Source organism: Citrus clementina, unplaced genomic scaffold (assembly GCF_000493195.1).
Source record: "Citrus clementina cultivar Clemenules unplaced genomic scaffold, Citrus_clementina_v1.0 scaffold_7, whole genome shotgun sequence".
NCBI lineage: Eukaryota > Viridiplantae > Streptophyta > Magnoliopsida > Sapindales > Rutaceae > Citrus > Citrus x clementina.
In genome coordinates this window covers 9419862-9522227 of record NW_006262075.1, presented here as the reverse complement: position 1 = coordinate 9522227, position 102366 = coordinate 9419862, and the positions used below count along the sequence as shown (strand labels likewise).

The window sequence follows — 102366 nt, the reverse complement described above, 5'->3', positions numbered from 1 at the left end:
CCAACAAATTTACTGATGACATTCATGCATGTGTATAATCAGCAATTTCACAAAAAGAAATTTGACTGAGCTGGAATATTAATTTATTCGTATTAGTCAGTGAAGGTCATTTATGGAAGCTTGATTCAGCTTACCTAATTAATACAATTTTTTTCATGCTTATCATAAACTTTATTGTTACCATAATGTACGTAGAGTCTCTAATCACTACATAAATACCCTCTCTGTAGCTTGGGCCTAAAATATATAATAAACAGGCAAATATTCAAGAGCAAATTGAGAGAGAAAGAAAATGGACCATAAAAAGAATTTGTCCCTTGCCATCCTCTACTTGGTGATTTTGGGTGCGCTAACAGATCAATCCACAGCCGTTTTAAAGCGTTACCAGCGTTGTGCAGGGACTTGTTACGTTGATTGTCTCTGTGTGAGCCATCAGGTTGCTCCCTATTTTTGCCATTATTATTGCGGTGCTAAGTGCGCCAAGTGCTTCTTCAAACACTGCAAACCAACTCCTTTGCCGCCGCCAACTTTTAGTTGTCACCCTTAATGCTCCGGCGCTGGCTTTGTTGCAAGTCCTAGCAATGGCAATTAACTCTTTACGTTTCCAAGGAGTCTAATGAATAAACGTTCTAATATATATAAGATTTAATAACGCCATGCTGGTTGTTTTATTTACGTTGTCTTTTCAATTGAATTATTATTTAGTGGTTGCACAAATGCTGTAGGTATCTAGCTCATTGAATTTAATTACTCAAAGACTAAAGCCGTCCTTATTTGCTTTGGTTCATTTTTTGTTACATGAATCTTTTAATGACTCGTTAATAATTTTATGAGAAATGGCAAGTCAAGTTCATAATTCTGATGAATGTTTTATGAAGCAGTACTATTAATATTACTTATTCTTGTAGATTCTTACAAACATGGTTATGCTTTTTTATAACGTTGAATCAATTGTATTGTATTTCATGTTGGCATAATTGTTCAAGAAAATGTACATGTGATCATTTTTTAAAAAGGTCTAATGATATGGTATTCGTTGCCCAATAATAAATTGCCACATGATAGAAAAATTTTAAATACCTCATGTGAAGTAGCTTTTAAACAAGCTGTTATGGGATACAAGTTTAGTTGTAAAGGAAAATTTATAGGTATAAGATAAACAATAAATTTTTGTTTATTTATATCATATATTAACAACTATAAAAAATAACCAAAAAAAGAAAAAAAAGAAAAAGGACCAGCAAGTGAGCTGGGGCAGCCCGGCTGCAAGGAATAAAAGCAAAATGGGCCCTTGTGAGTTTCTAAAGAATTTTTCATCAATCACGCATTCTTTAATTTATCACTTGCAGAATCAATGATTCGCCTGTGCTAACCACTGAACCTGACTGATTTTGTTTACAAAATACTACTGCAGTCGTAACTTATTTAACGTAAGTTTCAATTTTTAGTCTTTGTTGTCATTTTCCAATTCCATCAAACCCAAACCCTTTCTACATTCTTTAGTTTTCAATAAAAATTATGCTCCTCTATACATGCTACTTGTCGTTACAATTTTTGTTCGACACGTAATAACTAAGTTTTTGCTTCGGATTCGTTTCTATATTAAGCTTTGTGAATCATCTCTCCATGATATGAAAGTTTCTACTGGCAAAGGTTCTGCAAAAGAAATGAAATTGTCAAAGGGTGCCGGGGTTGCCGGCGATGACCCTCCGACGCTCAAGTCAGCCTTTCAAATTTTATCATAGAGAGAGAAAATTTTAAGAAAAAAGGACAGCATTTCATTACCATTTTTTTCTCCTTCCCCTTTGTGTGGAAAGTTCTGATCATTATATAGGCAGCTTGATTCATGAGGTGGAGGTGTCATCATGACACGTGGCATTGTTTTAGTGACAAGTGTCTTCGAAACTCATGCATGAAGACACCTGTCATTACGTGTCAAACTTGCTCACTATCAAGTCTTCTTTGGACACTTGTCATGATTTCGAGCTCTTGACCTTTGTTGGGCTCGAGTATTTCAGCTCTTATGTTGGTTCCTTGTAAAGAGGAATAGTTTTGCGGCATTTCGCATGTATGTAACTTTTGTAGAATGTTACTTTCAAGTAAATGTTGAACAGAAAATGGACCTAGGTCATTCTTTGTAATGAATAGGTCTAGGTAGCTCTTTGTAGATACAAACGTTTGGCGTTTTGCCGAAAAGTTGCCATTTGAGCGTTTAAAATGGACCTAGGTACCTCTTTATGAAGAGGGGACCTATGTCACTCTTTGTAGATACGAACGTTCGGCGTTTTGCCGAAAAGTTGCCCTTTGGGCGTTTAAAATAGACCTAGGTCCCTCTTTATGAAGAGGGGACCTAGGTCACTCTTTGTAGATACGAACGTTCGGCGTTTTGCCGAAACGTTTCCCTTTGGGCGTTTAAATTGGACCTAGGTCCCTCTTTATGAAGAGTGGACCTAGGTCACTCTTTGTAGATATAAACGTTTGGCGTTTTGCCGAAAAATTGTCCTTTGGGCGTTTGAAATGGACCTAGGTCCCTCTTTATGAAGAGTGGACTTAGGTCACTCTTTGTAGATACGAACGTTCGGCGTTTTGCCGAAAAGTTGCCCTTTGGGTGTTTAAAACGGACCTAGGTCCTTCTTTATGAAGAGTGGACCTAGGTCGCTCTTTGTAGAAAATGTATATTGGTCACCTTTTGTAGAAACTTACCTTTAGCGTTTTGTCGAATAGTCGCCCTTTGGGCGTTTTATCTAGAATGGACCTATGTCTTTCTTTATAAAAAGTGGACCTAGGTCGCTTTCTATAGAAAATGGCGTTTTGCCGAAGAGTTGCCCTTTGAGCATTTTATCTAGGATGGATCTAGGTTACTACTTATTGGGCCTATACTCATGTGGGCTTCTCTTTTTTTTTTTGTCGGGGCTTATTATAATTTTGGTGCAACACTATTTAAAATCTTAAGTTGCCAAAAACCATACAATGAAAAAGTCATATTTAAACATTCTCAGAAATAAGGTAGCTGCTATTCAGTTTTGAATCGAAAAGAAAATGGAGAAACAAACTGCTGTAATAGTTTTGATGGTCTCTTCGGTGCTAGGACTTTTTCTTGTGCAGTCAACAAACAACAGAGCAAATATTAGATAAGACGTGTGATCCTGAGCTAAATACCATTCAATGCAGACAACAGTGATTTGATAAGTGCACAAATATTCTAGACTCCTTCAAAACCCTTCAAGGTGCCAAAATTTCATCACTGTCAAAGTCATGGTTGGGCGGTGCCAAACCATTAACAATTTTCAAATTGGCCACCCAAATTGAAGTCCAAGGAGGTGCTGCCCAAGGAAAGAAAAAAAAAAGAGAAAACTTTGACAAAGAAGAAAGAAAAATCTGCAAATGGTGGTGCTCCATTTCGATTTTAGCATCCAATTTGTGAGAGAATAATAAGGAGAGAGCTTGAGAGATTTTAAGAGCTTAAAATAATAAAGCTCCTGAGAGTCTAGTGAGTGAGAGATTGGGTGTATTGGGATTCTGGATAGTGAGCCAAAATATTACAATACTTGTAATCCTCATATCACTAGTGAAATATTTTCTTTCTGTCTTCGCCTGTGGACATAGGTTAAAAGCCGAACCACGTAATTTCTGGTGTTCTCTTTTGTGCTTGTTCTTTATTTTTCTTCCAATTTTATTTTAGTTGCGTGTCTACTTCACCCACCAATTTCCTAACAGTGGTATCGGAGCTATTGATTGTATTTTTGGAGTCGGGTACTGTTCACATAGGGGGTACTATTCATATATATAGTACTGTTCACGTATACGATATTATTCATGTATACGGTACTGTTCATATATATGGCACTGTTTACGAGAAACGGTGGGAGTGATCCAAGAATTTTGTGGTTCAAAGCAGGAAATAGTGGTGTGAGTAAAGCAACTGTGTGGTTTTGTACATATCTAGGAAAGTTCTGTCACAAAGGCGATAAGAGCTTAAGGAGTTTGGGTTTTAAGTGGGACCATTGTGACCCCTCCAGTCTTTCCTAGGAACTTTTCTGGTGTGCATTCTCACATATACTCATAACTATTCAGGGTGGTACACTAGCTTGTGTGAGGTATTTATCAAAAAAATGGCGGTAAAGTATGAAATTAAGAAGTTCAACATGAATAATTTTTCGTTGTGGAAAATAAAGATGAAAGTTGTATTAAGGAAAAATAATTGCTTGGCAGTAATTGAAGAAAGGCCCATGGAGATAACTGATGATAAGTGGAACGAGATAGATGGCAACGCCATTTCTGATCTACACTTAGCACTTACGGATAGAGTATTATCCAGTGTGGCAGAGAAAAATACAGCGAAGGAAATATGGGACACTCTCATAAAATTATACGAGGCCAAGTCACTAAATAATAAAATCTTCTTGAAGAGGAAACTCTACACTCTTCGAATGGCGGAATCTACCATGGTAACCGACCACATCAACACTTTGAAGACTCTATTTTCACAACTCACAACGTTGGGTCATAATATAGTGGAGAATGAATGTGCAGAGCTTCTATTTCAAAGTCTACCAGATTCGTATGATCAACTCATCATCAACCTGACGAACAACAATCCAGCGGACAATTTAGTTTTCGACGATGTTGCAGCCTCCGTAATAAATGAGGAGAGCAGATGGAAAAATAAGGAAAACAGATAAGCAAGTTCGCAGCAAGCAGAGGCGCTATCAATGACGAGAGGGAGATCAACGGAACGTGGCCCTAGTGAGAGTTACAATCATGGTAGATCAAAATTCAAAAGTAAGAAGAATGTTAAATGCTACAACTGTTGCAAGAAAGGGCATGTCAAGAAAGAGTGTTGGAATAACCAGAAGAGAAAAGCGGGCAAAGAACCTGAGTCATCAAATGCTCAGGGGTGTGTAGCAAGTACCTCGGATGATGGCGAAATTCTCTACAGTGAGGCAACAACTATTTCAAAAGGTAGAAAATAACTATTTGATGTCTGGCTTATAGACTCAGGAGCTACCTGGCACATGACCTCTTGGAGAGAATGGTTCCATACATATAAACCTATTTGAGGAGGATCTGTATATATGGGTAATGATCATGCCTTGGAGATCGCTGGTATTGGTACTATCAAAATTAAAATGTTTGATGGTACAATTCGTACAATTGATAAGGTACTACATGTTGAAGGCCTGAAGAAGAATCTATTATCTCTGGGACAAATAGACAGTTATGGGTGCAAAGCTCATGTTGAAAATGGGATCATGAAGATTACTAGAAGCGCGCTTGTATTGATGAAGGCATAAAAGATCGGTACTAATCTATTCATGCTTAAAGGAGAAACACTACAGGAGGTTGATGCGTGTGTTGTGTCAAATGGAGAAGAATCAACGATGATGTGGCACTTCAAACTTGGTCACATGTCAGAACAAGGTTTGAAGATTCTCTCTGAGTAAAAATTGCTTCTAGGGCTCAAATTGGTAAGTTTACCATTTTGCGAGCACTGTGTTACAAGTAAGCAGCATAGATTAAAGTTCAGTAGATATATTGATAGAGGTAAATGCATTCTAGACTTAGTTCACTCTGATGTTTGGGAATCGCCAGATTTGTCCATGGGAGGTGCAAAATACATGGTGATTTTCATTTATGATTATTCCAGGAGATGTTGGGTGTATCCAATTAAGAAAAAGTCATATGCATTTCCAGTGTTTAAAGAATACAAAGTGCGGGTGAAACTTGAATCTGGTAAAAAGATCAAGTGCTTGAGGACAGATAGTGGTGGAGAGTATACAGACGGCGAGTTTTTTACTTTCTGTAAGTAAGAAGGTATTCAGAGGCAGTTCACGGTAGCATACACTCCTCAACAAAACGGAGTGGCAGAGCGGATGAACAGAACTCTTACAGGAAGAATAAGAGCTATGTTGAGAACTGTTGGTCTACCCAATTCATTCTGGGCAGAAAGTAGCCAAAACTGCCTGTTATATAGTAAATCGATCGCCATCTACAGCAATTGGGCTGAAGACAGCGATGGAGATGTGGACTGAAAAGCCAGCAGATTACTCCTACATACATGCATTTGGATGTCCTGTGTACGTGATGTACAATGCTAAAGAAAGAACAAAGTTGGATCCAAAATCTAGAAGATGTATCTTCTTGGAATATGTTGATGGAGTAAAGGGGTATCGTCTGTGGGACCCCACTGCCCACAAGATCATCATCAACAGAGATGTTATTTTTGTAGAAGATCAACTGTAAAGGAAAGATAGAGATGATGGCACTGTAAAAGAAAAGTCAGAGACTGTGCCGGTATATGTGGAAAATAATCCAGAAGATTCATATTCTTCTGAAACAGCACCAGAACACGAGGAACAAGAACCAATCGAGTCTAAGGCTCTAGAAGCTCGTCGGTCAACTCGTGAGAGACGACCGCTAACGTGGCACTCGGAGTATGTCACAGAGATCAATATTGCATACTGTCTTCTAACAGAGGATGGAGAGCCATTAACTTTCCATAAAGCTTTAAACAACTCAGATGTTGCTTTGTGGATGACAGCAATGCAGGAAGAAATTGAAGCTCTACACAAGAATAAAATATGGGAACTTGTACCATTACCACATGGAAGAAAAACTATTGGAAACAAATGGGTCTACAAGATCAAACGTGATGGCAATGACTAAGTGGAGCGGTATCGTGCACGATTAGTGGTGAAATGATATGCTCATAAAGAAGGTATTGACTTTAACGAGATATTTTCTAAGGTAATTCGACTCACAACAGTCAGAGTAGTCTTGGCAATGTGTGCTACATGTGACCTACATTTAGAGCAGTTAGATGTGAAAACTGCATTTCTTCATGGAGAACTTGAAGAAGAAATTTATATGCTCTAACCAGAAGGTTTTGCTGAAAAGGGAAAGGAGAACTTGGTTTACAGGTTGAACAAATCTCTATACGGTCTCAAACAGGCGCCGAGGTGTTGGTATAAAAGATTTGATTCCTTTATCATGAGCATTGGATACAACAGACTCAGTCCATACTATTGTGCATATTACAAAATGTTTGAAGATAATGATTTCATTATTTTGTTGTTGTATGTAAATGACATGTTGGTAGCAGGCCCCAACAAATATCGAATCCAAGAATTGAAGGCACAATTGGCTAGGGAGTTTAAAATGAAGGACTGGCGACCAGCAAATAAGATTCTAGGGATGCAAATTCATCGAGACAGAAATAACATGAAGATTTGGCTTTTACAGAAGAACTACTTGAAGAAAATATTATGGCGCTTTAACATGCAAGATTGTAAGTCAATTTCTACCCCACTTCATGTTAGTTTCAAATTATCCTCAAGTATATGTCCTAACAATGAAGCAGAGAGGAAGGAGATGTCTCGAGTACCGTATGCATCAGCAGTGGGAAGTTTGATGTTCGCTATGATTTGTACAAGACCAAACATTGCACAAGCAGTGGGAGCAGTCAGTTGATACATGGTGAATCCTGGTGGAGAGCATTGGATAGCTGTGAAGAGGATTCTGAGATACATCAGAGAAACCTTAGATGTTGCATTATGTTTTAGAGGATCAGAGTTTACTGTCGGGGCTATGTGGATTCAGATTTTACAGGAGACTTTGATAAAAGGAAATCCACTACTAGCTATGTTTTTACACTTGTGGAAGCAGCTATAAGCTGGGTTTCTAAACTGCAGACCGCTGTGGCTTTATCTACAACAGAAGCATAATACATGGCAGCTACACAAGCTTGCAAGGAAGCTATCTGGATACAAAGGTTATTGGAGGAGCTCGGGCACAAAGAAGAGAAAATTTCTGTGTATTGTGACAGTTAGAGTGCCTTGCACATTGCAAGGAATCCAGCCTTTCATTCCAGGACAAAACACATAGGAGTTCAGTATCACTTCGTTCGAGAAGTAGTGGAAGACGGAAGTGTGGATTTACAGAAAATCCATACGAATGAGAACCTAGCAAATGTTTTGACCAAGTCAATCAATGCTGACAAGTTTGTCTGGAGTAGATCCTCTTGTGGCCTAGCAGAAACGTAGGCAACATGATTATGGTGAAGCAGAAAAGATGGTGTGGAGATTGATTAATTCTCAATCTAATCTCCAAGTGGGAGAACGTCAAAGTCATGGTTGGACGGTGCCAAACCATTAACAATTTTCAAATTGGCCACCCAAATTGAAGTCCAGGGAGGTGCCGCCCAAGGAAAGAAAAAAAAAAAAGAAAAACTTTGACAAAGAAGAAAGAAAAATCTGCAAATGGTGGTTGGAACACCAAATGAAAGAAAAAAAAATTATTATTTTAATAGCCAATTTTGGCTATAAAAAGAGAGAGCTCCATTTCGATTTTAGCATCCAATTTGTGAGAGAATAATAAGGAGAGAGCTTGAGAGATTTTAAGAGCTTAAAATAATAAAGCTCCTGAGAGTCTAGTGAATGAGAGATTGGGTGTATTGGGGTTCTGGGTAGTGAGTCAAAATATTACAATACTTGTAATCCTCATATCATTAGTGAAATATTTTCTTTCTGTCTTCGCCCGTGAATGTAGGCTAAAAGCCAAACCACGTAATTTTTGGTGTTATCTTTTGTGCTTGTTTTTTATTTTTCTTTTAATTTTATTTTAGTTGTGTGTCTGTTTTACCCACCAATTTCCTAACAATAACCATCTACTATGAAGACTTAATTTTTAGTTCGTGATCATTGTAATGGGAAAGAATCAACTAATAAAGCCTAATAGTTAATCGTCGTCTGTGCATATCTTTGCTTTTCCATTAAGAAAAAGTGAAATTAATTCATGAATTATTCACGTCAAACAATAAGCCAATTATGATGGAAATTGAATTTAATTCATTTCTTCTAATCCTCCTCCCTTTACAAGATTGACTTAGGTATGTTAAACGACTGAGTTTGGGATTTGACAGAGAAAAACAAATGAATAAACCTTGACCATACATTATTTGACTTGTCCGTTACAGACGTGTATTAGGTACTCACACAAGTGAGTAATTTGTAAATGGCAAGTCAATTATCTAATATTTTCCCGTGTATATCAACACATTTATGGTTGTTTTGATGGGGATGGATTGGATATGCATAACAGCTCAATAATTACGGTTATGGCAAGAAAATAAAAAACGTGTTTAATATTAATCTATAATTAAATCATGAGCAGGAAAAAAGAAAGAAATTAAAATATTCAAGAAAAAAATGCACTTGATGTTAGGTATGTTAAACGACTGAGTTTGGGATTTGACAGAGAAAAACAAATGAATAAACCTTGACCATACATTATTTGACTTGTCCGTTACAGACGTGTATTAGGTACTCACACAAGTGTGTAATTTGTAAATGGCAAGTCAATTATCTAATATTTTCCCGTGTATATCAACACATTTATGGTTGTTTTGATGGGGATGGATTGGATATGCATAACAGCTCAATAATTACGGTTATGGCAAGAAAATAAAAAACGTGTTTAATATTAATCTATAATTAAATCATGAGGAGAAAAAAAGAAAGAAATTAAAATATTCAAGAAAAAAATGCACTTGATGTGTTCATCTATTTCATTAACTCTTCCAAAAATAAACAAATATACTTTCTTCCAATTTTTATAAAACACTTTATTTTTATTTTTATTTAATACCATATAAGACCCATGAAGTAATTTCAATATCAAGGATAAGAATATGAAATTAATTAAACAAAATAATTCTTTTTAATTATCATGAACCTCAGTTTTACTCAATCCCTAATTAATTTATTTAAACTTAAAATTCATGATCATTCCACCCTCAATGAAATATTTCTTAATGAAATAACGAAATTCATGAACAAGCCAAATCAGCTAGACCACTCGAGAAGACTAATAAGTAAACTGTTAGGTAGTATTCGGAGTATGCTATTAATTATGAAAGATTCGGACATTGATTTCTTGAAGAATTTGTCGTACGACAGCTTCCTGATTTCTTTTAGAAATAAATGATATTTTCATACAATTAATTAATATCGATCTTATCCTTTCAGTTCAATTCCTATATAATAAACCCGTCTCGGGATGTTATTTTCATCACATATTCTCTTGCAAAGAATTCAAAAATTAAGAAAAATGGAGAAACAGCAAGTTCTTAAGTTCATTGTAATGGTTTCAATCATGTTGGGGCTTCTCGTTGGACAGCCTACAGCTGATGGTACTTGGGATTGCTACGAGGATTGCTTCTATGATTGTGTAACAGGGGGACTTGGCATAATTCTGCAGCCTACTGCATGTCACATTAAGTGCGCGAAACAGTGCGCATTTGGAGGAACCTCTTTAGAATCTAGGAATGACCCCCAGTCCTTCTGCAAGCTTGGCTGTGTTACTTCAAAGTGCACCAAGCTGGACACCAAAGAGAAACCTGGTAATTTATTTAAACTCAATCTCTCATCTTTCTCAAAAGTAATCTCAATCTCAATCTCTCACTAATTTTTGCTTGTTTTCTTTATGTTGTTAGGGGAAAAGAAAGGTGAAAGCTGTGTGGATTCCTGCTCAAAGACATGCACCAAGCTATAATTTTTATCATTTACCACTCAAGAACTCTATATGCTATCATATTAATATGTGATAAATAAATATGTGCTATTGGAATGAATAAAGTTTACTGAATCTTATGCCTCTTCCTCTTTTTTTTTTCACTTTCGGCGTTTTTGTAGTCTTGATCCGTGGCTTTATAAATATTTGGATAAGGCTATTTGCAACGTTAAACTGTTCTTTTAAAACCGTTGACATATTGAGCGTAATGTGATTACAATTTTCACATAAAGGTGGATCTTGAAAGTACTTCCTCAATCCTCACGTGTGGCTAGCACGCATCAGCACAATCTTTATATCAATCGTGTATATAATGGCAATTCACCTCTTGTTCAATCTGAGAGAAAAGTCAACTGGTTTGTGTTTGTAGCAAGGACGGAGGTAGTACACACAGCTAGTGGGGTTAGATGCATGCCCCCGCCCCACTTGATTAAAAAAACTAGTAAGATTTTGTTCTAGGCTTCAAGTCTTACCCCTTTAATCCTCATGATCTACCTCCTTGACTTCAGTAACATGCCCCTTTCATACGGTGAGCGTATATAGTTAACCTCTACGAAATAATATTGTTGAGACTAAGAGAAAATATTATATATTGATTAATGAATAATTTATTAATTTACCAGTAAATGAATATTTGTTAATTTAAGAAGAGTTTTATATTTTAATTACTTGTATTACTATTCCTTTAACTAAGATTCATGTATGAACTTCAAAAGCCATCATGTAAGAACATCTATATAGAAGCACTAAAATTATTGTAAATGTATATTATAAATAGATATAAAATTGATATACGTACTTTTCAAATTAATGCCCTAGAAGATAAAGTATTTCAAATGTTTAAGTGCATAAAACATAAACTCTATAAATAAATTGGTCATTAGTTTTACTTTTAGTTATTAATATTAGTTTTTTTTTATTTCACTAATTATCAATTTATGTTTTCACTGGGCCATAAAAGGATTTAAGAAAATTTTATTATCTTATTTATTTAATGAGATTATTAATCTAGTATATATATTAGCTCAAGTTGGGATAACATAAAAGTGAAGATATAACTTTTGTATTTATTATTATTTTTTTAAATTGCGTCATATAAACTAAATTTCTTACTGCTTAGAAATGTGGGGTGGGAACTTTGATTCAAATATACCCAAAAGATCCTCATATCGATCCTGCCCAGCAACATTTCATGGTCAAGTACAATATTTTGTCTGCCGAAGCTGTAAACTGTAGTCTTGATAATTTTTCCTTTATTTTCTTCCCTCACGTTTCAGAAATATTCAGTTCCATCTTTTAAAATAAATTCTATGATTATTTCTTAAATAAAAATATGGTTAATGTTATCTACAATTATTTCAAATGAGGTATCATGTGATACAATGTCCATCTCATGGTCAATGAGTTTTCTCAGTTTCTAATAAAAATTAACCACTATTACTTTCTTTGGTGCACAACAAACTTATCATTTCAAATTCCCGTTTATAGAAAAATATTGGCCGTCAAAGCTTGCTCCACTAATCTACATACGGCATTACGTGACCAGTTGCTATTCACCTTTCTTTGACATATACATATCTTCTCTTTGCACAGAAGAAGGAAAGAAAATGGTGAAAATTAACACAGTTCAATTCATTCTGATGATTTCTCTGGTGGTGGGTCTTCTTGTTGCGCCTTCTTCAGCCATTTGCTCCGTAGACTGCCTTCGAAATTGCTTTGCAGGCGGCCGGGGCAAAGATATAAATTATTAATTTATATTATTATTATTATTATTAATTCTAAAATTTATTTGACTTCGTGAAAAAGAATTTAGTGAACACACATATGCGTGAATATGTATGTGTCCGTATGTTTCTAATAAAACTAAACACTGAATATGCACTATATATGTTAGTCAAATATTATTTAATTGTTCTTGAGATTTTTATTTTAAAATGGTTTGTCATTTATTTAACTGAAAATTCTATTTTGCCCTCAATAAATTATAGAATAAACTAATTGTAAATTTACATAAGGGTATTTTAGGCTATTGATTGAAAAATAAGAATGAAATAAGCTATTAATTGTTTAAAGAGTAAGGATGAAAAAGGCTATTCCCTAAAATCTATTCATCAAATTATTCCCTCAATTATTTCATTATAATTCAGTGTTTTGTGTTACACTACTAGATAAACAGTCGTGACAAAATAATTTTAAAAGATAAGCACAAAAAGAAAAATCAGCATGAAATCCAAATTCGAATTTATTATGATAACTAAAAAGGAAGGTAGTAGGTGTATGACTATTTTTTGATAAATTACTCAAATGTAATCTGTAATTTCCATTTACGCGGATGAATATATTTGGTGTTTGACAACTCACTAATTTCAATTCACTTGATAATATTGTGGTTAAATTAACCAAAGGGCGGGCCTATCGGTTTAATTTACCTTCTTTAAGTTACTTCGTAGAATTTTAATTTTAGAAAAATAACATAGGTCAAGGATATTTAAACACTAAAATATACATTAAACACTAACATTTACCGATATACATTGAACACTCATATTTATTTTTTGATGTAAATTATTGTGTTACTAATAATTAACTATGTATCAAGAGTGACTTAATTGCCCAGCGATTTTCAAACTTTTTTTTTTAGTTAATCAACCAAAACTTGAATAATAATAAAAAATAGGCGGTTGAGAATAAATAACAAAGTTTTCTAAATATTTTAAGAATTTAGGAATGTCATGGAATTTCCCGCCCAAGATCCCTAAAGCAAAATATATCAAACAAATAACAAATAGAAAAATAGATGAAGAAATAAAATCGCAAGAATTTACGTGGAAAACTTCTATAATGAAGAAAACCACAGCCGCCAAGGAAGACGAGAGAAAAATCTACAATGCGAAAAATTGTTACAATCGCTTTAATATTTTTCCTCACACCCAAAATTCTAATAACACACAATCTCTCAATAGATCTACTATTTCTCTCACAATAAAAATTGTCTACTTGCAGAGAACTGATTGTTGTATTATGTAAATAAATGAACCCAACCTCCCTATATGTAATGATTATTTCCTGTAGGAGAAGTAATAGTTTCTTACACTAGTAATATTCCTCCTTGAATAAGTCAAGTCCCAAAAGAAAAATCACTTATTCTTTAAATAGGAATCCTACCAAAAAAAAAAAAAGATCCTAAGAAATCCTTATTCTTTAAATAAGAATCTTACAAAAGGGAAAATATCCTAAGAAATCCTTATTGAAAATTAGTCATATTTCCTAACAAGGAATTCTATCATATCTTTCAAATGATGTAGCATGTGATGTGTTATTTTTAATAACTCTTTATAATATCAAAGTGAATTAATTGTATTATCTCACAATCTAATTGATGAACACCACATGATTTGAGATAAAAATTTGAGATGTGCAATACTACTCATATTTACTATTTTCATTATCTTATGATACACGTGCATTTGTAGCAATTAAGATTAATTGTCTATACAGCTTAATTTGTATTCACCTTAGGTTAACAAATCTTTTCTTTGCATATAGAAAAATAAAAGAAAATGGAGAAGATGAGCACTGTTCAAATCTTTTTGATGATTTCTCCGGTATTAGGGCTCACTGTTGGTCACTCTTCAGCAACTTGTGCCGATGATTGTGTTTCAAGTTGCAGGCCAGGTCCTGGCAAAGATATAAGTGGATGTGTCCATCGGTGCATAATCGAATGCAAGTGTCATGACCCAACCCAGACCTGGCAAGATATTGTCCGCTTTGGGCCTTAATAAGGCCCGCACAGATTTGTTCTTGGGGCGCCCATACACCCCAAAACGCGTCTTGCCAATTAAGGTGTAGATCACTTCTTATAAACCCAGCATCTCTCCCGTGCTTTGCCGATGTGGGATTCGCCTAGGGTGTTACATACACCCCCCCTTGGGGACTCAGCGTCCTCGCTGAGGTTTGCCCCACCATCGCTCAAGAGGACACGCAGAGCCGCTCTGATACCATAAATGTAACACCCCAAAAATTACCCATGAAAACACAAGGGTAATTTGGGCCTTAACAAGACCCGCACGGATTTGTTCTTGGGGCGCCCGTACACCCCAAAACGCGTCTCTTCAATGTCATGACCCAACCCAGACCTGGCAAGATATTGTCCGCTTTGGGCCTTAATAAGGCCCGCACGGATTTGTTCTTGGGGCGCCCATACACCCCAAAACGCGTCTTGCCAATTAAGGTGTGGATCACCCCTTATAAACCCAGCATCTCTCCCGTGCTTTGCCGATGTGGGATTCGCCTATGGTGTTACATACACCCTCCCTTGGGGACTTAGCGTCCTCGCTGAGGTTTGCCCCGCCATCGCTCAAGAGGACACGCGGAGCCGCACTGATACCACAATGTCATGACCCAACCCAGACCTGGCAAGATATTGTCCGCTTTGGGCCTTAACAAGGCTCGTACGGATTTATTCTTGGAGCGCCCATACACCCCAAAACGCGTCTTGCCAATTAAGGTGTGGATCACTCCTTATAAACCCAGCATCTCTCCCGTGCTTTGCCGATGTGGGATTCGCCTAGGGTGTTACATACACCCCCCCTTGGGGACTCAGCGTCCTCGCTGAGGTTTGCCCCATCATCGCTCAAGAGGACACGCAGAGCTGCTCTGATACCACAATATCATGACCCAACCCAGATCTGGCAAGAACAAATCCGTGCGGGCCTTGTTAAGGCCCAAAGCGGACAATATCTTGCCAGGTCTGAGTTGGGTCATGACATTAAAAATTAAAAACACTTTTAAATGAATTTATATAAAATTATTTTTAAATGAATTTTTCTTAAGAAATTAGTTTTCTTAAGCAAAATGTTTTCTTAAAGAATTTTCTAAAAGAATTAAATGATCAAAGAAAGGTTCTTAAATGTTTTAGAAGACTTTAACTGCTATTTATGAAAGAATGTATGGTGGATTCAAAAATATTTTGGCTCATAGTCCGTAGTAATGTATATGATGTTAATGTTATGATGTTATGAAATGTTATGGCCAGCTTGCTGGTATGATGATGATCTTGTGCACAAGGATGTTACGAACAATGTGGGGTATAGTACCCTGAATGAGGAACAATGCGGGGTATAACACCCTAAATGATGAATGATGAATGATGATGACTACGAGGCATGAGCTACCAATGTTTACGCTTTAATGTTTTTATAAATGTTTTTATATGAATCAACCCCTTATGCTAAATGAAGATGTTGTTATAAAATGTTTAACGATTCTTGACAAAGGTTTTCAAATATTGTGCATGGATTTGCTTACTGAGTTGACGGCTCACCCCTCGTCTCTAATATTTTGCAGATTGATTAGAAATGTGGCTTGGGTGCTTAGATGGAGAATTTTTCTTAGTGGGTCTTTGGAGTTGCTTTAAAGATTAAATTTGGCTAGACTTTTTATTTTGGATTAGAGACTTTGCTTTGGAGAGTTTATTTCATATGTTTTATGTAAGGATTCAGTTGGAGTATGAATTATAGTTGTTTATCTTGAGATTTATTAATAAGAACAAATGATGTGAGGTTTCATTCCAATTTTACCCTTGTGTTTTCATGGGTAATTTTTAGGGTGTTACAGCAAGCCTCTAGTTTCAGCTTCTTTTAACACTCCCAATCACGCCCAGCATTTCTGCAACCTCGGTTGCGTATTTTCCTCGTGTGCCAAAATCAACACCAAAGAGAAAATTGGTATCCAAATCATATTCTTAATTAATTATCAATTGCCTCCATTAATTTTAAACCTTCTTATTATTTATAGGTTTAGTTTTTGGTTCAAGTGATTAACAATCCTTTTTTTTTTTTGCTTTATCCTTTTGTCAGGTGAGGAGAAATTGGTAGGTTGTGTTGAATCTTGCTCAATGACCTGCGCCAAAATCTAAGATCCAATCAGCCAAATATGATGTTTAGTTTGTAATAGTTGTCACTGAAATCAATAAAATCTTATAAATTTTCAGACGATGATATCAACGTCTTGCTTTGCAGTTTCAATCATGAGACACCAAGATGATTTATAAAATCCGTCTTGAAAAAGATAAGAATGTGTGTATAATGAAAAATTAAACAATGATCTACTAACATACCAGATTTCATCAAAAGTCTCATTACATAGTGATATCTAGGATTGGTAGAAAAGCCTGAGGCCGACCCGACCCGGCCCAGGCCCACGGGCTTTAAATGATTGGCAAGGGTTTTTGACTTGTAAAGCTCATATGCAATGAACTCAGATAAGGACATGTATATAAAATTCAAATAAAAAACTGAAAAATTAAAAAAAAAATAGAGAGAGAATCCAAACAAAACAATTCGTAAGTTTTGACTTTTCAACAAAACCCAAACTCCCAAAGTCAAAATCCTTAAATCCCTCATTTCCCTCCTCCCTCACTCACCGTCACAGTGCCAGCTTCTTACTATTCTCACCACCGGCAGCCAATAGGGCCAACAGCATCCAACATGAGCGACGAGCATCCAACACCAGCAGCCACCACTCAGCCAACAGCAGCAGCAGCGAGCATCTCCCGCGCAACCCACAGTCTAGCTCCAGCCACCTAGCATCTCTCGCGCGACGCAGCAGCAACCCCCAGCCACCTAGCATCTCTCGCGCGACGCAGCAACAACCCCCACCCACCAGCATAGTCACGCGACGCTGCAGCAACCACTTGAACGCGCGTGAGGCAACAACAGCAATTTGCAGTCTGTACGTGATTCAAACCACGCCAGCAGCAAGGCAGCAAACTATCCAACTTAGGTACTCCTCCTCAATTAAGCTTCAAATTTTTTTATTATATTATCTAAGGCCTAAATATATGTAATTGGTTAATTCATTGAAGAATATTGTGAAGAATATTATGATTTTGAGCTATGAAGAATATTGTGCTATTGGTTAATGATTTTGAGCTGTGTTGTTGGTTTTATTAGTATTTCTGAGTTGAAGTATGCAGTTCTGTGCACTGTGCTTGTAAATTTGCTTGTAAAATTTGCTTGAAGTATGGTGTCCTGGACGTTACAAATTTGGGACATTGTGGTGTCCTGTGCTTTGTTGTTAGAAAATTTATTATAACATTAACATTATAGTATAAAAATATTCTGCATTCTTAGAAAATTTTTAGAAAATTATGTGATATTTGATTAATTAATTAACTAATTAATTAATTTAATATTGTATCTCCTTTAATTTTATACAGGTTTCTAATGTAAAATGCTTCTGAATCTTCTAATTTGCCTTCAAATCCATCTGCGGAGTCAAAAAAAGTTCAAGAAGAGATGCGGAGTGATAAAAAAAGAAAACAGAGGGTTGTGTAAAATTGTTGGGACCATTTCACAAAGATAAATGTTGGTGGTGTAGCGAAAACAAAACATAATCATTGTGGAACAATTCTTTCTTGTGGATCGAGTACCAGTCACTTGAATAGACATACTAGGCAAATTCACGGTTTTAACCAACCGACAATTGAAGAAGTTCTTGAGAATAAGCAACACTTGGTGAAAACCAAAAGTGGTGAGCTTGGAATTCAGAAATTTAATCCATTGATTGCCCGTCAAAAACTTACAACAATTGTTGTAAAACATGAGCTTCCTCTTAGGTTTGTTGAGTATGAAGCATTTAGAGATTTTGTTTTATTATTGCAACCCATTGGTGAAGCATATGTCCATAAACACTTTAAAGAGTGAGATCTTTAAGATATATAATGTTAAAAAGGCAAACGCAATGAATTTGTTGGAGATTAATAATAGTAGGGTGGTAATTACTGCAAACATGTGGACTACTTGTAATCAAAAGAAAGGTTATATGGTTGTTACGGGACATTTCATTGACAACTCTTGACATTTGCAAAGTCGAATCCTAAGGTATTTTTACTTTATTAAATATTTAAATTTTGTATTTAAATTTTTATAGGTACTTAATTAAATTTAAAAAAAATTATTTAATTTTTTTGTAACTTTGAATAATTTTTTTTTAATGAATAGGTTTATATATGTGCAAGTCCCACATACAGCTGATTGCCTTTCACAAATTTTGGTGAAGTGTTTGCTGGATTGAAATCTGGATAGAAATATATCCACGGTTACTTTGGACAATTGTTCAACTAATGACGCGATGGTTGAAAGATTGAAGGGATTGTTGTCAACTGAGTCACTGATATTGGGTGCTAATTTTTTTCATATGCAATGTGCGGCTCATATTTTGAATTTAATTGTGAAGGATGGGTTGTCGGTGATTGAGAGTGGTATTACATGTGTTACAAACAGTGTGTCTTACTGGAGTTCATCACCAAAACGGGTGGAAAATTTTGAGTTAGCATGCCGTCAAATGCAGATGGATGTGACAAAGTTGAGGCTTGATTGCCCAACTAGATGGAATTCTACTTTTGAGATGCTTGAACTTGTAGTGAAGTACAAAAGTATTTTTTCTTGACTGCAATACAAGTGTTTGCTTAGTAGTGAGGAATGGGAGTTGGCTAAGCAAATGCTGGATTATTTAAGGCATTTTTCAAGGCTGACTGAGATGTTTTCGGGTACAACATACCCCACTGCTAATCTATTTTTTTCCATTGGTTTGTAAAATGAGGATTGCATTGAAGGGGTGGCAAATATCATGTTCCTGCAGTTAAGAACATGGCGAGTAACATGATTGAAATTTTTTTGAAGTATTAGGACGAGATTAGTGGGATATTGGTCATGGCTTTTAATCTTGATCCGAGATACAAGATGATGTTGATTAATTACTATTATCCAAAGATTTATGCAGTCGGTCTTGAAAATCAGCTTAACAAAGTGCGAGAGCTTTGTGGTGAATTAATGAATTATGATGAGGCAAAATCCGCAACTACGAGATACGGTGCTGTTGGTGAATCTTCTACCTCAATTGTTGTTCCTTCAGACCAATCTCATATTGATTTTGATGATATAGATGATGTGGGTGATTTTGATGCATATGCAACCCAAAATAGTCAACATATTAGTTCAAAGTCCGACTTAGATAGGTATTTAGAGGATCCTTTAGTCAAAAGAACTTTGGACTTTGATGTTTTACAATGGTGGAAGATGAACAAAAGCAAATATCCTACTTTGGAGGAGATGGCCAAGGTTTTGTTAGCCATACTTGTGACAACTATTGCCTCGGAGTCGGCTTTTAGCACGGGGGGTACAACATTGAGTCCACATAGGAGCAGACTACATCCAGACACATTAGAAGCGATCATGTGCTCTCAGCGTTGGTTATGGGCTACTAGCGGTCGAGGTATAAAAATATTCTTTACAAAATTAATTACTAATTATTTTTGCTTTACTGTTTATTTTAACACTTTTTTTTTTGTTAGGTGGAGTTCATGAAGAAGAAATTTTTGCTGACGAGAAATTGAAGGATAAGGACAAAGATGGCCCGCAAATATTAGATTAGTTTATTTGATATATTAGCGGTTGTTTTTTTATGTTATGTACTTGTGATGTTTCTATTTTCATATTTTGTGTGTTGCGTAATCATGTATTGAAGAATTATTTTTAAGTTTTTTAACCTATTGTAGTATTATGTATTTAAAATTTATAGTTTTATTAAAAAATTATTTAAAAATTAGTTTAAAAGGCCAGGCCCTACCCTAGCCTGTCGATATTAGACGGACTTTGAGAGGGTTTGGGCTTTTTGCAAAGTATAAAGGCTTGGCAAAACCCGGCCCAAGCCCTTAAATTGCCAAGCTTAGTGATATCCCATTTATTTTAGTTTATTAAAAAAAAAAGAACATGAATAGAGTTTGCACAAAATGACAAGTTGAATTTCCCATTGAGCACACTGTAAGGAGAGAGTAGTGCTACATACATCTTAAATTTTTATTTTCAAAATTTATTTCAAATGATATGACATTCATCTATTGGATAGTGAGATATAAAATTAATTCACCATATAAGTTTATTTGTCGAAATCAAAGAAAGATTTAATGGTCTTGGGGCAAAAAAACGTTGTTTGGCCCATTTCAGGATACATATGGGCTATGGCAATGGAAATACGATATGTTTGGGATGGATTTGAAAAATTAGGTGTTTAATTTCTTTTTGTTTTCAACTTTAATAAATTTCTAACAACAATATTAGCAATTTCAACATTTAGTTTCAATTTTATATCTCACCTACACGTGTCATTATTTCAATACATCCTTTGAGATGCAATCAAACTATACATCTGAACTACATATACATAGCATTACAGATAATATTATAATATTAGAATATGAGATATCTTCTTTTTTTTTAATTTCAAGTTTAATTAATTCGTATAGGATAAGCTTTTTTTCTAAAACATCATCCTTTGTAACAGGGCACAAGCCAAATAAAATGTGATCTCACCTTTTAAATAAATCAATCAATTTATTGGTCAAACAATATATGATAATGAAGTTATGATAGATATCTCAAAATTTTATTCTAAATTTTATTTCAAATGATGTGACTGCGATGTGTCATTCATTATGTGCTTAATAATTTTTTTTATAAACTTTAAGTGAATTAATTATCTAGCCAATTAGTGAATGAATGTCACATTGTTTCGGATAAGATTTTAGAATAAAAATTTTGGGATGTATAACACTACTCAAAAATATATTGTTCTTAATTAATAAATATCGTATTTATTACTTAATAAATTTTAAAAATTCAAAAATATTGGTTGGATGGAAAAGTAAAACAAATATTTTTTTTCAGTAAAACATTTTAATTTAATGCTTCGGATTTTCTCTTGAGGTAGACTTTAACATATTGCTTATATATAAGTTATGGAACGGTGGCAATGAGTTAACTGTGTTGACTAATTAAAAAGAAATATTATCTGAATAATAGAAGGTTAGATACTGCTGTGCTAAGCTGTAATATCCTTGTATATATGAACAATATTAAAAGATGAAATCTAACTAAATTTACTTAATCTATCAATTAATTCTATTTCCTTTTACCGAAAGATTGAGCTATCTATCTAAAAATTACTTACTTCATAAAAAAAACCTAAAAATAACATAAAAAGTCCTATAAAAGCCCTTCAAGGAACTTAGTTGCTACTCATCGTTTTGCTTGAAATATTTTCTCATGCATATACATAAAAGAAAAAGAAAATGGAGAAAAATACAGTTCAATTTGTTTTGATGGCTTCTTTGATATTAGGGCTTCTTGCTGGGCAGTCCACAGCATCTTGCCAAGATGACTGCCGCAAGAAGTGTAAGGTTTTTCACCCGGGACAAGATTTGAAAGAATGCATCGTTGATTGCTTAAAGACATGCAACTCTCCAAACGGCGCCCTACATTTCTGCAAGCTCGGCCGTGCTTCTTCCTTGTGTGCCAACCTTAGCACCCAAGAGAAAGTGCAAAGCTGTGCGGATTCCTGTTCGAAGATGTGCACAAAGATATAATCACCGCACTGTCAAGGATGCTTGATTAATTTGTAATAATTACTTCAATTGAAGGAATAAAATTTGATAAGTCCTTTGACGTCGCTACCTTTATAACTTTCAATACATTTTTGTAAAAAAATTGGTTGTTCGTAGGATAGATTGTTGAAAAAAAATAGCATATCATGCTATTTTGAGGGCACTTTTGAGTGGGTTCCAATTACCGAAAGTGAGAAATCTTGTGAGGTTCGGATTCTATTCCGTTAATACTTCAAAAATATAATTTTATTTTCTCAAAATGGTTCTTGGGTGAATGAGAAATTATCTCTCAAAGTTCACCCTTGAAGTTGGAAATTTAAAAGAAAATGAGGTTTATCCCACATGGGAAAAAGAAGCCTAGGAATTAGTGTTTATATATAAACATTTAACCATGCATGAATAAGAATTATAAAGAAAAAAGTTCTCTCCACACACGTGTGCTTAAAGGGGGAGTGCAAATCCAAGACCAATTTGGTCGAACTCGTGCAAATCCAAGACCGATTTGGTCGAACTCGTGTGTGCCCACACATTCTACACGAATGTCAAGCTAGTAAAAATCCTTTATCTATTATTCTATTAGATCTTAGCGTGTGAAGCCATTTTATCCTTAACAAGGGTTGTGAAACGTCCTAACCGAGGATTGAATCTTAGGTTCTTGGTAACTTAAAACATATTATTTAAGACATGTGGCTTATGATATATTATAAGCCAATATAGCTCTTTCAATGCAATTTTTTTTAAAAAAAAATTATATTTATTACTTAATTTTTAAATTAAACACTATTAATTGGTTAATTTTTAAATTAAAAACTATTAATTGGTCGAATGGAAACATTAAAACTAAAAATTTTCGTATAAAAATTTTTATTTAATTCTCAAGATTTTCTCATAAATAATTTTTAAATTAAATCTCTTATTAATTAGAGTGAATAACATTTTAGCCCTCTCATAATTTATATTTATCACTTTAATCCATAATAGACTCTTAACATTCGATTTTTTTTTTTTTTTAACAAAGGGGCTCTTAAACAAAGAGCACCTTTTCTTGTTTAACATTCGATTTTTAATGAGTAATGATGCTCCTTATTTTTCGTTTTTCACTCTCGGCAACTTTTGTTTTTCTCTATTAATTCCCTTTTTTTTTTTTTCTTTGTTTTCTCTCTTCTGTTTTGTTTCGCCTCTCTCTTTTTACTCAATGCTTTTGCTTTCCGATTCACGAAATGAAGCAGCTTTCAAAATTACACCTCACATCGGCACCGAATAAAGGAAGCAAGTGAAGCAGTCAGCTTGTTGGCTTCAATTCATTAAGCCACGTGTAGCTCTCTTAAGTGGCTTAGTGCCACGATTATTAATTCCCGTAATTGATGTATATATATGATATATCACATACATAAATGATTTGCTATTCACCTTTGCTTGAGGTATTAATTTTCTCTTGCATATACATAAAAGAAAAAGAAAATGGAGAAGAATACAGTTCAATTTGTTTTGATGGTTGCTTTGATGCTGGGGCTTCTTATTGGGCAGTCTACAGCATCTTGCAACGATGAGTGCTCAAAGAAGTGTAAGGTTTATCACCCGCGCCAAGACTTGAAAGAATGCGTCGGTGATTGCTTAAAGACGTGCAACCCTCCAAACGACGCCGTATACTTCTGCAAGCTCGGCTGTGCTTCTTCCTTGTGTGCCAACGGGAGCACCCCAGAAAAAGTGCAAAGCTGTGTGGATTCCTGCTCGAAGATGTGCACAAAGATATAGTACACACCGCACCGTCAAGGTGTTTGAATTGTAATAATTATCCTTGCATATCGATGAATAAATTTTGATAAGTCCTTGGACGTTGCTAATTTTATTAATTGTGCAATTTATTTTTCAAAAAAATTGGTTGTTTGTAAGATAACATTTTGTCACGAGCTCACGGGCCACGGCTAAATGAGCATGACACAAATTCTAAGCTATCACATACTATTGTAGAAGCTTATTCATCGGACTAATTCATACTCAAGAGTTGCCTCATCAATCAAGGTTATTTTTGAGCTAATTAAGAATTACTCTCAATAAATATGTGATTATTTAATTTACATACATAATAAGGAGAGAGATATTAAAAGACATAAGAGATATTACACCAAATTAATGTATGTATGTTATTTGTATGCATTTATAATGGATAATTATATTTAATTGAACTATACATAATATACATGCATTAATTAAATAGATATAACGCCGCTGATTGTTGAAAAGTCAGCCCACAAAGTTTATTTTCCATACGGTTTTTCTTGACAAATTGGAGGTTGGTGGCACAAATATTTGACAGGCTGTTGCCATGCATACATTCAACTTTGGAGAAGCAAATTTGAAGACAAATTCCTAGCATGCAAATTTCAAACATACCAATGTACATGATCTCTTCACCAAAAGTCACAATAAAGCCATTAAAATTGAAAATGGCCAAAGTTGTTTTCATGCATTCATATTGTAAGCTTTGCCTATAAATAGAGGATTAGAATGCATTTATAAATGTATCCCAATTTGAGAGAAGTAGAGAGCAATTGCAAGTGAGTTCTTTGAGAGAATTTAAGAGAGCTTCAACTTGAGTGTTCTGGTGATATTTCATTTGGGTGTATTGGGGTTGTGGGTTTTGTGAGTTTTTCCCACTTTTGTAAATTTCCATTGTTAGTGAAATTATCTTTCAGTCTTTGTCCATGGATGTAGGCATTACGCCGAACCACGTAAATCATTGTGTGATATTTTTTTTGTATTTTTTTAACACCACATTTATATTTCTCCAGAAGTTGCAATATTAGTAATTGCTCAACCCACGTTTCCGCAACAAGTGGTATCAGAGCCAACTGTTCGTACTTGGGGGGATACGGTACTATTCACGTATACGGTACTGTTCACGTATACGATATTATTCGCATATACGGTATTGTTCACGAATACATTGGAGACGACCATTTATACTTGGGAGACAATCTATTGTAAGTAATGTGTATTTTTGCATGTGTAGGAAAGTTATGTCAACAAAGGCGATATGAGTCTAAGGATTCTGGTTTTTAATTGGGATCAAGTTCCCGTCCAGTCTCCTGAGAACTTTTCTGGTGCATTTACTCACGCGCAATAAACATCATAGAAGTTATTTTTTAAGTGTAAATAGTTGTTGAAGAAACTGATCATTTGAGATAAAAAGGATGGCAGAGGCATCATCGTCGTCTTCATCAGCGAGGACTACTGTGACTAATGTAAAGTTTGAAGTGGAGAAATTTGATGGTACCAATAATTTTGGTATGTGGCAATGTGAGGTGTTGGATGTCTTATGTCAGTAAGAGTTGGACGTTGCTTTTGAAGAAAAACATGACATGATGGATGATAAGGAGTGGATAAAGATCAATAGACAAGCATGTGGTACTATTCACCTATGTCTGGCTAAAGATCATAAATACTCTGTCATGAGGGAGACATCGACAAAGAAATTGTGGGAGACACTGGAAGAAAAGCCTTGAAAATAGGCTTTATATGAAAAAGAAACTCTATCGTTTCACATATACACCTGGCATGTTAATGAATGACCATGTGAACTCATTCAACAAAATATTAGTAGATTTGCCAAAATTTGGATGAGCAATTTAAAGATGAAGATAAGGCACTATTGTTGTTGAATTCTCTTCTTGATGAATATGATCATCTCACTACAACTATGCTTCATGGGAAGGACAGTGTCACGTTCGATGATGTATGCAGCACATTGTATAACTCTGAGACCAGAAAGAAAGATAGAAAGGATCACAAAGATACAATAGCAGAAGCATTGATAGCCAGAGGTCGTTTGCAAAGCCGTAAACCTGGAAAAATGAGTAAGTATAAAGGGAAATCTACCAAAGATGAATGTGTTTTTTGTCGAGAGAACGGGCATTGGAAAAAGAATTGTCCTAAGTTACAAAAGGGCAAGGCTACTTCTGATGCATGTGCAGCAGAACATGATGAGGAGCCAGACTTTAGTCTGATTGGCATGAGATTGATATGTCACTTAGATGAGTGGATTTTGGATTCGGGTTGTACTTATCATATGTGTCCTAATAAGGGCTGGTTTTCTAACTTTAAGGAGCTAGACGGTATTCTTTATGAAAGAATCTATGGTGCCTTTAGTTATCTCGCTGATCTGTAAAATTGGGTAAAATAAGCAAGACCTATAAAATTGCTTCAATGCCTCATGAGACTTAATGCGTAAAACAGTTTTTCCTTTTAGTTATAAAGGAAAAATCTATAGTGAATTTGGCTTGAGTTTTAGGTTAACCTATTTATTGTATTGGGCATGCCTTATATTTTCATTCTTGTGAAGGTATGTTATTAGGGTTTTTGGCCCTTTAATGGTAGTTTTAATTTCTTATTTTGAAAAAAAGAAAAAAAAAAGATATAAAAGCAAAATGAACATAACTAACCACCTTAATTTGGAGACTTTTTTCATATTTACAAACAAACATCACAAAGACACGTGTCATGATGAAAGAATATTGGTCTTTAGCGACTAAAAATTTAGCGATGCAAATAATTTCATTGCCTTAAATACTTTCTAGTCAGAAAAAAATTGTCTTCAAATTAATAATAGAAAAATAATATTTAATTATCATTTTTAATGATGAAAGATTCATGGCTAAAGAGCACATATTGCTTCTAAAAATTCTTTGTGTCCCCAAAAAATTAAGCAACAAAAAAGAATGTTGCTACCCAAACTTTTAGCAACCAAAATTTGATAAACTGCAACAATTAATTTCATTGCGGAAAGTATACATTCAGTGATGACATTGCACTCTATAGCACTTTTTGCACTGCTAAAGCAATCTACAGTGACGATATTATTTTGTCACAACCAATTGTTTTAGCAACGAATATTTTCATCATTAATTATAGATTGGAATGTAATTTTACGACGAAAAAATTTTAGTCATTGACAACAAAATGGTTTTCATTGCTAAAATCTCTTTTTGCAATGAAAATATTTCATTATAAAACGAGTTTTGGAATGAATATTTCAGTGATGAATAATAATTCATTACCAAAAAAAAAAAGTTTTAGCAATGAAATAATTGTTGTCACAAAAAATATGTTTTAGCGATGAAATATTATGTCTAACTCGTATTATGTCTAACAGTTCTAACAAAATACCTTACAAATGGGACAGTTTTATAATAATTTTTTTTTTACTATGCACTCATTATCATTAAACTGATACGGTAACGTGTATACATGGATTTTTATTTTCTTTCTTTTATCTTTTAGTCCCTATAATTAGCTATTGGCATTGTTTCAAAAGTTTTACTTTGTTAACTTCTAAATGGATAATATTACCCTACAACAGAACTTAACAAAATCAAAGTACAATCTTTTAAGATCATGTGGTTAAAGTAGAACTTGACAATGATTTCATCTTCATATAATATTAATAAGAATAAATTACCATATCAATTATGTTTGAAGTCTAATAAAACCTTTTAGTCCCTACAATAGTATAATTAGTCATTGGTCTGTTTCAAGAGTTTTACTTCTAAAAAGACAATATTATCCTAAATAAAATATAACAAAATGAAAGGACAACTTTTAATATCAAGTGGTTAAAGTAAAACTCGACAATGAATTCATATTCATATAATGTTGATAAGAGTAAATTATCATGTCAGTGATGTTTGAAGTCTAATATAATCTTTTAGTCCATATAATAGTTAAATGTATAATTAGCTATTGGCCTATTTCAAGAGCTTTACTTTGTTGACTTCTTAAAAGGTGATATTATCATAAAACAAAACTTAATAAAATCAAAGGACACTTTTAACATCACGTGGTCAAAGTAAAACTTGAGAACGAATACATTTCATATAATATTAATAATAGTAAATTACCATATCAGTAAATTATCAATTCAATTTAATTATATTACTATAAAAGTGCAATTTAATTTTAAGAACCAATAAGAACCAAACCAAATGAACCGAAATGGGTCTTAAATTAAAAAAAAAAAACCTAAATACGCATACATTCATAATTCCCAACATTCCTTGTCGCTAAAAGTATTCATTTAAACCTTTTGCAATGAATTTTAAAATTTCGTTACTGAATGTGTATTTCTAGTGATGAAATTTAGATTTTGTCGCTAAATATGTAATTTTATCGATGAACTGATAATTTCATGACTGAAAATATTTATTTGAAGACACAAAGCACCACCAAAATTTGAGACCTTTTGTGACGAAATTTAACTTTCATTGCTAAATGTACATTTTAATTTCATTAGTCAAAATATTCATTTAAAGATTTAAAGCGGTTAATTCATAATTATAATTTTTAAATTTTGTTGCTAAATGTGTGTTTTCATATTTAATTTACTTCGTTTTTTTCCTTCTTTCGTTTTTTCTTTCTCATACTTTTATTCTTTAACTCTCTCATCTCTAATATATAATTTGTTTTCCCTAATTTAATCTCTATTTTTTTTCTTTATCTTTAACTTGGTAATCTTTACTTCTTTTCTCTTTTATTTTTAAAATGGTGCTTTTTTTTTTTACTTTTCACTTATCTTATTTATTATAACTTATATTACTATTATGTTTAGAAGTTAACTATTTATTATTTGTGTTTAGTTGTAGGAAATAATAAAGATCAATTACACCAATAGTGCCATTTGATTTAAATGGTGCTTAATTTCAAGGCATTTTTGTAATTATCTTGTATTTTTAATCAATAGTAATAAATCTTTTTAAATCAATTAATTCACTCTTTATCATAATGACATTAATTATCATTGTAATTTAGTGTTAAAATTATAAATAAATGTTAGAAAAATGATATTATTGACGAAGAAATATTGTTCATCATGAAAAACACTTTTAGTGATGGAATATTATTTGTTTCTAAAAACACCTTTTAACAAAAAAATATTATTTAGTGATGAAATATTTGTCACTAGAACTCTTAATCATAATACATAAATTAATTAGCAGTTTATGCTTTTGGTGACGATTGTATTCGTCTTTATAAAACAGACATTTAGCGATAAATTTTTTTCATCGCTAAAGTGTGTATTGAGGAAAAAAAAAAACTCTTTTACGAATCTAGCGATAAAGGGTTTGTCACCTTTATTGTTTGTTGCAATGAAACTGATTTCATCGCCAAAAGATTTGTCCAAAATAATTTTCAAATTTTTCGCCAAAGACCTAACGTGATGAAGTGGTAACAAAATTTTTTTTATCGATATAACCTTTGAAAATGAAAATTGTACACTTTAGTAAGGATTATATTCCTCGCTAAAGCTCTTTTTTTGTTGTGTTAATGGGAACAACTCTTTAATATGCAAGATAAAAGTCATTATAGGGTTTACTGTTGAAAAAATAGCATAATATGCTATTTTGAAAGCACATTTTGAGTGGATCCCACTTAACGAAAGTGGAAAATATTGTGAGATTCGGATTTTATTCCGTTCATACTTCAATAATATGATTGTTTCAATTAGCTAACATATAATTTGTTATCTCACTGTTTTATTATTTTTCTAACATTTACTATACAGTGTTGTAAAGAGGACTGATTGCATGTGCAACAAGACACATGTTAGTATTTGATTGGTTAGGCTGTGGGGCCCATAAAACAAAACTAGCACACCAAGCCAACCAAATGTTCACACGCATCTCGTTGAGTACCATAAGATGCATGACTACACACATGTGATCACAATTAGTGATGTAAACTCTTGCATAATACCTTTAGGGGTTGCTTGGTTGTTGTATTAAAGTTCCTCATTGTATTAATTTTAAGCAAGCCTATGTTTGGCAAATAAAAAGTTACAGTGCCACCACATTAAAAACCTAAACTAATGCGACAATTGCTGCTTGTTTTTTTTTTTCTCTCTCTCTCCTTTTTTGCTTTTGCAACTGTTAGTCTGGACTTTTACTTTTGCTTTTGACTTTTGCTTTATAATAATAATAATTAAATATAACTTTTAATTAAATATAATTTTTTTTATTTTTTTATTATAATTATTAATATAAATTAATAAACATGTAATTTATTATTCAATATTATTATATTATATTATTACATTATAATTTATTAATAAATTTATAATTTATTATAACTAATAATAAATAGTTAAATTTGAATAATATTAATTTAAAATTAATAATAATACAAAATATTAATACAATTTAAGTATATTAATATAATATTTAATTTAAATTAATCAAAAATTTTATTACAATACAGTGTAGTATCAAACATTGTACAGTATTATTATAATACAGTGCCAATACAATACAGTATAATACAATACACTAGCATTAAAATAATACAATATAGCATAATACAATACATATACCAAACACACCCTCACTATGTTGCAAACTGAAAATTTTGGACCAGAGAAGGACATATTATCGTCCCCTCAACAGAGGGAACTTGTAGGAGACTGATATGTTGGGGCTACTTGTTGGACACTCTATGGTCTTATTTGAAATTAAGGTACTGTCAATTTTAAGTTGCAATTATTGTGGAAAAAAACTATAATTATAAAATAAAAATTAATAATATGTAATAAATATAAATATTAAATAATTATTTTATAAAAGTATTAAAGATATAATAGATTTTTTATTATACAAGTGAAAAATCATATCAGCATAGTTTCCAAGTTACAGTAATTAGTGTTTACCAAATATTTTAGTACTGTAACTTTTAAGCAACAACTGTCCAATCTCAATTCTAAACACATCATATAGCATATCTTGGAAAAGATAACTCATTGTAAGGCTGATCAAGATGCGAATGGATGTATGCATCCAAAATCGCTTAAAACATGCATCCTACCTCCAAATGAAGCCAATTACTTCGGCAAGCTTTATTGTGCTTCTTCCTTGTGTGCCATGAGTTTCAGTTCAGAATACTTACTGGACTAAGCATATAAGTCTAATGCAATAACATAAAACTTGTACAAGTCGTAACACCCAATGCAATTTAGTGATTTAGGTGCACCATAAGACATATAATTCTCATCTCAACAAGTCTTGAAGAGTTGAATCTACAAATTATTTAGCACGAAAAATTTTGGTACATGCATACGCCACCAATGAGTTAATGAATTCTTTCAAAAAAAATGAGTTAATGAATCACCATAACATAACAACAATTAATACACACGCATGACAAAAGTTGTTTGTGATTGCACAAAATGAACCTGCCATAATATAAAAAAATTAAATTAAATTATTAGACAGCTCTACTTACCACAAATTATTTGAATAAGATAATGTGACATATTCGTTGAATAAAAATAAAAAATAATAAAATAAATTACACTTAAAATATTTTATATTTTTATTTAATATTTAATAATAATTTATCGTATTGATTTGTATAAAATAATTTTTACAAACATTTCGTCGCCCTAGATTTACTAGAAATTGTACCCACTATTGGCATGATTAAAGCTTTAACCATAGGTTGGTTCACTTGTATTAATAGCAATTAAATGTGAGTGGATATGGACAAACCACACAAACACACATATATATATAATATAAGAATATCTAGTAATTTTTTTCTTCTGTTGAAATAAAACGTAACTGAAAGCCAACGTGCTAACAATCATATATAATTATTAATCTTTAAAATTGTTTTTATATAAATCTTAGTTGCTAGCCTTCTTAGCTAACCATATTTCCATTGACATAGAAGAGGAAAGAGATGGAAAAAATAAGAGCTGATTCGCTTTTGGTGATGTGCTTTGTTTTTGGGTTACTTTTTGGGCAATCTGCAGCCAGTTTCAGTTGGTTGGAGTGCTACAGGAATTGCCTGGAGCCATGTATGATGGCTCACAAAAGTATGCTCTATTGCTCATTCAAGTGCATGAAGAAATGCTCCTTTAGCGTGCACACTCTCAGGGACACCCATTTCTTCTGCGAGCTCGGTTGTGTTTCTTCCTTGTGTATCGATTTTAGCACGAAAGACAATTCTGGTAATTAAATTTCAATATCTCTCTTCAAAAAAGGACATTAGAAAACAAAAATTCATATTTTGATTTTCTTTCTTGACAGCTGAAGACAAGGTGGAAAGCAACTGCTTGGATTCCTGCTCAAAGACGTGCACAAAGAATTATAAATAATCATGTAATAACAACTATAAAGTTTTGTCGGTGCTAATTGTACTGATTATCCAAATGAATAATAAAGCCCGGCAGAACTTAAATCGGATGCATAAATCTTTGTTCTTTTTTTTTTTCGTAAAACATTTGTCTGAGCATGTTTTAATTTGATGAGAAAATTGAAATGAAAATAAAATTATAAAAATAAATAATGTGAGGCTTACAATACTTTCTCCAACTAATAATGCGATACCACATTTGACATTACTTTGTTTAAAATTAAATTTACATGCGCCTTGTGGCTCCAAAATTTACTATTGTATTCCATTGTTATTTTAAAGGTAATTGTATTCTTTTAAATTCTTGGCCTGGTCAAAGCTGTACCTATAAGCTGATTCACTTGCATTTATGGCACTTGAATGAATGTGAAAATGACAGATCATATATAGCTATAGCTATAAATGTGACTTAAAAATGAAATCCAATTCGATAAGAATGGAGAAATCTTTTTTTAATATAGATCTCAGTAGCTATCCCACTTAGCCAGCCATATTTGTATTGACAAAGAAAAGGAAAGCGAATGGAGAAAAGAAGAGCTGGATCTCTTGTGGTGATATGTTTGGTTTTGGGAAATCTTTTTGGGCAATCTGCTGCCTCTTTCCGTTTCTGGGAGTGCTACAGGAATTGCTTGGACGCATGTATGATTGCCCACAAAAGTTTGCTTTATTGCCCATTGAAGTGTACAAAGAAATGTGCCTTTGGAGTACACACTCGGAAAGACACCCATTTCTTCTGCAAGCTTGGTTGTGCTTCTTCCTTGTGTATAAATTTTGTCTCCAAAGACAACCCCGGTAATTAAATTTCTATATCTCTCTCTCTCTTTCGCACAAAATAAAAATAATTAAAAAGATAAAAGTGAATGGAACTCACAATTAATTTGATTTTCTTTGTTGTCAGCTGAAGACAAATGGGAAAGCTGCTTGGGTTCCTGCTCAAAAACATGCACAAAGAATTATAAATAATCATGTAACAACAACTACAAAGTTTTATTGGTGATTATTGTACTGATTATCCCAATGAATAATGCAGCATGATAAAATTTCATTCTGAATTTCTGATCACCATCTATATATATTTTTTTTTCTTACCCACTTTTCTGATGAAGCTGGCCCGGATTTGAATAGATAAGTGAAAGGACAACGCAAGTTTTATTTGTCTAAGATGGCTTCCATCGTTAAGCTGGCTAATTTGGATCTTCGGTGCATTGATTCTTAATGAGATTTGGAAGCTTCTGTGTCGAAAAAGATAGCTGAGATCCAGGTAGTGCAAGGGCATTTTTGGTATTCAAGTGAATGTTTGTATCATAAATGTCTAATTGTGTCAATTCCTGGACAGAATTGCCCCCTCACTTAATTTTTGTTACGTGCGCTTAATTTTTTGACGATGGACCTTTCTTTTGGAATTGTTCTCATTTGCATAGATTGAAATTGGACTCCTTTCATTGAGCTTAGTCTCAAGCGCACGAGACTCCTCTTAATAAATTTGTTAAAACTGTTAAATTGATTTTTATATAAACCAACTCATATTCTCTTTTCTTAACAACATAAGACTTTGATGTTTTAAAGTACCAATTCACATGTCCAACACATATGATTTATGATAATAATAAACTAAATTAAAATAATAAAATTTCGCCAAACGCAAAAGGCGCAGAACTTTAAATAGTGGCTTAAACCCCAGTGCCTTAAGGGTGCGTTTGGCACACTGTATTGTATTATGTTATATTGTATTATTTTAATGCTGGTGTATTGTATTATGATGTATTGTATTAGCATTGTATTATAATAATATTGTACAATGTTTGGTACTACACTGTATTATATTATTTTTTTAATTAATTTAAATTAAATATTATATTATATTATATTAATATTTTATATTATTATTAATTTTAAATGAATATTATTGAAATTTATTCATATTTAAATATTTTTTATTAGTTATAATAAGCTATAAATTTATTAATAAATTATAATGTAAAAAATAATAAATAAAATTATTGAATAATAAATTATTTGTTTATTAATTTATATTAATAATTATAATATAAAAACAAAAAAAATAAAAATATTATATTATATTAAAAATTATATTATTATTATTATAGAAAAATAAAAAGTCAAAAGAAAAAAAAAAGTAACTGACGCATTAGCTCACACCTTTATCCCAATGCAATTCCTTTCCAAACATAGCCTTGATATTATATTAATGTGAACAGTTTTATAATATATCATAATCACATGCACCAAACACACCCTAAATGTCTCCATGGCAGTAAGTTTTGAGAAAAGATTACATGACTTACTAAACAGGAATTGTAAGGTGAAAAAAAGTTCTCGTTTTTGGGTTGGCTTGTTAAAAGTGTATGATAATGGCTTAGATTCGGGTGATCTGTCTTGCAAAACCAGTTCACCCATTTAAACCTCTCAACATTAATCTGCTTAATAATTAACTATTAAATTATTTTAATTTGAAGAAGAAAAAATTACTTTAAAATTGGCTATTTATGTATCATAATTAAATAAATGATAAATGGACGATTCTATTCAAAAGCTTGCCTTGCACGTCATAAATATCACTGTCTTTGTTTGTTCACCAATTTAAACTTCTAAATTTTTCAGCCAAAAGAGGTAGTAACGATCGATAAAAACTTGGATAATAGTCTGGAAACAAATTGGGAGCATATCAAAATCAAGATGTATGGACTTTTAATTGACATGACTCAAAATTATATTTTAAATCCTATCAAAGTCTTTTCAATTCTTTTTAAAATTAATTGAAAAGTAAAAAAAGAGGTGCAAAAAAAGACTCCACTCATTTTAATACTGCTCTCACTTAACTACAAAATTTTAATGGGATCCATCCAATGCATTAGTGCTAGTATGGTTGCACTCTACCAAAGTCTTTCCATTTGAAATGTATTCAAGGAGATGAGGGGAGGACAACTTAGAGATTTATTGGGTGTAAATGGTAATAAAGAGAAATTTAGGTAGATTTCAGTTTACCGGCCATGCCCGAGATTTACAGTGTAAGCCAAGTATGGGCTCAGTTTGATTCAGGCCTATACATTTGAATGCACGACCCTTATAGACTAGGTGGGACTGGGCCAAGTCTGGGCTTCCTTGTCACCCCCAGTAACGTGCATTTTTAAAGGTCATGTATCATTGTAAATTATAGATTCGCTTTTGAGTGGTGATATATAGTCTCCTCATTTTATCTCATCATCCCTCTTTAAATTTATTTCAATTATTTTTCAAATTATTCTTATAAAATACATTATTTTTTTCTCAAATATCACCACCATCCCTTCTACCAACCTTCATCAGCAATTCACCATTGCCACGGGGAAAAAATAATTAAAAAAAACACAATATTTTCAATTGAAATAAAAATCAAATAATCAAATTAACATTACAAAATATTTAAATCCACGGAAACCAGATTTGACAATTATAATAAAACTAAAAACCATATAGTCCAAAATCATAACCCACGATCTAAAGTCGACAAGTTAAGGTCCAAAATGCAAAACTGGCCAATGCCATTAATTGTTCTAATTTCTAAGTTGCCTTGTGTTTAGATTGTGCTAAGTTGAACTTCCTTTTTTATTTTGTGTGTGGACAATCAAAATGACTATAATCATCTAATTGATTTAAATAGTCTCATTGCAAAGTAAAATATTCACAGAAATAAATTAATCTCTAGAAAACAACGTACACTGCACAATTTTGTCAAAAATGTTGAGTTTTGGTTTTCTAATTGACAAACTTCACCTGTACCTTTGATATTTAAAAAGGAAAAAAAATTATTTTCTTATTAAATTTTACGTTGATAGCCCTTCCTTAAAGCTTAGGGGAGCCCCTATGTTACAATTAATGTAACATACACACTCAACAACAATCATATAAATGATGGGCCCACACAATTTGTATGGTTGTTGTTGAGTGTGTATGTTACATTAATTGTAACATAGCATTTGCCTAAAGGTTATTCTGTTGAAGTAGAAGCTGACATCGGGCCATTAGCGTTTTATCTGCATCTTCCCGAACAAGACCCAGAAGGGCTTCGTTTTATGTGCATCACCCAAATTGTGCGTTCTTTTTTTTCCCTTAAAAAGCCCATAATAATTATCGGTTAAACCAGTGCATGATTGGACACTCCAAGTAACTACAATTACGGAATTGACTCTAATTTTTCCATTATTATATTATTATTTATTTATTTATTTTTGTTTCTTGAATATGACTCGGTGACTAGTTGAATTTCTAAAATGATTTATATAGTGGTAAGCAAGCACTATTTAATACAATAAAAATATATTTGGTGCGTATGCATCAAATTAAATTGGATTGGACTATAATATACTACATTAAATGGTGGTAAAATTTAAAATAGTACCATATTTAAGGGTAATTATGACATCATTTTGGTAAATTCAAAAATAAAGGAATATGAGGAAAAGCTAAAACAGAGAATGAACCTTATTAACATAACAAACCTTATAATGCCTCAAGTAATTGAAGCACCGAATAATAATGCCTCCAAATTAAAGCACCATATTCGTGTTCACTACTAATTCCTTCACTACGTGCATCTGAATATTAACAACCCTCCCCAACAAATGTGAATGGGGCAGTCACATTTGAATTAAATGGTTCACGTAATTATAGTTTCAAAAGAGACTCCTCTTCTTAAATTTTTATGGAGTTAAGTGGTCAAAATTAAATTGATATAATTCAATTTCCATTTATTGAAACGCCTTTGCTGTAAAAACCTATTATAGATAAACTTCCCTTTGTAATTGAAAAGTCCTATATATATATATATATATATATATATTTATATAGACATACATACCTAGTAACTCTTAAATGCTTTAGTTGCATCCAAATCAACTTAATTAGCCTGTCATATTCATTTACATTTTGTTTTGAAATTCATATTCATTCACATTAATTTATTCTATTGCATAGAGAAAGGAAGGAAAATGGAGAAAAGTAGAGTTCATTCAAATCTTTTGATTGTTTGTTTGGCGTTAGGGCTTCTTGTTGGGCAGTCTACAGCTTCTTTCAAGGCATGCTATGAGAATTGTTTTGTTTCTTGCGTTATAGGTGGAAAAAATGTGGCTAAATGTGCAGCAAAGTGCTTACCAGACTGCATATTACCAGCTTCTTTGGTTCCGAATTTGAATGATGCCCAAGTTGTCTGTAAGCTCGGTTGTGCTTCCTCCTTGTGCACCAATTTTAGCACCAAAGAGAATCCTGGTAATTAATTGAATAATAATTATTTAAATCTCCCAATTCCCGCTCTCTCTTTGTAATCTCTCTCAAATACTGAAACTTATAATTAATTAATTTCGTGTTTTCAGCTGGAGAGAAAGTGGAAGGCTGCGTAGATTCCTGCTCAGAGATATGCACCAAGATTTAACAAATGAATCGTTAGGTGCTATGTAACAAACAATCCCAGATAATGACTTGCCACATGTGCAACATCATGCAGGATGGTTGCGTGTTGCAAGTAGGGTATCTTTCAAAGGGCATAACTTGGGATAGAGGTATCCGTTTGATGTAATTTTTATTTTATAGTGTTCGAAGCAACCTAGCAGCTTTGAATATAGCTACTACGTGATGAAATGCATTCAAGATATCGTTACAAATGTGAACATTCTTAAAAATAATGTAAGTATCGAAAATAATTTTTAAAATACTACATCATATTGTTTTAATGCACTATAAAATAAATTACCTCAAAAGAACCTTGAACCTTAGACCTAATGTGTGCTTCTTGATCGTTATGTTTTTACCATATATTGTATGTATTTTGTAGGTTGTAAGTAAAGGTACTTATAATAATGGGTATATGGCATTTTGTTGGAGAGATTAGGTGAATAGCTACCGTTTGCAATTTCATTTTTCGTGAATAGCTTGTTGTTTTGAATTAAAGTTTAAAGGAATTGATAAGTATACCATGGAAGAGTTCTCGCCACTTCGTGATCAATGGGCCACACATGTTGCCAAGTTAATTACAGCCTACAATTATGAGGTAATAAATGAATAATTTATGTTTATTTTTTTTCCAAATATCCAAGGCTTATTTTTTGTGGTGTACTAATTGATTTTATATACTTGTAGGTAGGAAAAAAATTGAAGCCATGTATAGATATTCAGTGACATTCTTGTGCATATTCTTATTGGTTAATGTTTGTTGAAACTTAATTTAGTACTTTGTTGTTGTTTAGAACTTGTGAAAACTTAATTTCATACTTTTTTTTAAATGATGTAATTGAATCATGTTAATTTAAGTGATGTATTTGGGATTTTTATTATGTGAATTGTGTTGCAAGATTTGATATATTTAATATATATTGAGTTTTTATTTAATTATAAAACAAATAGGAAATATATAATTAAAATGAAAATATACTATTAATCAAAAGCAACATAACACCACTAAATACTGATACTAAATATTTAAAATTATATAAATAACTAATATATAAATAGTATAGTCAAATACTAATATTATTGTGTCATTATTTTGGTGATACTATAGTAATGTTATGAAACACTAGAGTAGTATCATTATTTTGGTGATATTATAGTGACACGAATTACTGGCACAAAAATAGTATCATCAAATACTAACACTATAGTGGCACTATTTTGGTGATACTATAATGACACCAATTACTGACACTAATTTTTAGTGTCAGTGTATTCTAACTTGAGCATTGCCGACACAATTAATAAGTGTCAGTAAAAGTAATTACTGATACTAAATTATTGTCAGTAAAACCTATTTTTCTAGTAGTGAACCTTTCAAATAAATAAATCAATTTATTGGTCAAACAATATATGATAATGAAGTTATGGTAGACATCCCAAAATTTGATTCTAAATTTTATCTCAAATGATGTGACTGTGATGTGTCATTCATTATGTGCTTAATAATTTTTTTATAAATTTTAAGTGAATTAATTATCTAGCCAAATAGTGAATGAATGTCACATTGTTTCGCATAAAATTTTAGGATAAAATTTTAGGATGTATAGCACTACTCAAAAATATTTTGTTCTTAATTAATAAATATTGTATTTATTACTTAGTAAATTTTTAAAATTCAAAAATATTGTTTGGATGGAAAAGTGAAACAAGTTTTTTTAAGTAAAACATTTTATTTAATTCTTCGGATTTTCTCTTGAGGTAAACTTTAACATATTGCTTATATATAAGTTATGGAAAGGTGGCAATGAGTTAACTGTGTTGACTAATTAAAAAGAAATAGTATCTGAATAATAAAAGGTTAGATACTGCTGTGCTAAGCTGTAATTTCCTTGTATATATGAACAATATTAAAAGATGAAATCTGACTAAATTTACTTAATCTATCAATTAATTGTATTTCCTTTTACCGAAAGATTTAGCTATCTATCTAAAAATTACTTACTTCATCAAAAAAACCTAAAAATAACATAAAAAGTCCTATAAAAGCCCTTCAAGGAACTTAGTTGCTACTCATCGTTTTGCTTGAAATATTTTCTCTTGCATATACATAAAAGAAAAAGAAAATGGAGAAAAATGCAGTTCAATTTGTTTTGATGGCTTCTTTGATATTATGGCTTCTTGCTGGGCAGTCCACAGCATCTTGCCAAGATGACTGCCACAAGAAGTGTAAGTTTTTTCACCCGGGACAAGATTTGAAAGAATGCATCGTTGATTGCTTAAAGACATGCAACTCTCCAAACGGCGCCCTACATTTCTGCAAGCTCAGCTGTGCTTCTTCCTTGTGTGCCAACCTTAGCACCCAAGAGAAAGTGCAAAGCTGTGCGGATTCCTGTTCGAAGATGTGCACAAAGATATAATCACCGCACTGTCAAGGATGCTTGATTAATTTGTAATAATTACTTCAATTGAAGGAATAAATTTTGATATCTGGGTTGGGCTTAGCCTTTAAAATATCTGAGTTGAGCTATTAGCCCTCATCTCAAAATGCTCAAAACCCTTTCCTTAATATACCCCATTAAAAAATATGAGAGAAATTAACACCCCGCCCAATCCCAAAAATAACCCTTAAATCAAACTTAGTACGTATAACGATGATGTTGAATTCTAGTGTGACTATATAAATTTAAAACTTAAAAGATCCCCATGTTTGGGACATGGCGTCCTTAATTGCTTAATATTCTTATAACTAAATTTTTATTAATGGTTCTTTTCAAATTGAGAATTCTCAAGTACGTGAATTCCTTTTAGTTTATCCATCTATCTTTTGTAACAATTTTCTATCAATTATAGAACCGGTAGGTAGAATGTAAAATTCACCTCCCTAGATCATGGTTTAAGTATTAACCTGAATAGAGTTATACGCACCACTCTAAAAATAATTATTGCAATTTTCCTAGCAAATTACAAATTTAGAAAAGAGATTATGTCTTATCAAAAAGAAAAAAAATTACTATATAGTTTAATACATAAAAAAAAAAGAGAGATTAGGGGATCTCATGACTTTTTAATATAAGCCCAAGTCTGTGGCAGCCCAGTCCAGTCCTCCACATTTGAAGCCTTGGCCCTTTTATACTTGGTCAAGCCCTGACTTTGTAAGGTGATACAAAGGACCCGACCCAAATTAAACAAATAAACAGGCCAATTTACAATTCCAATTTTCAATCAAATTGTGCGTTTTCCACTTCTTAGAAAATTCATAATGTGTATGCTAAACCAACTCATAAGTTTTGGTAATTAACTTCGGCAAATGAGTGAGCCACCCGTTGTATAATTGAATATAATAAATTTAGGCTCAGTGACTGTCTCCTCAAAGGCTCAAATCGAGGTAAAGGGATTAAAAAAATAAAAGACACAATATTATGCAATTGAAGGCACTTGTTAGATGTCTTCCAGCGTCGTCTGAACGAGGCTTCATAGAAGAAACCAATCCATGTACTTCCAGCATCGTTCGTAGCCAGCATTCGGCTTCAAACACCGTCGGTGCCGCCACCAGCAGCACCATCACCAAGCTCATTGCTGCAACAAAGAAGAAACGTCCCGCTACATTGTGCAAGTATTTCAATTTGATAACAACTAATAAAGGCACATGATATAGCTTAAAGATAGTGATTCTTTCAATTCCATTACAAGCCATGCCTAATGAACAGGATCATAAATTTGACAATGGATTTACTTGGTTAACAACGGCCAAGGACCGATTCGTGACAAATCGATAGCATATCAAAATCAAGGTATTGCATCTTTGATAACTGACGAGCCTTGATATTATTTATTTAAGATCTGTTTGATATGAAATTTTATTTTTTCTTCCTCCAGTTAAGCCTTTATTATTTTTGTGCAGCTCTATTCATTTATTTCATAAAATCTGCATGAATGTGGTCAAACCAAAAATAAATTTAATTTCTTTTTTAACATAACATCTGTATGAATGTGGTCAAACCAATTATAAATTTGCTTCTTTTTAACTTTTATAGTAGCAAGCAATTTGTCGGGCTTTATTAGCCAGTCATCAATTATACATACAGCCTGTTAGGCCATTAATTTTTTTAATATGGGATAAATTTTGGGTGCTCGGTGTCCCTAATTGGTTGGATCGTTATTATGTTTGTACACTGTACACACACATACACATGATTGATTGAGAGACACATATGATAATAATAAGAGTGGGTGGCACCCCTCCAAATACTTCTTAAAACCTCTTTAATTATTTTACAATTTTAACTTTTATTAAAATTACATAATAAGATAATTTTTAATTAAACCCCATTTAAAAGTTAAATAAAATTTTCTCTTTAAAAAAATCCAACATTTTATAAATAAAAAAGATTACTTTTTTTCTCTAATTTTCTGGTGAAAAATTTACTATCAATAGCTGCAATGGAGAGAATAAAAATCCGTTTTTTTTTTCATTTGAATAGAAGAAATCCAAAATATATTTAATAATAACAATAAATAAAAACTAAAAAATGGAGTTTACACTAATGAGTTTTAAATAAGAGTATTTTTGTCATTGATGAAGGTGATAAAAAAATTTTATATATTTTTTAAAATATCTTAATGGTGCTAATTAAGAAAAGGGGTGCTAATAGATATTTAAAGGGGTGCCAATAGTCCCACTCTAATAATAATAACAACTCCTTCATTTCACCATACTTAATAGCTTATATCTTTTGAATTGAGATTCACTACTCATATGGCCTTTTACTTGATCTTTTTAGTAATTTTTCTTCTTTGTAATGTAAAAAAAAAAAAAAAACCACAACCATCCAAATTAAAAGAGGACACGTCTCAACTCTCAACCATCTGAAAAAAATAAAATAAAATAAAAAAACAAGGTGAATAAAGGATCCAGTTCCCTTTTAATTTCTTTCTTAATATACTTTTTTTTAAAGTCTGTTATACAGAGATATTACTGACATTACATAAGACATTACAATTAATATCTACAATCATACTATATAACTGGGACCACCGCCATACATTGACACACTGAAGTACATGCTTAAACATTTTAAACCCTCTCTAATATTCGAGAGGTGTCTACTCCACTCACATTTCGTAAGGGAGAGATTGTCTCCACTCAATTATGTTGATAATTGAGGGAGTACTGAAATTAACCTCCATAAAATTTTTATGGAGGCTCGAACCCTTACACTCAACATTGTAAGTATAAAGTTTCTCTCATTGGACCAAATACCCATTGGTTTTCTTAATATACTCTTCGTCTTTGTCCAAGACTAACAAATTCTCGGTTGGCACTTGGCAGACATTATTTTATCCTACGGCACATAATTCAATATTTCAATTTCCAATTATTAAAAAAAAACTTTTGCTGTAAAAACCTATTATAGAAAACTTCCCTTAATTGAAAAGTCCGATTCTTTAGTTGTATCCAATTCAACATAGTTAGATAGTCATCTTCGTTTCACAATTTCCTTTTATTGCATAGAGATAGGAAAGAAAATGGAGAAAAGCAGAGTTGATTCAAGTCTTTTGATTGTTTGTTTGGTGTTAGGGCTTCTCGTTGGGCAGTCTACGGCTTCTTTCAAGGATTGCTATAAGATTTGTTTTATTTCTTGCGTTATAGGTGGAAAAAATTTGGTTAAATGTGCAGCAAAGTGCTTAAAAGACTGCGTACTACCAGCTTCTTCAGTACTGAATTCGAATGATGCCCAGGGTTTCTGTAAGCTTGGCTGTGCTTCCTCCTTGTGCACCAATTTGAGCACCAAAGAGGATCCTGGTAAGTGATTAATTGAATCTCTAAATTCCCACTCTCTCTTTTGTAATATCTCTCAACTACTGAAACTTATATTTAATTAATTTGCTGATCTTTGTTTTTAGCTGAAGAGAAAGTGGAAAGCTGCGTGAATTCTTGCTCAAAGACATGTACCAAGATTTAACTAATGAGCCGTCGGTGTATATTAATTCTTTATGAATAAATTAGAGTTATAAATCCGAGGCTAAATCTTTAATTTGTTACCCTGTAAATAGTTGTGCATGCTGTATAATTTTGAATAGAATTAAAATTTAAATTCTTGAATTATTGACATTAATTGATATTATATTTGCTGGCGCCCTGCGTCCGCCTGAATCGGCTCTCCCATACCACATTTCAAATATAAACAAATCTGCTTGCATTTAGGCATGGCAAATGAGATGAGTTAAGCTCGGTCTTTTAGCCTAGGCCTAACTTAGTCAGATGTTGCTGGGCTGGGCTTCAGCCTGCATGGACTGCGGCAAGGTCAGGCCTTGTTGTGACGATTTTTAATGATGTAATTAACCAAATTATCATAAAATAAAATTAAAATCCAACCAAAATATTTGGAATTGAATTAAGTTCAATCAATTTGATTCCCGATGGAGTATCGAATAAAAAATATTTTGGGTATATTGGACCAAAATTGATTAAACAATTAGATTAATTTTGTTCCAAAATAACTTTCATAACTCAACTACTACAAAATCCAATTAATATGTTAAACGCACCAGCAATTAACGAAAACTCATTTTTGCTTCCCTTTTCAATCTATTATTGAGATGATAAATGATATGTGGAATGATGATAGTGACTGCGAAGGCACAAAAGTCCGCTACTCGTTGAAAATGCCAAGTGATTGTGTTCAAAGAGATGAAGGGGTTGGCCCAAGTTGCATGTCACTGAAGGTGCCCACGAAGGTCTCGAACCCAAATTAAAAAGCTGATGATATGTGAAGGGTCATGTATATATATCAAATGTCAATTATAGAAATTGCTTTTTTTTTTTCGAAATCTCAAATCAAAATATTATAGAAATCTAATCCCCCAAACTCTGCATTTTTTCCCTTCTTTAAAGGCCCATAATCTGTATCTTTGACCAACACATATATACTAATCCTAATCTATGATTGGACATTTTAAGTAATTAAAATATTTGAATGAACTCTTAGTTTTTCCTTTATTTTTATTTTTTCTTTTTGAATATGATTAGCTAATTAGTTGAATGTTAAGAAGGCTTTGAATAATTACAATCTAAAATTTATCGGAGTTTGAATTTATACATTTTATGATTTAACCAAGATAGGTTTACATAATATAAGTAAAAAATCTACACCTACCGAGAGGCGAGATCTACCCTCAATACATGGGATTATCTCTAACGATAATTATGAGAGGAAATTAAATTGAGTTGCAACTTTTACAATCAAACTAAGGTGAGATTGTGAGAACATTGGGTACCACTTCGCCAAAGGCTGGAGTGGCTCACAAGAAATCAACACTAAATATTTGTTTTTAGATATTTAAATTGCAGAGTACCGATTTGGTTTATAATCCTAAACTTTATTAAAGTTCAAAAAAATTATTATTAAGACATATAGTTTAATAGTGTAGTATTATTGTACAATAAAATCATATGGCTTAATATTTTTTTGTTCATTATACTATTATATGGTTTAATAGTTTTATCGAATTTTAACAAAATCCTGAATCTTGGATTGGAATTAAATAAATATTACGAATTTTGTTTAGAGACTTATATGACATAACATTGAGCCATAGCTCAAACTCAAAAATAATTCTGATGGCGGCAAATGATTGGTTAGTCCTGATGATTTAATTAGCTGACTTTTAGCTTGGATAAACTCCTATAGCATAATTGTAATACAATTACAGTGAAAAAGAGAAGTGTGTAAGAAATAAACGTTATCCCACCATTTAAGGTCAACTATTAACTGGCAAAGCGACTGATTTTACATGTAGTTGAATCTCATGTAACTGTTGGAGAATTTTGAAAAAATCAAACACTCAAAATAAACATTTTTTATTTCCTCAAGAACGCTCCTCAAATACTACAATTCTTATTTTTCACTTTTTGCAACTTAAAGATTTTGTTACTTCTCTCAATTTTTAAATTGACCACATGAGGGAGTATTTATACATATTACAAATCAATCACAACTATTCATTTATTTAAATATCACACAAATCTTAACAATTCATCAAAATCTACCACTCACCTACTTTACTAATCACATCAACCTTACCTACCACAAGAAGCTTCTATGAATTGTGCCCCAATTCATAGAAGATTTTTGTGATAGATAAGATTGGTGTAGTTGGTGAAGTAGGTGAGTGTGAGTAGTTAGTTTTGATGAATTATTAGGATTTGTGTAGTAGTTGAATAAATCAATAGTTGTAGTTGATTTGTAATATGTATAAATACCCCTCATGTATTCAATTTAAGCATAAAAAAAAATCAAACAATCAAAAATTCAGAATAAACACTCTTTATTTCTTCAAGGACACTTCTCAAATACTATAACTCTTATTTTCCATTCTCTACAACTTAAAGATTTTGTTGCTTCTCTTGATACTTAAACTAAACACATGAGGGGGTATTTATACATATTACAAATCAATTACAACCATTAATTTAGTCAACTATCAAACAAATCCTAACCATTCATCAAAACCTACCACTCATCTACTTCATCAACCACACCAATTATACCTACCACAAAAAGTTTCTATGAATCGGGCTTGAATTTCTTCAAGTTAGATCAAGTTTATAATCTAACACTCCCTTTAAACTTGATCTAACTTGAATAAATCCATACCCAATTCATAGAAGTTTCTTGTGATAGGTAAGGTTGATGTGGTTGCTGTAGTAGATAAGGAGTAAGTTTTGATGAATGGTTATGATTTGTGTGATAGTTGACTAAATGAATGGTCGTGATTGACTCGTAATATGTATAAATGCCCCCTCGTATTCAATTCAAGCATTAAAAAAAAAAAATCAAACACTCAAAATAAATACTCTTTATTTCTTCAAGAACACTCCTCAAACACAACTCTTATTTTTCACTCTTTGCAACTTATAGATTTTGTTGCTTTTCTTGGTACTTAAACTGAATACATGAAGAGGTATTTATACATATTATAGATCAATCACAACCATTCATTTATTCAACTACCACACAAATCTCAACATTTAATCAAAACCTACCACTCACCTACTTCACCAACCATACCAACCTTACCTACCATAAGAAGCTTCTATGAATTGGGCTTAAATTTATTGAAGTTATATCAAGTTTATGGTCCAATAATAACATCACATTAATCTTGAGAGGACCTTGTTTATGATATTCGGTTTTGTTGATTTCATTGATTAATTTATGTATTGTAAAATTTTATGTATAAATTTATACATGCCTATGTGGTAGAAAATGATAAAGAATTGAGTATAAATTAGCTCAACCTTGAATCAAAATCCCAATCAAACAAAATAAATATAACTTCCTTAAATGTGGACACTCAGCCACGTGCAGTAGACGTGGTACCTAGCCACATATAAGTTTTAACTGATGAAGAGTAAGAACAGCAATTGAGAGGGTTTAAATGATTTTTTTTTTTTTTTTTAAAAAACGAATCGAGGGGACTTAGCCCAACGGGGAGCCCAACCCTTTTAGTAAAGTTAATTCATTATATAATCATAAGCCACGCGATCGCCAAAAAAAAATTAAAAAAATATATGCCACGTGTCAACTTAAGGAGCATGTTGTAATGCAGATTGATACATGGCAAGAACAGGTGTGGTGACGAAACTAGCTATAGAAGAATAAATTAAGTTCGAAATAAAGGGTCTTTGTTGATTATTCAGAGTAAAACGAAAATATCTCTAAAAAAAAAAAGAGTAAAAAGAAAATAAAAAATGAAAAAATACAAAAAAGAAGAAGAAGAAGAAAGATGGAAAGAAAGGAGAAATTTCTGAATTCTGACGGCCGAAGGTTTCTAAAGGGGTGCAGGTTTTCTTATCTTGGATTTGTTTTTATCATGTTTCATTTCCAATAATTGATTGTTGAAAATTGTGATATATACGTTATTATATATGTGCCAGGAATTGTTTAGGCGTGTGGATTATGAGAGCCTGAACAAAAATTTGTGACTTGAGGAGACAGATTAATTAGAAGACTTGGGTTGAAATTGGAGTGGTGACATTATAATTTATTGTGTCGCAGTTATACGTTCCATCACTGCATTCAAATAAGAACGTAAAAAGTTATTAAAATAAGTAAATAAAATTGTGGCTTCAGCAGCGTTTCTAATAAAATAAGCAAATAAAATTGCTTACTTCATTTGCCTTTCTTGATACAGGCAGTCGAAGAGAGAGAGAGAACAGACATGTTGGCAGAGCAAACTGAAGTTCTAAACTAGCAAAACTAGTAAACTAGCTCGCGGCTCTATCAGTCCGGTTAATTTTTATTCTTCATTTTCTTGTGTAAAAATTAAAATAGCACTAGAGTCTTCGAATTTAACAGTATTATCACTGATCACTGATCACTATTAAAGCGCATTATCCTTAATTATATATTTGGTGGAAGCTCGCTATTCATCCAAATGAAATCATGAAAATCTGATTTGAAAAAAATATGCCCCGAAAATGAGATTATGAATTCGGACAAACAAAAGTGAGAGAGTAAACTGAGAGAAGTTGATGTCCATCAACCTTAAGCCACGGCTGCTGCTAATATGTTTGGTAATAACGTGGCTAAAAACTATTTTAGGTCGTGAAGACAGTCTACAGGTTGATAGCCTCCACTTGTAAAGCCTCCAGTTTCAATGAGACGAAACTAGCCCTTCTAATTTGTCGATTAAGCTGCTGCTAGTACATGCTGCTTTGATCATTTGAACACTAAATTACTCTCAAGGATAGTCTGATCTTACTTTTTAGACTTCTATCCGGTTGCCTGTTAAATTTCTAACTCCGTCAGATAATTGGAAGCACGTTGAGGGTAAGTTTGTCATTTTGCGTTTTTTTTTTTTGTTTTTTTTGATAGCGCGCTTTTTCTTTTTGATACTATGAAGAAAGGTAAGTAGCTACTAGAAGTACAAGTGCTTCTATGAAACATAGTGCGTGTTGATTGCTTATCGGCTCATCACTTTACTTCTGTATTGGGACTCTTTCAACATTCTAGGTGTAGATTATGATCCCTCGTTGATCATTTGCCTAGTGTAAGTTACACTGTGTAACATATCGTTCACGGCATTCATATGTGTAAGAAAAGATGTCATTTCATTTGTTCCTTACTTTTACAATTTTTAAATTATAAATCATCTAAAAATTTAATGTGATAAGAGTTTTCAGTGGCTGGGAGAAAACCATGACAATTAATTTCTAAATCCCCAATTGTGTCTTTCATTTTCTTTCCTTCCGTCAAAGGATAGTCATGGCGGCAATTAGCGGGAAACCCAGTGCCCAGCATCCACTACCCTCGTGTTCTTCGTCAAAAGGTTCTCTTTCTTTTGAGTCTTTTCTGTACCACTGATTATTCGCATAAATGTGATTCTGGGTTTTTTTTTTTTTCTTGTTTAAGTTTTGATTGCTTCAAGTTCAATGTGGGTTTTCTTTTTCGTGGACATGTTATTTGGTCAATTCTGCTAATTTTTGTCGTTAAGATTTCAGTTCAGTCTCTTGAAACGATTATCGTATTATATTTGATTATTTGTTTCTATTTACCTGATATTATTGCTGCATTCTGTTCTTTGAATATGATTCTGAAAATGTTATTATAGAGTTGAAGATGATGGATGAGACAATGGATCGTATCTCGGATCTTCCTACTTTTATCATTCATCATATTATGTCCTTCCTCCCTGCGAAAGAGGCTGCTCGAGCTAGTATTTTGTCGAAGAGATGGGAGAAGTTTCACTCTTCTTTCCCCATCTTGGATTTTGATCAACATAACTTCGGTTGTTTGGCAGATGCCTCTGGGCATACTTTGAATGCTTTGAGGGAAAACAGAGAATTTCGTACATGTCTCGCGAGATTTATCGATGCCGTGGATCTTTCCCTGTCTCGCTTCTGCAACCTAAAGTTTTCTATACAGAAACTGAGAATTGTCATAGGTGTTTTGGATCCTGAACACTTGCCTCCACTACTTGATAAATGGATAGCTTTGGCCATAGAGAATGGGGTGAAAGAGTTAGATTTTCAGATACTTCCAGATATCAAAGATTATGTCCACACTTACACTTTGCCCCAAACAGTCTTTTCTGCCAATTTTTTGACTCATTTACGTCTAGCCGGTTGTAAATTGGAGCAGCCCTGTTATGCCATGTGTTTCCTTTCTCTCAAAAAGCTTCATTTATACGGAGTCTATATAACCGAGCAGATGGTTCAAAAGCTTCTCCATGAATGCCATTTCCTAGAAGATTTAAACTTTTTCGAATGTTTGGGCTTGAAGCTTTTGTGCATCTCTGGAGCTCACAAACTCAAAATTTTGACAATGGAAACATTGTCAAGTGAACTTAAAGGTGTTAAGATTGTTGCTTCAAGTCTTCAACAGTTAACCCTTCAATTTCCTTTTGAAGGGCAGGGGACACCTTTAGTTGACATAGCTGTGTGTCCAAATTTGAAAAAGTTTAGAGCATTCAATCTTTTAGGTCAAGAGTTTTGTACTCTTATTTCAAAATTTCCCTTGCTTGAAGATCTGAGTTTGTTTGCCTGTTCTTCCTTTGAGAGGATTACAATTTCAAGTAATCAGCTTAAGCACTTGTCTCTTGTCCACTGTGCAAGTCTGAAGGCAATCAATATTGATGCTCCCAACTTGCTTTCATGTAATTTCTGGTATAATCCATTTCCCATTATATCAATAAATTCTCAGTGTTCATGGAATATACATTTTAATTGTCAAGATGATCATGATGGTGGTTGGTTCCTTAACTTTAAGGATTTTCTTCGAATATCAAAGAAAATTGAAGAGCTATCCATAGATTTCCTATCGAACCAGGTATGTTATAAGTTTCCATATAAATTGATTACACATTTCATTTAAGCTTTGTAATTTTTTTCTTTTGATTTTTTAACATCGTTCCTAATTGTATTTTCGTTGATTGGTTTGTTGTGGTTTATTTAGAGCTTGTTTAATCTATACAAATTTAGTAGATGTTGCAATTCACTCCCCATTCAAGTTGAGACTCTGAGGCTACGGATGGTTCTTACTGATATTTCACCATCAGAGTATGAAATTCTGTTGGATGGTGTTTTTTGGATTTGTTATCCGAGGACCTTGAGTTTGTCTACTGTGAACAAGGGCCGCCCATTCATTGTGGTACGTTCATTTTTAGCATTTATTTATCATACACAACATGTTATTGTTGTTTAAATAACTTCATTATACGTGAGGAGAAAGCAAAAGTGTTAAATCATGTTGAAGTTCATGGGAGGTAGGAAAGTAGAGTAGTATTTCAAATTCATAAATTGTTCACTGTTGGTGTGCCAAAATTTTCTCAGAGAAGGGTTGGATTTGAATTAGATTAATTCTTAAAAGACTAATTATATCATCTTAAGTTCATATTTAAGCTCTCAGGTTGCAGGTGTGCAAATTTTTATTCTAAGAAGAATAATTATCCAGTAGATAATATAAATAAAGTAACAACAAATAGATGAAAGGTTGTTTCTCAATTTGCTTTTTCAGAAGAAATGCTGGCACTTTTGTTTCTTGATCAGGGATTGTATGGTTCTGTCTGTTAGGCCTAGAATTGCTACCAAGTCCATAAGAGAATCATATTTTTGTTAATTGAATTATTTGATGTTTTTGTGAATTGCAGTGGCTTTATGACTACCTGCGAAATCCAGCTAAGAAATGTTGTTGTTCTGATCATACCAAAAGCTGGTGGCATTATTTGAAGGATGCGAAGATTGAGAGCTTCAAACTCATTCATGGTCGGAAGTTCAATGCTGATGAATTGCACCAATTGATAGATGAATGGCCTCAGGTTCCAGATGGAGATTTGCAGTTACATCTGGATTGGTGCTTTAATGATCAGTAATTGTGATGGTGCATAGCTAGTTCCCTCTACCACCTTTATTTGATTTATTAGAGGATAATAAATCTATAAAATAAATCATTTTTGTTCATTCTAGTAAAATTTTATAAATAGAGATGGCTTAGAAAAGCAGCTACATGTTGTTCACGTAGGGCCTGCTTAATAGTGACTAGTGAAGTGCTGTAACTTTTAATCGACGGCTATTATATCATAAAAGTTAAACTTGTCAAAAAAAGTTTATAGATTAATGTTTAATAATTATTAGAAAAATTATGAAATAAAAAAAAAAAAACTAGTTGGGCTGTGGCACAGTGAAACAAGTTTTACTGAAGGGTGGTGATATTTAACCCCTCAATTTATCTCATTGACCCCCTAATAATTATTTTTAATAAAACTCGTATTTTACCCTCTTATGAAATTACAAAAAAGGATCCATTTATTTATCCAGGCCCCATAGAGAGCTGGCTTTGTTGCCAAAGTGTGTGAATCCTTTTATTTTGCTGCAATAATCAAGTAGTGAGAGGAGCATGCTAGTCATGGTGCAGATTTGTGGTCTTTTGTTACTTCACTTGCATGATTACTTTATTAACTATTGATGACTTGGCTCTGCTTGTTACCATGTGTTGGTCTGTGTAGTAGAGTTGAAACTCTTTGCTTTTCTCTCAAAGCCATTAACTTTCTGTTTGGTCCTGTGCGTCAATATTGTGCAGGCTTTTTGTGTGGCTTCTGCTAGTATAGATTGTGTAAAGGATATGGGGAACGGCGTGGTGAATTTAACTGCATTACTTTGACTCACGGATGAGATCTGCTGTTGACTATTACGTACACTCTGTTAGTGCAAACTAATACTCGTATAAATGTATAGTTGATGTTCTTAATTCAATAAATTTGAGTATTTGAGGGAAAATCAACTACTCAAGGAGTAACTCATAACAATTGTGTTTTTCTTTTACAGGCAATTCTGTACAAACAATTCTAATGGACAGAGAAAGAAAGTCAAACGTCGTGAAAGAAGCTGAAGCATATGGACTGTGTAATAGGGAGGGGTTCATCGATGTAGGTTAATAGTTTGTGTTGATTAAAGATAGTGATGGCAAGGAAGAATTTTTTATGGATGATTTCCTCATCTTTTATATTGATAAGGATGTATTAATCTCGGGCATGGAGTTGAGAAGATATTTGGTGGAATAAAAAAATTGATAAAAATAAGCGTAAATCTGGTATTATATGGGGTCTGTTGAGGAAGAAAAATTATTTTTAAATTTTTAATGGGGTTAAGTGAAAAATGTGAATTGCTCAGATAAATTAAGCTGGTGAAATATCAGCACTCTATAGCAAACACCTAGCAGCCCAAACGGGTTCTTAAACTGGGCTTTTCATTTTTGGGTGGGCTATATACCCGTTTCAAGAGCATTAAGAGAACCAACAATTTGACGCCCTTCCTGTGTTTTTGCATTTAAGCATTTGAAGGTGCTTCTGAAAAACACTCTTGCATCATGTGCGTTCTAAAATTTCTTCTAACTATTATTATTATTTTTTTAAATGATCACTTCAAATATTTTTTTAATCAAATGCTATAAATTAAACATAAAAAGCTATTGCTATTTAATTATGATTTTAACAATGCCCAAAAGCACTTGCATACATGCCCTACACTCACTTTACTCTTCGCCAATGCCTTTTGCCTACCCTAGCATCATTATCCTATCCACTTATGTCCATCACTAATTCACTATGTGCTGAATAATTTTTTTTTTTTAGTTATTATAATTTTCAAATATCACTTCAACAGCCCACCATCAAGATGCCTATATATATATATATATGAACCTTTTTTGTATCTTAGTTGCTATTCAACTTAGCTTTTCATATTTTCTGCTCTTGCATCAAAAGGAAAATGGAGAAGAGAAAAGTAGGGTCTCTTTTGATGGTATATTTGATGACGGGGCTTCTTGTTGGGCAGTCTCAAGCTGCATTCAAGGAATGCTATGAAACTTGCTTCATCATCTGTTATATAACACCAGGAACCACTCTTGGCTCATGTGCAGCCAAATGCTTAAAGGACTGCATTTTCCCACCAAAATTGCACACTCTGAGTCTCCAAGACACCGAATATTTCTGCAAGCTTGGCTGTGCTACTTCCTTGTGCACCAATCTTAGCTCCAAAGACAATCCTGGTAAGTATTAGTTAAATCCTAATCCTCTTTCTCCTTTTCTTTCACACACATGACTCATTTATTGTTTGTTTTTTTTTTAAATCATCAGCTGGAGAGAAAGTGGAAGGCTGTGTGAATTCCTGCTCAAAATCTTGCAGCAAGGATTGATATCAACATTCACCACCATGTTACCAAGAACAATAATAGATTTAAATTTGTGTTTATAAATGAAATTTTATATCTATATGAATGACGTAGGTCTAATTTACCTTTGGTTGATTTTTATTTTATTTATCTATCCATCTTTTATTTTTGCATACCCGCTTGTGATTTGTCTTAGCTGGTTTATTTGATTAGAAAAATGAAATGAGATGTTATTTGTTTCTAGTGGCTTCCACTAGTGTGTTATTAAAAAGAGTCACGGGTTAGCATTAGAAAAATTTTACCCATTAACAGCAATTTATGATTAAAAAATAATCCAATGGGCACTGCAATTGTCAAGTAGACCACAAACACAAGGAAGTTTATGATGACCCATCAATAGAATAATAATCAATGATTGAAGACTTGGAATCATTAGAGGGTTGGAAATGATTTAGGGTCATATTCTTCTTTGTTGTGTGAGTTGGCATTTTATATTACTGAGCCCGTGAACCAGTTGAAGACAAAATGATGGCATGGGGCGTGGCTGCTAAGCATTGCAGATGGATTTGCTGTCATAGGGTTGAAAATTGCCAGGCAGACACGGTTTTGACTATTTAAAATGTAAAATTGAGAAAAGGACGGATAACATAAATTCTTATTCCAATACTGATGCCGAGATGAAATACAACTAGATTAGTATAGTCAAGGATATTATTGTCCTAAAATGAAGCTATGCAACTATTGTTTAAAACAAGGGAGTCTCCATTACCAATTCGTCAAGCCACTAGGCTCCTGCTATTCTTTCCTCAAATTTATTACTTAAAACATTGGCTGAAACCAAAACCCTGAAATGGAAATCCATGGTTTTTTGACAGAGAAATGGCAGCATGCATCACATGTTCAAAGCTTGGTGGACATTCATTATGCAACAAGCAATGAAAGGTTATTCAAGTGTAATCATCTTACATCTGAGCTAAGTAACCGTGTCATCAGTCCCGGGAAGAAAAGCTGAAATTATAAGACCTGTAATAATGCAAATATACTAACAGACCCCACAACCATTTAAAATCAGAGGCAAAATTTTAGAATTTGCAGCACCGTACGCGCTGATATATGGCAGCACTAAACTAATTCCCAGCATAAATCCTCAATAGTGTAGTGTCCACCCAAAATCCCTAGTGGATAATATTACTAAGAATCTGATTCTTTTCTAGAAACTATCAGATACAATTCCAATGAATTATCTTAAAGGCAAAAACTGAATGATTAGGGGCTTAGATAACAGGAAATATAACCAGAGCAAGTAGATGCAATCCAATATGTCTCTCCAAGTATTATGCAAAGAATTAAGACCAGCCTGTGAACACCTCAATCAATCTTAAATCAAATGCAAAAACAAGGTATGACAATACCACAATCTCATGCAGTAATCTAATTATCACTGCACCAAGCGGAAAAAAATAATTAGGAATACCATAAAAACGATAAACATGCAACATAGCTTCTAATATATATTCCAGCTCAAGGGAACACTATAATATCGGAACTGTCAAACATTGATTCCATGTCTTTATAGATGTAGTTTATGCAGTTTAAACATAAGAGTACCCAAAAGTTGAAATATTCTCCCGCAGACTGGACTTTAAACAACAACAAAAAAGATTGGACCCGTTAACTTTCCGCTACATAAGGATTCAGGAATTAACCAACTCTTAAGGAATCTCCTCTTTTTCTCTGTGAAAGAAAAAGGATAGCTGCCGAAGGCAACCAGATGATTGTGCAGAATTCTGTGTCAAAGTAGCTTTCAATCATCTGTAGCCTTGGGGGAATTTTCCGGGGTCTTCAAAACTGCTGTGGTTTTATCTTTATGAGCGGCAACAGCTGTCCGAAACTCTTCCACTATGGAAGCATCCCTGAACTTCAGTGCGAATGTAGAAAGACCACTCTTTCCTTCAGTAGCACTGTTAATGCAGGCAAAAGTGATGCCTTTCTTATCCATATTCGTGAGCTTCATGTCTGAGTAGAGGCTTGCATTCAAAATCAACCTGTAATTTCCCCTAGCTCTCATGAGAAGTCTGGCTCTCCCCGTTGCATTTGTGGACACATTCACCTTAAGTTCTCCCTTCCCACGCTCCTTCCATGATCCATCAAGAAACTCAAAAAGCACTGAATCAGCAGAGAAAACCACTTTCTCATTCTCCTCTCCGGTCTCAACCACAACTTCCTGCATAGATGGGAAAGTAGTTCCCTCACTCTTTGAAGCAATAGAAGTCGCTGGTGTGTTAAACAGGGAAGAATTCCCATTGTTAACCTGTCCAAAAACAGAAGCAGAGGTAGAATTTGAGGCAGACCCATCCTTAGGAATTGACCCAAAGGCGAATGTTGAAGTAGAAAACCCAGTTCCTGCAAGTCCTGTGAACGCATTTTGGGTACTTGAAAGCTGTCCAAATGAACTCAATTGACTTGAATCAGTCGTTTCATGACTGGTTTCTTTCTCCTCTTCATTCTCAGGCTTATCTACTCCAGCTGTCTTTCCATTGTCTACCTCTGATTTTTCAGCGCCATTCTCCTTATCATCAGAACTCTTCTTGCCTGCAGCATCTGCAGATGCTGGCTCATTCTTGCTTTCTGTCTGCTTACTACTATCATCTTCACCCTTTTCAGGTTCACTGCTGGCAGCTTCTACAGCCACTGGCTCGTCAATCTTGCTTTCAGACTGCTTGTTATCCTCACCATCCCCCTTTTCAGCTTCTTTGCCGGCATCGTTATTGGCATCAACTGAAACCTTGTTCTCACTAGATTCTAGCAGTTCAGTTGCAGCTGGAGAAACAGTCTTGGTAGGCTCAGTTGTAGCTGGAGTGACAGTCGCACTAGGTTCGGTTGAAGGGACTAAGCGGATACCAGCAAAAGGATTAGATGATGGGGTAGACGCGGTCTGATTGCGACGGACTTTGACTATTCTTCTGGTTGCAAGGACCTCATCAGTGGCCTTCTTAAAAGTTCCACTTTCTAGTTCAGAAGAATCTTCCTCGTCATCAAGACCAGGGTTATCTCGGGAGAGTTCCCGTCCAGCAGCTCTCTTCTTTGAAGGAGGAAGGGCACTCTCTGCATCCCCCATTGAATAATCAAGCCAATGATCTAAAACTCAGCACTCTGAAAGAATAAGTGTCCCAAAAGAAAAAAAAATGAATTGCCAAGCAAGATTACTAATATACACTTGAATCTATCAATGTTCACAAAATCTAAACGTGGTGAAAATGCAAACTCAAGAAAACATGTTTCAAAAACTCAACATGCAAAAGTAGAATAGAAAGGTTAATTCTTAAGATATTGGGCACATAAAGAGTTGTCCAGAAGGCATAGGTGCATCTATTTTCAGAACATGGTTCACAACTCTGCCTTCTAACGAAAGAAATTTCACTACAAGTTGCACAGGATGGAATCAGAAAATGTACAAGTTTCTCCATCATTATTTAGCCCTTGATTATTTCTATTATTGTTTTATTTGATAAAAAACTGTGCAAATGGAATTGAGTAAAAGGAGGATCCAATAGACGGGAAAAATGAATGAGGTCTTCACAGAAGTAGTTAAAGACGTTCATCACTAACAAACCAGGTATCTATGCTAGATAATGCCTATAAAAATTCGCATCTACATGACCGCAAACCACTAAAGAAATAATTCAAAGACAAAAACAACTAAAATAGAACTAGTTGACATACATCCTTAAACCCAGAGAGCATGACTATCCATAGAAGAGCCCTTCTGACAAATTAAAAATAGATGCTCTCAAAATAACAATCTCCAGAGTAGGTTGCCACCACAGCCTACAAACAGTAACATAAGCACAACATACAGCCCATTAAAACCACCACTTGAGGGTTGGAGGGAATAGCCATCGAAGTTGTTGACACTTTATAAGCATCCAAGGCTTGAAATTCATCTGTAGCCCATGCCCAATTAAAGTGACCATTATGATAAATTCTAGAAATGATGAGTAAGAGAACCCAGAACAGATCTAAAAGTAAAACCCGTTAAGTAGCTCAAACTACTCAATTTTTGTAAATTAGTGCTTAAGATTGTATCCAAAAGTAAAATGTAAACGATTAAAGCCTTCATTTTGAAAGGGCAATCATGATTCAGGTCAAACAGAGGAATTTTTGCACTGAAAACCAGGAAGCTTTTGCATTTGTCCAACAACAATGAAACCAAAAACTAGAAAACCAGCAACTACATTTAAGCAAATATCATAGCAGCAAGCAATGGTACCAATCTACACTTCAAAGAAACACACATCAACCTTAACCATCTACAGTGAAAGGGATTTATAAATATCCTTTTCTACAAAATGCAATTTTCTTTCTTATTAAACTTCCACTGAAATCTCTCAGGTGACAAGTAAAATCATATAACAGGGTACAATCTTTGCAATTGTGCACAATAAGCGAACATCAAGAAGACCTAATCAACTAGTTGACCAAGCAAACTATTGAATTTGATCCAATCCCTCAAAACTCCAAAACAAAACAGAAGAAAAGAATATCATGGTGGCAAAATACTAAACACACCGTTACAGTGCCATTTTACCTGCATCCTCATTCATCATCTTCTCAAATTACATTATCTCTTCAAGTATTTAAAACCTTAAAATCACTTTAATGCAAAACTAGCTTTCATATCACAAAAAGGCAGCCAACTTCAACAGGATAATATTATGATATAAATTCATGCAATTAAAAAATATGCTCAACTTTAATTAAGAATCTCACTTTTAATGTTAAAGGTGGCTTCTCTTGCACAGAAAGAGTGGGGCATGTAGAAGCACATATATTGTTCTCCAATACAGCACTAAATTACAATAGTTCAAAGTATAAATAAAAAGAATCCACTAAGCTTAAATTAAAAATAAGAATCCTACAAGCATTTTACCGAGAATTTATGAATAACTATATTAGCAAAAAAATCAATTTGACTTCTTGCAAATTTATTAAACAAAAAACAACCAGAAATGAAAATAAAAATTACTGGTAATTTAAATCTTCGATTTCCTTAAATGCTTATCCCAAAAAAAAAAGATAAAATGAAAATTATTACATAAACACTATCTTATTTTCTTCTAATTTCCTTTCTTTCATTTTCTAGTAAGCAAATAAACAAAGGACTGACAGGTGACAGCTTAAATCTAATATCTAAAAAAATCTGAAATTCGACGAACTGGTTTATCACGATTTCTGATAATTAATATATTTACTAGATTACATCAAGCAAAAACACGTACAAGCACTTGAAAATGAAGTGTAAAAATTATTGAAAATAGAAAAGTGATGCAAGGCGAAAAAAAAAAGGAACGGAAATTAATAGAGGAAATGAATAAGAATATAAGAAAAAAAGGAAAAAAAACATATGAAGAAATGAAAGAAATAAGGTGAAACTGGATTGGGACTTACTTGGAGCGAGGACGAAGGAGAAGCAAAACCCTAAAGAGAGAAATAGATCCAATAATAAGAGGGTTTTAAAAAAATTTTAATTATTATTTTAGATTTTTTAAATTTCTTTTTAGTTTTGGATATGGAAGCGTCTGTGGGCTTCCTTTTCAGCGAGTAGGAGGGTGGGAGGTACTATAAATTTATTTAATAAATGCAAATTATGATGCTGAACAGAAGCCTTTTGTTTGAAATGACCTGCTGTGGCATGTTATTTACACGAGTTTCTGTTGAAATAACGACACGTGTCATTGATAGAAATAGGAATGGGCTTAAGCCTGCAAACTTTTTGGACCGAGCTGCTATTTGACATGCGTACATAAAGACAAGTCCGTCGATGTGGTTTCTATCATGCACTATGTCTATTTTATTCCGTAGGATATATATATATATACCTCTCGTACGGAAGCTTTTTCTTGTAAAATCAGAACCGTTCGTTTGGTAGAGAATAGAGATAATGAGAATAAAGATTAAAGAATCCATATATATTTTGTCGAGCGATCCTTAGTCATTAGATTCAAGGTTTGAAACCTCTTCTGCCCTTCACTTATTCTATTCGTTTTTATATGTCAGGATTGTTTTTCCTTCTCTGTTGACAACCGCATCCAACAGTCTTAAGCAACACCATCACGACGAAAAAATAGCGCACAATCCTCGAACACAATTAAACCAAAGAAAATTTTAGAACCAAAACCTACGGACCGAACCAAAGTTATGAGTAAAATATATATTATGATACTTTTGAAAACAAATTACAATGAAAGTTTTATCTGAAAAAATTCCCAAGCAAAACAGGAAATATTAAGGGCAGCCACGTTTCTAAATTTGAATAGTGAATAAGGGTTGAATTGGATAATTGCTAGCTAACTCAACTTTTTCTACATTCACAAAAAGGCACTAGAAAGGAGGTGAGGAAAGGCCTCAAAAGAATATGCTAAAACAACAATTTTGAAAGCGATCAAGAACGTCACTGATGCTAAAACTGTGTACTATATGCCCACAACAAAACTCAAATGCGCTTCAGTGCCGCACCATCAGAATTAGAGACAACCCAGCTCTACAATCACCTCTCTTCAGCCTCCAGCAAGAAGCCTGGTTGCTGAAAATTCAGATAAATAACTAGAATAAATAAAATTTAAAAAATAGAAAAAAAGGGTGAACGTCATGTATGCTTGAAAAATAACTTCAGCTCTAATCAATTATGTAAAGGAAAAACTGCCCAGTTGAGAAATTCCACAAAGAGATAATTTTTTCTATGCACAACCTATTCTCATAAGGAATTGTAGACAAAAGTGTGGCGAATCAAACTTAATACAACTTCAAAGAGTAACATTGCTTGTTTATGTTCTTCAGTATTTATCCCATTGTACAGCCAGGTTACAGCTGCACGCAGTTTCACCCAATCATGAGCTAACATTTCCTTTCAAATCTATCAAAATTAGGATGCACGTTCCTCACCTTAAGCAAGGGACTTATACAGCTAGAACCGTCTGTCCTCATGAATCCTGATGACGTGGTGTAAGCACTGCCAACCAAAAAATAGAACAGTTAAAACCAAGATATGACAGACAAACAAACCAAAATTGCAAATGACAACGGAAGAGAAGAAGTACTCAATTTTTATATTGCATGACACAAAAAGGAGGAGATAACAATATGAATCAACATCTATCTACAGATAACAAAGAGAAAGAAATCCAGAAGGACAGAATAAATCTTCCAGAATAATAGGAAAGAATGAAAATAAAGGTGTATGGAAAGATTGAAAGTCTATTGAACTCAGAGGTCAACTCTCGTTGTCCAACAACTAGATTTTAACACAGTATTGACTCTATATCAATGTAAATTGTTTAACCCATATGATTATCAGAGAAACAACTATTTATTTTTCGTTAAGTTAGGGAAGTACTACTTAATTGCAACAGAATCTGGGCACATTTTGCGAAAATATTCTAAGATAGCCAAGCCAAAGAACATAAATGCAGCGACAAAGCAGCTCCATTTTGACACTTGTTAGAAACAGAGTAACTGGGCTAACACTGATACCCAAGGTCTATCCTAATAGATGAGCCAGTATTTGTGGAGAGAGTTATAGACATAAAGTAGTAGTTGTAACAAAAATTAGTGAAAGGGGAGTTAGAGATGGCACTTCAGAATCAATTAATCACCAGAGACAAAATTTGGATTTTCACACTGCCCCAACCAATTGCTTTTAGGCTGACGGGATTCCTTCATTATTCGTACCCCACTGTTCTTCAGCCTCGTTACCGTTAACGAGTACTGCACCGTCTGTTGAATCAGCATCCACTACGACAGGCTCCTCTTGGCTTCCTTCTTCTCCATTCTGTTCCTCTGCATTCTCTTCTCCATTTTGTTCGGAACCCTGTCCACAAGGTATAGCAATAGTTAAGTAGAAGTTCTCAAACCAAAAGCAGAACTCCCACTCGATAACTATAAAGTAACTAAATAATAAATTGAATATTTCAGACAACGATACAATAGAGAACTCCAATCTTGCAGCTTAACTTCCCCAACTACATAAAATTCAGCAACGAGAAGAAAAATTACAAATGTGTAAATATACATGTGCATGCAGAGTATACCTCATGATCAAGATCTCCATTTTCAAGAGTGTCCTCTTCTTCAATTTGCATGTGTCTGAAAGCCTCCACAAGCGTCATGTATGATTTATCTGCATGGTTTACATAGTCCTCTGCAGGAGGATGTACACCCCTACAAAGCAATTATGAAAGTAACTATATAAGCACATCCAAGCAACACTCATACAAAAGCCTAAACCAACAAATTACGAGTTAAGTGGGAAAAATCTTGCATGTCATAAACTTTACAGCTAACTGGAGTTTGGAGGAAAAAAAATTGCCAGCTAAGTTCTTTTCATTGAAGCAAATGAATATGAATACAGTCATATAAGTATGCCTAGAATGAAAGGAAACACATGCCCAATTAACAAAATATAATACATGCGCGCGTAGAGAGACAAGACCAGTATTAATACCTGGTAGCAGCAGCTTTGGACTCAACAGCAAGAGCAACTTGCCAATCATCAAATAGATTAGAATACTCTTCAGGATCAGCCAGAGATTCAGCAGCTTTTGGGTTCACCTGTAGTTGGAATAACGTTAGGTTAAAAACTTTGTACAAAGCCAATCTATCATTCCAAAAAACTGTCAAAGATATTATCATAGATTCACAACTGCAATAATAAAATTAGAGCTGATACTTCTTGCAGTTGATTTTCCAGCATAAGCAAATGCATTGAAAGATTAAGATAATATAGTGATTTTTTTCCCTTTGGAGGGAGGATAAGTTGCTTAACCCAATGAAGTTCCATTCCTGGGATGCCAGGTGACAAGATCCCATCATAAGTAGCACTTGAGTGAACAAATGACAATCTAAAAGTAGCGTATAACAGTCTATAAGATGACTTCTTAAGTTTGAAAGGACAGCAAATTGTCAAAGGAAGTGTAAGACAAGAATACGCTTTTGGTGCAACTTTTAGTACTACATAAACTTTAGGACTTATTACCATGAACTAAATGATGTGAAATTTCTATAATAAGACTATGGCATCTAATTTATTGATGCTAGATGGAAGACATTGAAAGGACAATGTGGGTGCAGCTCTGCCTGGGATGTAGCAACTACAGTTTCTTCCTAAATCAGACTTATCATCAGGCAAACCAAGCTTAGCATGACAAAGTATAACAAGCAAAAGAAACACATGAACAGCAACTAACCTTTTGGAGGTCTTTTCTCCAAATAGCAACAATCTCTGAAACCTTGCTTGGAAGGTATGATCTTGCCATCAAAGCAGCCTCAGGTATCCGATTACTGCAAAAGAAAGTTTCATTACACCTAAAACTATAATTGCATTAACCTGTTTCCTTGTGTCAAAGAATTTAAAAATAAATATTACCTTTCCACTAACAGCTGGAGGCAGTCTTCCAATTTACCCAACATAAATAAACAAAGGAATGCAACATTGTTCTTTCCTTGCTCTTTAGCTAGAGAAGCAAGTTTGGATATCCCTTCGGCGTCTCCTAAAGAAGAATAGAGCAGCAACAAACCACTCAAATCCATTGCTTGTTTCATGCATCCCTCAGCCATTTCCAACTGCAGCATCAGAACTCACCATGAGAGACATGTTAAAAAATAATATGAGATAGCAAAATTAATTGTCAAAACTTTGGAGCAGACAAGATAAGCGTTCAAAGAAAGGGGAATTTAGCAGCCAGGACAAACTAATTTCAAGCAAAAAGTTACACAACACCTTTCCAGTGGACATAGCTAATTCTCCCAATTGCTTCCATTTAGACTCACTCTGCACTTCTGTAGCTATTTCCTGCAAGAGTAAGGGAAAAAAGAACCATGTTCGAGTTTATAGAGTTGTTACATGGTCCAAACAAATTTAAAAGTTAACAAAGAGCTCAACCACTCAGGAATACAAAATCTTCCAAGTTACACGTTCCCAACATATCATCTAGACTTACCTGTGCAACCTCCAATCTGCCCAGCTGTATGGCTAGTTCGAATCTATAATCGGGGTCAGTAGCCACTTCTATAGCTTCCTCTATCATACCTCGTGACTCCAGGAAACGAGCCACACTAAGCATGAAAGCAAATTATTCATCAAAACACAAGTAGCTTTCAACAGCCAAATTTATACCCAAAATTACAAGAGATCAAAACATAATACAAAATCCCAAATTATCTACAGGTTAAAAGTGCCAGCCCATGGTCACATATGCTATGTGCTAGAATCAAAACCAGCTGGTAAATCTAGACAAAACCAAACGGTCAAGCAGTATTAATTTTGCTAGCTTTTCAAGACAAAACATTGCAAAAAAGAATGCTTTCATCTTTAGCCTATAAATGGATTAAAACAAGAAAATCAGGAATATTCAAGCTAAACACAGTGAAATCACAAAAAGGATGGAATATGACAGAGATACGAACTGCTACTTCTGTAAAGAATCTTCTTCCCTTATTCCAATATCATTTTTTTTCATTTTGAATTGGTAAAAGTGCAGCAATGAAAAAGGTATTGGCCTATACCACAAAGCCGCGGTCATTTTTCCAATGGCCAAATGAAATTCATACTCAAAACATTTCTTTTTAAAAAATCAATGAAAAATAAAAAACCTTTATCTGTTGGCAATCAATTCATAGTTGCAAAGATTGTATATACCTATTGTGATGCTCTTTTGGAATTGAAGGTAAGATTTCATTGGCCCTCTCCAAATCTCCACGCATGACAAGAGTCTTGTACTCAATCAAGCTGAGAAGTAATGTGTATCCCATAACACTGCATGACATGATATTTATGATTAAAAACTTTAAAAACCAAAAAAAATTATAACTCAGTATTTTTTTAAGAATAATAAAGCTGGCATACTTGAACTCTTTGTCAATCAGATACACACGGCTTTGACTAGCAAGGTACCCCAACAAGTACATAGGCCGGTCCAAATGAAACATTGTGGTTACCTATTAAAAAAAAAATCAATTATCAAGATGCCTCAAACATATTGTAGAAACTGGAAGAAAACTAGTCAAATGAAACTCTGTCAAAACAAGAGGAACTCATTATACCTCACCGCCAACACAGTAATTAAGTCTCCAGGAGGAATTGTTGTAAATGAAACAATCCCCAACCCATAAACCAGTCCTGACACGCTCATTGGTTTCATGAAGGAGCTCAAAAGCATCTTCAACACCTTGTTCATCCACTGGCTTTCCACTATCTAAATAAGCTGAAACGACATCGCGCTACAACGCAAATATTGAATTCAATATTATAAAGCATGCCAGACCATACCAAACATCTAAACCCTTAAAAATGGCAATTGACCTACGGAAACTTATGAATCTGAAAAGGACCATCTTAATTGAAATCCTTACATTGTACTTGAGAATGTAGAATGATGTATCACTTGCAATTGCCACTAGATCACCACTGTCAGCCCAATAAAGATTCTGAAAAATTTCAAATTTATAACAGTGAATATAAACAGCAAGCAATGCAACTGGAAATTATAAAGCAGGAATAAATGTCTTTTGCAGGAATATCAAAACTTACTTTCACAGTGACATCAATTCGCCTAATTAGCCTGCATTCAGCCCAATCATAGAAGCAAATAAAATCATTTGAGCACATTGCCAATAAAGTTCCTCCATAAATACGCTCGGCGGAGAAGGTTGGTCGGACACTCCTTTTCCTGAAAAGCACTATGCCTCTCTAAAACACCATCTAGTAGTCCAAATGGTATACTAAGTACGATAAACTAATAATTACAGTCAGGGATATGAATCATTATGGTATTTAAGCATCATAGGTCTTTCTTCTATAACATAACCCTCAAAATACCCCTTCCCCAGCAAACTTTCTTGATTTTTTCTTTTCTCAACTATAAACTGAAGAGATGAGCAGGCAAAAAGAGCAAGGCATATCAACAGAAATAAGAAAAGTTCAATAGCTTCTAGTCTCAACATATAATTATTCACTAACAAAACAAGAACATATTTTCTACACTAGAAGAAAGAGTAACAAACCTGAAAATTTTTACTGAAAATTTTTATCTTTGATGAACTTTCTCTAACAGCATATTCTCCATCAGATGACCAAACAAACTCCAGTGCAGAACCAAAGGACCTATTTCTCCATGCCAAAGCTGTATATATAATGTATTCACCATCTCCACAGACGACAACAAACCTCCCATTGGGATTGTGCTTTAAGCTCTGGAAAACAAGAAAAAGCAAATGTATGGATCGTAAAAAGAACATTCAAGAGGGAGCCAGAGACAGTTTATGCAAAAAGAAACACAATAAAACAAATCTTCCTCCACATCATGATATTTTAATTGGAAAATGAAGATCAGCCATGAGAAAAGTTAGACTGGAATAGGTTCTCCCAGCATATTCTTGGAGCTCTATGTTACTCTACATTCACTATAACTTCTCTCTCTTAACTTTAGAAAGCAATTATCTCAATCTAGCATTATATGCAGGACATTAACATGCAATTATAGATGTAAAACCAACTTACATAGGAAACTTCATGGCAGCCGGTCACCACTTAAAAATGTATGACTATTCAAAGAAAAAGAAATACACAATAGGAAGTTTCCAACAAATAGGCAATCAAAAGAGAAATCAACCTTTAGCATAAAATATAATAAAAATCCCACAACATAACAGAGGAAAGCATAAATTGCTAGAATAAGGACATGTAATAAAGTCACTTTTACACTATTGGAATGGATCATAAGCCATATCTACTCAAGGAAACAATGTTGGAAGATAAAAATGATCCAGACCACTTGATCAACACAAATATTGAAAGCTCCAGGAAAAAGTACTCCTCAATTAGTAACAATGTAACAGCTTCTAGAAATACAAAAATGCACGTGCTTCCAAAATTTACATCCTAATTGCACAACGGTGGCACGTTGAAAGCATGTAAAAAATAATAAAACATCAAATTCAGGGCATAAAACATCACAAAGGTCAGAGAAGTTAAAGATAGGCCATAAAAATGCCAACTCACTTGTGGGTAAAGATCACAGGTTCCCAACTCCTTAACAGCCAATGGCAATCTTTCTCCGTCAGTAACCTAAAACCAAGCAAACCAAAAACTTACGTCATCTGAGATAAACTGTCCTGCAGCAAACTAAGTAGTTGGTCTAAGCCCAAACCTCATAATCTGCTCCCACACTCTTGATGTTCACAGTTTGAATCTCATTGTGCTTAGCCCATATGATCTTTCCACTATTATCCATACTAGCAACAGGTTCTTCACGACCGATTTTCACCATGATAGTTCCCTCATCATAACCGATCACAATCCTGTGCAAGAAATAGTAACAATATATTTGTTGATAATCTGAAGAAAAAGAGATGATGATAAGAAAAAGAACACAATAGCTTATGCAGTCATTAGAAAACATTCAACAACTCCAGAAAAATGGAAAACAACCGTTCAGAAATATGTTCTAGCAGATATTCTACACATGAAAGAAAAAAATCCAAATAAAAAGGTAATAAAATGTGAGAAGAATAGCACTGTTAACGACTTTGAATACAAAAACAAGTTTCCTAATGTCTAGGAGCAAATATCTCGTAATAAACCCAAAAATACACGTAGGTAGCTGTATAAATAACATTCAGGGAAAAGAAACATGAAGACACTCACCTGCGTGAACTTTTCATATACCCAATAGCCCAAACTCTTTCAAGACCATAATTCAATGTGTTCTCAAGCCTGTGAGTCAAAGAAACCAGTTCAGATGGGGTTAGCAGAATTCCATTTACCCAATCAGATATAACTTTTTCAATAATCAGCTGATTTACAAAACACCAAGTGGCAAAAGCACCAAGAAAAAATTCCAATAGTAAGATGGATGAAAGGGCCAAGCATATTCCACATTATAAACCTCACAAGTCAAATAAAACTAAGGTTACCTGTAAGTGGTTGCATGCCAAATACGAACTGTCCCATCCTCAGAACCCGTGATAATAATAGGAAGCTCAGGGTGGAAACATACTGCAGACACATTGTGAGTATGGCCTTCAAGTGTCTGGACACAACTTTTGGTCTGATAGTCCCATACCTGATTTCAATAACATATATTTGTTAATGATTCCAATCAACATATACCAACAATCAAAACAAAAAAATACAGAAAGAAAAATATGGAGTCAGACCTTAGCAGTGTGATCATCTGAGCCAGTGATCAGATAAGGTTTATCACCACCAGTGAAGTAATCAACACAGTTTACTCCTTTCTGATGGGCATCAAGTGTGAAATTTGGGTCAGGAGAACCAAGGTTCCAAATCTGGCCACGGACACATAAGAGCAAAGGATTAACAATCAGCAAAGGAAATAAGAATTGCATCAACAGGTCATCAAATGAAAATTCCCAAACCTTAATGGTTCGATCAAGTGATGCACTAGCAAAGGTATTGGTGTCTTTTGGATTAAATGTCACTTGCATAACATAATGAGAATGTCCCTCAAATATCTGAGTACACATCCAACCCTTCTCCCAATCCCAAAGCTTTATGAGCATATCATCAGATGATGACAGCACATACGGAAGGGTAGGATGAACAGCCACACATCTAATGTAATCCGTATGAGCCTCAAATACTTTAACTTTGTCCATTGTATTGTAATTGTATACACGAATAAACATGTCATCAGCTCCTGCAACTACCCATTGCTTGCGGGCCACAAATTTAGCTGATCTAACTGCACACACATGATTTAGGAATTAAAGAGTGATAGTGATCCATTACGTATAAAGGAGCAGGGAAAAATAATAATAATAATTGTTTTGTGACCTCCTCACACAGAGGAAAAAGCCAAAAGACAATGTAGATATACATCTAGACATACCTGGTAACTCAGTGACCTCAAAAGACTTAGCCATAGTCTGGAGTAATAGTGAGAAAATTCACATTATCAGTAAATGCATGGAAGACCCAACAAGGAACTAAAAGAAGCTTAAACTCATAAAGGCTTTGTAATAAGTCCAAGACAACAACACAGATAAAAACTATAACTTTCATAACTTCAAAACTTATCAAATGAATAATGAATTATAAGAGTCTTAGGTATGATATAATCAAGTAGCAGTATGCTGCCATAAATTAGGTGTTCATTGTGCATGACTGTTGATTAGTATGTATACAGAATGAACAAAACAGAAATGGCTATCAACAGCATTCTCCTACCTGTGACTGGTAGTTCCAGATACACACAGTTCCTGAATACAAACTTGCTAGAATCCTGAGAAAACAATTTTAACATCACGTTTCAGCGGCATCACATAAAATCGCAACACATTATTTATGCAACTTAAATTTCCAACGGCCAACTAAGATATTACAAAATAAAAAGCAAAAAATAACAAAAGAAGATTATAATTACCATGGTTCAGATGGATGCAAATCCACAGACTTTACTCTCTCTGATCTTTGAGCAAGTTTTCTCTGATCCAATTATCATTTGAACATAATTAACAACAGAATTCAAAATATACTACTAACTGAAAAAAAATTAATAAAGAGAGAGATGTCTAATCTAACACATAGAAGTAAATGGTAAATTTCAGTACCTTGATTTCGAGTCTGAGAGGCTGTTAACACACAACAAAAACAAACGAAAATAATTAGTAAAATATCAAACAACAGATCATTAACTAATCCAAACCACTAATGCTCAAGTCAATTGCTTAAAGTTAAAACAACAAGTGAAGCCTAAAACTAGATGACATATTCCGCTAGTTCTTTATTTCTCAATCTTCCTGACAACAAAAGCATGGTCCAATTGGATCCAATCCCACACCAGATCTTAGCTCAATTCAAACCCCCATTGTTGCTAACTAACAGTAACGGTTAACCAAACGTACAAAACAGTGCTTAATTACTTAATAAGCGGCTAAAAACTCAAACAATTTAACAGAAACAATGCGATGACATATACCAACTGAAGCCTAAAATCAAGTTTAAATATTCAAACACTTTCTCCTTTACTTGCCTCCATTTTCTCGGCAGCCAAACACAGGCAAACATCACACAGATCAAAACAGACACCAGATCTTAACCCTCAATTAAACACCGCGTTTTGGTTTAGAAACTTAAAACTGGCGAAGTGTGGCGTTCAAATACTAAACAAGTGGCTAAAATTCATACAGTCGAGTACGAAACCAGAAACGTTGAAATGAAATCGAAGAAACTAGTGATCAGATCTAAGCGTTACGATATGATCAAACGGATCAGACGACTCACCATCTTCGATTATCTGATTTGCGAAATCGAGATCAAAGTTTTCGCGGCGAAGTTGTAAATTATAGATCCAGAGAGAGAATTTGGTGTAATAGAGAGAGGGAGGGAGGGATTAGCGTTGTGATGTATCTGTAAAAATGAGGAGCGAGAGCCAGAGCGAGAGAGAGAGAGAGATGCTTAATGCTTTGTAGTTTAGGGAAGGAAATTACGAGAGTGCCACTACTGGGTGAGTGGGAATCTTGTGTGCGACATCGTATAATGAAAAGTATGGGTCGACGAATTGCTGGTGGATCTATAAGGGTTTTTCAGTCTTTTGATTGCTTTCTATCTTGTCGTTTGTTGGTGTGAAAAATGCGTACAAGGGGGCAACTACCGAGTTGAGGAGTGTGGGTGACGCTCTTGCCACGCTGGACACTGGGCCCATCACGACCCTTTGAAATTCTCCCTTTTCTTATCGTGCGGTTTAGAGCTGTCAAAACGGGTCATCGGGTCGTGTTCGTGTCGTGTCAGTTTTGTGTCGTGTCAAATTTAGGTCGACCCAAATTCGATTCATTTAATAATCGTGTCAAAATATTGAAACTCAAACCCGACACGGAAAAACAATCGGATTACCCAATAACCCGTTTAATATCTATATACTGAACAAAAGTTACATCAAATATTTACACAATATCATACATACGTATGTACATATATACGTACATACATACATACATAATTTTTCGATATTAGAAAATATACATATCTACCAATATATTACACATTTACACTATTGAGGTTTTAATATTATTATTATTATAATATATATAAAATATTATATATCAATATTATAAAATATACATGTCTATCAATTTTTACACATTTACACTATTGAAGCTCTAAATGTATTTAAAATTTTATAAATAAAATATTGTATTTATATTCACCCTTTTATAAAAAAAGAAAATCATCTCTAATATTTGAGTTTTAATGATAAGAATATATAAATTATTTTAAAATAGAAAATATAATCAGGTCATTGATCGGGTAAATGGGTCAAGAATTTTCACCCTAACCCGACACGGAAAAAAATTGTGTTGACCCGGACCCGACCCATTTAATAATCCTGTTAAATTTAACGACCCATACCCATTTATTTATGTCGTGTTCGTGTCGGGTAATCGGGTCGTGTCAAATTTTGCCAGCTCTAGTGCGGTTAATTGTAAATCTATAAATTACTGCTACGTGAATACTATGTTGGGTTAATAATAAATTTAAGGGAAATTATCATTTGTATACCCTTAGTTTACTCTATTATCAAAAATATTATAATATTTTGAGAGTGTATCAATCGTTCACCTTAAGTTGATAAAATGTATCAGCTGACCACCAAACCGTTAGTTGCCGTTTAAGTATGATGACGTCAGAAGGGTAATTTGGTCTTTTCATATGATACAAGTGATAATTTAAGGATATACATGTGATAAAAAAAAGAATTTAAGGGTATACAAGTGATAATTTTCAAGGGTAAAATCGTCAATTCACTGTAACTCTGTTAACTTTCAAACAGCAACTACCGGTTTGGTGGTCGGCTGATACATTTTGTCAACTAAGGGTGGATGATTGATACACCCTCAAAGTGTTGTAGTATTTTTGATAACAGAGTAAATATAAGGTATATGAATGATAATTTCCCTAAATTTAATTTGTTAGGTCAACATATTATAAGTTATTATAAAGGTATAATTTTAAGAAATAAATATTAAATGTCTATGCCTAACAGCCTAAGAAACTATAATGAAAAATCTTTACAGTTTATTTTTCAATAATAATATAGGTACAAACAATTTTGTACATACTAGTGTGTACAATCCATATGGTATGAAGAGAATTGTTTAAAAAGTAATAACAGTTATATTTTTTCAATTATGTGGATGAGTGATGTTTTTATACAATATATTTACTCATATTACATCAGTTAGTATAAACTTATTTGTGCAAAATAGTTGTGGCCTTATTGAAGAGTAATTTTCTTATTACAATATAAGTGAATAACTAGAATATACTAAAATACATTAATATTTAGGGAAAATTTGGATTTGGATTTGGATTGATATTTTTATATCCAGATCCTCCTTTTTTTTACAGATCCGGATCTTCATTTTTTTTTGTGGATTTGAATCTTTTTTTTTTAACAGATTCGGATGCAGGTAATATTTGTACGAATTGCGGACATATATCCTGAATATTCGAATCTGCATAAATTAAAATTTAATAATTTACCTAATAATATCTGGATTCGGATATTTTTGCCATCCTGATTGAAATATTATTTAATTTCCAATCATAAATTGTCATTTAATTTAAAATCCATGATTTTACTATAAAGATAGATTTTGAATAATACAATTGCTCTCAAATTCTATATATTTTAATACAATGATATGTATATGACAATTATGATTTTAATAGACAGTCCAAATTTCTATCCTCCCAATAAGTCCCTCATTTGAATTAATTAACATAATGTATATATCCTCCTTTTTTTTTGGTACGATTCAGATGAAGAAGCAGAGAGGTGCTTGATAAAATTTAAACTTCAAAGTTGAATATATCATAGTTTTATTTCTTTTCACAGTGTACATGCATGCATGATGATACTGTGACATGGATTCTTATTCTCATGAGCCCTCAGCATTTGTTTATTCTTATGTCCTCAAATTGTATCAGAACTAGTGAGGAGCGGCATAAAACCTGCTACAATTCTTGGAGCATAAATCAATACAGCCTTCCGTCTTGGCTGCGTCTAACAAATTCACAATTATAAGTTCATCAGAAATGAAGTCTTAGCTAGCTAGCCAACAATATATATCTGGTGCGGACGTCTGCATATTTTTTGAATGTGGATTTGACTCGCATGCCATTGCGTGAGGTCAAATTCGCATTTCAAAATAAACAGACGTATGCATACAATAATTACCAGCAGATTAATTACGCATGTAAGAGTGTAAACTCAAAGATTTCTTATACATTACCAGAGCTTAAACCTCTACAGATGGAACTTGCACAACCAAGGGTACAATATTCCACTTCCACAGGCCCTGGAATTTGCACCTGCCGGCAGTGTTTTAAGCATTCGCTGACACAAACAGCTCTTGCTCTGGTGAAGCCGCATTGTATCTGGCATTTCAGTTGGCAAGAAGCAGACTGAGCCTGGGCTAAAGTTAACGAGAGGACGGTCATTATCACGACCATAAGGACAAATCTTCTCATGGACTTGCCTTCCATTACTGAATTAATTGCTTCCCTTGATATCTTGTGTTATTTTAAAATTTCAACCTTAAGCTGATTCTTTACTGTATTGGCCTTATTATCGTGCTTGCTATTCGTCATAGAAGGTAAAATTTCAATCTTAAGCACTATGTAAAACTTACCTTCTATGACCAATATCATAGAAGTCTTGCCAAAATTTTTACATAAATCCACCCTTAGGATTCCATTTCCACAAAAATCCGTACTTTCTATGTAAGACAACCTACCCAAAAACATGTAAAAAGAAAATAAAAGGTTTATAAAAATACAAAAATTACGGACTTAGATCCTCTTCTCTCCTAACTTCATTTTTTGGACTCTTTTTAAAGATCTGCTACACTTGCCACGTAATAAAAGAAATTGGTGAATCTTAACCCTAGAACACATTCTGTGCTAAGGATTTAATTAGTCCAAAATTTATATCTTAATTGATATAGCACCTAGAATGCAGATGTATTAATGAACGTCTAATAATGTTCTAGTAGAAGATCCATCTCTCTGAGCTTTTTCGTTTTAAAGTGCTTACAACATATTACTATGAATTCTAATGACAGATGAAAAAACAATTTATCAATACAGCCCTAATATCATTGCTTTCTTATTCAACATGACTTGGTGAAGGAGCATTGATGATTTTGCATTTCTTACCGCATGAATCCGCACAACCTCTTTGACATCCGCCAAAAATATCAGTAATTGTTTGACAAATCCTTTAATCGAACAACTGTTAAGAAAAATCACTAACAGTCAAGTAAAAATAAGGATCTATAAGTCGAACTATGTTAAGTACTTGGAATACCTTTTTGATATAGCAAGAGCAAATGAAATCAGCACAGCCAAGACTGCTTTACTTGCTAGCTTCACAGTCACTGGATTGTTTTTGTAGGGACCAGACTGCACCACAGATCCTGAGGCCATTATCATCATCACATCATGAAAATCAACGTTACAATAAACTTTGAACTAGTCTCTCCATTGTTATATTTGCCTATTAAATTTAATTAGCTCTCTCACTTTTGTTTGTTTTTGTTTATGTTGTGTGAAATCGACTCCAATTATTGGAATCATAGGCCCCGGACTCTACTAATGCATTAACACGATGCTAAACCTTGGTATTACTTGTAAGTTAAGAATTATCTATTACATTGGATTCTATTACTGGATTTATAAATTGTGAGTAACTTCAAATTACTCATAATTTATATAACAACTTCCGTTGCAAAGCGTGCATAATTTCTAAAATTTTAAAGATGGAATAATACTGCAAGTAACAAGATTCTGCATAAAACAGAGTAAACAGAGTTTTCTGTCACGAAAGTGTTATTAGGTTATTTCTAAAATCCAAAAGTTAATTATTTTAGTCTAATCCTAATCGTTAACAAACAGCTCAACGTTTCCATAATTGATATCTGTAACATCTCAGAATCGTGGTTTATCCAAATTTGCTTTGTGGGAATATGGGCGACACTTGTGCATATTTATGTGAATATACTCAAGAAGTTTTATGTACGTGCTTTGCAGTTAAGTGAAAATAAACATAACCCGATGCTCGAAGTCAATAGTTTTGCGACGCTCAGAGTTTTATGTTGTCATATCTGGTGCGGTTATGTCAAAATGAAAGATATCAACTTTCAGTAATCAGTACCCTTCATGCTTTGACATAAGTGATACAAATTAATTTTTTCCTCCGAACCCCCTACCTTCTTCAGGATTCGAATTCGGAGTTACCCATATACTTTATCTAGTTATGATGCATTGTAACTTTGCATTGGTACAATAATTTTGAATATACATGATAACTGTATAACTATGTGTGTGGTTCTTTTAGAGATTGATTATATTTTATAGAATGGAAATGTCATTCAAAATTTTAACCTATAAATTAATCTTTCAATTTACGTATATTGTAGTTCATTTCTTTTTTTTTCTTAATAATATGAGGCCATTTTTCCATTTTATAGCTGTGTTATCATGCCAGAGTCCCAGCTTAACGGAACCAAGTTCCCACCCTCACACACGCGCAAATGGCATGAAAGGGAAGGTAAGTAACCAGTTATAGCATTTTAATTGTGCCACAAGCCCACTAACTTACAACTATATATATATATCAACTACAGGACTAATTTGCACCTCAAAACATTTTCGAGATCAAATATAATTTTTTTGACACATTAGCTTTTGCTCATAACTGATTTTACACACCAATGAAGGAACAAAATGAAAAAAAAAATGAAATATTGGAGAAAATTAATATAAAATTATGCACAAATTAGATTCGTTGTGTGATGAGTTGATTCACAAATCATATGCACTGTTCCTATATCATCTGTGTATGTTGGCTAATTACACAAATTAATCTTGTGATTTTTAGGCACAGTAGGTTCATATTTTTTGTTTATGCATTAATGTCTCATTGTTCAATTTTCTTATTTAATTATTAACATGTTTAGCATATATTTTCACACTAAAACCCCATTAATTTATTCATCTTTAGCTAAAAGTTTGAGACAAAAAATGCAGTATATATGTTCTGCTGCTTTACCCAATAATTTATATTACAAATTATTATGCGAACTGAATAGCACTTTTATTTTCTGTGTTTTAGGGTGTTCAAACTATGGAAGGATATGGTTTTCCCAGTAATAAAACTTTGTTCTGTCTCATGACGAATATCGGTTTTGATAGAATGCTTTGAAGAACTGGAACCTTTTTGGAAGTTAATTGGGTTATCTTTAGCAATGATCTCACTGCTGAATTCGTAGATGTACCTTTTTACTCTATTGAAATTATTCTTATAATTATACAATTATTATCGAAATTTTAGAAAGAAGAGGCTGGATTATTCTTCTAATTAATCCACATTAATATTGGATTTAGTTTCAAAAGAAGAGTTTATTCTCCATTGAAAGTAGTTGTAGTGTTACTATAAGGCGACACATTATTTTTAGGACAAAAAATTTTTCAAAATGATTTTATATGAGAAAATATCAATGTTGAATAGACATAGGAAATTATATTTTTGTTCAATCCATTTTACTCTTTCTTTTTTGAATAAACACATTTTTGTTTTTTAATACAATCTATCTGGCTTAATTTTGCCACATAAAGCACAGAAATTGACTCTGGATTTTGATCTCTGTTCCAATAATGACTTGGTTCAAAGTTAGGCCTCCATGCATGAACAGGAGCAGACAATAGTCACATAATCACACTTTAGAACAAACAAATAAAACGATCACAGATTATATTAAACAAAGTTTCACGAACTAGTCACAATACAAACATTTCTTGCCGTTAGAAGTTATTAGTCCCAACCATAGCGGCAACAAAAGCTAAAGCACCGGTACTAGTACATAACATTATTCTTCCTGATCTTCCCTTCATATGAGAGACAAGCACACACGGTAGACACATATGACATTAAACTTCAAATTTTCCTTCCGAAAGTTAGCAGTTCACGGAGTCACAGCCAGAAGAGTTGCCAATTTTGACTATAAGAGTTCCATTGTCACAACCAAATGCAACCCTGATTAGACAGTGACAGTAGAAGCTTATTAACTGTTTGATAAATAAATTAAAATGATGAATTGATTAAAATAAATCGTTTGATAATTTAGTACACTAAAAGAATTGTAAGACGACAGATCCATACAGTAGTAAACAAAGCAAATACAGCTAATCATAAGCCATATGTGAATTAATAAGTTGAAAGTTATTTAATAATTATTAATGAGAAAGATGGGGGATTGATCAAGAAACTTACTGGTTTGAACCTTTCTTGTATCCGATGCTCCAAACTCGTTCAAGGCCAGAGCTCAGCGTATTCTGGAGCCTGAAAGTTTTAAGGAAAATTTTGGGTTGTAAAAGGGGAGTTTGGTTTACGTCTGTGTAGTACTTGAAATGAAATGCTGCAATGCAAGTAACAAGGTTCTGTATGAAACAGAGCAAACAGATTACTCTGTCCGCGTCACCAAAGCTAGAATTTAGTGTTTTATCAATCAGAAAACTTTTATTACCTAAAAGTAGTAGCATTCCATATGAGAATTGTGCCATCCTCAGAAGCTGTAATTATGATGCGAAGCTCAGGATGAAAGCAAACTGCAGTAACATTGTTCGTGTGGCCTTCTAAGATTTGTACACAAGTTTTGGTTTCATAATCCCACACCTACTTACACATAAGCAAAATCGCTTATTCGATGAACTGGAAAGAGTCATTAAATTAATTTATAATAAAAGCTTCATAAGTTTCAAACCTTGACAGTGAAATCGTCGGATCCAGTAATGAGATAAACTTTATCATTGGTGATGAAGTAATCGATGCAATTTATCCCTTTCTCATGTGCATCCAATGTGAACTTTGCAGCAGATGAGTCCATGTTCCAAATCTAAAATGGGGAAAAAAAATGAACAGAACATAAATCACATACTTAACACAAGAAAGAAAATTAATCACCAAGTTTGTAGCAAACAAGCCCAATGGGCATATATCCAATACCTGGATGGTGCCATCAAGTGATGCACTTGCGAAAGTGTTGAGGTCTTTTGGGTTGAATGCCGATTGCATTACATAATGTGAATGTCCCTCAAAGGTTTGTGTACACTCCCAATTCTTCTCCCAATCCCACAGCTTTATAAGCTTGTCATCCGATGCCGTCAGCACGAATGGGAAAGTAGGATGGACAGCCAGAGACCTTATGTAATCTTCATGTGCCTCAAATTCCTTGACACTTGCCATTGTGTTATAATCGAAGACACGTATGAACTTGTCATCGGAACCACAAACGATCCAGTGCTCTCGTGCCACAAACTTGGCTGTCCTCACTGCAGATGTTAGAAAACGCAGATAAGGATCTAAACAAGAAGCTAGAGAGCTAATAGCTAAATTCTATAATGTAGAAAGAAGAAGGCATAAATGAGTAATGTACCTGGTGAGTCAGTGACCTTGACAGACTTCTCAGTTGTCTGAGAATGGTAATTCCAGATACACACAGTTCCTGAGTACAAACTTGCTAGAACCCTGCATGAGATGAGATTTTTATCATGCAACGGGCTTTCAAAACAGAGCTTAATTAAAGCAATGTTGAATTATTGTGTGTCACACGTGGGGTGTAGAGTGTAATTTAATGCTTACCATGGTTGAGTTGGGTGAAAATCCACGGATTTTACCCTATCAGATTTCTGGATGAATTCTTTCTGGAATCAGGAAATTATTTTAAGCTAGTTAGGAAAAAAAAACATTTAAATAAAGTTGCATTAAAATAATTAATGAATAAATTGAAGTTGCTTCAAGCATAAGAGGATATTCAGTCGTACCTCAATTTGAAGTTCGAGAGGCTGCGACAATTCATCATATTTATGACCCAAAGGAGATACAAAACGAAGAGAGAAAAAAAAAAAAAAACATAAGTTCATGTCTAAAATCGGAAATTCTATTAATGCAATCCAATTTCGTTTTTCTCAAAATTCTATTAATATATCTATAACTCACCGTTTCCATAGTTGCAATTTGAAAATGTCGATCAATATATAAAAATTTATTTATGGAAATTGCTTTGTGAGAATATGAGGCAACACTTACTTATCTCCATATATATACACGAGGATGCTTTGCCGTTAAGTAAAATTGAACATAACCCGACGACCAAAGTCAATAGCTTTGCCTGGCAAGATGTTGTCATCTGACGTGGTTTTGTCCGTCGATTATTCTGACGCGCCAGAATCGACGGTTAAGATCAAGTTTTGATTGGTCATGAATTAATTGCCCACGTGCTTTGACTTTCCATTTATGCATCATTTTGATTGTTCGTTATCTTTTTCAAACCAATTGTGCCACCCTCTGAAAATTGGTTTGAATGATTCACCATTTGTCCATACATGCATGAAGCAACCACTCAAAACAATAATTCCTAAATTTCATTGATATATGTCTTTTCACTAAGTATTTATCTCCAGCCGATGTGACATGCCTGCTAAAATAAAGGCTTTGTTTTGGGTTTATAATTTTGGGTAAAATAATATTCATTTTTTCCTTTTCATTTTTTTAATCCTGATTTAAAAAAAAAAGATATTTACTCTTAAGTTAATAATTTTTTGATAAATCTTAAGTTAATAATCTAAGATAGTCTAATTGCTATTTTAAGAAACAAAGTTTTATGACAATTCATCTTTTTTTCCAAAAACCCCCCTATTACGGGTTTGAGCAATTACCGGATCCACACTAGTATCTAATATATTTTTTGTGAGTTCACAAACCTAAATTATAAATTACATAATTGAAACTATAAATTTAGCCTAAAAAATACACATGACATAATTTACTCTAATTTTTAGCAATGTAAGTGAGAACATAAAAATTTCAATATTAAAACAAATGCACAAAATGTAGTAATCTAACAAAATTTTCTAATTTAAATATACAATACACAAGTCCATCAAAGTACTTTTGTTTTTTGTTTTTTTAAAAAAATAACAAAGAGCCACAATTCACCAAATAGCATCCAAGAGTAGCACCCATGGTCCATCTTAATCAATAACAAGCTCCAAACTCCAAGAATTAAGGTCTTTATCTCACTCACAACTATTAGTAACATCCATCCAACATGATTCATAAAATTATCTCATATATATTGGCTTAGTATTAGATCTCACTCTTACCTTATGTATTTTCTTGAATAAATATCAAAATTCAAATTATTAAAAAAAAAACTAATGCAAGTTAGTGGGTATTCTCACAAGTATCTGACGGATTTTTTTTCATTCACCAAACTCATTCGCTGTCCTGTGGCAGGTCCATTATCCACAATTTCACCTGCAATGGGTGGATTTTTATGGATATGCAGATTTGTGGACAAAATTGCCATTACTACTCACTACAAGGTTGCCTATGCTTTCAATTTTGTTCTAAACTTTTCCTTAGAACCGTAATTTATAAACTTCTGTTTTAATCGTTGGTTTTAATGTGATTTTTAGGTTGTTTTCTTTTTTGGTTGTTTTTAGTTTTTTGTAACACTGACAACAAGGACTGTAACTACGATATCGACGGATATAGGGAGCACCAAGTCAATGGCAAATCTGTTCATGCTGGCGACAATTATAAGTTAATGCTCATCACCATTTTGTGATGCTTTTAGTACATGTTTGGTTGGGGGTAGAGGAGTGGAGAGATAGGAAAAAATTTTGATTTCTTTTTCACTTGGAACAATTTTAATGGAATTGAATTTCCATTTCCATCAAGTTGAAAAAATTGTATTCCATATTAACGGGTAAGGATTTTAAATTCCTTATCCATTGGGATGTAAAAATTTCAATATTGTCTTCTAAAAAAATTAATTTTAAATAAGTTGAAGTGCAAATAATTTAAATTTATTTTCTCAAATTAATAGGATAAACTTATTTGCAAAAAAAGAAAAGCAGTAAAGTGGATTGTCGGATTGTCATTGGAGACTCGCTGAAGTTCTACCGGAATGGACTTTTCATGAGATGATCTACAACTCTATGAAGTTAGAAATGTACTAAAACACAATGTTATATACCTCAAATCTTGTTTAAATATTTGAGAAAATTGTAACTCCCATATTTCTGACCATATATTGTATTTTCAGCAAAATTAATATTTCCAATGAGTAAATCATCTATTTCTGATCATTTTTATATATTTAACGCGATAAAAAAGATGGTCAATGGAGGTCAACGGTAGTGGTCAATGGCGGTAGCGGTCGACTGCTGTCCATGACTTGATGCTATAATTTTTTTTAAAAATAAAATTTTCTATTTAACTAGATAATTTCAACAGGCTAATATATTATTGTTTTCAATAATCATAAATGTTTAGAAACTAAATTAAGTATATAACTAGTTAGCAATGTTACTTATTTTGATTATAAAATAATAATGAATTAATTAAAAATATAATATAAAATTAAAATTTTTTATTAATTTATTTTCTAGATTAAATTAATTTATAGTTTAATTATTTTTTATTTATTAATAATATTAACATTTTAACACTAAAAATAATGGCTATATTTGTCCAAAAAAAATTTGTAATTTTTTTTTTCCTTTCAATTTAATGTGAAACCCAACAATATTAATTAATTTCATACTCCTCTCCTCTCATCACCTCTCATCTCTCTTATTTCCTCTCCTCTGCTCCCCTTTCTTAAAACCAAAAACCACCTTTAGTTTTGACATTAGGTTTCTTGTTTTTTATTTGATTTTTATTACGGTGTTTAGTACGCAATCAAATGTGCATGGTGAAAGTAAAGTGATGTGTTCACAAACAACGAAAATTCACATAGCATGAACTATTGTAGATATTGGTTTGACAAGGTAAGGATGAGTGCCTTTTCATGACATAGATGGATACCATTGATGCATAGGATTATACACACAAAGAAGGAGCAAAATGAAAAAAAAAAGTTGAAATATTGGAGAAAATTAATATAAATTTTATGCACAGAGTAGATGCTCAACATGTTGTGTGATGAGTTGATTTACAAATCATATGGTTTGTTCCTATGTCATGATCATTTGTGTATGTTGGCTAATTATAGATAGAATATTGTTGGCTATTTATAGATCAAATGTACATAATGTAGGATAAAATTTCTTTATACATATAAAAACATGTACATATAATATTTTTGATTGTGTATTATAATAATTTTCACTAAAAAATAAATTTAATAATATATTGATTTTATTTTTTATTTTTATCATAAAACAATAGATAATTAAATTTATAATTTAGTGAAACAAATTTAATAATATTTGACCAACAAATTGATATTAATAAATTTATATCGATGAATTATAATAAAAATTTGTGAAAATATTAATTTTGTTTCCAATTTGAATAAGAATAATTTTGGGTTTAGGTAATAATTTTGAGGATATTTATGAAATTATATTAAAGGGTGATTAAAATTTAAAAGTTACTCATTTTTTACTTTTCAAAATCAAATGTAGAGGGACTGATTTTGATAAAAGTTATTTTGATTTTTTTTTACCAAACACTAAAATTAATTTTTAAATTTTCAAAATCACTTTTAAACCTTACAAAAGCAATCCCAAACGAACCCTTTGTCTTATTAATGTGCAAGGCCATATCTCGTATTTTCAGTAGGTGTACAAGCCAGCTCAAATGATGTTATGAGCAAGTGAAGCATTTTGGGACATCCATCTGGCCCACCCTCACATGCACGAGAATTTTCATAAGATAATAAATAACAAGCTAATTAATCACATTCATATATACGTGTATTTAATTTGAAAAACTCACAAAAAATGATATGAAAAGAACTCACACAAAAATAATGTGAAAGAGATGGTGGAAATTGTGACCAAGTGGCATTCTAATTGTGCTCCAGAACTCACGATCAGTGCAATTTTGGTTTTTGACATTAGCGTCTTTACTCTGATACTTTCTCAGTAACCACTCACTCAAGCATAAAAACTGCATAAATAAAATGGTTTTACTCTTCAAATTTAAAAAATATTTTAAAATATTGGAGAAAATTAACATAAAATTTCACTCTAGGAAATGGAAATGCAAGCATTATGGCAATTTAGTTGCAGGTAATTGTTTTAAAAAATCATTTTACACTAGAAACTTTTATCAGCTAAATGGAATCACTCTATGGTTAATATTCTTGAGAATTGAATATGTTGATCTGGTACTATAAAGTACGTAGTTTTCATTTAAAAATGCTGACATTTGAATCTTGCGTTGACATTTGAATCTTGCGTTATGAAGTAGATTTGGGTCTTTCAGTTTGTTTTGTCTTTCTAATAGATGTGGATGTTATTGATTGGTTACTTCTTTCTCCTTTTAAAATGAGATGAAATCGATGAGAAATTCAAGTTGTTAGTGTCTTAGTAATTTTGTCAAAGTAATTAAATTAATGTTTTTTGTTTACGTATTACTATCCTATTGTTTCCTTTTTTTTTTCAGCTCTTTTGCAATACCAGAAATGAGGGATGTCACTACATAGGTTTCCAGAGGATTTGTATGGTCAATGAGCATGAAGTGAAGGGCGAATCTTTCCACATTGTGATTACCGTATGTTGCCATTTATCACGGTGATTTCTATAATACTAGAAATGAGGGATGTCGCTACATAGGTTTCCAGAGAATCTGTATGGCCAATGAGCACGAAGTCAATGTCAAATCTTTCCACATTTCTACTATCATATGTTGCTGTTTATCACTGTGTTTTTTGAGTTTGAATTTTACGCAAGGGTTTCACATTAGAGATTCTTGTTTCTTTTGTTTGATTTGATAACAATGTGATGCCATCAAGTATAATGGTTGAACTATTTAAACTCTTATTCCAAATTTCCTATTTCTGTATATTTAATGTTTTCATCAGTAAGCGTATGCTCAAAGAGTTCACAATACCAGTAGTTCTTAACTTGTCCTAAGGGGAACATGTTAAGTAACTTACCAGCTTGAAGAAGCTTTGGAATATGAAGTGACAGTGCAAGCTTCATGCTTCGGGGTCCAAAAGCGACAACTGCAGCTCTTGCAATTCCCAGATGCTCAGCAACTTGCAATCCCTATCCCTCCAGAACTGCAACTAACGTTATTTGGTTCTATAAAATAAAAAGTTATATTAAAAGCTTTCTCCTACCTGCGTTGAAATTTTGACAGCTACAAACAGCAAATTGAAGGCCTATTAATAGAACTTAGAGGCCTTATTTTGGATTAGAAAAGCCTAAAATGCTCACGTATAATTTTAGAGGCATAATTTAAAATGGTAACTTGGATGATGTAGTAGGCTAATCAGTATGTAAGATGAGACATCATAAATTAGTATATACGAGAAACGCCAAGACGGAATGTACATCATTCAATAAGTTAATTGCAAGCTATAAATATGAGCTAGAAACTCACTGTGATGAGCTTTTCTAGTATCCAATGCTCCAAACTAATTCAAGGCCATGGTTCAAAGTGTTTTCGAGCCTGTAATATTCACAATTTTGAGAGGGTTAAAAAAAATAGAAACAACAAATTAGCAAAATCATCAGTACTACTTGGTTTCAGCTGGTAAGAGTAGGTAGTACATGAGATGTAGGGTTTGAATTCCGCTCACATGAAATCGGGATGGAGGATGCTGCAATTAAAATGAAAAAACCAAAGTGGAGGAATTTTAAGAAGTGCTGCAAAGCCTACAACAAATATCAAGATTTTCAGAGTAAACAGAGTACTCTGTCATCAAAACTAAATTTAAAAGTCATAAAAGCTGTTACAAACTTAACATTCCAAATGCGAATAGTAACATTATGCTTATTTTCTTCGATGATATGTAGTTCGTACACAGGTTCTGGTTTTAAAATCCAACACCTATTTCAACTACGTATGAATTATTTTAATATCTTTTAAAATAAGAGCCTCAAATTCAATACACAATAATTAGATAAATTAAAAAGATAGAGACTTAAAGGATCATTTGAAAATAATGCAGATTAGCAAAATCAGAGAGGAATTGACAAAAAGCTATCCGTCATAGACATTGAGAAGCAACTATACCTCCAATGAAAACAAGAAAAGCAACTGACAGACTTATGCTGGGACCATTTCAACTTTCGACAACAGTGTGTCTCTAATTTTTACGAGTCTGGCTAAAGTTTCCTTTGCGTTGATCCTTTCATCAGGTGATTCGCTTGTGCATTCCACAGCTAAACTGAACACCGATGATATACAAAGCTCCTTGGCAACAAAATGATTGTCTTCTCTACTCAGTAAGTTTTGGTCCACAACATTCATTATTGAAATAGGTAATGAGTCATTAACCCAACGTTTTAAGCTCATCTCTCCAGAAAAAATTTCATCCGTGGGTCTCTTCCTTGTAAATATTTCCATTAACATAATTCCGAAGCTGTACACGTCACCTTCTGTCGATATTTGTCCTTCCCTTCCATACTCTGTGGATCATATCAATTTCATAGTTAGATAATTCATAAATAATATTCTTGAAAAACCAATTATATAATGTAAAATGAATGAATAAAAATGGGAGTTTAGAACAAACCTGGTGCCATGTAACCTATTGTGGCAAGTGTTTGTGTATGTTTCATGGATTCATCTCCACTTAAGAGCTTTGCAATACCAAAATCACCCAAACGTGCAACCATGTCTTCATCTAGCAGTACATTACTAGGCTTTATGTCGCAGTGAACCACAGGATTTGGGTGACCAAAGTGAAGATATTCTAAAGCTAATGCAATGTCAATAACTATGTTCAATCTTTTGAAAATATCCAAATTTGAATTGTCAGAATACAAACAAGCTTCCAAGCTTCCTTTAGGCATGTAATCTAGTACCAAAGCTTTGAAGTCATCATTGGTACAACTGCTGATAATTCTAACAAGATTCCGATGACGAATACTTCTGAGCACTTCACATTCAGCATTAAAACTCTCCAATGCTCCCTCAAGTTGCAGGTGAAACACCTTTATTGCAACCTCCATCCCATCTAGAAATCTGCCTCTGTATACTGAACCAAAACTTCCACTGCCAATTAAGTTGTTTACATTAAATTGATCTGTTGCTTGTAAAAGTTCTTGGTATGAGAATCTTCTCCATGCTACCAGAGGCATATTAGCTTGAATGTTTGACAACTTTGTGTCTCCTTTTCGACACGTAGAGATTAACCCAAATTTAAAAGCCAGTATGGATATGATTATGAAGGCAGCACTCAAAGGCAAAGCAACTCCTAGGAGAATAACAACTTTTCGTGATTTTTGATTAGTGCGAGTTTTGGTGCTTTTGCATGGTGGGACTTGCAGATGAGGTGAACCACACAACAAATCATTTCCCATAAAAGATTCACTTGTAAAGTTTGCCAAAGTTCCTCCTCTAGGTATTTCCCCTTCTAGTCTATTGAAAGAGACATTTAGATATTTGAGGTACAAGAGTTTCTCTAAGGATGAAGGAATAATGCCAGAAAGAATGTTATTGGACAGATCTAAGCATTCCAAGCTTATCAAGTCACCAATTGAATTCGGAATTGAGCCTTGCAAGTTATTATCTCCTAGGGATAGATTTTGTAGATTCTTTAGCCCTCCAATCGTGGTTGGAATATCACCGGATAAATTATTTCTTGACAAATATAATTCCACTAGAACCTTCAAATTTCCAATTTCTAGTGGAAGAGAGCCACTCAAAGGATTTGATGACAAGTCAACCATCAATATGTTTGTAAGGTTCCAAAAAGTTGAGGGTACAAAAGTCAACTCATTGGAAGCGAATGAGAGTTTCCTTAAAGAAGCTAGATTACCGAAGCAAGCAGGGATTGATCCAGAAAGCTTGTTGTGGTCCAAGTAAACACTAGATAGTCTAGCCAAACGACAAATATCATCCAGGATTCGTCCTTCTAATTGATTATTTTCAAGACCCAAAATTTGGAGTTTCTCGAGTCTGCTCAGTGTACTCGGAATTGATCCATTCAATTTATTGTATCCTAAACGAATGATTATCAGGTTGATTAGGTTGCCCATCTCTTTAGGGATACTACCCCGAATGTTGCAATTGTGCAAGTAGAATCTTTCCATAGAAAGGGAAAGATTACCAATGGAACTTGGAAGGACGCAATCCAGCAGAGGATTTCCTGTTAAGCTTAAGACTTTTAACTTCTTGGAATTTGCCAATGAAGAAATAAAGCTCAATTCGTGATTTGAAGATGTAATGTAGTTATATTCTAAGTTGAGCTCCTTGAGGTTTCTCATATTGTGGAACCTGTTGGGAATAAATCCTGAGAATGAGTTATCTGGCAACTCACAAATGGAGAGCTTAGAAGCATTGAAGATGAAACTTGGAATTTTCCCACTGAAATTATTATTCGCCAAGCTAAAAAGCTCAAGATTTGGAAGTGCAAGGCGTATGCTTGATGAAATAGATCCCGAGAGAGTGTTATTTGTGAGTTGAAGTATTTTCAGTGTTGATATGTTGAAGAGTGTAGCTGGAACAACACCGACTAAGTTGTTACTTAGAAGCCCCAGTGCCTGTAGATTACGAAGATTACCGATTTCATGTGGTATCTCACCTGCATACTCATCAATTATTTAAGGAAGCATGTAAACTAAAAAATTCTAAGACTAATTTTGTATCATATCAAAGAATTCTGTCGAGAAATTTTGTCGACATGCATGTATTTTAGTAAGAATTAATATGTAGATACTTACCAGGTTTGTTCTAGATAATAGATATAACTAATAAATAACAAGCTATAAAGTTATTAAAAGTGGTTTAAAGGTACGTACCCATCAAGTGGTTTTCGCTAAGGTCAATTGATGTGAGCGAGGTCAAGTTCCCAATTTCTCTTGGTAAATGTCCGGCGAATTGATTGAATGCCAAAGAAAGGAATTGCACAAAAGGAAGATAGCTGAAAATATTTGCTGGCAGTTCACCAGATAGTCTATTGTCACTTAAATCAATAACTTGTAAAGAAGACATGTTGAAAAAAGGGAAAGAACCAGAGAGTTGGTTATTGCTGAGGTCAAGTATTTCCAGTGTATTTATGCTGAAGATGGAGGACGGAATGGTACCCAAAAGCTGGTTAAAACTAAGATCAAGGTACTGCAGTGAAGATAGACTTCCAAGTTGAGAAGGAACGGTGCCTGTTAAGAAAGATTGAAGCTAGATTAAGGAATGGTTACCTGATAATAAATTGCAACTACAGCACTGACATGAATATAAGTCAAACTTCATACATTTTTCGGTCAACTTTCAATTACGCCGTAGATAAAATGACAACCTTCAATACACCCTCCATTTTGTGGAGGTTTATAATATATATGAATATAGAGCATGAGATAAACGAGCTTGATTGAGTGTTTGAAACTCTAAGCACAAATTCAAACTAAGTAGATCATATCTTATTCATATTGAGTTGATCGATCACGTCATAAATTGTCATCTCTATTCTTTAGTGTTGAGCATTGAATTAATGGTTACAATTTGTTTTTTATTTCCCTTTCCTAACAACTAAAATTAAGTGCTCAGCACTTAATCCTTATACATTTTAGAGAAAGGTATAAATTTAATTGGATTAAGCTGGATTATATAGTATTGTATTATGTTTGGTACCATTAGATTAGAGTCCTGTATTACATTTTTTACACCATCGGATTAGACTATATTAAATTAAATTTAAATGAACTTGAATAGTACTTAAGTTGACATTAATTACAAATATCATATGTTCATGGACATGTTATTACATATGAGATATATTATTATCAATTAAATAAAATAAATTGAACATTTAATTAAATTTTAACAAATATTTTATACAATAATCAAATACTAAATTACACATTTAAATAAATTATTTAATTAAAATTTTAATATTTAATCTTAAATTAAATGCAATTTAAAATAAATTAGTGAAAATTTTGATAAATTAAGTATATTTTAAAATAATTTATTGAATAAAATATTGATCTTTAATATTATATAAAATTTTAGGTTAAAAACTATGGAATTAATTTCTTTTTTATATTTTGTTTAAATTTATAATTAGCTTAACTGAAAAGGAAAAGACTGGTAAAGAGGAAAAAAACATTTCATTTAAGACTAAAGCTATTGGCACCCCTCCATTATCCTTATAAAACCCCTCTTCAAATAAAATTATAGTTGAGGACAAATAAGAATTAAACACACACAATTTTTTTTAAGGGAAATTATCACTGCACTACCTTTTTTTTGCCTTATGTTTATCCAACCACCAAAAAATTCTAACATGTTCTCTGCACCAATTTTTTTTAAAAACTTTGTATCAACTAGCCACTTTTTAACTTACACTGTTAAATAATTTAAATGAAATGACAATTTTACCCCTAAATAAATTAAAAGAGCATTTTATTTTACAAAAACTTTAAAAAATAAGAAAATTATAATTCTAAAAATACCCCTAAGATTAATAAAAAATAAATCCCAAAATTAGAATTTTTATTTTTAATAAAAATCTAAATAACAATTATAATTATAAAAATAATTACAAAATTTTGGGATTTAATAAAAAGTCCCTAAATTATTAAAATTTTGGGATTTATTTTTTAATAAATAAATTCAATTATTTTAATAAAATTTTGCAAAATTATAATTTTTAATAAATAAATTCAGTCATTTTTATTAAAATTTCTCAAAATTATAATTTTTAATAAAAATAATTATTAAAATTTTGTAAAATCTAAATTAAATAAAAATCAGCTGAGCACTTTTATTTGGGATTTATTTTTTATTAAACTTAGGGATATTTTTATAATTATAATTTTCTTATTTTTCAAAGTTTTGTAAAATAAAATGGTTTTTTAATTTATTTAGGGGTAAAATTGTCATTTCATTTAAATTATTTAAATGTGTTAGTTAAAAAGTGGCTAGTTGATACAAATTTAAAAAAAAAAGGTGGTGCAGAGAACATATTAGAATTTTTTGATAGTTGGATGAATATAAGGCAAAAAAGAGGTGGTGCAGTGATAATTTCCCCTTTTTAAACAAATTACTTATATTCATAATCAATCCTTTTTTCTTTTTAATTTTCTACCCATTATTTTCTATCTAACTAAATAAGTTGTACAAATTTAGAATAATCTATTATTTTTTTCATGTTTATTATTGATTAAATATTTTTGTACTTAAGATTGCTTTCAAATTATAATTTAAAATATGTGTAATTTAAGCCAATGATTACTATTCAAAAATTCATCACGCAGAAAGCTTTTTAATATATGTGTAGGTAATTATAAGATTGTAAAAGAAATAAAAAATAGCACAATACGACTTTAAGTTTTAACAATAAAAAAATTAAATGAAAAATTAGAAGTGCAGTTGAAAAGAAAAAAGAACATTTTAGAAGTGTAGTTGAAAAGAAAAAAGAATATTTTCAAAAATAAAATAAATATAATTGAAAAAGAGGTTTCGTGAAGAGATTAGAAAGATGCCAATAGTCCAATTCTTTATTTAAATTTATCCTACTTAACCCAAACTAAAATAAGGATTAGTAGTTCCATTTAGGGGGCGGGTAACCCCAATCCAACCCAATGGACTCAACCCAACCCCACCCAACCCAATCTGATTTTGACAGGTTGAAGGGTTATTGTGAGTTAATTGGATTAATTTTTTCGAACCCAATTAATAATCAGGTTAAGTTGGTTTAATTATGATTAATGTATTTGACCAACCCGACCCACGTAAATGATAATATTTATATGTTATAGAGTTGGTAAACAACTAAACATTCCAACTGAGCTATGGTTATTGATTGACGTAGTAGTATATAATTGCTTGGTAAATTTATTATCTTGCAAGTCTAATTTTGAAAGTAAGTTGGTTTTAGCTTCTCTTTATTTTTCAATAAACATTTAGCAACACATAATTATAAATCACATTCATTTTATTACAGGACATGATGCTAGTTAATTATTTAAAAGGTCTGAATTTGGACTTTGAAAAAGAGATGCGGGAAGCTAGGAATAAAATCTAAAAGCTCATTTGTTGAAATTTTCTTAATTTTAAGATAGTTGATTTTTTAACTTTCTTCTTTAAATACTAGACCGTGAATGAAATTTTCATATTATAATATATTTATATTTAATTTAACAAGTTTCATATCTTTTTTAATTATTTAATTTTTAATTTTGATTTGATCTTTAAAGTTTCAACTTGATCAACCCAACCCAACCCGATGATTTAAGAGTTGGGTTGAATTGAGTTAAATATATTTATTGGGTTGGGTTAAATTAATTTTTATCTCAACCCATTCAATAGTAAGTTGAGTTGGATTTTTATAAATCCCCTCCAACCCAACCCATGCCCACCCCTAGTCCCATTAGATTTAGAGTAAATCTTAGACCAATCCATTAGTTTCACAGCCACACATGACGCTGGATGAGATTAAACTTTAGTCCTAAATCTAATCCAATCCTAAGCTTTATCCAAGCTACCAAACATTTCCTATTTAACTGTAGTCCTATTCTCCTTTCATGTCAAATACAAACAGTCTATGGCTCATAAACAATCAAATATGATTAAAGTATAGACTAAAAAGAACAAAGTTTGCAAACTGGACAAAGTAGCTACACCAATTGACAAAAAAATTATGACAACAGAACCACTTGCACTTTTTAACTACTAAATCAACAACTTTTACTATTGCTACTAACCTTCATGATTTTCTAAAATTGAGCATCGGTGGTTAAATTAACTAATTAAGGTAAGATATCAGGAGTGATACTGCAAAGTTTATTTACATACTAGCTCTGTGTACGCACCTTGGAGTCTGTTATGGCCAAGATATAACTTCTCAAGCTTGGTCAAGTTTCCGATTCCTTTCTGCATGGCTCCCGGGAGTTTATTGGGAATATTTGCTGGGAACTCACCAGACAGTCTATTCTTCCTAAAATCAGCAACTTTTAAAGAAGACATATTGAAGATGGAAGAAGGGAAAGAACCAGAGAGTTGGTTATCACTGAGATCAAGTATTTGTAGTGAATTTAGGCTGAAGATGGAGGAAGGTATGGTTCCGTTAAACCGGTTAAAACTGAGATCAAGTGCTTGTAGAGAAGATAGATTCCCAAGTTGAGAAGGGATGCTTCCTGTGAGATTTAGGTGAGAAATATTCAAGACTGTGACTCTATGGCTATGGACATCACAAGTGACGCCCATCCAATTACAGACAGAGGTATTTGAGGTCCAATTTTTGGCCAAAAGATTGCCAGGTTCGTGAGCTATATGAGGTTTCAGGGTAAGAAGAGCATCTTGGTCTGTGGTAATAGTAATTGTGTTGACTGCTACAGCTGTAATAATTAAGGATATAAGAATCAAACAATGGATTAAGAGAACTTTGATCATCATACTGATCAGAAGAGGAATTCTTTCCATGACTGTATTCAGATTGCAAGTGTATGGTAGGACTGGTAATGCACAAAGAAACATTGGTTCTACCAAGCATATATATAATGAACCGAAATTTCTGAGAAGCTGCAAAAATAAAAACAGAGGAGACATGTCAACTCATAACTTGTTGAAACTTCAAATGTGGAAAAATTTTACGTGGACCCCAAGCATTAGGCCAGTCCTTTTGTCCTGATCCCAAAAAATCTATTGGGCATTCGTTCACGGATTGAAAGAGAGACTATCACTTTGATTAAATACGTTAGATTCTCAAATCGTATAGGAAGACGATGATGAAAATATTGTAGCGGAGAATTACCAAACTTAAGTAATACAAATTCAAATATGTTAGATGACATGGCAGCATACTTGGCATTCGTTAGTGCTCTAGAAGTTTAAAGTGGTTAGCCTTATCTCTTAGCTTATCATTAATTTAAGCCTTTTATTTTTGTATTTATCAAGATCAAGATAACGATAACGATAACCATTTTGCTAGGTGTCACAAGGCTATTTTCTTTGATGCGGCAAGCCCGTGATGGCGCTAAGTTTTCTGCTTAGTCAGCCACTCGAAAATTCGCAACGGAGGCTACGTGTGTGAAACACACCCCAAGATTTTCAACAATACAGCAACCGAAACACAAACACAAGGCACACAAGATTTACGGAAGCACCAACTTCCAACCTTTTCTTATTAATCAAGAACAAGGAACTACAAATAGCTTCCAGCAAGAGTGCTTGGAGATTACCACTCACTGTCTACAAAACTTGGCTCTCCAAGCTCTCCCCCCATAATGCTACTTATAGCATTTGTAAGTGATAGTCCCACTTACTAGGATAGTATAGAGTATTCCCAACCCATACCTTGTTTGCCACTAGCACACATAAACAAATAAGCCCACTACCTAAGTGCTTTGTCCATACACTATTATTTAGGATACATTGAATAGTGGCGGACCATCCCCACTTAGACAAGATCCCCATTTTAGGTAGTGCCCATGCAGTGGCGGGCTGCCGCCACTAAGAATTGCTCCAACAATCCCCTTGGCCTGATGCTTATGTGTGGCACATGTGTTTGTGCATGTGCGCTCCATTGGCGCGCTTGTCTGCTATCCGTTAGCGTGCGCGTGCGCGCTGCCTGGCACGCTTTGTGTGTGCGCATGCTGCTTGGTGCGCGCTTGCCCACTGCGTACGGTCACCCGCTGCCCATCAGCTTGTGCATGCCTTGCGCGCATTCGTGTGCGCGCTATACCCTCTGAGCACCTGTGCGCTGTGAAGAAACGTGTTTTCATTTCTTAAATAAAGCATTATACATTGAGAGTTATTTATAGATGCAGAGGCTACATTTTTTCAAAGATTACATATGTGAATACGGAAGGAAATGTGTCAATCCGTTCGGTGCGGATCTTGTCTTTGACAAGTGCAGATTACCCCTTTGACAAGTGCAGATTCTGTCTTTGAAAGCTTCATTCAATGCCGTTTTATTTGATTCTCAACACTCCCCCTCAAGCTGGTGCATAGATGTCTTGCATACCCAACTTGTCTAGGAATTTTGTAAATGCCCTGCTTGAAATGGCCTTCGTTAAAATATCTGCAAGTTGATCTTCTGATCGAATTTTCGGCAGTTCTAAGATTTTTTCATCTAATTTCTCCTTGATGAAAAATCTATCTACCTCCACATGTTTTGTTCGATTGTGTTGAACTGGGTTATGAGCAATATCTCGTGCAGCTTTGTTGTCACAGTATAGTTGTATTGGTTGTTGTGATGGATAGCCCAAATCTTTTAAGATAAAACTTATCCATAGCCCTTCACATATCCCAAGGGCCATGCCTCGATATTCTGCTTCAGCGCTCGAACGGGCAACGACATGTTATTTCTTGCTTCTCCATGTGACAAGGTTTCCTCCCACAAAGGTAAAGTATCCTGAAGTAGAGCGTCTATCACTAACTGACCCGGCCCAATCTGCATCAGTATAAACTTCTATGTTGCTGTAATCTTCATTTTTGGAAAATAAGATTCCTTTTCCTGGATTTGTCTTCAGGTACCTCAGGATCCGCATTACTGCTTTCATGTGTTGTTCTCCGGGATTATGCATAAACTGGCTTACAACACTCAATGCATAAGCAAGATCTGGCCTTGTGTGGGACAAGTACATCAATCTTCCAATCAGCCTTTGATATCTTCCTTTGTCTACTGGAACTTGGTCTGAAGTAATACAAAACTTCAGTCCTTCTTCTATTGGGGTGTCAATAGGCTGACAAGCTGTCATTCCCGTTTCGTGCAATAGATCTAAGGCATATTTCCTTTGAGACAGAAAGATTCCTCCCTTAGATCGAGAAACCTCAATTCCAAGAAAGTATTTTAAGGCACCTAAATCCTTCATCTCAAACTCTCTTGACAAGTACTTCTGAAGAGCCTCTGTTTCTTCCTCGTCGTTGCCTGTAACTACCATATCATCCACATAGACAATAAGGGCAGTGATTTTACCTTGTCGTTTTTTAATGAATAAGGTATGATCTGAATTGCTTTGGTTATACCCAAAACGAACCATAGCCTTTGTGAATTTCCCGAACCATGCTCTTGGGGATTGCTTCAACCCATACAATGATTTCTTCAATTTGCATACTTTCTGATTGAGTTGTTCTGGTCCACTGCATCCTGGTGGTAGATCCATATAAATTTTTTCAGACAGGTCTCCATGGAGGAAAGCATTCTTTACATCGAACTGTTGCACTGGCCAATCCAAGTTGACTGCTAATGATAATAAGATACGAATAGTATTAATTTTTGCTACCGGTGCAAACGTATTAGTATAATCAATCCCGTAGGTTTGGATGTAACCCTTAGCTACGAGTCTTGCTTTGTATCGTTCAATAGAGCCATATGCTTTGTATTTTATAGTGTAGATCCATCGACAACCCACTAGTTTCTTTCCTGGTGGAAGATCAACTAGTTCCCATGTTTGATTTTTCTGAAGAGATCTCATTTCATCATTCATAGCCGCTTTCCACTTTGGATCTTTTAAAGCTTCCTGCACACTGTTATGAATAGATACAGTAGATAATTGATTTACAAATGACTGATTTGATTCTGACAAGCGATGGTTAGACACAAAATGACTCATAGGGTATTTAACTCTACTAGAGAAGTCAGGCTCATATGTGGGTTTAGGGATACCTCTATTTTGACGCTGGGGAAGAATTCTTCTGATTGGACTTGTGGTAGAAACATCCTCTGCAGACGATTGGTTAAGTATTTCTTCATGTGACTCATTCTCGATTGCAGTTGTGTCTGAGTTATTGTGCTCCCCAAATGTGTCTTCACATATCTCAGCCTGCGAATCATCACCATTTGCTTTTCTAGTATCTTGAAGGTTTACTATCTCAATGGAAGATTGACTTTCTTCAGGTGGAAGATATGTAAGAGTATGAATTTCCTCTTCATTATACTCCCCCTGAAATTCAGACTCTGACATGTAGTACATGATATCTTCATGAAAAACGACACCCATGGTGATGTATATTTTTCTTGATGGTGGATGATAGCATCGGTATCCCTTTTGATGTAAGGCATACCCTACAAACACACAACGTAGTGCTCGAGGAGATAATTTGTCTTGTTGCGGCAAATGAACGAATGCAACACAGCCAAACACATGTGGGGGCAGATTCGGCACATTTGGTGACATAATTGCATCATTCAGAACTTGGAAAGGAGTCTTGAATCCAAGGGAGCTTGAAGGTGTTCGATTGATCAAGTATGCTGCGGATGCCAGTGCTTCTCCCCAATAAGATAATGGCATGGGCTTGGATTAGTGATGCTCGAACAACTTCTAGTAAATGTCTGTTTTTTCGTTCAGCAACGCCATTTTGTTGGGGTGTCCTCACACAAGTGGTTTGATGGACAGATCCTTGTGATTTCAGAAACTGTTGAATTGCTGTGCTCATATACTCTCCTCCATTATCAGTATGTAGAACTCGAATTTGTGTCTGAAATTGAGTTGTCACCATCTTATGAAATCTTTGAAATAAAGAGTTTACTTCATCTTTCGATTTCATCAGAAAAATCCATGTCATTCTGCTACAATCATCAATAAATGTAACAAACCAACGAGTACCTCCAATTGTAGAAACTTTAGATGGCCCCCATACATCAAAATGTACTACCATAAAAGGAACTGGATTTTTATTTAAGGACAATGGAAAAGTAGTTCGATGGCTTTTTGAAAGTTCACAAACATCACATTTAAAGTTACAAACATCAAATTTCAGAAACAAACTAGGAAATAATTTTTTTAAGTAATCAAATGACACATGCCCTAAACGTCTATGCCATAACCAAATTTCTGATTTTCCTTTTTTTATGGAACTATCTGTGACTAGTGCGGGGCTTAGCTTTCCAGTGTTTGTTGATGACATCTCCAAGTAGTACAAGTTGCCTCGTCTAATACCATAACCAATCGTTTGCTTCGTTTGGATGTCCTTAAACACACAATGATCAGGCCAAAAAATTACAACACATAATAAGTAAGTGGTTAATTGAGACACAGATAAAAGATTATAATCTAAAGATGGAACAATTAACACAGCTTCTAAATTTAATTCATTTGTGAGTCGTAAAGATCCTTCCCCAATAATTGAGGTTGTGGTTCCATTTGTAGTGGAAATATGTTTTTGTGAAGATGGTTTCAATTGAGAAACTTGTCGAGAATCAAAAGTCATATGATCAGTTGCCCCAGAATCAATTATCCATGTACTATTAATAACAGGTGTAAGAGTTTTAAGGGCCTTACCTGGACTGACAGAGGTTGCGATTTGCATTGAAGATTCTTTTCTAAGATCTGTAGTGGATGTGGATTCAGCTACTGTAGTTTTTGATCCATGCTTGGTGTTCTTCTTTCGAGTATCCCACCAGTCAGGATATCCAATGATTTCAAAACATTGTTCTTTCGTATGACCCTTCTTTCTACAATGAGTGCAATGGAGTGATGACTTGTCAACAAACTTCCTTTGAGACTGCTGTCGTGCTATCATAGCAGACGTTTCTGAGTCGACCTTCTTGTTTAGTTTGCTTTGCCGTATATCTTCTCTTCGGATCAGAGAATAACATTCTTCTAAGTCTGGGATAATGTCTTTTCGTAGAATTTCTCCACAAACTTGGTCAAATTCTTCATCTAGCCCAGCAAGAAAAATGTGCACTCTCAATTTTTCAACAGACCTTCTGTATATTACAACATCTTCTGGATCCTTCATGACCACTTTATCTCGGTGATCAAGTTCTCGAAATATTTCGACCAATTCTCCATAGAATTTATAGAGTGGTTGTCCATTTTGCTTGGTAGAGAATGCCTTCTGGTTTAGAGTGAAAACTTGTAATTCATTGCTTCCATCATAGAAGGCTTTTGATAATGCATCCCAGATTTTTAGGCTGTAGGAATTCGTAAATATCGCTTCATGATCTCCAAAGACATGGATATGAGTAACCATCTTTTTACTTTTTGGTTCTCACTATACCATTTCTCATATTCCTTTGAAGATTCCTCAAATGGCTTTGTGCTGCTACGAATATATGAGAGTTTTTCTCTTTCTGCAAGATGCATCTCCATTATTTGAGACCAAACATCGTAGTTTGTCTCAATGAGGATAATTCCAACATTAAATACTCCATCAGATCGAACAGATTGAATGACAACAGGACTAGATTCAGTTGGAGTTTTCTCCATTTTTTTTGTTTTTTTTCTTTTTCTTTTTTCTCTTTTTTTTGTTTTTTTTGTTTTTTTTTCCGTCTAGATTGAAAGAAGAAAAAAAAAACCTTTTTAGGTAACAAAACGACAGGTCGTTTGGCCACTGCTTGCCAAACCGACATGTCGGTTATGGTGGAATATAAACGACATGTCGTTTTAATCCTGCTGCACTTCTGGAGACTAAGCGTTACGTCGTTTTATCTCTAATTTAAAAACGACATGTCGGTTTTAATATAACAAAAAACGACACGTCATTTTTTTACTGCTGCACTTTTGAGATAAAAACAACATGTCGGCTGACGTCTTCTTCAACCTCTGGAGCGCGTGAGAGCGCGTGAATGATGACAGAGGCGCGTGGTTGACTGGCCGTGGCTTCGGGTGGCGCGTGGGAGCGTGTGGGAATGTGTTTAAATGCGAAATTTTTACAGTTTCCTTACTGAAAACTGAGAAATTTGATGGTGTTCTTGGTTTTTGAGGAACACACTCTCGGAAAATTGATGGGATTGTTGATAAATTTGTAAACTCAAGTTTTTTACGTATGGGTGGCTTGTTTCTTGATCGGCATAGATATCTGTAATGGTAGGAATGGGTTTAAGAAAGAAAATGGTGGGAAAAATAGTTGTGGGAGGAATTTGGTTTCCTCTGTTTTTGTTACAAACAGAGCAGCGGAACTTGAAGAAACTTGAGCGTATTCATGGCTCTGATACCATGAAGAAACGTGTTTTCATTTCTTAAATAAAGCATTATACATTGAGAGTTATTTATAGATGCAAAGCTACATTTTTTCAAAGATTACATATGTGAATACGGAAGGAAATGTGTCAATCTGTTCGGCGTGGATCTTGTCTTTGAAAAGTGCAGATTACCCCTTTGACAAGTGCAGATTCTGTCTTTGAAAGCTTCATTCAATGCCGTTTTATTTGATTCTCAACACGCTGCCTCGCACATCTCGCGTACTGCCCATCAAGCCGCTAGTTGCTGCCACGCCCCAGCCTGCGTGCAGACTTGCCTTGTTTTCTTGCACATCTGCTGCCACATTATGCTTGGCACAAGCCTGCAAGCCAAGCATTGGCGTGCCTCGAGTTTTAAGGCTGTAACAAACCTCCCCCACCAGAAGAACCTGACGCCCTTGTCAGCAAGGAGTCCAAGTACGCCTTAACCTCCTACTCGAATTGCCATAATGACACTTCCTTTTCCCAGCTAGCATCCGCTTCGCTGCCTCCTTTCCATTGAACCAGATATTCCGTTCTCCGATTCTTCTTACTCTGCCCCATGGTTTTATGATCAAGAATTCTCTCTACTTCATTGTCATACTGCTTCCGAATTACCGGTGGAACACGCTTGGCTTGTTGGTGCCCCGTATCCGCCAAGTCTTCGTTGAAGGTTTAAGGAAACTTACATGGAATGTAGAATAGATTTTCAAATGCTCAGGCAGCCATAACCGATATGCAACCTGACCCACCCTTTTCATTACCTCAAATGGTTCGTCATACTTCGGTACCAGCCCTCGATGCACCATTTTGCTATTGATTTTCTTCTAAATTTAGGGCGTTAGTTTCAGTAACACCTTATCGCCCTCATTGAACTCCAATGGTCTCCTTCCAGCATCTGCATACTTCTTCATTCGTCGCGATGCCTTCACCAAGCTATCGATGGCCCTCTCGATCATTTCTTGCTTGTCTCACGCGAATCGGTAAGCTGCAGGGCATTTCCTGCAAGTATGCCATTTCGCCACCTCGTGAGGAGTCAATGGTTGTTGCCCCATGACCAGCTCTGCTGGGCTCATCCCCGTCGCCGAAGAGCGATGGATGTTATAGCAAAATTGAGCCACATCTAGCAAGTCCACCTAATTCTTTTGGCTTGCTGTCACATAGTGCCGTAAGTATTCTTCTAACAATGCATTCACCCTCTCCGTTTGTCCGTCCGTCTGAGGATGATTGGCAGTAGAAAACTTCAATTCTGTCCCCATCAAATTGAAGAGTACTGTATAAAACCTTCCGGTGAACCGAGCATCCCGGTCACTAATGATGTCCTCCGGAACACCAAAATATTTTACCACATGCCTAAAAAACAACTACGCTGCTTTGTCCGCTGGGCAAGCATGAGGTGCGGGCATAAATATCGCATATTTTGAAAATCGATCAACCACAACAAGAATCGATTTCTGCCCATCCGATTTAGCCATTCCCGAAATGAAATCCATTTTGAGACAGATTGCCAAGGTCTCTCCGGATTTGGCAATGGTTGTAGAAGTCCCGCTGGCTTTCTTTTCTCCGATTTGTCTAGTTGACATACTAGGCAAGTTTTGATGTATAACCGTACGTCATCTTCCATCTTAGGCCAGAAATATGAACGTTCCAGCAACGCCATCATCCTTTCCACCCCTGGATGTCCAGCCCATTGAGAATCATATGTATCCCGCAACAAAATTCTCTGCAAGTCCACTCCCGAGGGAACATATAATTTCCCACCTCGTGCATAGATTAGGTCTTCCTCAATCCAATATTTCCGCACCAAGCCCTGCTTGATCTTCTCACGGAGTTGGCAGTAGCTTGTATCCGCTTCTGCTTGCTGCCGAATCTTGTCAAGAAAATCCGTCACCACAGTTGTCAAAGCGGCCACATACGCTTCAACTGTTTTACGGCTGAGAGCATCTTCTGCGGCCTATGTACCCACACAAAGTCATATTCAGCAAGGAACTCTTGCCATCTTGCTTGTTTTGGCGATAGCTTCTTCTGCGTCTTGAAATAAGTATTAGCAACATTATCCGTAACAACAGAAAAAACCGTACCTAGCAAGTAGTGCCTCTAAGTGCTTAGGCAATATACCACTGTCGTCATCTCCTTTTCATGTGCCGAGTACCTTTGTTCTGCGTTCTTTAGCTTCCGACTTTCAAAAGCTATCGGGTGGCCATCTTGAACCAGCACGCCACCAATGGCCCTATCCGATGCATCCGTATGTACCTCAAATGGCAAGCTGAAATTCGGTAGTTTGAGCACCGGCTCCGAAGCTATTGCTTGCTTGAGTTTCTCGAATGCTTGCTGGCACGCTTCCGTCCATTCCCACTTCCGATCTTTCTTCAACAAGTCCGTGAGTACACTAACCCGTTTTGAGTACTCTTTGATGAACTTACGGTAGTAGTTAGCTAGCCCAAGAAACGACCGAAGTTCTGCCACATTTGTAGGTGTAGGCCAATCAAGGATAGCCTTGACCTTCCTCTCATCCATGCGGATTCTGCCTTAGCTTACCCGATGCCCCAAGAATATTATCTCCCGGTGACAAAACTCACATTTTTCCTTCTTGACAAAGAGTGTGTGTTCCCGTAACCGTGAGAACACTTGTTGAAGGTGATCCAAGTGATCCGCCAAAGACTCGTTGTACACAACTATGTCATCGAGATATACCACCACAAAGTGGTCCAAGTACTCATACAACACATCATTCATTAAGTTGCAGAATGTTAAGGGCGCATTGGTGAGTCCGGAAGGCATCACCAAGAACTCATATGACCCATACTGAGTTACGCAAGCTTGCTTCGTAACCTTCCGCAATCCGTACTTGCCAATATCCCGATCTTAAGTCTAGCTTTGTGAAGAAAGAGGCTATGCCCAAACGATCAAACAAATTAGCAATGTTGGGGACAAGATATTTGTTTTTTATGCCTACCTTGTTCAAGGCACGGTAGTCCACACACATCCGCATTGAGCCATCTTTCTTCCTCTGAAACAATACCGGTGCACCATAAGGTGCTTTGGATGGTTGAATGAATCCCGCATCCAACAACTCATCCAATTGGTTTCGAAGTTCCACCAACTCAGAAGGCGACATCCGATAAGGAGACTGCGCAGGGGGTCTTGCGCCAGGCTCTAGATCAATCCGATGATCTACAGCACGTTTCGGTGGTAAGGCTCGAGGGAGCTCCGGCGGCATGACATCCGCAAACTCATCCAACACTTGGGCGTATTCATCAGGCACCTCCATAACTTGATCAAGTTTTATCTCTAACAACACTGCCAAGTAAGAGTTCTCATTCCTTTTCAAGCCTTTCGCAAATTGTCCCGCAGATTGGAGTGATGGTACCGATCTGCCATGAACCATAAAATTGCATGGCATAATGCATGGTGTCTCCGTACCCATGATTAAAATGCTCTTCCGGTAAGGCATTTATTGTATCATTGCAGCCATAAAGAATTCCATACCATGGATTAAATCAAAATCATCAAGAGGCATGACAGTGAACTTTACCGTTTTCTGCCAAGTTCTGATCCGTGGTGAACTTTGCATAGCCCATTGGACACCAATGCTAGCCGAATTTACAGCCTTCACTTTGT

At 33.9% G+C, this 102366-nt stretch overlaps 10 protein-coding genes across 16 annotated transcripts; 4 read left to right on the top strand and 6 right to left on the bottom strand.

Moving 5' to 3' along the window:
• The first annotated feature begins 10063 nt into the window (after positions 1-10063).
• LOC18036480 (thionin-like protein 2) lies at positions 10064-10658 on the top strand. Its single transcript, XM_006427002.2, has 2 exons — positions 10064-10399; positions 10493-10658. Exons 1-2 carry the CDS (start codon positions 10108-10110, stop codon positions 10549-10551), a joined length of 351 nt encoding a protein of 116 aa, XP_006427065.1. The 5' UTR covers positions 10064-10107; the 3' UTR covers positions 10552-10658.
• A 32438-nt stretch (positions 10659-43096) lies between these two features.
• LOC18036336 (thionin-like protein 2) lies at positions 43097-43602 on the top strand. The gene is made up of 2 exons (XM_006426996.2): positions 43097-43442; positions 43544-43602. Exons 1-2 carry the CDS (start codon positions 43166-43168, stop codon positions 43600-43602), a joined length of 336 nt encoding a protein of 111 aa, XP_006427059.1. The 5' UTR covers positions 43097-43165.
• A 4981-nt stretch (positions 43603-48583) lies between these two features.
• On the top strand, positions 48584-52716 carry LOC18036335 (F-box/FBD/LRR-repeat protein At3g26920). 3 transcript variants are annotated; one of them, XR_002904567.1, is made up of 6 exons: positions 48584-48973; positions 49256-50472; positions 50599-50793; positions 51293-51522; positions 52222-52342; positions 52467-52716. XR_002904567.1 is itself a non-coding variant. In XM_024180092.1 (4 exons), exons 1-4 carry the CDS (start codon positions 48910-48912, stop codon positions 51512-51514), a joined length of 1698 nt encoding a protein of 565 aa, XP_024035860.1. In that variant the 5' UTR covers positions 48584-48909; the 3' UTR covers positions 51515-51595. The 3 variants fall into 3 exon arrangements, 1 of the variants encoding a protein (XP_024035860.1); XR_002904566.1 differs by having other exon boundaries at positions 52222-52370; XM_024180092.1 differs by lacking the exons at positions 52222-52342; positions 52467-52716 and having other exon boundaries at positions 51293-51595.
• Positions 52717-53110: 394 nt separating this feature from the next.
• LOC18037778 (thionin-like protein 2) lies at positions 53111-53970 on the top strand. Its single transcript, XM_006426993.2, has 2 exons — positions 53111-53688; positions 53777-53970. Exons 1-2 carry the CDS (start codon positions 53409-53411, stop codon positions 53833-53835), a joined length of 339 nt encoding a protein of 112 aa, XP_006427056.1. The 5' UTR covers positions 53111-53408; the 3' UTR covers positions 53836-53970.
• A 1326-nt stretch (positions 53971-55296) lies between these two features.
• LOC18035911 (nuclear pore complex protein NUP50A) lies at positions 55297-59443 on the bottom strand. Of its 3 annotated transcripts, none has more exons than XM_006426991.2 (2): positions 59260-59443; positions 55297-56964 (listed from the first exon to the last, which is right to left on the bottom strand). In XM_006426991.2, exon 2 carries the CDS (start codon positions 56927-56929, stop codon positions 55616-55618), a length of 1314 nt encoding a protein of 437 aa, XP_006427054.1. In that variant the 5' UTR covers positions 56930-56964; positions 59260-59443; the 3' UTR covers positions 55297-55615. The 3 variants fall into 3 exon arrangements, with proteins under 3 accessions (XP_006427054.1, XP_024036263.1, XP_024036262.1); XM_024180495.1 differs by having other exon boundaries at positions 55297-56949; XM_024180494.1 differs by lacking the exon at positions 59260-59443 and adding an exon at positions 57535-58133.
• Positions 59444-60092: 649 nt separating this feature from the next.
• Positions 60093-70276, bottom strand: LOC18035884 (coatomer subunit beta'-2). The gene is made up of 26 exons (XM_024180985.1): positions 70112-70276; positions 69439-69459; positions 69252-69313; positions 69056-69110; positions 68718-68754; positions 68245-68570; positions 68023-68154; positions 67780-67928; positions 67511-67579; positions 67014-67164; positions 66866-66931; positions 65865-66057; positions 65396-65544; positions 65218-65292; positions 64909-65085; positions 64712-64803; positions 64505-64621; positions 63807-63921; positions 63587-63658; positions 63233-63429; positions 63054-63147; positions 62312-62418; positions 61899-62028; positions 61540-61678; positions 60754-60820; positions 60093-60394 (listed from the first exon to the last, which is right to left on the bottom strand). The coding sequence occupies exons 1-25, from the start codon at positions 70112-70114 to the stop codon at positions 60792-60794; spliced, it is 2757 nt and encodes a 918-aa protein (XP_024036753.1). The 5' UTR covers positions 70115-70276; the 3' UTR covers positions 60093-60394; positions 60754-60791.
• A 6335-nt stretch (positions 70277-76611) lies between these two features.
• Positions 76612-78940, bottom strand: LOC18035883 (coatomer subunit beta'-3). 3 transcript variants are annotated; one of them, XM_006426988.2, is made up of 9 exons: positions 78888-78940; positions 78713-78733; positions 78531-78592; positions 78325-78416; positions 77895-78220; positions 77653-77784; positions 77416-77564; positions 77163-77231; positions 76612-76925 (listed from the first exon to the last, which is right to left on the bottom strand). In XM_006426988.2, exons 1-9 carry the CDS (start codon positions 78894-78896, stop codon positions 76847-76849), a joined length of 939 nt encoding a protein of 312 aa, XP_006427051.1. In that variant the 5' UTR covers positions 78897-78940; the 3' UTR covers positions 76612-76846. The 3 variants fall into 3 exon arrangements, with proteins under 3 accessions (XP_006427051.1, XP_024036749.1, XP_024036750.1); XM_024180981.1 differs by lacking the exons at positions 76612-76925; positions 77163-77231 and adding an exon at positions 77239-77307; XM_024180982.1 differs by lacking the exons at positions 76612-76925; positions 77163-77231 and adding an exon at positions 77259-77329.
• A 5995-nt stretch (positions 78941-84935) lies between these two features.
• Positions 84936-85794, bottom strand: LOC18035866 (probable LRR receptor-like serine/threonine-protein kinase At3g47570). Its single transcript, XM_024180983.1, has 2 exons — positions 85432-85794; positions 84936-85324 (listed from the first exon to the last, which is right to left on the bottom strand). The coding sequence occupies exons 1-2, from the start codon at positions 85709-85711 to the stop codon at positions 84963-84965; spliced, it is 642 nt and encodes a 213-aa protein (XP_024036751.1). The 5' UTR covers positions 85712-85794; the 3' UTR covers positions 84936-84962.
• LOC112095428 (LRR receptor-like serine/threonine-protein kinase FLS2) lies at positions 85717-92302 on the bottom strand. Its single transcript, XM_024181086.1, has 4 exons — positions 91673-92302; positions 87662-88018; positions 85853-87444; positions 85717-85797 (listed from the first exon to the last, which is right to left on the bottom strand). Exons 1-4 carry the CDS (start codon positions 92280-92282, stop codon positions 85717-85719), a joined length of 2640 nt encoding a protein of 879 aa, XP_024036854.1. The 5' UTR covers positions 92283-92302.
• A 3685-nt stretch (positions 92303-95987) lies between these two features.
• LOC112096885 lies at positions 95988-98014 on the bottom strand. The gene is made up of 3 exons (XM_024181085.1): positions 97806-98014; positions 96840-97719; positions 95988-96281 (listed from the first exon to the last, which is right to left on the bottom strand). The coding sequence occupies exons 1-3, from the start codon at positions 98012-98014 to the stop codon at positions 95988-95990; spliced, it is 1383 nt and encodes a 460-aa protein (XP_024036853.1).
• Between the last annotated feature and the right edge of the window lie 4352 nt (positions 98015-102366).

Coding starts and splice junctions, on each gene's coding strand:
- LOC18036480 (XM_006427002.2), top strand. CDS start 10,108: ATGGAGAAACAGCAAGTTCTTAAGTTCATTGTAATGGTTTCAATCATG. Junction 10,400..10,492: donor GGACACCAAAGAGAAACCTG/GTAATTTATTTA, acceptor TTATGTTGTTAG/GGGAAAAGAAAGGTGAAAGC.
- LOC18035911 (XM_006426991.2), bottom strand. CDS start 56,929: ATGGGGGATGCAGAGAGTGCCCTTCCTCCTTCAAAGAAGAGAGCTGCT.
- LOC18037778 (XM_006426993.2), top strand. CDS start 53,409: ATGGAGAAGAGAAAAGTAGGGTCTCTTTTGATGGTATATTTGATGACG. Junction 53,689..53,776: donor TAGCTCCAAAGACAATCCTG/GTAAGTATTAGT, acceptor TTAAATCATCAG/CTGGAGAGAAAGTGGAAGGC.
- LOC112095428 (XM_024181086.1), bottom strand. CDS start 92,282: ATGGAAAGAATTCCTCTTCTGATCAGTATGATGATCAAAGTTCTCTTA. Junction 87,445..87,661: donor TAGCGAAAACCACTTGATGG/GTACGTACCTTT, acceptor ATGAGTATGCAG/GTGAGATACCACATGAAATC. Junction 85,798..85,852: donor GGATGGAGGTTGCAATAAAG/GTGTTTCACCTG, acceptor CTGAATGTGAAG/TGCTCAGAAGTATTCGTCAT.
- LOC18036335 (XM_024180092.1), top strand. CDS start 48,910: ATGGCGGCAATTAGCGGGAAACCCAGTGCCCAGCATCCACTACCCTCG. Junction 48,974..49,255: donor CTCGTGTTCTTCGTCAAAAG/GTTCTCTTTCTT, acceptor ATGTTATTATAG/AGTTGAAGATGATGGATGAG. Junction 50,794..51,292: donor AGGGCCGCCCATTCATTGTG/GTACGTTCATTT, acceptor TGTGAATTGCAG/TGGCTTTATGACTACCTGCG.
- LOC112096885 (XM_024181085.1), bottom strand. CDS start 98,014: ATGGAGAAAACTCCAACTGAATCTAGTCCTGTTGTCATTCAATCTGTT. Junction 97,720..97,805: donor TCAAAGGAATATGAGAAATG/GTATAGTGAGAA, acceptor GAATTCCTACAG/CCTAAAAATCTGGGATGCAT. Junction 96,282..96,839: donor TAGATTATAATCTTTTATCT/GTGTCTCAATTA, acceptor ACTCAATTTCAG/ACACAAATTCGAGTTCTACA.
- LOC18035866 (XM_024180983.1), bottom strand. CDS start 85,711: ATGCCTAAAGGAAGCTTGGAAGCTTGTTTGTATTCTGACAATTCAAAT. Junction 85,325..85,431: donor AATAGGTTACATGGCACCAG/GTTTGTTCTAAA, acceptor TATGATCCACAG/AGTATGGAAGGGAAGGACAA.
- LOC18036336 (XM_006426996.2), top strand. CDS start 43,166: ATGGAGAAAAGCAGAGTTGATTCAAGTCTTTTGATTGTTTGTTTGGTG. Junction 43,443..43,543: donor GAGCACCAAAGAGGATCCTG/GTAAGTGATTAA, acceptor CTTTGTTTTTAG/CTGAAGAGAAAGTGGAAAGC.
- LOC18035884 (XM_024180985.1), bottom strand. Junction 64,622..64,711: donor CTGATTGACAAAGAGTTCAA/GTATGCCAGCTT, acceptor CATGTCATGCAG/TGTTATGGGATACACATTAC. Junction 63,922..64,504: donor CCAAAAGAGCATCACAATAG/GTATATACAATC, acceptor TTTCATGCTTAG/TGTGGCTCGTTTCCTGGAGT.
- LOC18035883 (XM_006426988.2), bottom strand. Junction 77,785..77,894: donor CACTTGATGGCACCATCCAG/GTATTGGATATA, acceptor TCCCCATTTTAG/ATTTGGAACATGGACTCATC. Junction 76,926..77,162: donor TACAAGAAAGGTTCAAACCA/GTAAGTTTCTTG, acceptor CTGTCTAATCAG/GGTTGCATTTGGTTGTGACA.